The 120,863-nt window shown below is 40.7% G+C and overlaps 3 protein-coding genes across 8 annotated transcripts; 2 read left to right on the forward strand and 1 right to left on the reverse strand.

The window, feature by feature from the left end:
* The first annotated feature begins 54,231 nt into the window (after positions 1-54,231).
* On the forward strand, positions 54,232-88,316 carry GALNT15 (polypeptide N-acetylgalactosaminyltransferase 15). Of its 2 annotated transcripts, none has more exons than XM_054273623.1 (11): positions 54,232-54,402; positions 55,344-55,889; positions 61,401-61,567; positions 62,281-62,485; positions 70,674-70,841; positions 71,416-71,533; positions 72,295-72,489; positions 77,281-77,412; positions 78,446-78,547; positions 79,293-79,430; positions 80,377-88,316. In XM_054273623.1, the coding sequence occupies exons 1-11, from the start codon at positions 54,377-54,379 to the stop codon at positions 80,521-80,523; spliced, it is 1,944 nt and encodes a 647-aa protein (XP_054129598.1). In that variant the 5' UTR covers positions 54,232-54,376; the 3' UTR covers positions 80,524-88,316. The 2 variants fall into 2 exon arrangements, with proteins under 2 accessions (XP_054129598.1, XP_054129600.1); XM_054273625.1 differs by lacking the exon at positions 54,232-54,402 and adding an exon at positions 54,629-55,132.
* A 9,067-nt stretch (positions 88,317-97,383) lies between these two features.
* DPH3 (diphthamide biosynthesis 3) lies at positions 97,384-99,681 on the reverse strand. Its single transcript, XM_054273875.1, has 3 exons — positions 99,526-99,681; positions 99,352-99,426; positions 97,384-98,923 (listed from the first exon to the last, which is right to left on the reverse strand). The coding sequence occupies exons 1-3, from the start codon at positions 99,631-99,633 to the stop codon at positions 98,858-98,860; spliced, it is 249 nt and encodes an 82-aa protein (XP_054129850.1). The 5' UTR covers positions 99,634-99,681; the 3' UTR covers positions 97,384-98,857.
* OXNAD1 (oxidoreductase NAD binding domain containing 1) lies at positions 99,651-118,567 on the forward strand. Of its 5 annotated transcripts, none has more exons than XM_054273871.1 (10): positions 99,707-99,732; positions 102,582-102,674; positions 104,859-105,024; positions 105,286-105,349; positions 108,524-108,630; positions 112,078-112,219; positions 114,954-114,990; positions 115,096-115,196; positions 117,490-117,598; positions 118,219-118,567. In XM_054273871.1, the coding sequence occupies exons 2-10, from the start codon at positions 102,584-102,586 to the stop codon at positions 118,371-118,373; spliced, it is 972 nt and encodes a 323-aa protein (XP_054129846.1). In that variant the 5' UTR covers positions 99,707-99,732; positions 102,582-102,583; the 3' UTR covers positions 118,374-118,567. The 5 variants fall into 5 exon arrangements, with proteins under 5 accessions (XP_054129848.1, XP_054129846.1, XP_054129847.1 ...); XM_054273872.1 differs by having other exon boundaries at positions 115,099-115,196; XM_054273870.1 differs by having other exon boundaries at positions 114,954-115,196.
* Positions 118,568-120,863: the final 2,296 nt, after the last annotated feature.

Below are 120,863 nucleotides of genomic sequence, written 5' to 3' on the forward strand. Positions count from 1 at the left end.
TAGATCTTTGAAAGTCTTAGACACAGCTTTCAGTTACGTGCTTGAATCACTGAAGCATGTACAACAATAACATCATAAATGTGTATAAATATCCACTTAATGAACACACATGTTCACATGTACTTCATTTAACTGAATTTTATAGTAGCTTTTACACACTATCTGCTTTGTTTGTGTCTGGGACTGAGCTAAGACACTGATTTAGAATTTCATTTTCTTCACTTTTTTGTAACTTTCTTAGGATAAACTCTCTTTTTTGCTCACACCTCAAAACTGTACTCTTATTATATATATATTTATATATATATAAACCTGCTGTTTCAATTATTTTCTAATATAATCCAAGCACTTCTAAAAAAATACTCTGATAAAATAAAATAATATTCCAAAACAATTGTTTTCAAAACTAGGATACTTTTTATGAGGAAGAGATCTGCTGAGAAAAGTGTTCTGTTTGACACCCACATAAGAAGATCTGACTTATGAGCTGCACTTATTTCAAAGGATCTGTTTGGAGTGGCAGGCTTATACAGAAAGGCTGGAACATCCTGTCATATGTGATTTTCTTGCCTCCCAGCATTCACTACAGATGCACTTCTGTTGTTTATTCAACATTTGCACTATATTTTATTGAAAAACAACCCCAAATCAAACAGTAATTCATTATGCTACTTTTAAAGAGAATAGATTTTAAAGTTTTTGGAGCAAGCAGGCTTTCTGACTAGTACCAAAAGCACGACAATTTAGCTCAAAGACTTGGCCTTTATCTTGCAGCTATGCTACAAACAAGGAATAGAATAAATCAAGATACACTTGAGATGCAGGTATTTGAACAAAACAAAAAAAAGAGATTTTTCCAAGGAAGATTCAAATCATTACACATTTTAAGCCTCCACTTGAATCAATATTTAATAGGCCCCACCACTGACTTACACCCCAAATATTATACCTGCTTATGTATTAGACAATTATCATGCCAAGAGAATATTTTGCTTTTATTTTTACTCCTGGCTTTGTCCTTGTTTCTGCAGATTGCATTGATTCAAAAGCCAGTGACCTTGGCTAATTTGTGGAGGACAATTAAGACTCCAGCAAGAGTGTTTCAAAATCCAGCTACTGGTAATTTGCCAAAAGAAAGGACAAAGTCATAAAATGCACATTCCTATTGAAAAAAGAAAAGGAAAAAAAAAGAGAGAAAGAAAATGGAGCAGTGGAGGGCAAGAGCTGCCTTCAAACCCATGAAAGGAGAAAAGACCAAGATAAACTGAAGCAGGTATCAAATACGCTGAATGCCTAAGCAGTGAATTGGTTTTTTGAGTGCTTGACAAACTTGCATGGGAATCTGGGAACCAAAGAATACGACAAACATAAAAGTGCTCTATTTGTGGTCGCCAAAGAATAAAAAAGGCCATGTATGCAGCAGAAGTGACCTGGTAAAATATGAAAAATGCGTTACTATTTACCACTGTGATCAATGTATTCAAAGTATTGGTGGCATAAATATTTTCTCCCTGTTTAAGCTGGGGCAAAACACAAAAAAAAAAAAAAAAAGAGAACAAGAGATTCCCCAAATCCACCCCTATTTCTTCTAAGACTTTAATAAAAGGAAGGATTCTTCAACAGAACCATAGCCTAAGCCCACCCTCCCACCACTTTTGGAAACCTAGCTTTGAACTTTACTATCCTCATGTTTGCTAAAATTATTCTACACAATGGTTTTGCCTGAACTACTTTATTAGAAATTGCTAAAGAAATTGAACTGCTTTATGAAGTACTTAAACCACTTGCACATTCTCTCCTTTACATGGGTCTTACAGATCACCTCAGTGGTGAACAGGTCAAACTCAACTTTCAGCAGGGGATGGGCTAGAGAGGAAAGGGACAACAGAAATTCTTTACGGCAAAGGACCATAATTTCAATAATGACCTGGAAGATAATAATTTCACAAACAAATCACTCTGGATGACAAATCCTTCACTTAAGTACATTATAACTAGTCAAAAGCACACCCACTTTGAGAGTATAAAAATATTCTGAGACTGGTTAGGGCTACCCACATATTAACACCATATATTACAGTTGTTTCAAATGAAGGTTTTTCAAATTACACCAACAGGATCTTTTTTACTGGTAGTTATATTGTGCTGGAGATAGACCTTGGAGAGCAGACACTTCAGTGGAGAAGGCTGCTGTGAAGGGTGACCTCTCTCTACCTTTCTTTCTTCTTTTCTTTTTTTTCTTAGTCAGCAGAACTCTTTAAGCAACATTACACAATTACACAAGGCAAAGAAGAAAATCTTTTTTTTCCAGGATGCTCATACAGAAACTAAAGTCTGGGGTTTTCAATGCACCCCCAAATGAAAATTGAGCCCAGCAGTCCCACTTCATAAGCAATAAGAGGGCAGGGCAGAGAGCACAGTGACTTTCCCAAAACTGTGCAACGGTTTGTTGACAGATGGAAGCAGAATCCATGTCTCTTTGCAGTACTCTAATGCCTTTTACTTTGCCTGAACAAGTGGGCAAACTGAAATGCCATGGAGAGCAGCTTGCAGTGACCACTATCCCTCATTATCCTGTTCCCTCATAATCACCCATTCAATTTCGAACCCAGAAATGGCAGCAATGGGAAGGGTAAGAACTGCCCTGCAGTTTCTATCGGGTTGATAGAAAGTAAAACATATGTGAAGACTGATCTCAAGCCTCCTTGTGTTGAGTTGCAACATAATCTGGGACTTTGGCAAAAAAACCCAGTCTCCAATGAATTGTTGTGGACTGCAGCTTTATAACCCTGGAGAGAAAAGTCACCAAAAGCTTTTTGACAAACCCCAAAACCACTGTCTGACCATGACTTACATAACCCTGTTGAGAATCAAACCTGGCCTTCAGCAGTGTTTAAATTGCACAGGTCTGAACAGTAAGAATGGGGGAACAACAGAATGAAACACTTTTAGGAAAAAAAAAGTGAGAAAATATGAGAAAATCTACATATTTTCCTTCATTGCACACTTGCATCCTCACTTTGCCCTCTTTGGCAGTCCAGTTAAAAGGCTTGAGGTTGCTCTTTTGGCCCAATTGAACTGCTATTTCATTTTTTCACAGTAAGCCTGGCAATATCTGAATTTTACAAGAGAAAAATAAACCAACAAGCTGCAATTCTGTATAATCCCAGCATGGAAAAAATATTGAAAGCTTTCATATTTTTTTTCATTTAAACACCTGGGAAAAACAGTTCCAAATTTTTAATTCAGCCTTATAGTAACAATTGCAGAAAGAGTGGCTGAAATTGAAATTATTCTTATTCCGAATGCTTTCTTATTGTTCAAAACTAACTTTGTCTTACCAAGCAGATGTAAGAACATATATCTTTTATAAAACTAGACACAATGCAGTTGCCTTCACTTCCAGTGGGTTGGGATAGTCATTCATCAGTTTAATAACAAATATGAGCCTGAAGTTTATTTTGAAGCTTTAAGCTTTATCCATGGCTGTCTCTGAAAAAATTCTCCATTTCAGTCTCACATTTTTGGGTTCCAAAGAACTGAACAAGTTGCTTAAGTTTTTGCTCAAGCTAATAAACCAGTTGGCTGGCACAATTTTAGAACAAAGTCTTGCATTTCTATGCATCATCTTTAAAACTCCAACTTGCTCACAAGGACAAGAGCAGTCACGACGCAGTAACTTAGCCCAAAATAGGTATGCAAATGTTGGCTGCACTGGATCACTAAGCCACCTGCTAGAGGGTCATTTGCATCTACTTAAACAGAACAGGCTTTACTGGGATGCAGACTGATTTGTTAAATATCTATTAGGATCTAGGCAGGACAATTTTCATTTCTTGAAGAAAAAGGCCAAATTCCACAAACCACACACTAATGAGAATTTTGAAGAGCTAAGAACAGAGCAGCACTAAGAACACCTGTATTCACAGAATCAAATGAGTCTCCAGAATAACTGCCATGATCACTGTAAAGGCAGATGAGCTATCTAATGTGTTTGTACTTGGGAATGCAGCTCTCCCTGCACTGGCACGTTTAACACCTGAGCGTGCAGCAGCCAACACAGGTGAACAAGCTTTCTGCATAACTGGAATCAGAAAGCTTTATCAAAGCAAAGGTTTTTTCTTCCTGCAAAGACAACAGACACCACCCTGAAGTGCCAAGCACAGCAATTTCTGTAATGCAGTACATCTGCCTGCCTGTGATCACCACTCCAGGATCTGAACTGTTTGTGCTGCCAACAAACAGTCCCACCACAGAAAAAGTTTGATTGAAGCATTTTCACTATGCAGGGTTGTGTCTGGCCCTGAATCTTCTACAAGCTCTAGTTCATGCCAGTATTGCAATGAATCCATTAAAAATAGTGGAGTTGCAGCAACATAAGCCTATAGTCTCCCTCCCTTTGGTGGAGTCATCTGTTAAAGCAGAGGTCACCACCCTTTGCTGGTCACTACTGAGACCAGCAGAAATCCATATGTGCCACAGAAATGGCCACTGCCATTACTGCTGAATTTTCAATCAGAAAATTACAGGTATGGATAGGACAGCTACAGCAGAGACAGACCAGGCACCAACAGCCTTGTGCCCCTTTAATATAAAAGTTTTCCAGAGAACTATCTTTCTTAAATTTTTCTGTGGGTCTTGTGATGGTCATTCTGTGTAAATACTTCAGCAGGGCCTTTCTTTAGGTTGGTGAAGTCTGATGACGTGGAAGGGGGAGATCCTGGACACAACCAAAGCAATCTGAGACTTTGCTTTTCATTGATGATTGGGAGCTGACCATGAGAATACTGCTACAGGTTTTAGCATAAGTGTAGTAAAACTATAATTAAATAACCAAAGTGCAAAGGAAGTGTAAAGTAAATGCCAGTGTACATCAGTCTTAAAAAGAGACTCTTTAAAGAATTAGATAATTAAAGTATTGACATAGCCTTTTTACATATCAGTATGGTTTTGCTTCCCTAACAGTATTTTTTTGCAGCAAATATTTATCTGTATGAAATATATTCAGCATGCAAAACCTAAAGGTGGAACATATGTGTCTGATAAATAGCCTGTTACAAACTTAGTGTATTTCAGGATTGTTCCACTACAGTTTACAATTTGTTTTATGCTCTTTTGAAACTGTTTTGGTAAAACTGGGATTAATTTAATACACATTTTATTACAATTGTTTGCAGTAGGGTAAGACAAAATTATGAAGTACAGCAGACATCAAAGCACTGAGCTGCCTATAGTGTTTAGGACAACTAAAAACAAAGCATGTCAAACTGCAAATTCCACAAATTTCCTGATTTCCTGGCACCAGTCACTCTGTCTCAGATGCATGTTAGAGTGAAAGGTATTTTATACAATTCAGTCTTCTTTAAGATAATATGATAGGTATATCATTGAATTATTTCCATGCAGCCACTGTGTTCAAACAATAAAATTCTCAGTCCAACTCATTTTGTAAATATGCTGGAGCTGTTCAAGGGTTCTCTGAGCTCATGTGATGGCAGTGATAGCCCTCAATGGTCAAAAGAAAGGAAAATTCTCTGCTGGGATTTTTCCATCTGGTTTACATTGCAGTCCAAACTTTATGGATCAAAGAAAAAGCATTTTCTCTTTCACCATGTTATCTAACATGAGCCAAAGTATTTTTTGGGTCTGTTCAGTGGAAAAGAAAGAGAGCAGCACTTTATGGAAAGTATCCCTATTTTTATTAGTTTCAAGTCACTTTTTAAAGTCATAATGTGTATTAATAGACACGGGCATGAGCCATGTGAATGCTGGTACAGAGAGCTGAACAACGGAATCTTTGCTCCATTTTTATTTGGTTCTTAGAAAAGCTGTGACTGCCATTCCTAGAAAGATAATCACATGGCTGCAAGCTTAGAGCAAATTTCTGTCTTTTTTCATCCACAAATCAATAGCAGAGCTACCAAATTATTTTAGCTGTAACGCTATCTAGCCTTTAAGGCTTGGGCTGAAATACAGGAGTCTAGAAGGAGTTTAGTCATACAGAAATTTGACTTGGAGCCTTCAAAGCCAGACATACTCTTCTTTCTTTCCATTCCAGAAACTTTAGTCTGTTGATTCTAAGTTATATCAACAACCCCTCTAAGGCATAAGTTCTGGTGCTCACTTCTGGTTAGCTGGTACCCAACCTTGCTGCCAAGTTAGCAGAGTTGCGGTAGGGATAGAAAAAAGACTTCTAAAAGAGAGAGATAAAAAAAAAATCAAACAAAAAGATCCAGTATGCAAGAAACATGGACTACTCTGAACTCTCCAGGAATGTAATGAATGAAATTACAGAATCCTTTAGGTTGGAAAGACCAAGCAATACTACTAGAGGAAAGGGGAAGAGGCTAATGTACAGGAAGTTCCACCTGAATATCAGGAAGAACATCTGTACTGTGTGAGTGACCAGGCACTGCAACAGGTTGGCCAGAGAGGTTGTGGAGTCTCCCTCACTGAAGACATTCCAGAACCATCTGGATGTAATTCTGTGCCATGTGCTCTGGGATAACCCTGCTTGAGCAGAGAGGTTGGACCAGATGACCCGCTGTGGTCCCTTCCAACCTCACTCAGTGATTCTGTAATTTCCGTGATCACAAAATTCAACCATAAACCTAAAATTGCCAAGACTACAACTAAACCGTGTACTTAAATGCCAAACCTACAAGCCTTTTAAATGCCACCAGGGATGGTGACTCCACCCTTCCCTGGACAGCCTGTTCCAGCACTTAACAACTCTTCCAGTGAAGAAGTTTTTCCCAAGATTCAATCTAAACATTCCCTGGTACAACCTGAGGCTTATTTCTCTTGTCCTGTTGCTTGTTACCTGGGAGAAGAGACCAACCCCCATCTTGCTACGACCTCCTTCTAGATTGTTGTAGAGACTGGTAAAGTCTCCCCATTGCCTCCTTTTCTCCAGGCTGAATAATTCCAGCTCCTTCAGTCACTTCCCATAGGATTCTTCATCAACTTGCTTGTCCTTTTCAGAATGCACTCCAGCTCTTCCATGTAATGCTATATTACATGGCCCCATGTAATACTACGCCATATAGCATTGGCCCAAAAATATTACAGGGCCCCATGTAATATCACGCCATATCACATGGCCCCATATAATATTACATGGCCCCATGTAATATTATGCCATATCACATGGCCCCATGTAATATTACATGGCTCCATGCAATATTACGCCATATATCATGGCCCCATACAATATTAGGCCATATCGCATGTTATATTACATGCCCCATGTAATATTACACCATATCACATGGGACCATGTTATATTACAGAATGTGTAGTTAGTGGTTTTGTGACAATGTACAGTCCCAAAAAAACCTCCACTGCCAAACAAAACACCTCAAAACCACACAAACAAGCATAAAGCAGCCAAAGATTTTGTAGGTTTTTTTCTGTCTCTTAGGCATTAAAGAGACTTTTAGTAGCTATAACTTTTCAGCGAATCAAAGATGTCAGCTTGTTGCGGTGTGTTTGTTAAGTTCATTTTATTGTTCCCCTATTTGCTGTATTGTTCCCCCTATTTTTATGCAAATGGTTCTGCCCTCCCCAGTTTTCCCGCCATAGCCCTGCCACTCATTTTGTTACCATAGTTACTCCTGCCATTTGTTCTGTCATTCTCCTATGTTATCTAATTCCTCCTCCCCTTATTCCCATATATGTATCCTGGTTTCTCCTCCCTGGGCCCAGTCAACCACCCCCCCCCCACTCCTCCCAGTTTGCTAGAATCTTCTCCTCTGTGGGGGTTATGATTGGCTGTGGTCCCAGGGCCCCTCCCCTATTAAGTAACTATTGGTTTCTCCGTAATGTCCGTTAAGTTCAGTTCACTCCCTTGTCCTCCCTTATTGGTTCACTGTAAACCCCTCCCGGATACACCTCCTCCCTTTAAAACCTTGCTTCTCCCCCCTCTCTTGATCACTCCCTGGTTGGTCGCTCCCCAGTTGGCTTCTTGGGACCTCCAATAAACCCAGCTGGACCTCCAGAGAGTGTCCGACTCCTCTCTATTCATCCTAGCCGCAGCGAGACCTGTCCGCAGCCAGCACAGCCCAAGGCCAATAGACGCCGAGGGGTGCTGGCGGGATTGCAGCTGGGTGTCGGCCTTACCTCAGCTAGCTGGACACTGACCTCTAAGGCCAGATATGCCTCGCTGCATCAGCTGTGCAATCAAACACTTTCTTCTGGACTGCTTATTGTCTTTTAGTCACATCAATGTTTTAATGGGGATCAGAAACCCAAACTTTTAAAAACTTGCTGGATTTAAACTTGAAAGAATCAAAGATTAATTCGATATACAGATTGTACCTATCAGATCTTGGTGTGGAGACTCTCAGAACATGCAACTGAGTGTGTTCATTCTACAAAGTCTGAAGCAGCCCAACCTTGCCGGAGGTAAGGAGCACACATGGGAGCAATGCAGTGTCCAGCTGTTGGGAAAAACTTGTCTGTCTGCAGGAAAACCAGACATTTTCACACTAGACTGTGAAAAGGAAAAAAAACTATATCCTCGACTATTTCAAAGCATGAATATTCCAAATAAAGGAAAATTTAGCTAAGGAAAGGAAAAATATCAGAATTCAAGAGCTAGATACTTCCACTGATTGGGATATTATGTTGGATTTAGATGAGATGATTATTACAAACAGGACATGACTACATTGATTAATGTGACATCTGAATCTAAAATAAAGATTTTGCAGAGAAAGTTGACTCATGTGGAATACAGATGGGTGAAACTTCAGGCAGCCTCCCTATAAGAGGAAATAAAGTCTTGAGAAATAGAAAAGTTTGCAATTGCCTATGGAAATGGAATATTTCTTCTTGTGTTGAAAACATATCAAAGAGTATATTTCACTTAAAGACATTATAGTGCAGAGGATGAGAAAACCTCTTGAAAACGGGAACCATTTGTGTAGGAGGAAGAGAATAGAGCACAGCTGTGCATTATAGCTGATGTGCTGTAAAATTGGTCTGCCACCAAGAGGAGAGGGCCATCCTTCCCCATCTTCCTTTGGGGCTGCAGCATCTGCTGTCATCCCATGCATCAGTCCAGCTCCATCAGTTCAGCTTGCTCACCTCCAACAGAACTAGCTGCTGTTGTGGAGGATTAGTGTGGTGTTGAATTACTCCCTGAAGCACTCCTGCCTTGACCAGATATTTAGCAGCTGTTTACTGTAACCAGATTGTATGCACAACAGGGAATAGGAGGGAGAAGAACCACATCTTCTGGTGGTAGCTAACAGTTACACCAAGTTCTGGACAATGTAAAACTTGGTGTAGGCAAGAAGACCCTAAAGAAGAGAAATTGACAGCAAGTAAAGAAGTACCATAGATTACTGTCTGCTTTTAGTGCTAGAAAACGTCTTTTTAAAAACCCATTGTTGAAAACTTGGTTTAAAACAGAAGAGGCATAGCGAAAACAGTCTGAAATTACACATACTGGTATGTGCAAACAAATGTTAAATCCATGGTACAAACATGCCTTGGGACTTCTTGATGATGCTGACCCTGAGTAGTGGTTCTGCATTACTCTTGTAACTTTCCAGATCTCCTAACGAATATGTGATTCATAAATTCTATATATAATACCTATGACAAGCCAGCTGAGCATAATGTCACACATTGGACCACAATTTAATTGTTATGTCTTGTGACAGCTGTGATTTGAATTATATTACTTCATAAGCAGGGAATTATAATTAAGCTGTCTCAGGAAAAACAGTGTCAATATTGTTCAAATCACATTTTAAAAAAATGGTAAGCTAAGTTTGCATAGGTAGGGATTATTATCCTGCAGGACAACACACCTGGGAAATCACCTGTTGAAATCCTGTGTAATAAAAGTCTTCTAAGACTTTTAGGCCACTGTTGCTGAAAATAAGAGCAGTGTCAGTTCTTACAAATACAATGAGAAGAAGGGAGACAAAGGAAAGCAATACAGGCACAGGCCTATGCACATATATAGCATCAAAAACACAGCCCTCATCCTAGAGGCCTCTGTATCTTACAAAGCTGCTTCTATGCTCTGGTCCTGGATACAGCACAGGCCTCTGTATTTTACCTTCTGCATGGCACTGGGTTTTAGCTTCCAAAAGTAGTGTGGGAATTGGAACAGCTTTTCAGAGCAAATGAAACAATGACTTGAGACAGAAAGGTGTTACAGAAAAAAACCCCACACCTAAACCAGATGAGACCGAGGTGAAAGTCAATGTGGTATTAAAGGTTGCATAAGAGTTAAAAATATATAGCCAGCATTTAAATTCTGTGCACCTGTGACAGGAGCAGGTTAACATATCATGACAGGCTTCAGGTTTTTGTGAGTCCCCAGGCATGCACATATTATTACATGCTGAAAAAAAAATAGCAAACCATGAATCTAGAAAGAGGATTTCTCTGGCAATTGCAGCATGGGCTAATTTCTAAAGGAACTCTATAATCCTCAGTGGAGAGGCAGAGTGAGCCAAAGGAGGAGAAAAATTATATCTGAGAATGGCAGTAAATGTAGGTGGAACTAGGAAAATCTAGCACACTCTTTAAGTATTGCTTCCCAACAGAGCACAAACATGATCATCTAGGGGAATGATGTTTTGTTCAGGTCTTGAAAGAGCAAAATACAGGAAAAAAAGGAAAATGGAGATTTTCGCTAACCCCAGGATCAGAAGATTTAGAATAACTCATAGTGCATTGAATGTTAGCTCCTCTGCTGCTTATGGAACTGCAGAGGAGAGTTTAATGTATTCACTTGTTTAATGAAACTGCAGATTAAAGTTTAATATATTCTTCTGTCATGCATACAATTAAATCAAAAATTTGTAGCTGATTGTGAATTGTTTACTAATGAGACTAATAATTACCTGCCATATCCATTTGAGACAGGCCACAAGTACATAGTCTGTCTTCTGGCTAGATATGTGAGAATAATTTACAATCGGAAAGGATGTCTTAGGAAGCATGACTCTCTTGGAGAAAGTTGGCAGTGGAAAGAGAGGCAGAAGTTTAAAAAAGCATTAGATATTTCAGACATGTAAACTTTCCTTGTGAGGGAAGTTTACATTGCCTGATATGTCCTTTTGTAAAATATTAGCTTTATTGGCTAGGGGCCCAATTCTCTGGTCACATTCAGAGACAGCTCTCATGTGAGAACAGACTGAGACACAGAGGATGAGAATCAGTTCTTGATGTGTGTATCTTGGATGATACGAAGAGCAATAATAAAATCTAATCTCATTCTATGAAATAAATGTCACTGCCAGCTTATTGCAGATACTTGTGGACAAGATGTTCAGCAGATGTGCAAGTGTATAGTCTTACTGACTTCAGTAGCACAAACACAATTTACCCTGTGCAGAGCAAAGCCTTGAAACTTCACAGTTAGCAAGTTTAACTTCTGTGGAGGTTTGAATAAATAATGCTCACATTGCTGAGCCTTTTCCAGAGAACAAAACATGGGGCTAAACTAAATATCTTTAAATTAAATGAATGATTGCCCTCCAAAAATAGGTACTTTTCACAGAGTAGAAGTTTACCTCCTGTTTCAGCTAAAAGAAACCATCACAAGTCTAAAACTTCTCTCCAATAACCCTACATGAGGCTGACAAAGGACATATTCCTGTATATCTGGATATGTAGCTGGCCTGCTGTCATAACTTCTGTTTTCTGTTGCTGAGGAATTTTATTTGGCATGTGAAGTGGTTGCTAGCAACCACATGTGGCATCCCTGCCTCATAGAAAGGGCTTTGTGCAGAGCTGTGCTGCCCCATGCTCAGCTGGCCCTGAGCCTGCAGTGAGGTGGGCACACTGCCCTGGCAGTGCCTGCCACGTTTCCATGCAGGTGGGCTCTGGGCAGCCACGGGGACTTGCCACAGGTGAGCAAAGCAAGGAGCAGCTCAGCCTGTGAGACTGTCTAAGGGAACCCCAGGGAGTGCTGAGGGTCCCTCCCTCTACAGCCATTGCACCTGGCAGTGCAACCTGGCACCAGCTGCCAGGCAATTTATGGCTTGGAAGAGTTAAAGTGCACTGATGCAATTTCAACCATACAGGGCAAGACACAAAGCCATTTTTGTGAATTGTTAAAAGCCTCACAGGGGTTGAAGTCTGCAGTGTGTGATGGTACCTGGCTGCCCAGCACAGGGAGGTAACACAGCTCCTCACCAAGTCATGCATGATCCCACAAATGGTAGAGCAGTGCTGGCAGCAGAGCTGCTCCGTGTCTACCTTGGCAGGCCAGATGTTTGTGCTGTACAGCCTAAAACAGCAAAGACATGAGGCCAGCTGACTGCAGGCAGCAATGCCTCAGCATCCCAGACCAGATTTGGGTTTTGTCTTCAGCAGACATTCAAGATGCTTGTGGCAGTTCTCTGTTGACTCTTGAAGACAAAAGCTTTTCCCAAAGGACTGGTTGATCAAGCTGAATCACCTGCTTTGGGATTCACCCTTAAGATGGCCTTCATAGCTTGCTGAAGCAAAAGGGATATTTTTTCCTTTGGAAAATTTAAAATAGGCAGTTAACCTCAACCATTGTATCTACATTACAAATATATTTTTACTGCATTATTGAAGCCTGATGCATAAATTACACTTTGCAATCCTTTGCCAAAAGCTCAGGGGTAGACTAATTTTAACAAATCATCATCATCATCATCATCACCATCATCCCATCTCTTCCTTATGGGCTGCACACATTTTTAGGGGATAAATTCACCACAGCAGTCAGGGTTTCATTTTCTAGCTTAAAAAAAAAACCCAAACAAACAAACTAAGAAACAAACAAAAAATAAAAACAAACAAAAAACCCCAAACCAACAAAAAAACCCAAGCAAAACCAACACAGAATTATATAATTACATAATGCGGAAACACTTTTGACTCATTACTATACAGACAAAGCAAATACAAAGCTCAAGTTTAATGTGCTCAGAGTTCTTGCTTTGGAAAATTACTTAGTACAGAAAACAGCAATGCAAGAACAGCCCGTTTGGGCCTTAAGGCATGACTCAGAAGCCATGAGATATTGCTCCCTCTGCAAACTGACATGGGCTGCTCCTTCCCTTTATGGTGGTGCAGGTGAGACTGGCAGCAGGTTAAGGATCACTCCAGAGAACAGAGCTAACCATGGAAACTACAGCAAAGGAGGACTCCATCAACTCCTGGGGTTAATGAACCATGCAGCAGCACCTTGAGACTCTCATTTCATTCCAATGGATGCTTGTAACTGGGAATTAAAACCACCAGCAAAGCTAAAACCATGAAAGGAGGAAAAGATTTACACTCACCTGCATGGGGAGTTTTGAATCCCTCACTCCTTCAAGACAGACTCTTAACTCGCCCAGCAGGAACTGTGGTTTGCCAGGATGCTTTAGCCATACAGATTTTCCACATGAACGCCCACTGCACATAATTTGTACTCCATGAGCTGTATGTGTTACCACAGGTGGGATCTGCAGACAAAAAAAGCAAACATGAATGCATATTTAAGTAATTTTTATTCACTTCTGCTTTTAACATGACCTTGGAGAGTATACTTATTCTTTTTCCATACTCATGCATACCTACAGGTTGGAATTTGTTTTATTCTGAACTTTGTATTGTTAATTTTGTTATAAGGTGTATAAAAATATTTCAGGAAGCTGCTACTTTTGGAAGTTCTTCCTAAGATCAAAAAAAACCCTCCAGAGTCAGCTTCCTCTTTCTCTTCCACTTTTATCTTTGAGAAAATAAAAAAAAAATTCAACATGTAAGATAACTTAAAACACACATCTCTCTGAGTTTTTGAGTTAAACTGTTTGCTCTTTCTGGCTTTGGAGACTTGGGGAGCTGCAGTTTGAAGCACTATCTCCCATTTTATTCCAATGCATTTTATCACAAACTGTGGTCAGATCTAGGCTGCTTTTTGTGGGAATTCTGACTATAGGTTAGCACAAGAAATGCAGGTCATCTGGGGAGCAATGCTGTACAGAACCAAAGCATGAGACTGTCAAACTGTAAACATCATGAGGCTTTGCCAGAGGAGAGGGGACACAGGCTCATTCTGCCCTGAGCTAGAAGGAAGTATTCCTACTCTACAACAAACTATTCCAATTTTTTTTTATATTACCATAAAATAATATAAAAACCATAAAACCAATCTGATTAAATGCTTTTCTTCACTTGCCATTCAGTAGAATACACCTTTAGGCTTTTCACCCTAACTGGACATTTTGCTTTTGAAATAATCTGAGTTTTCCAACAGACAGTTCTTTTCTCCATGAGCTCTAAGAAGGCCAACTCATCTCTTTCACTTTGGCAGAGGTGGTAGGATGATGGACTCAGCATTCCAGCCAGGAAGCTGCTCTTCAGAGCAGCTAGAGACCCCAGTGCATGTAATTTGAAAAGGAAAATAACGAACTTTTCTTAATAAATGTCTTAGAGAAAAAACATTCCTTTAATCCTCATAGTCACATCACACTGTGAACACTACCAACATGTCATTTAAAAGCATATTTTAAAGGAACAGATGAAAAAAAAAGCATATCCAAGAGATACAGAAATCTGTAACTGTAAACCAGCTACATCAGTAAAAGGCTGAATTCCTACAAGCTGGAGAAGGGGAGCTTTCTACCAAGGCTAAAAACAAGTTCACAAGGTCCTTGTGGCAGCATCTGGGAAAAACAAGACACTGCAAGGAATCACGGTTCCCACATCCTCAACATGGCTGAGCAGCCACCCAAGAGATGGGGCACCACACCCCCATTCCATGAGGAAAATTCCACAGAGTAGAGGTGTACAGTAACCACTAAAGGGCAGGGTGGGCAAGAGCTCTCTTAATGCACTGGCAGGACAAAATTTGCAGTTGCGTCATCCCCAGTTATGTAGGCCTTCATGAACCAGGAGACCAAGTTTGACCTCAGATCTCCCATGGCAGCAGCCTAGGGACCAGAGCACTAGCAGGGCTGACCACCTTAATGTGACTGGCCTGCAGAAGGAATTTCCCTGTGTCAAGTTTCAAATCAGTGGAATGTCCAGAATTGTTCAGGTCAGGAAGATGTTTCTTCCCCTCTTTTACTTCAATTTCAATAAAAAGTAAGGGCAGAAGCTTCCAGCCTGGAGACATTTTGAGTGTACAACATGTAGAAGTCTGTCTGGGACAACAGAATAATTGAACAAAGGGAGAAGAAAACAGAGATGGGAAATCTGACCAACTACAAGATATCAGAAAGGGGAAAAGGGTTACCGACCTATTTTTAAATTGTGAGAGTGCGAGCAGGCACAACCAACAAAGATGTCTGGTCTGCTTTCTGAAGACATTAATAAAACTTCATGAACAAGTGTGATACAGCATTTCCTTATTTACTGAGAAATTGAGGCAGAGGTGGATATTCACATGACCTAATTGCTGATGCCTACAATAAGTCTTTCAGGTTCTCTGTAGGTAATAGAGTCAGATGCATCTCCTAAGGGCCAGCCAGTTTATCTAAATTACACTCCTGCTATAAATCCCTTTCTCAATAAAGGAAACATCTCTGTCTCCATTAATAATGCTTGACTTAGGAGTGTAATCAGTGCCAGAAGTTTGATGCTTTTAGTACTACCAGATTGTCTTTTCTCTTTGTAGTGTCAGAGCTTTAGAGCAGGCTGATCTTTCTCTGATCTTTTCTAATGGTTTCTGTCTACTTTCAAACAAAAGCACAGGTTGCATCTAGTTTGTGATTAGATATCAACACACTGGTACCAGATATGCAAACTGCAAACAGTAGTTTTACAAATAAAGACAAGCTAAATATTAATAAGCATGACAAAGTCTTCTTCATGGGAGCATACTCGCAGAAAGGGTGTGCAAGTACAGAGCATCAATGGTAGAAACCAGCAAGGCAGCAAGTAATTTTCCAGCCTAAAGTAAAGATAAAAGCCAAGTGGAAACATACCCCATAAAACTTCTCCTTTAAGCTGCCTTCCTCCTAAGGAAAAATGGAGGTATTATCCTAACAAATGTTATCGTGAAAAGTTCTGTAGTATTTTTATTCTTAAGGTTTCCTGTGTTACAAAAACAGTTAATTTTTTTCTCCTAGTTAAGTTTACCTAACACAAAAATATTTAAATATAAGAGAAGAAAAAGGGAAAAGAAATGAATAAGAAAGGACTTTAGGCTTTAGAAACATTTTTTTCTGCAGTGAACTCAGAGTGACCGAAGCGTAACATAAGTTGAGCATGCAATATTTTCCACTGCTTACAGTTCCCTTCTGAACTTCCATTTTGTGGGAATACGCTTGGATCATTGCTGACCTGTCTTTGGAAAAGGCTCACTGTGTATTTTGGCTTGGCTTCCTTCCATTTCTACTCCTCTAAGTCTGTTCCCCATTTCAACATGTCTTATTGCCACATTGCCAAACACATTACACAACACCAGAGAAGAAATTTATAGGAATATTAGTAATTCAGCTGTGACAAAACAAGCACTTTTCCCTTTTAACAGATCATTCTCTCCTGGGAATCATAGTTATGTAGCTGTTTGCTCCCTTGTTTACAGCACTGCACTGGATGTGGTATTTAAACAGGCAAACGACCCAAAGCAGCATAAACCTCTGAAAGCCAGTGCTCAGCAGCAGCTCTCAAAGCAAAACCTGGCTGGAAATATCCTGTGAAGACTTTTTCAACAGAGTCTGGAGGACTCTCATAGATGAGTGTGTGACCTTCCTATAGCACATCAAATCAAACTAAATGCATGTAAGAGAGGTCCTGATTCTTTGTCCATAGCCTGAGGCAGCACCATCCTGATGAGTCCCCTCAGCACTCTGGGAATGTCACCCATCACCAAGTACAGGGCACTCCTAAAATGCCAGCAGATAGAAGGGTATGAAGCTGCATAACTGAGCCCAGAACTGGATTTGCCCATAAATTGTAAAATGCTCTAAAAGCTTTGATAAAAGTACTGAAATTCACAAGTGTTGCCTGAACTTTTAAGCTCTGTTTACTAGAACATGGGCTCCCAGGAGATACTCCAACAGGCCATCAGCTTGCTAGGTCAAAGACCTTAGTTTTCACTATCTTATTGTAAAATTGCATCAAGTTAAATGTCAGCTTCTCTGGAAAAAGATAGCCCCCTTTATGTAAGCTTAAAACCTGAGCCACATCAAGACCTTTTCATCCATCTCTCTCACAAAACAAAAAGCTTCTGATTCGTAACATGAAGCATGTTTTGCTGACCCTCAGTTGTTCTTTTTACCCTATTTCAAATATTGCCACCCCTGCAGAAGAGTTTGTCAGATGGAGTATCTACCTGTCAGAGTTTACAGTCTGACACATTGACGTGAAACAAAATCACTGACTTTGAATTTATGCATTGTTTACAAGCTGCAGCTCATGGTCACATTTATTTTGCTTGACACTGACAAAGACCTCTGTAAAAAAATTGGTGGCATGAACTAAGGGCAATAATTGCTCAAGCCATCTCCATGAATTCAACCTTCAAGTCAACCCAGAGAAAGCCCTGTATCTACACTCTGCTCTACCGTGATCATATTCATCCTCCATCGTGCAGTTTATTTAACCTAACACCAAACTTCAGTGGACAACTGTGGTCAAGAGATACTCAAGCTCTCCCAGGAATGAGAAGGAAATCTAGCAAGGCCCTCTGAGCCAGGAAGCACAGCCAGGGGCAAAGCAGTGAGCTGCTGAGGCTGATGGCTGTCTGACACCTGGGCAAAGCAGGTCTACTAAAAGCAGCATGGCCACCCTCAGCTGTGACCACAGAAGGAGACGGTCTCACCGGCACAAAATGACATTTTTCTTTGTAAGGCTACCCAAGCAATTCAACACCATTTTCACTTGGTTCAGTATCAGATTTTATGTTTTCCTGAGCCAAATTGGTGAGCTCTACAATCTGCCAAGCATCGACACCACATGTCACCATAGAGAGAACTTCATCAGAAAGACTCACTCAGATGCAAGCAGAAATAAATCTCTCTGTCACTGGTGCCAAACAGTTACCAACAACATCCTCAGCCTGGGAACATGCATACAGAGTAACACCCACACACCTATGCCTGGAGTGACAGATAGCATTCTCACTATGTGTCTGTCATTTCCTTCTGAAATCTTTGAGATGCCACTGATGCCTTTTCTGGCTTCAACTAGAGCCTACATCTTTAGGAAGACATCACTGCATGGGCAGTGGGGCAGTTGGCTACTGGGTGGCAGGCAGTCAGCAGGCAGTGACTGTCCAGCCAGCTTAGCTGGACATTTCACCCATCACCTCCCCATCTGAGAGCATGTTGTCCCTGGTTATGTGCAGTTACTGCATACATTTTGATCAGGGATCAGCAGGAACGTGTGTGTAGGGACAGTGTTTGGCATGATGGGCCCTGAGTAGCTCGAGGGATCTAGTCCAGCCTGGAGCAGACAAAGCAGTTTGTTACTGCACCACTGGATCCTTGCACTGGGAGATACAAGCTTCTCTTTATTTGCCATCCCTTTCAGAAGGAAAGCATCTAAAAAATTATTTTGAACAATCTTATCAGTAAAACTGAGGAGAAATGATGAAGCACAGGGCAGGGATGGGAGTGAGGGGCAGAGGGAAGCAGGAATGTCATAAACTGCTTCCCACAAGGCAGCCAAATTGTGTAATACACCTCCAGCTTCTAAATGTCAGCAGTAATGAGTAGGTTTTCTCCTGCCTCTGAGTTTTCCATCCTTCCAGGGCAGAACTGAAGGCTATGTAGGCAGTAACAAGGGAACGAGTAGGCAAACCAAGTGACAGATATTTGTCAAAAAAAAAAAAAAAAAAAAACCCCCAAAAAAAACCCCCAAAAACAAAAAAAAAAAAAAAACATGGACAGAAAGTTCCCACATCCTCTTCAAGGATTTTAGTTGCTATAGAATCACAAAAATAGTAATAGGCTATAAAAGCACTGTAAATCACTAACATTCACTGTCCAACCTGGAGCAGGGTAAACAGGAGAAAAACACAAGACTAAGGCCAGATCCACAAGCTATTGGGACAGAATAAAATAGGTTTGAGTCCTCCTGTGTGAACTTTCTGGGAAATAATAAAGTTAATGAAAAACTGTCAAATCCAAACTCAATACTGAGATTTACGGATGGCTGTGCCAGCACAGTATGATCTGTCAATTTGTTGGCTACCCCCAGCAACAAATACTTGGACTTCCTCTAGCAAGGACATTTTAACCACATTCAGGATGAAATACACCCTAACATAACAGGAACTTATTAGATGTGTCATTGAGAAACAGGAACGATTTTTGGTTTCACCTTTGGCAAGGGGTGATGGTATAGCAAGGCTGCTTGCAGCATTTAGTTCTGCTCCAAGACACTTCCTGCATAATTAGTGCTCTTCAACTGTGAAACTATTCAATTTATACCTTCCCTAGTGAGCAGTGCCATGTAACCACAGCATTCAAATAGCAAATAATAGTTTGATTGTCCATACTTATATTTTCCATATTCAGCAGAGCAGATACTTTATTTCCATTAAATTTTCCAACCACTCTTAGTTCATCCATGACAGACATAAAAGAGGACAGTTAACTCATACATTTCCTGAGGCCACCTCATTGCAAGACTCATTATCTAGATTCTAAAGAAGCTTTCTCTGTTACTCTGAAAAGTAAGGGAGAAAAAGTGTCAAATGAAAAATTCTATTTATTGCACCATCAATGAATTTGTGGTAACAATAATGCAATTCTGTCCCCAAATCATCAGTTGTTCTTCCTGAGATGATTGACTTGAGAGCGAATACTCCTACTCAATGGTTTCTTTTCTTCCAAATAAATTCATAGCTTTTAGGAATGTTTGTCTTTCTCCAAGATCTCAATATCCTTAAGCAGTGACTAGACACAAGATTGCTGTTTTTCAAAGAAGCCAATCCAATGAGAGTTCACCTCTCTAATCCTTTAGGTACATTAATAGAAATAGAGGAAAGACAGAAGGTTCTCCCAAAATATATGGAGATATACAAACCCACAACAGCAGGTGTTGGCCCTCGTGGTCCCAGGGACTCAATGCAAATATTTACTTCTGCAGAGCTCTGATCTCAGCTAAGTGAGGATCACTGACCTCACTCTGCCATTAAATCTCTGCCCTACCATGTTTCCTCCAGCACTGTCCAACAAAAGTATTGAAGAATTGTGTTTAAAAAATAAGTATTTTAACTTGGTTTTGTACTTATTTGTGGCCTATTTGACAAATCTACTTTAACATGGATTTTAACTTCCTCTGAGAAAACATTTCTAACTCATTAAAATTACCCACACTCAAAAAACCCCAAAACAACCCAGACCCAAAAACTATCCAAAGATCCCAACCCCAAAACAGAAAAACAAACCAGGGAGGACAAGGTGGGCTTGCTGTCATTCATGCCTATAAATATTTGATGGACACAGGGCCACTTGCTAACTGATTGCTTTGCACATTATCTGCTTACAGCAGAGAAAGGGAATCAGAGAACACCAGAGAGCATTTGGTTAACAATTTTTCCCTGTAACTTCTGCTGGCTAGTCCAAGCAAAGCCTATGTGAAAAAACCCCACATGAGTTTCTTGATAACATGTTATTGACAACTTAGCAGTTTTATCTTCCTTTGGCATTTGGACTCTGATACATTTGCTGCTTGAAAGAAATTATGGTAATTATACAAACACATGCAAGATGGAATTTTAGTCGGAAGTGGATCAATAATTTTCATCTTTGTTTTGTAGCAAGTCAGAAATTGGAGAGTTTTGTGTCAACCCAAAAAGGCATCATAAACTGAAGAATTGGAGCATCAGGAATCAGAAATGGAGAAAAAAGAAAAATTTATTTCAAAACATTCTGTCTGAAGGTAAGGGCTGATAGCAAGATTAACAATGTGAGGATTATGAAGCTCACACTGCAGAACTGCAAAAAAAAAGAGGTGGTGTTTCTATCCACCCCCCACCCCCAACTTTTGTAAAATCTATATAATCAGGGAGTATTTATCTCAACTGGGTTAACAGAGCTCCAAATGAGATCTAAAATATATTCTTAAATTTCCTTCACTTCTGGATGAAGAGCTCATTTTCACACCAAAATAAAACACAAGTAGCTCAAGAGATCACTAGAGCACTGAAGCTTTTTAGAGAAATGCAGCATTCATAAAAGGTGAAAGGTATTAGTAGATAAGAAATAGCATTAATATCCTGTACTGCTGGTATTGCTTGCAGTCTCACAGGTTTACAGAATGGAAAACTGGGACACTGCTGATTGAAGCTTAACTCACTTCCAGATGTAAGTTATTGTTTTTATCACCGGTATCTCGGGGGAGCTGTTGAATCCAATAGACACTTCTCTCACAGGGAAAAAAGACACGCTAGAGAAGTAAGAACAGCTATGCTAGGCCAGACTACTGCATCCTCTAGCTCATTATCCTTTCTTGCCCAGAGACCAGTAAGAGATGCTGAAGTCAGACTATCAACACAGGCTAAGCACACCGCTGTGCTTTCCCAGAACACACTCCCACAATCAACAGCTTCAGGACTTCCCAAAGGAGAAGCATCTGCTCATGTGTCCTAAGTGCTAATGGACTCTGCTTCTATGAGTTCCTCTGATTGCTTTTGAAGCTGGGTCGAGTTTCGGTCCTCTCAATGCCCTGTGGCAAAGGCTGCCAGAGCTTAGCTAGGGATCATGGAAGAAAATTCCCCTGCCTATTCTGAACTTTTCAACCCGTTTCTTCACTTGGCAGCATGTAACAACAGTGGAGAAAAAGGTGAATTACTTTTTCCTACCTTCTCTGCTACTTTTTATTTGACAGCTCTGTGTCATATTCTTTCCTCCTGCTAATTTCTTTTTCATGATGAAGACCTGTAACCTGTTAAGTCATGTCTTGGAAAGAAGCCACTCTGTACCTCTGATCACTGTTGCCTTCCTTTTTTGTATCCTTTCTCTTTACTCATCCCTTTTAGCAATGGAGGATTCATGAAGTGGGCACACCATTGACTCCTACAGCAGCACCACTATTTCTCCTTTTTTTTTTTTTTTGCTCTATTTCACCCTTAGCACTATCTAATACACTTTTTTCCTCTTTGATCCTCAGTGAGCACTCAACACACATTTTGACAGAATTGTCCAAAATTACTCCAAGGTCTTTTGTGATTACCAATAGCTACTTCACAGCCTATCACTGTATCTGTGAAATTGGGGCTGCTCTCCAAAGTGCACTACATTGCTTTTATCAACAGTGAGTGTCAGACGGCACTTTATCACCTAGTTATCAAATGTGATCATTTTACACCATTTTGTGACAATCTCTGTTTATTCCCTGAAACTTCCTTTCATCATTGTCTATCCCCCTTTATCAGGTCACTCATGAACAACCCAGGCATCACTGGCTCTAACACTGATGCCCAGGAGGCTGCAGTGCTCTCCCTCCCTGCAAAAACCCATTGTCTGCACCTACAGCTCAAGTGAGATCCAGTGTACAAAGAAAAACATTGTATGTCATTTTGTGTATTGCATAGTTTGTACAGTGCCTACAAGCGCATTTCCCTTAAGTCCCAGGTCTTGTCTGAGAGCTTCATGCAGATGTCTTGGATATCATGGGACCTCCCAGGAGACACAAAGTGCTTCTTTTTAGGCCACAGCATCCAACTCTGTTTAATGAATTGCAGACTCATATAAGAACAATCACATTACTCAGTAGTTTTGCTCCTTTTCAAGTGTTTAGCAAAAGCTGTTTTGGACATTCAGACCTACTGTACCAGCTTTTCACACATGCAAGTAACTACCCTACAAAAGTCTCTAATAAATATCCACAGGATGAGATCCCTCTGAAAAAGCAATGATAATTCTGTATCATACCTTATTTGTGCATGTGCCTCCTTGTGTGTCTACTTTTAATCAAATTTCCTACAGTTTTCCTGATACAGATTTATTGGTTGCTAAGTCCCAAATTCTCCTGAAAATCTGCTATATATCAACTCAATATATTGAATTTCAATATCAATATGTCAATTCACATTGAATATATAATTTCAATATATTGAAGTCACACTTGCCCCTTTTTAATCATGTGGTACCAAGGCAGTTTTATGTGCTGTATATAAAATGAAGCAATTCTACTTCTCCACTAAATGTTGGTGCAACAATGCTGAACTAATCTACCTTAGCAAAAAGTAAATCATGAATTAATCTGTAACTCACCTACATGCCATGATCAGACCTGGACAAAAATGAGAGAAGACATGCTTCTAATTGTTGCTCTATGGCCCTTTTGAATTCAAAAGCCTCAGCTATACCAACTATTCCTCCTAAGGTAAGCACAATCAGGAGTTGGCCAAAAATAAAGTTCTTTTGCTCCCATGGTTTGTATCTAGTCCTTAAGCAGAACATCCTGTGGCAGCAAAGGGATTTTTTGGATGACCTTTGCACTGGGGCTATACTGCTATTGCCACAAAAGGAAAAGGCTCTCACTCCTCACTGACATTTCTATGACAGCAAAACTTCTATAGCAGCATAGGCTGGACCTATGTTTTAATACTTTGCCATGGCTGTCCCAGGGGCCACAGCAACAGCTCAGCTCTCTGCAGCTCTGTGGCCCTGCCTCTAGTTTCAGTCCTCCTCCTGAATCTTTCCCTTTACCTGGGCTTTCAAAGGAAACCAGCCCCAGCTGCTCAAATATCTGCCACTGTGCCCACACTGGATACATACCATCAGTAAACAGGGAAAGGCAGTGTGGCATGGACCATATACCTGGATTTTCACTGGTGAGACAACTCTCAGGGATGTTTAATTCATGAGTCATCACCATCATTAAGAATTCAAACCTTCCTGTAAATTCAAAATGTGAGTAACTGTTGGAATTAATTAAACAATGTCTCCTTTTGTGTAATGAGCAGTAAAAAAATCATATGCAAGAAATGAAATTTTACTATTGTGTAAGGCTGTTTTAGAGGAATCATTGCTTTTGTCCATGAGGGAATCTATCTCCAGATATAATTTACTCCTTTATAGAGATCTTATATCTCTTTAACATCAGAAGCAAAATCTCTTTCTTCTGTACTTCTGAAAAGATTTCTTCATGGCCATTCTGCTGGTAAAATACTTCAATCTTGTGGTAGTATTTAGACAAGGTCAGTTTCTGGCTAAACCTAATGTGTTGCTGTAGATTATTTCTGTTCTTAGCCAATATCATAATCATATAAATGTATTAGGACATTTTCCTGGACTACAACATCTTTATAAATACTGGAACAACTACAAAATAAACAAATAGAAAGGCATTGCCTGTGGCTGACCTGTGATTTGGAGCTCTCTCTCAATTCCTTGACCTTCATTTTCAGTGTATAAAAACAAACCCAAGCATCAAAACCATACGGCTGTCACTTCCTCTAACATTCTACCTCCAACTCTAACATAATAGGAATGGAACAGAGCATGTAATGTGCCTTCACAAGTGCCCCTGCATCAATGCATTCACAGCTGTATTTCATAGCTGTGTTGCACAGATCTCCATCAGGTCTAATGCTTTCTTCAGCTTCCAGCCTTTGTTCCTTGCCTTCTTCTTCACCTTCCCCAAGAGAAGGAAAATCTAAGATGAAAGTCAAGCCATGCTGATTGTTCAGTAGGTTTCTGTGGCTCACCTCTGCCTGGAAGATCCCTGTGCACAGGGATTGGTTTGGATCCTGCACAGCAGATAACAGCACTGTGAGAGAGAGTGGCACCAAAACACTCCATCATTTAATGCCATGACCTACTTTCCTCCTTCAGCATTTCTCACTGGGACTGGGGTTACTTCTGTGCTATGAGAACTGGCAAGCAGCAGGGAGGGTGGGAAGAGACCAGACTGAATTTTTTAAGACTACAACACACAAAAGACTTCAGAGTCAGATTGATGAAGATCTGCAAGTTTACCAGAGAGCATTTGTGTGTGTCTTCCTCTGCTCCTGCAGCACATTTTCAGGCACACATACAATCTTCCAAGGTGCACCCAGAGAGCAAGGCCAAGTTGAGTGCACAGCAGTTCCAGAGAGGGCTGCACAGCTGCTTCCCCAGTGTGAGATGTGCTTGGGGCTGCTGTGGTGAATCCAGGTGCCCAACAGCAAACCGGCCCACTTGACAAACACTGTAATCTGGACAGGAGCATTTGGTGCTTCAGGTGGTACAACTCCCATTTCCCCCTCAGGATTTCAAATGTCTACAAGATAATTTTCACCTTGAGAACACCATGGAAATATCGGGTTATAGTGGCTGAAATGAAGCATTAGTTCAAGAGCAAGAAATCAGAGATATTTTTGAAAGTGAATATGGCTGACAGTATGCTATGGGAGGTCAAAAACCCCAAACAGCCATGATATGTGAATATCTCTGTGGGAGGGGTTGAGGATGAGGTAGGAGATTCCAGATAGGTGGATGCCTAAGCCTAAACATTACGAGGAAACCTGCAGATGTTTCAAGGTCTATTTCAATATGCAGAGCTCAAGATATGAGTCTATATAACAGATGGCAGTTTCTGAGTCACTAAACATTATTATTTGGCAACAAAGTTATGCTGTCTCAACCATTTCTCATGGGATTCTTGCCACAAACTGCTGTGAAAGTGATGTGTGTTCTGTAACATTCAGTTGCAGAGTTTCTAAATCGTTGAGCAGAGTTCCATATAACTGCAGACACAGACACATACATAAATAAAAGATCTAAAGTAAACTTGGCATTTATCAGCCTGAGTCAGAGAAATCAACACTGGAGTCCAGAGGCCCACCATTTTCTGTGTATTTCTGAATTATTTATGCTTGCACTTCATTACCTCCTAACAGATTAAATAATTTTTTCTTTAAGGAAGGTTTTGCAGAGATATTTAGTAAATATGACAGAGAAATTATATCTTAACAACAAAGTCTGGCATTGAACGTAGCTTTCTCTTTAAGATATTTGCATAAATAGCAACCACACCCTATTCATAGATTGATTCCTCCAACAGTGCTACTATGAGCATTATATGTCCTACTCAAAAAGCAGATAAAAGATCAGAAGGCCAGATACACAAAAGTTTTTAGGTACCTAAATACTTCCTGATTTTATTTAGTGTGAGTTTGGTGGGATTGGTGGGATTTAGGTACAGGATCTGGCCCTTTGTGTCTTTGCAAGGCTGTTGGAGATATTACTCTCATGGTTACAGGACTAAGAAGCCCCAGCTGCAGTCTCATCCTCAGTTTATTAGGCTACAGCCTTTTCTCAATCACATCAAAAGAGTTAATAGAAATAGCACATGACCTTTCTGTGATAAGGCTTTTTATCACAGCAGCCTCCCAGAGAGTCAGTCTCTACTTTGCAGAGCTATTAATAGACAATATTCCTACAGGAACATAATTCCCAGAGCTGCATGCACAAGACATGCACCAAAACCTCATAAAGCAGCAAAAGGATTATGCTCTGAATCAAAAGAAATGAGCTGCACACACTGCATAGTGAAATGTTCAATACAAGCTCTTATTAAACAGCTACATACCTGAAACCCCAAAGGAGAGAGAAATGGTAGAGGGCAGGCAGTAGCCTAATGATTTGGTATCACATCTCGGGCAATGTGATTGTTATTTTCAACCCCTGGTAACTTCCTTCTGCCTGTTTCACATTTTATTTCTATCCTGTAAGGACTGCTGACTAGGAATTGAAGGAAAACTATGAACAATTAGAGCAGAGACTATTCAAAAGAGATCAGTGTTGTCTTCTTAAATCTGAGAAGAGGAAATACAGAAAAGAGGAAAGGATGGCTTCTCTTAAAGCAAAACAAGCCTTTAAAGTTAAAGCACCTCCCTTTCAGAAAGAACAACTCTTTCCTCCTTCTCCCATACAACACCATGCAGTTTATTGAGTTAAAAGTCTGCTGAATGAAATGCTTCTCAGCAATATGCCAGTGATATCTTGAGCTGCTCATAATAGAAAGCAAAGCCTGCCAATATTTTTTTGTAAACAAAGCCATTGCTAGTAGGCACTTATGAATCTAGAAAGTGATAAATCCTTTCAGTGCTGCCCTTTAAACTGTCATTTTTGGCAGAAACCTGCATCTTTGAAAAACAGAAGCAGGGCATAGAAAAAAGACATTATGGTCCAAGCTGGAAAAAACACTCTCCCTTTCCTCCAGGTTTTATCTATCAAAACAGGGCAACAGAGCTTTGCAACCTTGACATTGTACACTGAGGTAAAGGTGACTGCTATTATATCCTGTTCACTGTGCTAGGTATGGTAAGGGACCTGCTCCATCAGTACAGATAGTAGCAGTAGTGAAAGAAATGAAACAGTTAAAGAACACTTAGCTAAACTACAGCCATAAATAAAGAAATGACAATACTTGTGGACAATTAACATATAGAAAACATCTGGATTTTGTTTTTAAAGTTCATGGTTTTCTTCACTATTTGCTTTATGCGCACACCATTTTAAAATTAATCTGGTGATAATTCATAGACAAAAAAAAAGTTCTGGCTGATTCAAGGAATAAAAAAAAGCTATTATATGGACAGCATCACAGCTTAATCTCCATTGCAAAAGTATATGGAGTGAAATCCTATTCCTTCTGAAAGTCTATCATGGAGTTCAATAGAGACAGGGTTTCAGCCATCAGCTGAAAGTATTTCTAAACTCAAATAAGATGAGGCAGCCAGCACAAAATCTTATTAGCTAACATCAAACAGTGCTTAGACAAAAGAATTTTCATATTCATATAGGTTTGCTGTTGGAGGGGCTTGCAGTGAAGGCACATTAAATGCATTTCCAAAGTCAAGCTTTATGAGCTCTGCTTCTGTAACTGTGTAGATGTGCAGAATTAGATGCTATTAGAGCTGGACCTTTCTGATCTTTTCTTCTCCTGTAATGTTTAGAACATGTCCCTGATTTGCAAAGTGTCCAACAATCCTAGAGTTGTCAAACATTTTTCAATTTTGTAGAGAAGGAGACAGTAACAGACATGAGATGCTCCCTAAGGATTTTATCTGCCCAAGCTTTCTCCTCCTCCGTGTTTTGTGCTAAAGTAGTGGTGTCCATGCTTCTCTGCTGGTATCCCACCTTGCACCTGAGCTTTGACTAGAAGGAATATCAGCAATAGTTCTGCTTGTAGACGCCTCACTTCTTAGTTTGGTTTTTTTTTTAAACTGCATTTTTCCCAGCAATTATGAAGCAGGACAAAATATCAACGCACAGGCCTCAATAAATGCCTGAAGTCTAAAGAAATCACTGAAAGGGATGGGTGTTTTCCTCCCATAAGGAGGAAAATAATAATAATCTGGAGCATATTCTTTAGCCAAGTAATGTGCTCTGTATCTCTTTAAGAGAGAAGTAGTGCAAAACCACCTCACCTTGTTTTATCACTACATGTTTTTACAGTTGTTCCGTTGCTGCTTCAGATGTTGTAAAATGCACCAGTTCAGTCAAGTGCTGCTTCAGCCTGCATGAAAACAGGCACAGGAAATTCAATACCCTTCTAGGGTTTTTTTTCCTTCCAAGCTCCCATCAGCCATCATTCCATCTCCTCACAAACAGCATCCAGATGTTAGCAAACATACCAAACTTCCTGCTTTTCAGTGGCACAACCTTTTTCTATTTAGCTGTTTCTCTTTTTATCTGCAGCCTTTGGTGATTGTTCGTATTTCCAGCTTACCACAAAATATGTTGCATGAGCATCAACAAAAGAATTCTTTTAATATGAACCAAAACAATATTATTTGCTTCCAATCCAGGGAAATAGAACTTTCATTTAAATTTATGTTCATTGGAGCTTTCACTAAATTTTTTCTGCATGGGAAGCCAATGTGGAGCATCATTGAATGTTCCAGTTGGATTCCAATAGTGAACTTCTATTTTCGGAGTTCCAAACAACTCAGTTCCAAAGAGACTGAGGATCTTTTAAATATTTTTTGAAATGTGCTTCATTTGGTAGAAAATAAGCCCTCATGCCATGAACTATAGGTTTTAAGATCAATACAGGTCTGATAAGGTTGAGAAGTGACAGAAGTAGAATATACTCTGCTTTGCACAGGCTTTGCAGCATCACTGAACACATTAATGCTTCTACACTTTAAAAAACTTTCTGAGTTAAACTTATGGGCATGCTGATCTGAACAAGGTTATTTTGGGTCTTTTCAAATGACAGTGAGAAAATTTAAAGGAATGCAATTATTTAGATAATGAAAATTATCATTACAGTCAGGCTTTAGAGACACTTGTAAATTCTGAGATGTGTGGGCTAGATTTTGCATCAACACTGTCCGAGGGTCAAAGGAGCTCCATTCCAGGTAAATGAGAGAGAAAAGGAAGAACAAAAAACAGGACTAAGAAAGTTAGAGCAAAGCAGTGACAGTGCTGTCTCTGTACACTGCTCCAGAGCAACAAGCTAGAGGAAGAAAAAGTCACAGCAAATGTCTTGGTTACACTTCCCTGCTCATGCCATAGTTTCAGAGTTCCTACCTGTTTTCCTATGAGAGCATCTCACTTTCCCCAGAAAATAATTTTCCCCCCCTGCAATCTAGAAAAAAACTTGAAATGAAGACTGCAATTCAGATGCAATAGATGCTCCTTTATGACAGGCTAGATAGATAAAGTCAGTTGTGATACAAGTGTGATTATGGGAAAGGCCTCCATAATTTTGGCTTGTTTTTACACAACCAGTGCTCTGTGGCTGAAAACTTAGTTAAAGAAATAATGCATACAAAGTGATAGCTGACTGAATGCAGCAAAGGACCAGATGCTATTAGGTTACACTTCCCTGGACAGGCAACACTGAAAGTTTGAACAGTATTGCCTCAATAAAAATGCAAGAAGTTAAAAACAACTCCAGACTGTAACAGTGCAGTTGCTGCTTATTTTCCTACCCTCATTTATGTAACAGTGTTTACTACTTTGTCTCCCCAGGAGTAAGATTTCAAATAATTACCCTTTTAACTTGCAGTCTCAAAACTCCGTTCTTTTCTTTTATAGAAAGACTCTATAAAGTTTGATTCTGTTCACTTCCTTTCCAATTACAAGATCTTCTGCAAACTTGGCCATTTATACCCAAAAAACAGCTTCAAAGGAACCTCTATGAGAAAAAGTGTTTAGAGGTGATTAGCAAAGCCCATGAAGCTATTCAGGGGAAAGATTCAGGTTTAACTTTAGCTGCAAGGAAACATTGAGCTTTTGTTGTCAAATTAGAATCAGAAACACAGAGAACCCACAGAAACACAGAGAAAACCAGCAATGTTCACAAAATACTCTCTCTCTATCCCTAGAATCATGGCTATAAACAGGAAAATCTCAGGACTTCTCAGCAAGATCGGCAAATCAGATTTTCCCTCCTAGAATAAGAAATTTGAACTGGAAGTTCAACTGTTCCTACCACAGGAAGAAAAAGTGGACACAAGTGGGATGCAGAGCCAAAGAGCTGGGAACCTTTGAAATTGGCCAGTTGCTGTGCTAAGGAGAGAAGGGGAGAGTTGTTGGTCCATAACTGAGTCGTACCTCAGATGCCCTACTGCTCTTCCCTCAGTGCAAGCACCCTGGCCTTTGACAGCTCCCAAGAAAATGAACCAGGATTACAGCATTTTTGTTTCTTTACTTTGGTTTGAGCTCTCCTGAGCAACTCTGACATTCAAAGGGAAGGTTCTCGCTACCTATTGCATTGAGTTTGGTAGCAGGAGGGGCTACAGGGGTGGTTTCTGTGAGAAGTTGCCAGAAGTTTTCCCTATGTCTGATGGATTCCAGGGCAGCTGACTGCAAGGTGGACCCACCACTGGTCAAGGCCAAGCCCCTCAGCAATGGTGGTAGTGCCTATGGGATTACAGATTTAAGAAGGGGCAACGTCCCTTTAACTGCAGACAGAGAGAAGAGTGAGAACGTGGGAAAAAAAGCTCTTTAGAGGTGACACTTAAGGGAGCCCCTTTGACTTTTGGTGTTTGCTGAGCACTGGTTGAATCTTGTTTATGGTAGAAGTAGTAGTCTACCCCAGCACAGAAAGTCACTTTTCAATAAATCTATAGTTAGCCTGCTGTGTTCTGTACCTGAAATTGTTAAGCCAGTTCCTTCCCCATTCTGTGTTATCTATTTCATATAAATGATTCATGAGGGTTGATTTGTTGGTTTGCTTTTTTTAAGAGTATGCAGCTATTCTACAAAGGATTATATAAAATATTCATGAGGTTCAGATATAATACACCTGCAGCACGGTTGCATTACCTACCAAGTCTTACCTCAGTTAGACGGATTTATTTATTTTGGCTGTTTTCACGTTTCACTCTTTCAAGCCACATAACTTTTTAACCAAAGAAGTTAAGAAACTAAAGTCAATGAAGTCTGTTCAAAGCTTTTGCTTTTACTGATTTTACCCCTCCAGATATTCACAGATCACAAATCCTGATCTGATCAGAGCCAGATGGCATGAGTATGCCTAATTCATTATACTAAGGTTTTGGAGGGGATTGCTGAGACAGTAAAGAGCACACATCAAAGAAGGAAAGAAGACAAATTTTCTTCTTGTTTGCACTGAAAGAAACAAACCAGCACTTAAAATGCACACAAAATTAAATAATTTAATGTAACAAATGCTTCTCTTTGTAGGAATGCCAGTGTGTAATGAATAAACAAAGTAATGTATGTATAAGGAGACTGTGAGATGATGATACAAATGAATGAGTTTTGCCAGACCCAAGTTTCATCTCTGGCTATCACTGCTCCCAAAGGGAACCAATTGTGTAGCTTTCATTCCATTATGCTGATGTATTGCTTTTGCTCCTTCTAGAAAGGGGAAAAACTAGAAGCTGCACTGATTGAAAATAGTTTTGTTCTTAAAAAGTGATTGTTTGGTTTGTGTACTTCATATTAGAATGAAGAACGTCCACCAGCCAAGGGCCTAAGCAGTACTTTTTGATTAACTGAATTGCATAATGATGCTAAATAATACTAAATAAAGATTTCTAAAAATGGTTTTGAAATAAACCCTGAAAAGGTTGTTAGAGAGTGACCTGCAATTATGAAGAGCTGAGGGAGCAGACTCACAATAGTTCTTTGGCTTAGGAGGCAGAAAGATGAGGAAAGCAAAAGACAGCTTTGAACAATCAATTCATCACTACCAATGGCTGTACAGAACCACAAACACAGCAACTTCCCAGCAGTGGGAAGAAGATGGAAATGCTGCTGAGCACATTGTAGCCCACCAATGCCCAATCCTCCCCAGCCAGGCAGGATCTGTGGTTTATTCTGGTGCTAGGCAGAGCTGCATGGTGCAATCAGTCCTCAAATACCCTGCACAGCCATTAACCCCCCACATACCAGTGAATCCAATGCCATTGGAATGACAGAATGGCTTCATCCTGTTTACAGGCCAAAAATCTTCATGCACCATTCATAGACTGATTGGTCTTAGTGGCCATTCTTTTGATGGCCTATACATGAGTAGGATGAAAGAACAAAACCTTCTGGTCACTAGCGGCCTGCTCTTGAGTTATAAACTTATGAACAGACTTCAGCTTATAAACACTCTCTACATACTAATTCTGGGAAGGATTTTTGGAATACTGATTTGCAGTTGTGGTGGGAAAAGTCCAGCTTTTTATCAGTTACATAAACTTTTATTTCTAATAAACTGTTTTCTGAATATGCACTTCTCTTTTTTTCTTTTTCCTACTTGCTGATGTTGATTTGGCATTGTTTTTATCTACACCAGAATAACAGTGGTTCCTATTTTCATGGAAGTTTTGCTTTCACATTTTTGGTAATAACAACAACAAAAAACCCCATACTGCTTTCCTGGCACTAATCAGCCCAATTTATCATGACTCCAGAGCTGACAAGTTGTGGCTTTGTTATGGGTACAGTTAAGCACATGCTTTTCAGTTAAGCATAATATTCATCTGTCTCTCAGCTGGATTTCACTTTCAATATACACCACCTAAATCTAGAACAGCTTCTTGTAACCACAATCAGAATCCAGCCTAGCCAGTTAATTCAGGAAAGGAACACAAAAATATCACGATACTGTTCAATGTGACAGCATTGTTACAACACATTACATGCTAAAATGTTGTGGGAAAGAACCTGCAAGTAAGTTAAGACTTTCCATCTTGTGCTACTTTGGTGGGGCTTGACATATACAAGCAGAGAGATCTGTCACACCAAGTGGGTGGTTGGAAGGTCAGCTCCCACATGTGGCTGGGCACATTCAGTAAGACCAAATTCCCTCCTGGAATGTACTTGCAGGCACAGGGATTGGCACCACAGTTGTCCTAAAACCTCCTCCACAATTGCAGGCAGCAATTCTCACAGCAGCCCACACAGCCGAGGTGGGACAAAGGCCACAGCCTGACCTGTTCCAACCCTCCACTCACACTTCTCAAGTGCCAACACACAGACCAGGGTGATGTTCAGCCAACAAAAGCTTGAGGCTATTTCTTACACCTCTTTTACAAATCCTGCTACTCAAAATCCCGTGGGTAAGTGTGAAAAATGACAGCAATAAAGACAATGAAGAAAGGTGTCCTCGTGGTAAACAGCCCAGCCTATACCCACACTGTGATGGATCTGTCAGTTCCCATGGGGCAATGAGAACTACAGCCATTTCAACTGACTTTGCATCCTTGATGTTCCACATTACCCAAGAGCTCTGATCTACTTTCTTTACTGCAACTTAACTTTATGTGATGCACCAGCACTTGCATTTCCAGCTCAGGCACGAAGCACTTAAACCTGCAGGTATCATATCATCTGCTCCTTGCTCTGCATTGAAAACATGCTGCTGGTGTGCACATTGAGTGTAAGGCTACTTTTGAAATTCTTGTCCATATCTCAGCCAGAAGGCCAGCTCATCTCACATCTTGTATCAGAAACTGCCTGACACTCTAGAACTACTTCTATAATGTTCCAGTACTGAGCCCTTACAACTCCACTAAGCTGGAAATCACATGTGCTACTTATACTACTTTGTAGGTTTTCCAAAATAGCTGAAAATAAGAATTAAATGAATCCTAGATGCAAGATAGTAAGCTCAGACTCATGGACTGTAAGATTTGGTAACAATTCTAGAAGGAATCACCCCACTTTGAAGCACTGTCCTCTTCATGCTTCATCAGCTGGGGCCACTCTGATTACTGTTGGGAAACTAGTAGGGAAGGAAAACCAGAGACATCTCAGTATTATCAAAGGGCTGACCAGAAAGGGAACCAAATTCCTTTATTCCTCAACTTTAAGCAATTACAACCTATTCCCCCTTTTATTCTCTCTAACTGGTAATCAGCCATGTCTTGCCACCCAAGAATGAAACTGCCCTACAAACATGTTACACACTAATAAAGGAATTTATTTTTTTTTCCATCATCTCTAACCTCCTATTTTAGGAAGTTTGGATTGGCTTTATTCCCCTGCCCTCCTTGCCAGCAAAATTTGTTCTTTTGCCTGCCCAATCGATTCCTTGAGTACATTTTAATTTCTTGCCATGCTTCTCCCCCTTGCCTATTGCACACCTACCATTTTACACTTGTTCATCTAATTATGGTTTCTATACTTTTCCCTGAAACAGTAAGAGGCTGCAATGAACTAAGTAACAAACAGTATTGCCTTAAATGCAAAACCAGTGTTTAATGAAGTAAGTGAACAAGGAGACAAACTCCAAGGAGACAAAATTGCAGCTACACAGCCCACACTGAGGAATGTCTCTAAATAGTCATGAATAAACAAGATGTAAGGGAACTAAGGGCATTTAGTCAAGGAAGATGGATGAAGTAACAGTTTCTTCATCTCAACTGCTTGGCATTTAATATATCAGTGAGATGGCAGCAAGCCTTGGCTTCAGTACAGCTTGAGCCTGCAAGGATAACAGTTTGTACCTCAGCCTTTCAGGTGCCACAGTTACTCCTGCTCAGACAGTAGTGTGGGAATGTTTGCAGGGTTTTGCCTTCAGAATGAAGGAAACAAATTATGGCATGTAATTGTCAGACACATTCCAAGGTTACACAAGTAAAGCCACGTAATTATATTATTTGTTGTTCTTTTTTCTCTAAATGGACACCAAGTAGTCTTGCACTTTGCTGACCAAACCTTCATTTTCTGCTCTAAAGAGGATCTTTAAACCTTTTGTTCAATAATACAGCTCTTCAGCATATTGTAATGTGCCTCACATGAATCACAGCAGCTGAGTAAGAGGTAAGGACCCAACACTGCCACCTTATCTTCTCTTAGAGTTCGGCAGTTGTAAATATGGACAAAGCCAAAGTTACAAAATTAGGCAATGAACTTGTCACCCTGCCAGCATCCAACGGGAAGAAGCTTTCTTCTTGGAATACAATTTAAATAGATGTATGGATTCAATTAGCACCCACCCAGTATGAATGGTGCATAATTTACATTTACGTCAAGCTGCCCTATAAATCTGATAGCTTTACAGTCATCTGCCTGCGAGTACCTTACCCGCCATTCTGACTGACTGCCAACATGTTCTGGCTATTTATGCAGTGAGAAACAAAAGGAGCTCTTTTTTGGTTCCTATGTCCTTTAATTTTAGTTTTGGAAAGAAAGCTCATGAATTTTCCTATTTTCTTTCCCTGAAGTCTCTTTTAGAGGGAAGAAGAAGAAGGGGAGAAAGAATATGAGAAGAATAGCAGAAGGAGGAAAAAAATGTGAATGTCTCAAGCATGTCCTCATGTCTTTAAAATGCTAGGAAAGAAGGATCACTATTTCCATTTCACTCCCCTCCTCCAGTTTCAAGCATTCTATGGGAGAGGAGATGATGACATTAAGAAGTATATCAGGAACAGCTGAAGCAGGAATATTGACTGTCTGAAACATCAGATAGGTTTTTCTTTCTCAGTGAGTTAGGAGTTGTGAGGTAAAGCCCAACAATTTCCTTCTCCCACTTCACTGCTTACAGAGAGTGTTATTTATTCCTAATGCACTGTAGAACAAGCTTTGGGGGAAGTGTTTCTCTCTATTGATTCTCCAGACATGTCTACTTACAGCTATATTTAAGTACCACTCATGTAATTTATGCACCTGTAGCATTAGTTGCTTTCTTCTTTTGTTCCACAACTGATCCAAGGAAAGCAAATGAGATAAAGGCACATTGGAAACAACAGTTATTCACTGAGTGGCAAGAACTTTGGCAAACTCAAGCTGAACATAAGACTGGCAAGGCAAAATTTCGTATGAAGATTCACTGCTGGGTCAATCACAAGAAGACACGAAAATGGATTTCAAAACATCTAAAAGGTTTTACAGTAAGTAACCACCAAATAAACAACAACTGAGAACTGTTCCTATAAGTGAGTAATGCAGCAGAATAAATCCTCAAAGGAGCCAGGAAAAATATGCTCCATAGCATTCTTGGCATGGTAATGCCGGTAGTTGAAAAGGTAGTTGTAGGGAAGGGTGGGGGCTTTTATCCCCTTTTGTTCCATAGTCCTACAAAAAGAAAAAACCTTTTTTTTTTTTTTAGTTGCCTTCTATGGTTCATTTCAAAGTGGCTCATATATTCCAGGGAAAAAACCTTGGGTGGACAAGTCGCAGCTGTAAGTCAGTAAATCTTCTCATTACAAATCATCACTCCTGATATGAATTAGAGCTCAGATCTTGCAAAAAGTCTGTCCTGTGATGAGAAGAAGCCATGAGTCCTCCTGCTCCAGAAAAATACTTTGGGGTAAGGTTTTATTTCTGAGCAGCACTTTGTCCGGATATCCAGAGGACACAAGTGCCCCCAAAGCAAAGCCGCCCCCACACCAAGTAGGGTGCTGTGTTCTGTAACATACCTGGGACAGCAGCAGGATCTCCCAGGGTCACTGCTTGCACTGCTGTTCTCTTGCACAGACAGTTTGCCACTCTACCCACAGCATCTACTGGTTGCCCCTTGTCAGACCCCTTTCTCAACCCTGAACTCAGAAGACAGAGGCTGTCAGACAAAGCATAAATCACCCTCTCACCTGAAGCTGCGAGTCTCAACCCTTTCACAAGGCAAGCACCCGAGCAGTGCCTTCAGCTGAGAGGCCACTACAGCAGCAATCAAACAATGTCAGCTCATTCAGCCCAGAATTCAGCAAAATCACATCTCTTGTTCCTTGCATGCCACCGGGTATTTTCTGATGTTCAAGGCTGCTTGCAAGGAGGCTTGATTCCAGAGTCTGGCAAAGCTGGCTGTCAAAATGATTGTCTGGGCATTTAGCCTACATTTTCCATTTGTATTTTTCATGTTTATACTAATTTATGCATATAAATCAGCTATATGTATCCATTAGCTTTTCTACATTTTAACAGCCAAGTACTTCTGAGTGAATATTAAAGAGATGTTAATAACATGGCAAAGCTAATTAAACATTGAGCATGTTGCTCTGTAGCTAGCATTTTAAGAACTACAGCTGCTGTGATGGGATTTCATTTATGTGCAAGAAAACACCCTCTTAAAATAATCAGAAATACATTATTCAGAAAAATACAATATCAAACTCTTTCAGCTGTCATAATAACAAAAAATCTGATGGGAGAAAAATCAAGCCATTTAACAATTGTATAAGAAAGTTTCAATTTATACAAGGAGGTAAAGCTTTTCCCTCTTATGCCCTGGATGATTGTGGTTGCAATAATGCTATCTATTTATGATGGATCTGGATGAAGTAATCCAGTCTTAAACGGAACAAAAAGAGATAAACACATGTTAATAAAAGCACAGATAAAGTGCATCAGCAGATATGCCAAGGATCTCTCAGCTGTCGAATACAGAGACAGCAAGTATCTTTAGAGTGTACAGCTATTCTGAATGTTAACAGCAAGCACAGGCAGGCAATTTAAACAAAGACCAAAGCAGCAGGCAAGCCATACTGCACTGCCTCAGCTGCCTCTCCTGATAAGGATCCTGTAACATCATGTGAAAATCTTATTTTCCTATTCTTGCTTTATAGGGTAGATCAAATCCTGAAATATAATTTTCCATATGAAATGTGATTGCCAACTCTCCTTTAACTCTGTTAATGTAGCACTGCAAAGTTCTATTTCTTTTTGTCATATCCTTGTCAACCATTAACTCTAAGCCTCTCCTTTTTTAGATTATAATGTCTATAAACACTTTGAAATCTGAAAATAAACCTAATTTATGATAGCTTGTAGTTCTGCTCAAGTATCACAACAGTTATAGTGCAGCTGTACTGACCCTGGCATCTCATATTGTGCCTACCAATAGCTGTGCAAACTTCAGTGGGTTTACACAACTTTAACACCTGCAATTTATGCAGCTCAGTAGACAAGATCAATATACAGTTTGAATGCCTCCAAGCATCACTTAATCTAGGAAGAAATTATTAGTAAAAAAATTAAGTCTGAAAACCAGATATGGCTGTATCCACAGAGGAGTCAGATCTGAAAAATGGCATAGCGGCTACATTAAAATGGAGAAAAGTCATAATTAAAAGCCATACTGCCTTTGAAAAGAGAAAACAAAACTTGCCTCTGTTACAGCAAAGGCATATAGAAGGATAGAAATAGTTATTGAGATATTCTGAATTTTTGGATGATTAAAAGAAAAAAGGAATATATTCAATTAGGCTAACGCACAGCAGTCCCAACTTCTGCAAAACTGCCCTTGAAATAAGATGTTGGCACACTACATTTGAGCAAAAGCAGACTTTCAGAATGGGATAAAGCACTGTGCCATTTAGAACGGAAGCAACAAAGATTAGATGCAGCTAACTGTGATGTCTTGTATAAATAGAGTCAAGCAGGTTATATCCCAGCCTTTCAACAGCCTTCCCTCTTCCAGACAGTCTGTCACCCCTATGACATAATAGGGAAACCTCCAGATGGGAGAAACATTTTCCTATGATGATTTTTACTACAGTCTAAAGATCCATTGCAGGGTTATTTCCACCGATTGCCTCCCACAGGTCAAAACCATCCAGTTAAGATGTGCATCTAAAATAAGCATTGCTGTCATATTCCCCAAGGCAGCAAAACATAAGGAAGATTTTGCCAAGATTAAAAACACACAAAAAAACCCCGCCTAAGCCTAAATGTCAATATACAAAACCTGTTAAATGGTAGTCCTGCATAAAAAGACTGACATGAACCTCGCATCTCAAGATTTATGCTTCTAAATTTGGGTCTTTGATTCCTGAGTGAAAGATTTTCATAGTGGTAGAGATGATGGTTTGCTTAAGCACAGCACCTTTTGCTAGAGAAAGCCACCCTCTACAGCCTTATGAGAAGAGACTGCAGCTGCTGAGATGACACCTTGAGTGGATTGCAAGGATGGCATCTTCCACAGAAAAACAAAAGACAACAAAGGAGGTCCCCACGGTTGTGACCTGCAGCCTCGTGAGATGACAGATGATGGGTGCTCAAATGATACATTTGTACAGAGTATTTGTCTTGAACATACAGGGAACAGAACCTAAAGACTTTAACCTACAGTCATCTTTATAATCCTCCCTCACTACATACTTGGCAGTGGATCTTCAGGCCTTTAAAACTAAGCAAGAAAGCCCCCTGGCATGACATACAGGAGTGCAGAGGAGCCAGATTTGATTTTTATCAGCTCCCCTCCTGAAACAAGGCAAAGAAATCCATGTCCAAAGAGCAAATATATCTCTTAAATAAAGTTAGAAATGAGGCAGATTGCTTCATCTAAAAAGTAGAAATAGCACGGATGTCCCTAAGCTTAGGTGAGGCACTAGCAAAATAAGTGTAAAAAATGGTACTGTTAGAACCAGTTCATGTCCTGTACTCACTCTCTCATTACAGAGTTAGTCAGCCAGAGCCCCGACCATGAGAACAGACTAATTTTGGACTTAAAGAGACACAGAGGGAATCTAGCAAGACTTCTTCCAAAAACACAGAGAGCTGTTCAGTTGAGCAAGCTCATCTTTGATTCCAAGGCAACATGGGCAAAGATTGTTTTGTACTGGGAGAGAAAAAAAAATGTACTTGTCTTGTGCTTTTGTGCAAAACATTAATAAAATGACCACACTGTAGCAGTGAGCCTAAATATAATTTTCATTGGAAATGTCACAACTATGTCTAACAGCAGGCTACAGCTTAGCAAGTGTGGGTCTAAACCATTTGCAATAAATGTAGATATGTAACAAGCAATTCCCATTAGCCTCAATTAAGGACTTGGAGAAAAGTAGTGTTAAAATAAAACACCTACTGTGAAAGCTATAGAATGAGACTGATCCATATTTAACAGTTCTAAATTAAAAGACACCAGAGGAGAATGGATGGATGCAACTGTTTGCTAGAAGGCTGAAAGCAAGAGTATCCGCACTGTTACAAATTTATGTTTGAGCTGGTGAGGATTTAGAGAGCTGTAAACAGGCAAGATGAAACCCTGCATCTGACTAGGAACCCCAAGAGCTCTCAGTGTCCTGGGAATGATTTTGTGCATATGACTCACAAGAGTCAAATATCTGGTTTTCCACAAGAGATAGATAGCATTAAAATCCCACTGCAACTGAACTTGATGCATGGAAAAAATTCTTGTTTCAGAAAAAGTGTGAGATAATCAGGTACAAGGCCATTCATTCTACAAGATGGGCAATAAGGCACCAGGCCATGTGAGCTATCCACTCTGGCATGGCAGGGCACAAATGGACTTGATCCAGCAGCAAGATGGTAAATGTTTCTTGGAAGACCAGAAGGCCATACAACAAATAGCAGAGCATACCCCAGAGGCTGAGTGTAACAGGCCCTTAGGTTGTTCTTACATGTCTGGAATTCAGCACCACATCACTGTGGATATTACATTACTATCATTTACATTTTTGTTTCAAGGAGCACCATGTAAGTACATTTTCAGTCTTAAGAAGACCTGGTGGGAACTGATCTCCTGTTGGGCAGCATTTATTATCTGGGACTGTGATGTAGAGTGAGAGGAAATTTTCAAGCTGTACAAGAGCCCTTGCTCTGCCTCAAGGGAGAGTCCCACTGAGCAGTAAGTGATGGGAGACAGTGATCCCTGTCCATTCCCACATGGCAAAGCACACAGGGACATTCTGCAGTATTAATTTCTGACAAACTCTGTACAACAGCAAATAGAGCAGAATATAAGAAATCATTTGCTTTGTTGTTAGGATAAATGCATTCACAGAGCAGTCAAAAAGCAACTTGGAGATGTGTCAGTGGTCTCCTGCCTTAGGGAAAGCATTGGGGCAATGGAGATTTATATTTCAGAAAAAACAAACAATCATAAAACCAAACAAAAACCCAGCAAAACAAAAAGAAACTGAATAGCCAAAACAAAAAAAAAAAAAACAAAACAAAAAAAAGCCCCAGTGTAACACCGAGATTAACACTGAGATGAGCTTGGCAGAAGAAATGAAGGTGTATTTTGCCTGACATAAGAACAGACCAGTCCAGGATGATGTACAGAACATCATTTGGCTGAAACTTGGAGTTTCCAGTTGGAAACTCAATTTCACATCCACTGAAAACAATGGAAAGACTTCCAGACACAAAGCTAGGTGAGATGCATACCGAATCCTTAACCAACACAGATGGGGAACAAGTTGGTAGATAGTATTTGTTTGCAGAAGGATTTCCAGGAAAAGTTCCCTAAAAGAAGGAATTCCTGTTGCAGGAAAATATTTTTCTTCACCATTTATAATTTTATTTTGACTTAATTTTTCATTAGATTAACTTTAAAAGCACTACATCTCTGTGCAAACAGAATGCATACCATGCAACATACATTCCTGTAGCTAGTTGCTCATTTCTAGATGAAAGCTTCAGAACTGTTTTCCTCACCACCCTTTTCTCTTTTTAGAATTAGTGACTTGACACAGTTGCACTGCTTGTAGTAAGCATCATTTCACAGAGTATTTGCCTGAATAAATCTGAACTTCTCATGAGTTTTGTAGATTGGGTACAGTTTAGTTGTGTTTTTCTGAGTCTTTGGTGTTTTCTCCAGAGAAATAGCAAACCCAGGAGCTGCCACTTTGACAAGTCTTTGCCAAACAGGAAAACTTCAGAACACATTTGACTAAACTGACCACATGAAATAATACATTAACAACTTGGAAGAGAATAACTTTTGCTCATACGCAATTTGATATTATTGCAACATTACCTGTTTGGGCAGAAATATATGAAAGGTTGTTAAACCTACATTGAAAGAAGCTCTTGGCCTGGGACTCTCCATCAGCACTACTGTACTAAACACCTGTGGACATGTGGACACACACCAAGTGCCCAAAATGTGTGCACTATACCCACAGCAGAAACCCTTTGGCAACAGAAGGGAAGCACCCTCCAAATTGCCATCTCACCACCTCTGACCTGCACATTAGCATTCATCCTCATCTGACAGTAACACAGCTCCATCCAGGTTTCAGAGAAGCCACCCTTTGCAAGCAACCCTCCCTCCACACTGCTACAAGCACTCATGCTTTGAGCACAACAACCCTGGCGACTGCTGGGTGAGATGAAAAAAATACCAAACCAAACACTTTTTGCTGCCTAGCACACCAAGCCACACCTTCAACAGCACTAGGAGAGGCCATCCCAGCAGTTCCAACACCCCTTTTCCATATTTAGCAAACCAGGAAGAAGAGGGAAAACTGGCTCTGCGCAAGACTGGGGAGGTTCAGCTGTGCAGGCAGCACTTGACTCTTTAGCTTTCAAGATTTCAACTACAGCCAGCCACGGCCCATCATGGGACAGACAGAATCATCTCTTCAGCTGTCTAACTGAAGAGCCAGCACCACTGGCAAACACATGCTGATGTTTCACACCAGCTGCTGCCTAGGTTGCCACACTGCTACCCAGCACCTGCATGGATAGAGCAGTTATGAACAGTAAGAATAATGTGTGATTGAGCATTGGGAGCGACAGTCCTCAATAGGATTCAACCTGTTTGCCCCTCACTTTACATATTGCCCAATTCCAAACATAATCACAAATCTCCCTCTGTGAGCCTAAAGGGTTGTAACCACAAAAACAAACACTATTTTCTGTTTACCACAGCTGTAGGCCTCAGACACGTGGCCTGGCACCCTGTCACTAAACACACCCCTCACATCAACTGAGGCAACAGGTCCAAATAAGTTTACTGCTGCTTTTTCCTTTGTTTATAACTCATTCTTCAGCCTCACTCCTTCCTTGGCATGAAGCAGAGATTGAGCAATAGCAAATGCATCTCATATTTCCACTGCCACAGGTTCAACAAAGAGCACAAATCATGGAGACGGATGTATCATGGGTGCAAACCTCTGCCAGCCTGGGCTGCAATTCCTCAGTCTATGAATAGTTGCCTCTCTGACTTACAGACAGCCCTTGCATTGAGAAATACAAAGTATCCAGCATTATTTATTAACACTCATCGATGCCCTTCTGGTTTGAGGTCTGCCCTCGTAGCCATGACCGACGTTTTTTCCACAAAAAACATTGAGTACTGGGAGGCAATGGCAAGATCCTCACATACCACAGGTTACTCACCACTCTACACCATGCCACAGGAGTGGAGCAGCTGAGGTAGCCTGGGAATCTGTGGATTTGCTTTAAGCTCAGTGGAAACAGAAAACAGCATGGGACAGTCCATTTTAGCACACTTTTATATAAATATGTCAGGAAATAGAGGAGATGACAGTCTCATGGTAGTGATTACCATCTGCATAGAAGAGGAACAAACTGCACAGTCCTCTGATCATTTGCAGGAATTATGCTTGTAATATTATAGACCTAGGATTTTTTATTAACATCTCTGTATAAATTATGTGATTTCACCATATATTATCTAGTACTTTACTGCTAGAAGGAAACATTAAAGCAACTGTATAGACTGTACTGTTTTAGGAGGCGAACAAGTTTATCAGCAAGTTTGAAGGATTTAAACTCCTTGTGAACATCACTTTTACGCATGTAAAAGCTTAAATTTACAGTGAACAGCAAGGAAATGATTACATATTGCAGGAGAACAAGTAATAGTTTATATTTTGTAGATGTTAACAGCCACACTGAGCTGTAACAGCATTTCACAGCTCATTCTGCAGCACTTGGAAAGTCCTGCTGAGTGATGCCACATTTGGAAGAACCAATGGAGGATAGTAAACAAACCCCTACCATGTTGAGACATCCTAGCCATTTTGAGCTTCTTTGTAGAAAACATCTCTGCAAACCCATTCAATGAGTAAATTTTCCTTCTGGGAAAGGAAATTCCCAGCTAAAGGAAGTTCTATATCTACATCTAGTTCCATCTACATCTGGCTGTTGGGTCACTTCCTTGTACAGTTTTGCAAAAGAGCCTCATTCTGACTGTTACTATGTCTGATGCTACACAACTCTAACTGGGGACTCAAGGTATGATATCCTGATGCAAGCTGGAAGCAGCTACCCCAGAATGTGTCTCCTCAATTTGCTGTCCACAGTAACTCCAGCCCTTGCACAACTACTGTTAAGGTAAGATTGGCATTGCAGGGTTGCTGTGTGAACATTTGACATAACATAGGTCCTGTCTGGAGAAGGCAGAAATCTAAACAGACAGAAATGTAGGAAATGCACAAGTAAGGGATCCATCAGCAAAGGCTAAATGGGAGGAGTAGGGAAGAGTCCATATCTCCTCATATCCCAGTTTTGTGCAGTTTCCTGGGTACTGGCACCATTCACTAGATCTTTCTGAAGCAACTTTCAAGGAGCTTGCTAATTCTCTCTACCTTCCTAATTCTCTCTACCTTCCTCCATGTATAGAGCACAGCACAAGGCATATGCTCTAGCCCTGTTTACAGAGTAACAAGTAACAGAGCAGTCTGTGCAACTTCCAAAGGAATTCCTGTCAATTACTCTGCAGTTACCATTAATACCAATATGTGTTTCCTGGTTACCACTCCTTGCAGTGTTTATACACCAAGAACAGACAATCATTTCACAGAAACCAAAGAGCCTAAATGAGTGCAGAGACAAAAGGCCACACAACAAAAAACCTGGTATGTTACATTACCAGAAGAGAACAAAGCATCTTAATTATTTAAGAAATATACAGAAGGTGTTACTTATATGAAGGTATATAATTTTTTTCATGTTAGACAATGCCCACCCATTCATTTTTAAAATCAAGCTCTAGGAAGGTAATCTGAAAGAGAAGTCTGGAATCTGCCCTTCCTGCATGATAGTATAATTAAGATTAAACTTTGTGAAGTATTTGCAAGAAGTCTCACAGTAACCTGCTACTTTTACACCAAGAATTCATGCAAGTCAAATTAAATGAGACCTGGCTTAAAGAATCCCATCCACAATCTATTAAAATACTGGTAGCAGTGAGACAGTTTCATACCCACCTAGTTAGGTTTGGGGGTTGTGTACTGTAAGCCACCACCTACTGTAAAGTTTATTCTTTCCTTTGCCAGTATTTCTGAGGGTTTTTTCCCCCCTTTCTCCCTTAAGAAAACATCAGAGGTGAAACATAGATCAGTCATATCTGAGACATTCCAGCATCTTAGTTTGCCAGCCATTAGTAATCTGAATTCTGTGTAAAGTTCCCACTATAAAAGCAAAATGCAGGCAGATTTTGCCAAAATTTGCTCAGATAAAGAGGGGATCCTTGAACTTCTTTGCAGGAGCCAAACACAATGCATTAGCTTGCACTCTCAGTATGTAGAGCCAAGGGGAAAACAGAGACCTGGCCTCATATATTGGCCTTGTGCCTTTTCCACACCATAAAATGACTAAGGCAACATGGAAGAAATGTTCTCTATGCCCTGCTGAAATGTCATATTGTTTGTATTCTCATTTCCAAAGGTCTTTGCTTTACTAACAGGCATAAGTGCATTGCTTCATTTTGGATTCCTGTATTATGTCCAGTGTTTCACTTCCTTAATTTGAACTTTGACAGCTCCCACACTGTCAAGGAATGCACTGAAAATGATGCTGTTCAAGAGGGTGAGGAAGAGAAGGAGGTGCAGTTTTACGTGTAATATGATCTACAGAATTTCATACTGCATGAAGCAGGAATAAAAGTAGTCATTAGTGAGATGAGGTATAAATTTTACACTCTTGTAGTCAGTTACTCAGCTGATCTTTCCAGAATCTTGGAAAAGTGTTCTGCAGCTATGCATATATATTATACTTAATGATGGCCATTAAGTCTGCAGTCACAAGATTCAGCCTGCCTTTTGCAGCTGAATTCATACTGCAGCCTCCCAGATTTTGTAATAGTTACTGACATGGAACAAAATAATATTCCTGTGGAATCATGACCCTGATTAGTAAAGGGGTAACTGCACTCCCTTCTTCATCTTCATTGGTCCCCATGGGTTTATACTAACAATAAATTTGTTTCATTCTTTGAAGATGAAAGGTGCTATAAAGTGCACTTTATTAAAACCACTATAAAGACTTGTTATTTTTGCTTATATACCTGCTGAGTGATGGTTTCCAGAACAGCACCCCCTGAACACATACACTCACTTTACCTTCTGGTTTGGAGAATTCCTCTTAAAATGTAAGCCCCTTTTCCAGCTTTTGGTGTACAGCTTCTTCTTTGCTTCAGGACTACAGATCAGCCTTTCTATAACCCAGAAAGCAGGGTGGGGATACAGGTTTCCTGTAAGGTAGAAGTGATAGAAAGTCTTATTATATCCAAGTGATCCAGCAGACCAGGTTCATAGCCAGCTGCTGGTCTTGACTCTTGTCTAGGCCAGGAACTGGCGGGTTTGGGTTCAGATATGGCAGTGCCAAATTCTCACCATCTTCAACCCCAATTAAATGTCCCATGATGATTTTAGTGATGATTCCTTGCCCTGCATGTTGCCTTTCCTTACAGAGGAAAAGTCCTGAGAAACCTGCAGGATCATTTTTTAACATCTACTGAAAAATTTCTTCCCTCTCTTTTCCCTTTGGTGCAGAATGTCTGAATCACTGTTTCCCAAAACAGTGTCGCAAAACTCACATGGGCTTATTCTTTTGAGATTGATGACAAAAATGCTGATGCTAGCAAAAGAACAGTCCAGCTTCCTATTTCACCTACCATAGCATAAATCTACAGTCACAAGGGTTTTCAGAAAAGGATGCTATCCCCAGGTATACCTTTAAAAGTAGGACTCTTCCTACCAAAATTGTCTGCTTTACGTTTTCAGTCTCTCACTGTATAGATGGCAGGAGTGTGACTTCTCAGAAGCACTCAATACCCTTAGATAAAGACTTTGTTCAAATTACTAATTGTAAGCCTACCTAATTTTCTCCTCATTTAACAGCTCTATTATTTGTTTCAATTTCTGTGAGCCTTAACCTCCCAGATGGCTTCTCAGACTGCATTTGCTAACCACCTTCACAAACCAAGGATTCCAGCTATGCCTAGAGAGCCTTTTCCCTCAACAGAAAAAGAAACAAACAGTAATAATAATAATTTTTTAAAAAGCCAAAACAAAATGAAACTACAGATCAAGACTCAACATGAAGAAGAAAGGATTCAGGGAAAAATCACAGTTATCTAGTACCGTATGCAGTAATTAAGTAAGAGAATAAAAGCAAACTTTTACTTCAGCCACAAACATATAAAAAATAAATTGGAATAATCAGTTACATATCTCAGTTTGTGTTCTTGTGCAGTGCAAAGCATGCCCAGAACCTGGTGAATGACAGCACCTGATAGTCATAAATTCCTGCCTCAGTTACCTTTGCAACCTGGTTGATATTTTTGCAGATATATCTTTCAAAACATTAACTGATAACTATTAACAACCTGACTGCTTGTGGTCAGAGTAATAAAACTGTTTATGACTCCTCCTATTGCCTCTTATTTGGCAGTCAGAAGTGACCACAGCCTCTATCTTTCATAACCCCTGCCCCTTTTCTAGGCTGCTAAGAAGTAGAAATTTTAGAGATTAAACCTGTTGCTATGACAATCCTAATTCCTATAACTTGGCTTCCAAAATCCCTGTTCTTGCCTAAGTTTCTGTCAAGAAGAAAGCTCAGAAAATCACACAGAAAACTCTTACAAACTAAAGGCAGGCGGAGACTTTTCTTGTAGTGAGTGTCTCTTGTAGCTCTGTGCCTCACCTCCTGCCAAGGCTATGTTTGGAAAGGACACTCCTTTCCTTTCCTTTCCACCAGAGCAGTTCCTTTGGAAACACAGACTTGAACAGGGAATGCAGTAAATTACCAGATATCTCAGCTGTCTTGCCTCTTCCTTCCACCCTCTTATTCTCTTTAATGGCTTGCCAATGTGAAGATATTTTCATGAGGCAGTAAACAAAGGGGTCTCATGTCCCCTAGCAGATTTCCTTTATTGAGGTCGTTGGGTATCCCATTTTAAGGCCAAGAAAATAGCTGATCTGAAACAAACCCAGACCCACAGGGATGGTCACAAAATGGAAACAAGGTTCTCTAAGTTCCAGGCATTACTGAGCACTTCCCAGAGCGTTGCTGTTAACCAGAAACATATATAGGTGGCAAGTTTTAAAAGTATATTAACATATTAGAGTCATATACTTCATTCAGCTGTACAGAATTCAGTTCTGTACTGCTAAAGGAATGAGAATAGGAGGTTTTATCTATTGCAGAAAAAGAAAAAAAAGATAAGAAAATAAGCATCTTCAACAGTTAGTTTATTCCTATCTTTAGTAACCCTGCCACAAACCAATCAGAGTACATAGGACAGGACTGTAGGATAAAACACATGGAAATGTATGAGAATAGATGAGGTTGATTTTACTTTATATATTTATATTATTATATGTACACACACACCCATAGTACATATGCAGACTGAAGTTCTATACACATACACACACAGGTATTTCCTTTCCATCTTTTGCCCTAAATTCAATCCTGCTTTTAAATGCATAGCCCACACACAGCTCCCACAGACACCAGTGACAGTGCTCATCTCTGAGCTAAAACTAGATTATTTAGAACATCTTAGGCATGAAGCCCAGCTTCATTTTTGATACTACTTTAAATTTAATGTTTACTGTATGTGAATATTGATGATCTTAAACAAACTTAAAGAAAAGCACAGGGTTTGTTTTGGATTCCTGAACAAACATTTTTCAAGATGTACATCAGTATATATGGTTCCATATTTTACAGAACATCCATCCCACCATGAGCTGCACTTCAACAGGGCAGAGAGGGAGGGTAGAAGGAGTCTAGGCCTTTCTTCTTGAAAGTTAAACTTTTACATACACAAAGTTGAACTGCATCATAACTTCTGTGTTAAATCTTGTAATGTGTTTTTAAAATTGGTACTTGAGAAACAAAAAGAACTTATAAAAGAAACAGGCTTGCAAAAATGAGTATTTTCCACTTTCCTCTCCCAAACTGTTACAGAATGTAAATCTTGTTTGGGAAATATAGAGAGAAATCGTAAGTCCCACTCACACCTGTAATATTAACATAGCTTACTTTCATTTGCTCTGTGTTTTCCTCATATTAAAAATGAAAGCACAAAAAATAATACCCACTGTAGCCTTACCTCACACATCCATCCACTTACTTCAGCTCCTCCATGGTAATAACACTCCCAAACGTGCCCTCTGTGCTCTCAGTTCACGCACACTTGCTACTCAATTGCAGGTCATTAAGCTGCACAGCTGCAGTGACTTAACTCGTGCATTACTCAGCTCTGAACCAGCCCCCCAGCAGGAGTGACATCATTCACTCCTCACACTCTCATTAAATGTCGTCTTCTTCCCACAATACTCTGTGCCAGCTTCCCTGATGAATCCAACCTGCAATGCTCAGCAGCTAACTGAAGAACAACTATTTATTGTACCAGCTACACATAAATATGTAACTATTTAGGAGGAATAAAAAAAGGTAATTTCCAGCTTAGGTGATGTGGCTGAGCATTGCCTTGAATCAGGAGCAATCTGTAGGCAACCACATGTCACTAAGCACTTAAATGTGTGAAGAAATGCCAGAACCATTTAAAGCTTTTTCTCCTCACTAAACACCATTTTAACTAAAAATACTTACTATGGGGACAGGATTTCCATATGAATATTGTGACTTTTAAATGCTGTCTGTATTTAGAGTCTCTGAGAGACACATGCAGTTTATGTACCACCTGTATGTGCAGAAAGAAATGGAGTAAAAACTTCATTTAACATGAAGTTAAAGCTGCCCACCAGCTAAAGAGCCCTTGGTGCAGAAAAAAGGTTTTGCTGTGTATACCTTTAGCATCACTCGGGTTTTTTGAGATTTCTGTTTGCAAATGGTTTCATGGCCTGTTCCATGAAAGTAAATTCCAGCCATAAATGAAACTGCAGGCAGAGATCCTCCCCTCTCATGGAGGATTCCTTCTTATGACCTTCCATCCATAGGGCTGAATTTATCTGTGATGTAACACCACTGGTGTTAATACTACGTGAAGGATCAATTTCCCTTACATAATTTGTTTCATTTTTTAAAGACAAGGAGGCCAGGTCAGCCACTCTGAAAGAGTAAACCACCTTATTTCCATTTCTACCTGCAATTTAGAGCCAACTACTTAGTCCCAATATCCCTAATGGTGGGTTAGATGCTGTTAGATGCATTTTATGGTCAATGCAGGATGATATTCTAGTGAAGGATGTTGGCACTAAAATAGTCACAACCAGTTCAGAACTGGATTCAGATTCCCTTAGGGTGGAGTACTGGGGATTAAAGGTATCCAGAACCCTCTCCAGCCTGAGGATATTGATAGTGGTTGATTAAGAGGCAGGAGGTGGTGGTGGCCTGTGTATTGCCCACAGCACTTCAGATGTAACTTTTCTAGGGGCTTAATGATGATCAACAGTTCTCATCCTCACAGATAGCTGGTAGCTGTGCAGGGCTGTGTTAGAGGCTAGGTTTTAGGCATGGTACACAATACTGCCCTTAATGTCCTGAGAGCTACCATTTCTGAGTTAGCCAGAGGCTGGGGTGCAGTAAACCCAGAAGCTGTCCCTCCTGTGATATGTATTTCCTTTACTTTCCATCCTGTGTGCCTGACCTTCATCCCCACAGAACTGCTTTTGAAAAGCAGTGCAAGGGTCCATGGCTTCCATGCTCCATTTTACATGGGACATGATTTATGAGCAGCAATCTTTTAAAATGAAATTTCAGGTGCATTTCCTTCACTGACAGATTGGCAAACATCTTATAAATCACAATTCAAGTGCCAAATTCCCTGCCAGTGATCAACAGATTTTATCAAGCTTTTATAGCCTTCAAAAGCAAATTCCACAGAACTTGTTCCAACTTATTATTAACTTGCTATTAGAAAATATCATTGAATGAGCAATATTTGCTACAATGCCATGCACACAAACCATCTACAATACCTGCAAATGAATGATGTCTTCTTCTGATCTAAAAACATATATTCCTTATTATATTCTTAGAAAAATGGGGAAAATTACTTAGTTACAAAAACACCACAAATCCTGTGCACCGTGTAAACAGTCTCATTTTATGCACTGACTTTCTTCACATCTGTGCAAATAAAGCCATTGTTACAAGCACAAAGAGCTGTGGCATACAATACATGCAGCTATGAAACCATGAGTGCTGCTATGTGTTGAGTCTTTAAATGGAAGTGGCACATCTGCTTTTGGCATAGGAGTGTAAATCAATCCAAGATGTTTGTTAAAGAGTCAGTAACAACCTGTCCACATGCTCTTTCTTCCATCCAGCCTTGGGTTTGTCCTTGCTTTGTTATTTTCCTGGCAGTTAAACATGGGCTCTGTACACTGAAAGTATGTGGTGTTTCTTCACGTACGGATAACATAACAAGTCACGTAATATTGAACAAGTATGTGATGCAGAATGGTTTGGACAAAAATGCGAGCCAAAATGAGGTGGGGAGGAAAGGGTAAGTACAAACAGCTACAGAACAGTGACTGAAAGGTTTGTTGCTCTGCAGTAAGGCAACTGTGTTTCCTAATGCCTTTTGAATTAATGAGACCTAGATTTGATTTCATGTTCCAGCTCTGGGCAATTAATGAGCAATATTTGCAATAGTGAAGGATGGTGAATGTTTTCTTAGGGAAGTCAATAACTGACTTTGCATTTGCTGAAGGTATTTATACCACTGGGATTTCTACCACTAGGTCCACCTGAGCAAGACCTGGTAGGATTACAAGCCTTTCAGCTCTTGCACAGGTTGACCAGCAGGAAAGTCAACATAATACTGGCACTGGCCAATACTGACACTGCAAACTGGCTCTTTTTGTGAGCAATTGCTGGTGTATTTGGCACAAACTGTAACATGTTCCTTTCCCAGGGACTGAGGAGCTCTAGGATTTGCTGTAGAACAGCAGTCCAAGGACAGCAGTATCTTTTGTGGGCAGCCTGCTTGTGGGCTATCTGTACATAGCAGCACCTAAAAGATTGGAACTCAGGATGAAGGCAATGGCTCTGGGTGTGACAGTAGAACCTGAGCCATGCAGTGCTCCTTCCCCTTCCATCAAAGGATGGAAGGAGAGCACCCTAGGAAAGGGAATCATCAACAACTAGGCAGGAGGAGCAACCCATTCTGTGTCCCAGTGAAGGGCCTACTTTGTAGCATGTCTGAGTAACCAGAAGTATGAAGAAAAATACGATGGATGTTGCATTCTTGACTTCCATGTGGGGAGATCATAACAGCGATGCTGTTCTTCAAATGCATTGAAGGAAACAAGATGTCCTGTCAGATACTAAAGGGAGGCTCATCCATTGGAAAGAAAATATCTCTTTCATATGATGGCAGTGGAAAACCACTGTTTTAAGAGATAAGATTGAAAAACAGACTGTTTGATGGGAAATGGTTCAGGAAGGCTTGTTGTGCAGAAGAGGGAATAGAGGCTGCTGGAAGTGTGCCACCCAGTGTTTTACACTTGCACATTTAATTGACTAGACTGAACAAACATCTTCTGCAATTGTTCATTTCTTCTTTGTTAAAATGGTCAGGATGTGTTAAAAGGCTGGATTCCACAGGCATGTTTCAGTGATAATGTTACCTACCAGCTCTGTCCCAAAAGTGTCTAAGATTGCTGTAAATTTGTTAATTGGGTGTCTTTTCATCTGTAGCTGAAATTCAGATGAGGTGGATTTGCTCAGCAATACAAAACATACCGGGACAGAATTTATACAGCGATTTCTACTGCAGGCTGGAATTATCTTGATAAGACTTGTTACAGCATCTTGTTAAAATATTTTAGCCAGGGAAAAAATATTAATTAAATTGAATCAAAATACTGAGCTAGCCCAGAAAAGTTAAAAAAAGAGAAAGTAATGCTTTCTCCCATTTATTCCACCCACTCTTAAGTTTCTCCTTTTAATTTAATTTAATTTTATTCCATATGCCTGATAATGGGACTTTGTGGAACTGAACCTTTTGACGTCACTGGGCCAGCTTTTTGGAGAACATCTCGGACAGGTCTCTTCATTTCCATTTCATTTTGTCTTTCTATGGCTGAAACATTGTTATTTAAATGAGTGCTTTCTAGCTCTGATTTTTTAATGCAAATGTGTGCTGCTTCCCTATTGAATTGAAACCATCAATACTTCTTTTTCCCTATGAAAAGCAGGATAAAAAGTAATGTTCTCAGGGCTGAAGGTGAGTTGGGATGTAACTTTTGTGTGAATTTAAGCCAAAAAAGGAAGATACATACAATGGTGAAGTATCAAAATACTGGCTCAATCTTCCTTCTTTCCAAGATATGATTAAAGCAGTTCTGTATATTTTAAAGAACAGCTGATGCAGGGAAGGTGCCAAGACACAGCAGACCAGTCACACTCCCTCAAGGCATTCTGTATAAGCTGCTTAGAGAAGTGCACACAGAAGTGAGACACTATGTGCCTCCAGCAATCTTATGGTGCTCTACACCATCCTTGCGTTTGAAAGTTGTGATGCATTTTAATTAGAAAGTAGGTGTCCTCCCATGTTTAATTTTTTGGAAACTGTATGCCAGGAACCATAGTTTGAACTTACAGGACATCTTAGAGGGAATAGCAAAGAAGGTAAAAATAATATATCCTTGGCTTTCTTTAGAGTATACTGCATGCCTGTCTTCAGGCTATTCTTTTAGCTATAATGTCTAGAAATGTAGGGCTTTTTTAAAATCTGTGAATGGGGAAGTAATCACATGCCTCCTGGAGCAGCTTTCTGCTCATCAAATATTGCACGGTATGAAAAATACCACATCCCATGCCCCCAGCATCAAAAGGGGTGGCAACACCTGAGTTGCATCCATCCCTGGTCTCTGCCTGCCAGACCAAGAGGCATGTGATGCTGAAGCGCGTGGATTGTCTCACCCCTGCTCCCATTGGACAAGCACTCATCTTGCAGCAAAAAATGCCACTGTCCATGCCCAGTAGCACCCATGCCAGCAGTATGAGCAAACAGACCTCAGAGACTGAGCTCTCCTTTTAATCACAGAAGTTGTTGTTTTCTCTCAGTGTCAGTGGTTGTTGTTCCAGCCAAGGCTTTTATATATGTTATTCCTGGACTAACGAAAACTTGAAGTGCTGCTTGCCCTGCAATACCAAATTTATGGATGAGGAGACAACTTCAGCTTGCCAGGTGATAATTTGGCACCCTTATGTCAATGTTAAAATCCCTAGAGCTGTAAATATTTATTTGATATGAAATATAGTCCAGCTAACACATTATCATATGAATAAATCTAACCTTAAATAAAACATGTGCTCTCCATCTTTCATTCACTTTATAAAACTCTTGATTCTTGCTCTGTGCATTCTCAGCTTATTACAGCTATTCCAACATATAGCAGTCTGTGGTGTGCCTTGATTTCTTTTCTAATACAACATTCTGCTTCTTGTATGTCACCTCTTACAGCTTTTGCAAAGTTTTGATTTGATAGGACAAGCACAGTGAGGGCATTAGGACCGAGAGAAAGACGCACACATTGCTCTGTATTATGTCTGGCAAAGTGCTTCCTGACTGAGTGCCGTAGTTATGTGTGAAACAAAGTCAGGGACCGACTACTTCTCATCTGTTGATCACAGTTAACTTGAAGCCTCTGAACGGGGGAGAGCTGTCAGATCTGCTTTCTGAGATACAGTGCTTCAATCCAGGCAGCAATTGGAAACTTTGAAGAAGCAGAATCTACCCTTGAAAGAAACTATGAGAAATGGGATTTCTTTCAACTTAGAATTTTAAAAGGGAAAAAAAAATCAAAGCTTTAGCTACTCTTTCAATCAGCAAAGCATGCACTTTCCTAACTAAGCTGGGACTCCGCATAATAAAGGATCTACTTTATCTCGCTGGATCCATGCTACATCTTACTACAGTAAGTACAATATTAATAGGAATGTTATAATTTTTTTTTTCTGTAAATAGAGAGGAGAGAATGAAATGGCTTCAGTGAAATGTGAAGGGAGCAAAAAAATCCTCTTGGCAGATAGTGAAAACCAGGGCTTTTGTGCAACCCGAGGACTGAAATCTGAGGAAGATTCAAGTGATATTTAACATGACCATCTGTATAATTTTGTCACCAACAGTATGTTCTTGAGGAAGAAGTGCAGATATGGATCACGTAAGCTGCAGTTTCTCTTGTTGTTTCTGATCCTGGGGTTTTTACTACTGATGGTTACAACGCTGAATCCACCACCCAGCAACCAGAGCAAGGAAGGGACTTTCCAGCCTGTGGAGTTCAACCCCCGGGAAGGGTATCAGCTGGACTTTGTGGAGACCCAAGAGATGCTGGAAACCCAGGAGGAGAGCCAGCAGTATTACCCTCTGGATGGTCTATCGCCTTTCATCTCCCTGCGGGAGGATGAGTTGATCATGGCCGTCGTGTCGCCCACCGGCAAAAGGAACCACAGCCGGGCCAGGAAGGGCTATCGCGTGGTGAAGCAGCAAGGCAGGCGGCCGGAGGGGAAGGCAGAGGGGGGCCCCGAGTCCCAGCCGCTGTCCGTGCCCCTGCAGGACGGGCAAGGGGCTGCGGCGGGGGAGCGGCCGCTCGGCCTGGAAACGCACGGCTTTAACGAGGCGCTCAGCGAGCGGATCGCGCTGCGCCGGGACCTGCCTGAGGTACGACACCCGTTGTAAGTAAAACACCCTATTTCACTTCTGGGGGAAAACCTGCCTCCTTCCCCGCCGCCGCGTCCCCCCGCACCTCCACGACTGCTAACCCCGCACCTCTCCTCCTCTAGAGCTCGCGTCTTTCCTATCGAACTCCCGCTCCGGGTCGGGCGCTCCGCTCCTCAGACCAGGAACGCTCCCAGCCTCCTTCGGGAGGTGGTTCAAGCCCTCAGAGCCGGCGGGCGGCAAAGGTGGAGGGGGGCACGGTGCGGGAGGGGCAGCTGGGGCTCGCTGGGTGAGCGGAGCAGAGGCGCGGAGCGAAGAGCCTGTGGGGGCGGTGTGAGCGCTGCCGCGGCGGCCCCGCACTCCCGGCTCGGCCCGGCCCGGCTCCGCTCCGGCCCCGCCGCGCCCTGAGGCCGCGCGGGCGGCAGCGCCCCCTACCGGCGCCGCGTCACGGCAGGTGCCGGGGGCGGCAGGGCAGGGAGCGCCCCGGGCCCCGCCCTTCTCCGTCCGTCAGTCTGTCCGTCCGTCTGTCTGTCCGTCCGTCTGTCTGTCTGTCCGTCTGTCTGTCCGGCTGCTGGGCTGCAGAGGGGGAGGGAAGCCGCGCCGGATTGGCGAGCAGGAGAGGCGGCTTTCCTCCTCGGCCAGGCACCGTCTCAGCCCACCTGCCGGAGCTATGGGGTCACTGGGCTTACAAAGTGATGAATGGGTGAAGAGTTGGGGCTTTCGGCTCTTCCAGAACAAAAGTGACCCGATGGTCACTCATAAAAGTGGAGCCGACTCTGCACTGGTGTGGCCTCACTTTAAACAAATATCGTGTGCAGTTTTGAGCACCACAATATAAGAAAGATATGAAGCTGTCGAGGAGGATAGCAAAGGTGGCAGTGGGTCTGGAGGAGAAGTCGTGTGAAGAGCGACTGAGGTCTCTTGGTTTGCTCAGCCTGGAGAAGAGGAGACTGAGGGGAGACCTCATTGCTGCCTACAGGTTCCTCACAAGGGCAGGAGGAGGGGCAGGCACTGATCTCTTCTCTGTGGTGACCAGTGCCAGGACCCGAGGGAATGGCCTGAAGTTGTGTCAGGGGAGGTTTAGGCTGAATATTAGGAAAAGATTCTTCACCCAGATGATGGTTGGGCATTGGAACAGCTGCCCAGGGAAGTGGTCGTGGCACTAAGCCTGACAGTTCAAGGAGAATTTGGACAATGCTCTCAGGCAAATGGTGTGACCCTTAGGGTGTCCTGGGCAGGGCCAGGAGTTGGACTCAATGATCTTTGTGGGTCCTTCCAACTCAGAATATCCTGTGATTCTGTGGCAAGTATTGAAAGGAAACTGCTGGGAGGAAGGAAAGTGGAGACTGGTGTGTCAGACAAGCTCTGCCGACACCACAGCCGCCAGGCTGTAAGGCCACCGCGAAAAAATGTTGCATTTGAAACCCCAGGTGTTACATTTGAAGTCTGGAGACTCCAGAGCCAGTTGTCCCAGCAGCCCAGCTCATCACGCTTCTTAAAAAGGATTTGAGGTGTATCTACTATCAAGCTGCCCCAGGGAAAGTTCAGGTTGGACATTAGGGGGAATTTCTTCAAAGGGCAATTAAACATTGGAATTAAATGTCCAGGGAAGTGTGGAGTCACTGAAGCTGGAACTGTTTAAGGAAAGACTGGACATGGCACATAGTGCTGTGGCCTCTTTGAGAAGGTGATGATCAGTCAAAGACTGGACTTGATGATCTCAGAGGTCTTTCCCAACCTAATTGATTCTGTGATATGCTTCCCTTCCCAGAGGGAGCACAAGGAATGTGAGTGGTGTCTTGTCTCCTGTAACAAAAGCAATTGTAGTTTTCTCCCAGGACATAGTGGAAAGACATACTGGAAAACATTTTATATCAGACCCAGAATACATTTTTTTCTAGTGCTCATTTTCACATGTTTAAAGACAGCTGGCAGCTCTAATTTAAGGGTACAATCTCAAAGAAAGAGAAATGAAAGAGTGTTTTCTGTACTTACTGACTAGATTCAGTGTTAATTTGGTTAACTCCATTAAATAATGACATGCTGATATTATTTCAGTTATTTTTTGGCATGCTTCACTGCTAACTCTTCAATCTATGTAATGTTCAAAGGAGGAATGACTACCCTGGTTTACTGTCTTTGGTGGAAAGCCAAAAAACAATTTTACATTGGCAGCTGAAGGGCCATCCAACAAGATACAGCTTTAGTTAATTCTGATCTTGGTAACACTTAAGCCATGGTCTCAGAGCTCCTGGATGGATTTTGCTGTCTCACAAAACACTAGTTACAGCCTAAAGAGTTCTCAACACCACAGCTCACAGAGTCCAGAAACCCCCGATGTCAGCATCTGAGGCTGATTTAAATCCAGATCATAAACCTGGAGCAGAATATGTCTAAGCCAGACCTGCCCTTTATGGCACAACACATAAACCACAATGATGATTTTTAGGTGTAGTTTACTCTGGGGGCCTGGCTCACAACTGTGTCAGTCCAGTTTTACAGCAGTATAAAAAGAGAGCAAACCAGAATCAGATTGTCTGTGTTTCTATTCGGTTTGCATCATGTTGTTCACCACAATGCCTATTATTGTTTAATTAGAGAGAAGCCAACCGGTTAGAGATGTTTCAGTGAGTTACCTCCATGGACCCAGTCTCCCTCAGGTCACTTGGAATGGGATGGCAAATACTTCACATAAAAAGCAGCCCATGCTCTGAGGTACCTTCATCCCTCAAAGTGCTTTCTGCTGCTATCAGTTGCTCCAGCTGGGACTTACACTCTCCTGGACACCTGAATCAAGCCTGCCATTGTGACTTTTATCAAGGGGGTTCTGCCCAAAAGAAAGGTCTGTTTTCCTCTCTTGGGTTTGAGTGCCAAATGGCAAAAGAAACTCACAAGTTATCTACAAAAGTTTTAAGTTTCATTACCAAAGTATAGCTTCCTCTGGAGTGCTGTTTGGAGCTGAATCTCAATTAAATATTTTCCTGAAGGTGAGTGGGAGTCCCTGTCAGCTCTGCCTTTGCCTTGTCAGAATTGCTCTCTGTTCCTTGCTGCATGTGACAATTCCTTGTTTTTCACAAATTAGATTAAATCACTATGTCTCATATCAGTCACAGCCCTGACTTTTCGAAATGCCAATTTATGATAGGCAGGCTATGAAACTGCTCCAAATTACAGGGAAGGTATTTTTGTGTACCAGTACCCTTGTGCATTTTTGTGAAGATTAGATATCTATATTGCAAGTCTTTGCCAATCTCCATGGCAACTAAGCACTCGCCACCAAGGTTATGTGTTCAAGTACTGTTATTTTCAATTCTTTTCCAATTAAGATTCACAACAGCTTTATTTTCTTGCTATAACCACAGAACTAGCAACTAGCTGCTAATAGCTATAGAATGTTTCTGGTTAGAAGCTGCCTGGTACCAAAAGGACTGCATTAGATCTTCACTTTTCTTAATTATTTCTCTATTCTATTGCTTGAAAATACTCACTCCCAAGTCATGAGAATATTCTTTCCTTGATCCTGCTGAAAATGGAAACAATCACCTTATATGAAATTAGGAGGTAACAGTATTGTTGATTACACAAAATTAGTAAACCAAGGACAATATAGATTAATTAGTGTAAGAATAACCAAGAAAATTTTCCTTTCTATGCAAAAAAGGTGAACTATTGAAAAATACAATAAATTATTAAGATTGTCCTCATTTCAAATATGTATTCTATAGAATACATATTATTCTACAATATACATATTATTCTATAATATACTATAAAAGTGCATCTATAGCAATCATTTATGTGTATTAAATCATTCAGACCATGCAATCTCTTAAGTGATTAGCAGCTTTGTGTCTGGACAGTGTCTAGCAGCATAGAACCTCAGTCCATGAACGGAAGCACTAAGTAAAACACTAATAAACAGAAACACTAAAATTATATCCCTTACATGAATTTCTGCTGAGTAGCCAATTGTTTAACAACCACTGTAAAATCTGTATAATTATTTGCTTGGCAATACAAAAATGCTGAAATAACAATTGGCTACATTCAGCCAATTGTGTAATTCCTTGAAGAAATTCTTGCTGCCGGAGATTAAATGAGTTAGGACACTGAACGACTGTTATTTGGAAAATAAAAAGATTTTTTAAATGTGCTTTCTAATGTCAGCAAACGATAGACATAATCTTTGCATATCTACAATGGGCATTTGAAGGCATTTTCTGGAAAATGTGCACCCTCACACCGGAATAGATGGTTTCCATATACAGTTTCTGTGAGGATGAATGGGAAGTGTTTATCATCTTTAAATGTTTGAGTTATTGTGGTGGTTTAACACCAGCTGGGAATTAAACTTCCCCTGTTCCCCTCTGGTGAGGGAGGGACAAAGGATTAACTGTGGGTTGAGATAACAATTTACTGAAAGCCAACAGCAATGGAGTAAAGAAACACACAGTGACAGCAGCAATCTAATAACAAAAAGATACAAAAAGAGAAGGTGCTTTACCCACAGAAGGCATTCACCGCCTTGACTTAGCTCTGCCTGGCCACTGAGACAAAGATGAGTGGGATGTTCCTGTGTCTTGGCAATGACAGTGGTTATTCCAGAGACAAAGACAGATGGCAGGGGGATGTTCCTGTGGCTTGGCAGCGTACTGCAGTTATTCCTGAGACCAAGACAAGATGGTGGGCCCTCTCCTTACCCAGTGCCACATGGCCTCCTGAGACAAAGACAAGATGGCAGACTCCCTGCAGGCAGTGTTCCCCAAGCCCAAGACAATGAAAAACAATGAGGGAACAAACCCCCGAAACTGTCTGTCCACTTTGCACCATGCCACCTGCTTCCAGACTGCTCTGCTGGTTTGATTGCACACTGACTCCCAGCTGGGAGTCTCATTCAGCAGTGATTCATTTTCATTGGAAAAGCAACCTGTACAAACCTTATAATGAAAATACATTTTCTTTCTTAAATGTATCTATATTTGTAATCATGGCCTATGTAAGGATCCATGTCATTGCCATAAAGGACTGAGATGTTGGCTTCATTCTCTAGGATCTTGTACAGGTAATCCACAGGTATACTGATCTATTGTGCAGATGAGTTATTTCATTTGTTAGTCTTAATGGTACTGCAGTTGCTTGCTCTTTTCTTTCTTACTTGGGAAGATGTGGAGATTAGTGGAAGCTGGCCTGCTTTATCCCTCACTCTGCTCTAATTATCTTCACTTTTTCTTTACATTCTGGACTGTTTCTGTGTGAGCTCTGGTTTTTGAGGCAGACAGCAGGAAAAAAAAATCTATCCCAGAACACAGGAACACTTTCCTCTTTTTGTATTATAATTTGATACTGCTATTCCCATATTTTCCCTTCATATTCCAGTTTTGGATATACCTTAGTACTTTTTTTTTTTTTAGAAGTGAGTTGAGATCTCCACCCCGAAGGTTTAGGTGCTGCTTGCAACTTTGCTCTGAGAAAAAAACTTAGCCATTTGTTCCAGTGGTTCCAGTGTCTTCCTCATTTCACTCATGCAGGTGCCTACAGCAAAAATATGACTCCAGTCTGCCTACTGCTAGTGTCATCATCTGTTTCCATGATGAAGCCTGGTCTACTCTGCTGAGAACTGTGCACAGCATTATGGATACAGCCCCAAAGGCCTTCCTCAAGGATATCATCCTAGTTGACGATCTCAGCCAGCAAGGTAGCTCCCATTTCTCTCTATGTGAGTTCTTTTTTCCAAAACTTCAGGGAAGAAACTGTCCTCCTCCAAGAAATGCGTGAGGAGAGGAGAAGGCAAAGATGACTCCTAGGAAGCTAGCTAAGCACAGCCCAGAGCTGGCTACCAGATTTCACTATCCATCCCTAGAATTCAGCATAGCCTTTCAACTTTTAGATATGTTTCTGTTGTTCCCCCACATCCTTTACAACCACTCTGAACTTTCTTACTTTAAAATAAGATCACAGTTTGTAAATCTTAGGATTCCCACTGGACCAGGTCTGCTGTCATAATTTCCAGACTTGGATTTTGGCTGAAGCATAGAGTGGAAAAGTCCACATTGCTAAAGTAATCCAAAGTGCTTGGGAAAGCCAAACACCTGTAGTATCTCACTCTCATCTGTGTATTTTATGAGATGATGAGAGCATCCACCTTTTGCTGAAAACAGGAAAGGAGGCTATTAAGATTCCCACAGGAATAGCCTCATAACTTGTGAATCTCAGTTTCCATTAGTCTCTACTTCCCTTTGACATTATGCTGCCGCAGAAATATTTGAAATGTGGCCTACTTGGCCATTTAAAACAAACGCCCCTGAAACATTTTCCCAGCAAGAAGTAGCATCTCCTACTACCTGTTTCTTTTCTCTAACAGCTTGAATCAAAGCTAAAACATTTCAGCGACTGTTGTGTTTCTGCCAGGGCCCCTGAAGGCAGCTCTGAGTGAACACATCTCTAAGCTGGACGGTGTGAAGCTCATCCGGAGCAACAAGAGGCTTGGAGTCATCCGCGGTCGGATGCTGGGAGCCGCGCGCGCCGCCGGGGACGTGCTCATCTTCATGGATTCCCACTGCGAGTGCCAGAAGGGCTGGCTGGAGCCCCTGCTGGCCAGGCTCTCCAGCAGCCGGTAAATATCCCTGCGTGTGCTGATTTCTGCTGAAAGGGACCTGCTTGGAAAGTGTTGGGTAGTTTTTGTAATCCTCCCTTGGTTACATTCTTGCTTTTGGTCACATCCCTTTTATTTTCTACCTTATCAGCATATGCATCACTCTGATATGTGGGAAGCAGGTAGGTCTCATGGCTGATTATCCTCACTTCTACACCCTGTGTAAATTTTGGAATTTGTATCCTGTTAGAGCTTAGAAGCTTTAGAAGGCTTCCTGTTGGTCTGAATTAAAATGTTTCAGTCTCAACCTGTTTGTAAATCAGCAGACATCCACCAGAGAAAATTACTGCAAGACTCCATTGTTTTTACTTTTTAGCTGTCTCAGTAATGGAGGCAAGAATAAAATGCTTTGTCCTCCTGAGCCAGTTTGGCTGTGTACCATGTCACCTTTTGGCTGCCATTTCTCTTCCACAGAAAAAGCCCAGACTTGCAGGGCAATCTAGGCAGGTTTAGCTAATCACAGGTACTTTCACTGACCCCAAAGTAACAGAGTAAGGTAGAGATTAATATTTCTGAGTATTTGATGTTTAGGGTGGTTCTTGGGCCTGCTTTCTAATGTACAGCTAATCTCATCTATGCAGTCCTTTGAAGACATTAAAACCACTGCAAATGTTTCTAGGCTTACATGTCAGTAAATCTTTTATTAAAGGGACTTTTTGAAAGAAAAAATTGTACATTAACTTGTCACTTGGGAAAAAAATAATTGCTAGAGAGGGTAAAAAAAAAAGATTTTTAAACTCTTACTAGACTGTTAAATAGTCATGCTAAACACCTTCAAAGGCTGTTCCCAGGCACTGGAAGAAGGTGCTTTTATGGCTTATTATGTTTGCTTACAAGAGAATTAATGTGAGCTTCTAGAAATTATTACATCATTTGAATGAAAACATTACGAATACTGAAAGCAAGAGTAATGCTGCCTTAGAATGTTAGGAATATTCTTTTCAAAAAGGTCCTCCTTGGAAAAGCAGATTATTTTTTGTTTGTTGACAAATTAGATGGTTTACTATGAATATACTTCGTGATTCTTCTGCCTTGAAGTATAGTCTATTTTTGATGTTCAAGCAAAACTACTGTGTGTATCAATTGGCCAGTCCTTATTCAAGGGTGTTGAAATTGCTGAATTTAAAAGAGTTATACAAAGTCTCAGAGGAGAGCTATAGTGAAGGGAGAATTACAACAGCAAGAGAGAGAAGTTAGGACCCTACACCCCGACAATGTCAAAAATTCACTGTCAAAAATTATCCTTCCTGAGGGAATGCAAAGCCTCCAAGTCGGCTATTGTTCAGAGATTCTGTAGCACTGTCACCAGGGGGTGAGAAGGGAATTCTCTTCATTATAGAGCCCATATGCTCATTCATTACCCCAGGGAGAGCAGAATTTAACAGTGAATTAACTAAGATCTAATTGGATTAATGAAGCAAAGATGGAAAACGGATTGGATAGTCGTATGGGTTAAGCCATCCCTTTTTGTGTGCTGTATCAGTCACTGTGTCTGACCCTGGAGGCTTTGTCACTGCTAGTGAGGAGAGCCTGTGACATCCTCCAATGAGGAGGGAGGATAAGGTCTAAGGCACCTGGCAGTCACCTTCCCTTACTGTCCCTCTTTCTCCAGCTGAAGAATGGTGACAATTACACTGACCTGATCAGGAAGTTAATTCATGACTTTTCATAAATTGCTTGTAATGCTTGCATGGAGATCACCATGGAAATGTAAGGCACTGTCATAGTCAGCTTGGCTTCATTTAGCACTTGAGGAGCTGTTAAATTGAATCATGTGCACTGCCTGAGACTGCCCAAGTGAGGAAAGCACAGGAAGCTGAGACTGACTGGTGAAATATTCATCTTTCCTCTTCCTAATGTACCGATCAAACTGTAACTCATGCACTTTTGCTGGAAGGACAGGATGGGGAAACAATCACCTGGAGTGAGTGAGTTGTTTGCTGGCAAGGACCAATGCAGCCTTTCAAAGCTCAAACCTTTGCAGGAGCTTAAGTGAGCTATAGAGTGGTTTTAACTTTAAAAATAGTGATTAAGCCTAATTTTTTAAACTCCTGATCCAAGTATGTCAATATTATTGTGATCTGCCTTAGAGTGACGCTGAGAGATCCTTGCCCAGACTGAGATGTCACTGTGAGTTGAACACACTCACAACAAGAGAGATACTCAGTTTTAGTAGACTGTAGGATAAATATAAAAAAAAATTATCCCAGTTTTACAGGTATAGAAATATTTATACAGAAATACTTGGCAGATGTTTGAATTGTTCTAGGTAATGACATTTCATTTCCCTGCCTGATGGCTTTATTCACTAACCCAATCTAATTTATTTTTCTGAAAAAAAAATTAAGTAATTCCAAAGTCTTTGAATATAAACTTTTGAGCACCTTGACTGGGACTAGTTCTGTGAACCATGGCTAATAAATTGACTGAGAAGCTGTGCATCAGCTTAGTATATTGCCTAGAGAATGGTTCAGTGGTTTCTAAAGCATTCCTTGACATTTTGATTATTCAAGGATGAATACTGTAGGTACCTGGACAATATTAGAGAACCACATGGGATGCCCCACAGATCATTTCCTTTGACAACTGTTTGTGTTGTAGGCTAATTCCAGGTGAGTAGCATGGTGCATAACAATGCAGCTGTGCCATTATTACAGTCATCTTCGGATGGGTTTGCCTTCTCCAGGAGACTGCAGAGCTGCTATTTTGTATTCTGTCCAAAGGCAGGAAAGGCAGAGGGGCATATAATGAGCTGTGCCATGAAGCCTTAAAAATGTTGTTCCTTTGATCTAAAACCAGTGCTCACTGTGCTGAAACAGGATGATAAAAAAATATCCAAAACATATTTCCTTAAAATGCTTCATGAAAGCAAAATGAACCTTGATGATATCCTTGACAAGGAACTCCACCTGTAAAAGAGGCCTGGGCACCATAGCTATGGACAGAAGGGTGGTTTGCAAAGGGGTAGCTGGGCCTTGGGACCTCCCCTTGCTCCTTATTGCAAGGGCTGTTTCTCTCTGTGCTGCCTATGCCACAGCTCAAATATTAGATTAGGAAACAGAAATCTGTTACATTATTTAAAAGAGCTTATTTGGTTTCTAAAATTCAAAGTGCCTCTACTTAGCGCTGTGATTGTAGGTCACTTATCTTTAATGAAAATGCTGATAAACAGAATAAGAAATTAGCATAGCAGTGGAAAGGTGTTTCATCATCTGTGTGTTCCCATCAGGAGCAAATGGAAGCCTCTGCTTGTAGATACAGGAATAGAAAGAGTTCTGCTGTCCAGAAATTTTCAGTGTGGTTCTGATTTTATGGTAATACACAAGAGAGAAGGGAAATATTTTGCACTGAAGCTGAACAGCTTCTTCATCTCTTTTAGTCTGATTCCCCACTTTTCAGTGGCCCATATCCCAGCTTTTTGAGCTACCAAATACATGAGCCATCTGTTTTCTAACTTCTCACAGGCTTGGAGAAGCAGGATGTTATCCATTCAAAGCCCACACAACCCCAGCATCTGAGCATGCAATTCCATGCTGCTTTCCCAGTTTTGAAAGCCTTCCATACACTTCACATGTAACAGCCTTCTTCCTGGGATTTCTGTATTTGCCTGATTCTTTTACATCCCCCATTTGTCAATAACACTCATTTCAAATTCAGTAAATGTTCTGCATTTACATGGTAGGTTATGGAAAGGTAAGCTATCTCTTTACAGTCTTTCACAGTTGATCAGGATCAGAAGGTGACCTATTTTAAAGAAGTTGAGGTAAAGAAAATAAAGGCATGAGTCTACAAAGGCGAATATTACTGCTAAACACAGGAGCAATAAAGATTTAGGCAAAATTCATGGCTCAGTGCCCTGACTGTCCAGTGTTAAAAGGTGTTAGTTACCTCTACAGATTTTGTTACTCTACATACAAGTTTTAATATTTTAGCAAAAAAAAGCAGGTTCAAAAATTATTTTTAATGAAACATTCCCCTAGCACTCTGCTTTGCAGAGATTTGCTCAGTGCTTAGCATATGAATACTCCGGCTATTCGAGTAGACTCCTATGCCCTAAGTTAGTCTGGAGTTGGTCTGGAAGGCAGTATTTAAGTAATCCTTTATAACATTCCTTATCACTGCATTTTATCTTCTTATTAACCCTATCTAATTTCAAGTGCTCTGTATTTCCAAGACTTCAGTTAGCCAGCAAGGTGCTCTCAGTGGAAATGCAGCATTTTGTGGAACCAGCTTGGGTCCTCAGTTACTCACTGTAGTTTTGACTGGGCACAGAAACAGAGAACTGGGACTGCCTGGATTTCTTAGCTATCTAATTTTTGCAAGCTGTGATACACCCTGAAATAGTTTGAGAATTACACATCATTTTTATGTTTAGTTTTTAGGGATTTCTCTTTCTCCTTATATAAAGGAGGATTTAAACAGATTAAAATCTATTCCCTTCCCAGCAAAACAAAGTATAAATCAGTACCAAAGCACTTTCAAAAAAAGTGTATCCAATACTTCAAAACTGATACATTAATTAAATCTTCCTCTCCCCATGTTACTTAGTTTAAAATTAGAAAAGAACATAATGTCCATGATGACTGTAAAGGGTCATGGGAAGACATTTCATTTGCAATTGTATTTGGTAAAGAAATCCCAAACCAGGAAATTGTTCTTGTTTGGGTTGCTCTTTTTCATGGAATTGTGACCTTTTGTAATTTGTGTGAGTTCCAAGCATTTGAAATATTCACAGATTAGTCAAACAGTTCAAAGCCTTGCTGCTAGTTGTATTTGAATTTCCTGTTTTTCCCTTCCCTCAGATTCCACAGAGTAAAATTAGTGATAGTTTGTGTTTCATTTCAAAGTGCTGAGAAGCTGCTGTCTGCCAGTTACCCAGTTAAAAAAAAGAATAGCTAAGAACATCTTCCAATTACCATCGACTGCAAATTTGCCTTTAGAACTACACAAATGTGAAACCATCTTTGAATATGCAGAAAACAGCTATTTTTTTCAAAATCATACCAACAAAAAATGGGTAAAGCGCTGCTTCATTAGGATTAAAATTGAATATTGATCAATTTTCACACAAGATAAAGTTATTACATTCTTCTATTTCAAATCAGAAAGACTCCCAATATTTAGTTTTAAGAAGGTGTGTTTCTGTTGGTTTCAGCAAAGCTACATCATGACTATATTACACTTACACCAGTTGAAGCTCTAGCATTACTCTTACAAACATACTCTTGAAAATTGTTAATCTTGGCATTCTGAAAAAGCTACATAAGTAGTAGCTCTAAAACACAGTTATCAGTTTTTACTGTATCATTTTGTGGGAAAGGAGATCAGATTTTATTTTTTTCTGTCTATGGTTGAATTTAGCCAGGATAGAACATGGCCTATTCCTGTGAGTTATTTCCAATTTAAACACTGTAATTTTCCATGTCATAATTTGCAGATAGTTTGGATAATTGCTTGGTCTCCAAACTATCAGAATCCATTATGACCTTACTGGTATATTTCTTGAATTGAAATCTTGAAGAATCAATGCCCAATAACTAGAATTACTACTGTGGTGCCTGCTCTTGTCAGCAATTGCACTCATGGTAGAAGTACCACTGGAGTTTGGAGCTTTATAGTGGCAACACATTTAAGGTGGATTAAAAAAAAAAGACAGGTTTTAAACAGTTACAATGATATGAAAATGTAGAATAGTCTGAATTGTTTGGATCATCTGATCCAGACTATATCTGTGTGTGTCTGTCTCTATCTGAACTACCCAGGATCAGTTCATGTGGTCTAGTCTGCATGGCCAAGGTCTTCTGAGTAGTTTAGTCTACATTGCCTCTGACTTCTACTGATACACCCTCCTGATATTTCCCTCTTGAATCTGAAATCATAAAATAAACTACTCTGGGCTCATTCATTCCTCAGTCCTGTCTGAATGAGAATGGATAAACCAGTAGCAATAGATGTGTGGGTTTCAGCAAGCAGCAGCAAACTGAGGTGGGAACTGTGCAGCTGCATCGACACTCCCACCAGGCAGTTGTCAGAGATTCTCCTACACCGGAGAATGCAGCAGGCTGTAGAAATTACTGTTACAGTGACTTTTCATTTTTGACATTTAGTAATTTAAAATCCATTTAACTTGTCAGATGGATTTCCCCCAGCATATCAAAGAAAAGAAATGCCTGTTTGTGTGAGTCCAGTGGGACACCACCTTTAGAAGCAGGCAGTTTGCTTTGCATGCTGTTAGTGGGTAAAGCTTCCAGTAGAAAGGGCCCTGCTGGCTTGAGTCCTGGTGGTTTCTCCTGTCATGGATACAAAACTGTATCACAAGGACATCATTAGGAAAATCAGGGAAGGATGTCAGCTTTATTATTTTTATTTTTACTATCACTTCTTTCCATTTCTTCTTGAGCCCTGGGGAAGGATGACAGGAACTCACTGCCTTGATGTAAATGCCTGCAAATGCTGCATGTGACCATAAAATTTTCTCACCTATTTGTAAACCAGATGCTTGTTTCTAAGAGTGCTTATTATTGCATGTTATAAAGGATGATTTTATACCTGAGCAGAGAAATAAAATCACTTTTTTATTTTAAATCTTCCTGGCTTAAGCTCATTATGGGACAGTCTGCTCTTACTAGGAAAAAAACCCAGGTCATATTAAAGCAATCCTCTGCATGGTTCATCTTTGTAGTCTCAACTAGAAAGCAGTAGTCTTACTCTGTGGGCTTCTACAAAAGCCTCTACAGGAAATGTCAACTGTAAAGAAATAAAGTTGGGCATTTCCCCCTACTCTGATACTGAAAAAACATTATTCTGGTGATTGTAGAGGCATAGAAGATATTTCAAGATTACATTATCATAACCCAGAGCTACCATCTTCCTTAGCTGGTTCTGGCCTCTGCCATGGAAAAATACAAATCTCTCACTGCACAGGAGACTTCTGAGATGTCCTTTCTTCCCTGACAGTCTTATGTTTCAATCAAATTTCTCTCCTTGTGATTTCTGACCAACATATACATCTTAAAAGAGGAGATAAAAACATCTACATTTTGCCCCCAAACTGACCATTTCATGTTTTTCTCTCTGTTTTATCAGGAATTTTTTTCCTAGGGAATAATTTCCTACATAGATATTCCTAGTCTAATAATAATTTTTTCCAGTGTACCTTAATCCCTCTTAAATATTACTGATTTTTCTCCAGAAGAACTTCTGTCATAGACCAGCCTTTCACTGATACCAGAGACCATCCTTTTAGCATAACAGAGAAGAAATGGATAATGTTATTCTTCAATACTTTTTCCCTGCAGTCCCTAACACCATTTCATTCATACTCTGAAAATTTCCAAATGTCATTGACTTGAAAACAAGGAACACTGAAGGCTGTTCTGAACTACCAGTTCATTCCAAGAGGATGTGCAAGTACGCTGTGAAATACTGTGATTTCTTTGCCATAGGGAAATGTCTAGTACCTCTTCTCAGACTAATCCAAATTTAACTGAAGTTAGAAATAAATCAAGGATTGTCACTTAGAGTGTAATGGTTCTGTTCTTGCTCTTAAAAGTAGGTTCCACCCTGGGACAGTGCCTTTGCAAGAGCATTCTAAGATTGTGATAAAATACAAACAGGCACTGGCTTATGAACTCAGTAATAAATATTTTTTCAAAACAACCATCAGAACAAACTAAGGATAAGTGCACCCTTTATTGGCCTGATGTGACAAACTCATGAAGTGTGTGCAACATTTACAGGAAAATCAGAGGATGGTAAAGGGTGAGAGGCCAAAACCATCTTCTTCTATGAACTTTGCATCCATGCAGAGCCTGTAGCATCAGAGGCTGGGGCCTCTGTGTGAAATAGCTTTATAAGAATTCTGATGGCTAACTCCTAACAAAATCCTAGATAGTGTTAAATGACAATGCAAGGTACAGGGTATCAGTAAATTATTGATCTTTAGATTCCTCACTTCAAGCTCAGTATTCCCATGCAACGAGCATGAGAATCCCAGCATGAGCTTCTGTCAGCAGGGAAACTAAGGACACTCAGCATTTAGAGGAGTGCTTGTGCTTGGCACTGTCAAAGAGGAGAACTAATGTTTACTGAGAGGAATGGACTTCATTTATGCTTTGGTTTGGGAAATAAGTGGTATTGTTTTTTTCAGAAACAGTGTCATCTCCCCTGTCATAGATGTCATAGACTGGAAGACCTTTCAGTACTATCACTCTGTGGGCTTGCATCGAGGTGTTTTTGATTGGAAATTAGATTTTCATTGGGAACCAGTGCCAGAGCATGAAGAGAAGGTACGACAGTCTCCCATCAGCCCTATCAGGTAACAGTCCATCAGACAATGTGCCTTGCTCAGCTCAGCAGCAAAACTGCACAGTTTGGGTCATCTTGGGTCATCTTCCAGCTAACAAGAGAAAGGTCTTGTTACTTGCACTTGCTCAATTAATAACTCTTAAGGGATAGGTTTTTTGTTGGTGCTGGTTTTTTGGCCTTTTGTAAGCATTCTAACTAGACTGCAGTCACACTTTCAATGTGACAAATATTTTCCACACATCGACACAACTAGAGAACAGCCTGACTAGACAAGGTGTGGAGATTTGTAGGGAAAGCAGAAGACATGTCATACAGAGTTAAAAAAGATGTCTTACTCATGATCTGTTTATCCCTTGTTTTGAATGTACATGTGTGCAATGTTCCCCACTGTTCTGAGTCTTATTTGATAATTCAGCTCTTATCTCCCTTCTCCAAGTTTTGGTTAGATAATCAGTTCATTCAAGCTTATATGGAACAGTAGTGAATCATTTTGTAATACTCTATGGAAATGGTGGAATTTTCACCTTCTGTGTAATTCCTTATCCATAAACAAGGTGTTCACTTCCAAACTGTTTTCTACACAGGAGTCCTGCAGTAGCTGGTGCAGTGGTGGCCATGGATCGACATTACTTCCAAAATACTGGAGCTTATGATTCTGACATGACCATGTGGGGAGCAGAAAACCTGGAACTATCCATTAGGGTAAGGACCTTAATTAAAACATCAAGATGTGGTAACTATTGCAATTTTAAGGAACCTGAGTGAAAAAGGAAGAAGATATTTGCAAAAACAGTGCAGAACATGTTGGGTAATGGAGACTACAACCTTCCCTGCAGAAATCAATCCCCATGCTCCACAGCCTGTCAGGACTATACAAGAACATGCAGCTGCTGTGAGTTAGGAGCATTATGTCAGAAGAAGGAAGGTTTGCTGGCTATCACTATCTGCCTGAGGCCTGAGTCACTGCTTTTGGCACCCTCTGAAAGCTGTCTCTTCTATTCTGGCATGTTAGCATGCACCAAAGGGAGAGTAACTTTATTTCTTTGGCAGCCTGTAATTTTAATAGCAAATTGCTTATATTAAATCCTTTGCATTGACTTTTGCTGAATACGAAGAGTAGCTGATATTGAAAACCAATGAAAATTGCAGGCACAAAGGGGTATAGTGTTTTTATTGTCCCAGACAAGGGAAGCTGTGCACCCAGATCTCTCCACTACTCTGCACTGTTTGTGCACAGAAAAACATAAAAGCATATTAATAGCCATACTGGGTCAAATCAGAGGTCTCAATGCCCAGAATCTTCTCGGTGTCTGTGGGGAGCAATGTATGAAGAAGCATATAATAATGCTCCCGCTGTCTCCAGCATTTCCTGAAGCAGAGCCTGGAGTAAAGGAGCTTCTCCCTTTCAGATAGAAGTAATCTAAATAAGGTAATCTCTATTTGTGCTTTCACCTGTGTTTCAGACCTGGCTCTGTGGTGGCTCTGTAGAAATTATCCCATGCTCCCGAGTTGGGCACGTCTATCGAAATCACTTCCCCCGCGCTTTCTCCTATGAAGAGGCCATTGTGAGGAACAAAATCCGGATAGCAGAGACCTGGCTGGGTTCCTTTAAAGAGAACTTCTACAAGCATGACACAGTGGCTTTCTTAATCAGCAAGGTAAAAACATCTCTAGTGGTTTGTTTTGGAGGTTTGTGTAGAGATAGGTGAAGGGAGAGGAATAGGAGTGGTGGTGTCTGTATGCAGTCAGATGCAGGGGATAATCTTATTATTAAACCTTCCAGTGAAAGAGCTGTCAGATCAAGAAGGAAAGAGAGAAACTTGTACCTAAGCTCAGCTTTGTGCTGAAGTTATCCAATCTTATGGAGTATAATCTCTTCTCCAAATGACTCCCCAACAAGCTGTGATTTGTTTTGTCACTGATGGAGGGTTGTGATGCATCTGAAGTGGAAACCTGCAGCATTGTGTGCTCAAAGGACTGTCCTAGAGGGTTCATTCTCAGTTTCTGGTTTTCCTCATAGGGTTCATGAGGATATTCAGTGTTAGTCACAGGCAAGTGGCAAATTATAGTCTCTCCTGGAAGGGAAAATATCTGAGTGGTCTAGTGACAGAAAAGGTATGTTTTTTTCCCTGAACTGACATATCCAGAAGCAACTGAACCGAGAAAGCCAGATCTCAACATGCCACTATTTATAAGTTACCTTTTCATTAGAAGCATGGTGTGGACATCTGACTAGACATTCCTCCAGGAATTTGGATTCCCAGCAGCCTGTAAGCTAGGACAGGCTTGCAGGCAGATGTGTGGTGTAGCCCTGGCAGGCGCCTACAGTTGAACCATCTGCAGGTTACACACCATCCAATAACTACAGAATGGCCACACCTGTACAGTCTCCATGGCAGATCAGGGGTGGTCAAGGAACTGTATATCCCTTGTATCACAAACAAGTGGATGTTTGCTTACTTTGGTTTTTGCTTACTTTTGCTTACTTTTTGTTTGGGAGTCTTGCAGCTGTGGGGAATGTTGTTGATGGAGTTAATGTTGTTAATAATGTTAATGTTGCTGCAGTTCTCAGGAATTCTCTGGCTTTGGTACCTTTTCTTGTAATCATATTCTTTCTACAAGGTAGTGGACAAACTTGTAAGCAGTTTTGAATGAAAGTATCATTTATCTTCCTGTTCATTTCACAATGACAGGCTTTTAAGGAGAAAAAAAATCACTGAAAGCATTTAGGCAGAGCACAGGTAGGTGCTGTGCAGTTTCCCATTCATATTTGCTCCGGTGTTTCATAGAATCAGAGAATGGTTTGAGTTGGAAAGGACCTTAAAGATCCTCTCATTCCAACTCTCCTGCAGTGTGCAAGGATTGCCATTCACTAGATCAGGCTGCTCAGGGCCCCATCCAGCATGGCCTTGAGCAGGGATGAGGCCTCAGGGATGATGCCTCATCCCCTTGAGCAGGGATGGGGCATCTACAGCTTCTCTGGGAAACCTGTGCCAATGCCTCACTACCCTCCAAGTAAAGGATTTCTTCCCAATAACTAATCTAGACCTGCTCTCTTTGAGTTTAAAACTACTGCTTCTTTTTTAAGTCACCTTTAGGTGCTGGGAGGCTGCTCTAAATTCTTCCTGAAGCCCTCACTTCTATTCAGTTCCATCAAGTGATCCCCCACTTGCTCTTCCCTTATAGGGCAAGGGACTTCCTTCCTCTTCCCCACTCACTCAGAGGATCAGGGTCTTGAGAGAATAGAGATCCTGACTGCCAGCAAAGGCTGAGGAATACAACTCAGCCTTCTCCATATCAGTCACCACCAGTTCACTTTTCTTGGTTATCAGTGCAGAGGGGGGGCATCTTTTCTGACCTATGTATCTATAGAATCCCTTCTTGTGATTCTTTGTGTCCCTTGCCAAGTCCTGTTCCAGCTTTGCCTTGGCTTTCCTGAAAACCTGGAACTATCCATTAGGGTAAGGGCCCTAACACATTCAAACCATATCCCTGTACCTTCCTCAGGTCACCTGTCCCCACTTTCACTGTCTGTGCATTTCTTTCTTACTCCTCTGTTTGAGGAGCAGATCCTTGCTCAGCCATGTTAGTTTATAGCCTGCCTTGCTCAATTTCCTACACACTAGAATAGAGAGCTCTTGCACTGTAGGAAAAGTGGCTTTAAGGAGCTGCCAGCTCTGGTCAGCACCTCTGTCCTTAAGGACTGTTTCCTAGGGGATCTCTTTCACCAGCTCCTTAAACAGCTGGAATTTTGCTCTTGCAAAGTTCAGGGTCTTGACTCTGCTCCTCACCAGGCTCACACTCCTTGAGATCACAGACTCAAGGGCTTGGTTGCTGCAGCCCAGGCTGCCACCAATCCTGAAGGCTTTAATGAGCTCACCTGCATTGGTGAGCACCAATAATACCTGCCCTGCATGCCTCATTCATTCAGGGCTGGCCATCACCCAAGAAAGCCAGATCCAGCAGGAGCTGCATTATAGTGGGGAGAGAACAGGACTGTACATCAGTGTGACTTCTCTCTTGCTGCCTAACCTGACCTCCTTATGCTCCACCAGTGGATCTGCCTCTCCAGTTAGCCTACTAATTGTAGAGTCTGGAATTATTGTGTTTCCTTTTTTAGTATTATTTTCACATTTTTAAAAGATCCTCCCTCACTGCCTGTGTTGCAGGTTTGAACTTCACTGGCCAGGAGCTTGTCAATTGATTCACAAATGTTTATAGCCACTAGACCAAGCCTTTTAAAATGGGCAGTGAGGTTTTTAAATCATTTAATAATTCCCTGAAGGCTTTTCTTGTCAGCTCAGAAGCAATTTTCTCTACTAAAAACTAGTCACCAATGATACAGCTTGCTAGCTGTAAGCAGCATGACCTTTTGCCTGAGTTTATTCTAGCCAGAAGACTTTTACTACTTCTGAGTATGATGCTCCCTCAAATGATCAATTTTATGATCTCTGGGTGCAGCATACCGTAACATAAATGGCCCTTTTTGTGTGTTCCTTTCTTTCACAGCCGATGTTTTCAGGCTGTCAGTGCAGCGGGATGTTATTCAAAAGGCTCAGGCAAGCGAGGACATTATTGCCGCTCAGCGGCAAAGGGCCCTGAGGGGATTTATTGCGCTGAGAGGGTGAGCAGAGCCACCTATGGGCCACTATAGAATTCTCCGTGAGTCTTCACCGCCACCATTGCTCACTGCAGAAAACAACCAGTGACCTCCATTTAGCTGGCTTTATAACTCTTCTTGGTTTATGGTCTGAATCACATCTTGCACAGAATGCCTGTGGTGTGAGCATTAAACAGATGAATTAAGCTCTTCCCAGCTCTGTACTAGTTCAGCCATCAGCTTTTTGGCTCCTTTTCTTGTGTGGTTTGCATATTGAATCTACAAGCACAGTTTCCTTTCAGATTGGTTTACAGGGACAATGACTTTCTTTACATTATTTACCCCATTTATTCAGCATCAAATGCAGACTGTAACTAGTATGATAAAATGAGATTTACTGTCACTGCCTTCCTCAGCCAGGGCAAGGTCTCACGAGAAACCTCTCTTTTTAGGGGAAGCATTTTACTTCTCTCTCTCCCTTTTCCAAGAAAACCTCTGGGGGACAGGTTTGTGTGGTGCAGAATTGCTAAGCTTTGTTGTTATGCTTATTGAATCTAAGACTGACACTGAAGTATGAGGTTCTCTTTAAGGTACTGCAACTGTTGAGCTTTGCCTGTGGAGTTCACAAAGGCTGGCAAACAGTGCCATACGGAATGATTGATCCTTGCCTTAAGAGACTGACACCTCACCTTGGATCACCAAGGCCCTTCATTTGTCAGTGTTTTCCATTATGCAAAGTCCTTTTCTTTCTTATGGATACAGAGAAATAGCTGGTCTGGGAAAAAGTTATTTACGGGCAATTCTCTGCTTACATTGCCAATTTGAATTTTTGATGAAGAAATCCAGACCAGTTTCCTGGAATCCCATCCCAAACTGCATTTTTTAAAAAATAGAAACATGAAGAGGGGAGATCTACTTCTGCTGGTAAGAAAGAGGAGAGAAACTTTTAAGGGTTGTTAGATGTTTTTAATATTTGGGCACTGAGAGATTTAGAAAAGCGTTTTGTGTGGTTTTGAAACTGCAGAATTAGACACATAAGTGCTTAGAGGTTTTGAGAATCCCTTTAGTCATCTTTAGTGCTAAATACCCTCAAATATTCAGCCTGTCAGCCTTTGCAGTACAGATGCCTGTAGCTGCACCAAGGGTTGAAGGCATTTGTCTTTTTTTCATAACAGAGTTGCTACCAGGAAAGTTGAGAGCTGATATTGTGTCTTTATAATTCAAGAAAATGGAGAAATCATAGGAAAGGTTTAATGTATTATAGCTGCAGAGCACCTTTGTTCATTAGATTTAGTAACTGTCAGATAATAGACAGATAATAGGTGATAGACTATATTTTGGGTTAAATTCTGTCATCGCTTATTCCCTCTGATCATAGAGGACTGACAGTAACTGGGTAATTTGGGCTGTTAAAGGCCAGGAAATTGAGTTTTTATCAGTGAGAAAAATTCTGTATTAAATGGCAATCTAATACAATCCCACTGAATTTCAGTGCAACAACTATCAAACTTGATCCTGACTTTTTTAAAATAAAAATATGACAAAGACTGCCTTATCTTGCAGTATAATAATAATAATTTTTAGAGCACATACTTATTTTCACAATGTGTGCCACTTCCGAAACACTTCTGTCTCGACGCCAGACTGTGGCTGTTTTAGCACCAAGTTTGAGGAAGGCTATAGCTGGATCTCCCCCTTTGCATATGTCATAAGAGATAGATTTAAATATCTATAACATTCAGGATAGAAAAGGCGGTAGACAAAATTCCTGTGTAGTCATTTCAACTCCTAGCATCTCTAACACAAATACACCAATATCCTTGCTGCCCTTCTCCCTTTCTCCATAAAGGCAGAGAAGCCAGACTGCAGCGAGCGCCTTCAGCTACAGAAGAGACTGGGCTGTAGAAATTTCCAGTGGTTTCTATCAAATGTGTACCCTGAACTCTCCCAATCTGGAGACACACCAAGATTCTCTGGCAAGGTAAGAGAAAACACACTATTAAGAATGATCTTTTTTTGCATTGTTCAAAGACTCCAGTGTCCCTTCCATGTCCTGAGTACTTGGTCCAAACAGGCAATGCAACCAGGGTGGGAGGAGAAAGAAAAAGACAAAGAGCTGTTCCAAATTCTCACAGAAATGCAGAAAACCAGCCAGGAACTGAACCCAGAGTGTCTGACTCGTTCAGTGTCACAGCTCAGAGGATCCTAACCTGAGGTTCTTCAGGTGCCATTAGTAAGGGAAAAGAACTGTGTTGCCTCGTGCAGATGGCAGAAGTGACAGCAGCCAGATATCTCTGTGCTGACCCATGTGCACAAAGAGAAAAAAAGGATTTCTTCAGTCCTGCACTTCCTGAAGGAGAGAAGTGATAGCAATAGCAGTTCCCTGGCTGACTGTGTACAGGACATGGAATGCCTGGGGTTTTTTTTAAACACAGAGTTGATAATTATAATTCATTGAATATTAATTTATTCCCAGCAGCCTTACTGGAAGGGAGTTTCCCCCAGCAAGGCAACAAGGTCTACTAATTAATTCACACTCAGCTATCTTTAGCCAGATTTTACTGTGTCCTTTTACTATTTTATGTGCTCTTTATTTTCAGAAAATAAAGCTTGAGAAAAGTTTAAGAACTGAGTTTGGATCACAGGAATTGTGACGTTTCTTCTGGAATATCTTGTGTTTTTTCTGACTACAGTGTCCTGTTGAAGTGCAATTTTTCACTAGCATAAACATTTAGATACCTTTCTTTTAATTATCATAATAGTTAAATCCAGAAGTGGATCTCTCTAATTTAAACAAAACTCACTGGATAACTGAGCCTGGGTGAAACACTGCCTCTTATATCACATTAGTTTGCAAGATCAATATGCAAGACCAAGTCTGAAAGAAAAGAAATAGTACCTGATTTATGAACAAAATCATATATCATAAAGGGAAACAATCACAAAATGTTAGGTGAAGGATATTTTGTTTGTATCCAATTGTGACTTATTTCAGTATAAACGTTTTCTTACAGCTTTACAATACTGGTGTTGGCTTCTGTGCAGATTACAGGCCTGGAAGAGCTACTGCAGAAGGGTCTATTGAGCTCTCCCCTTGCAGTGACAGTCCCACCCAGGTATACTTTGAGTGTTTAGGCACTGTGTGAGACCTAGGGAGCCATGCTGAAAACAGGCACCCCAACATGTAAGGGGCTGGCATGTTCAAAATTAGCATGTGCTAAAGCAACAATGCCCACTCTTCCACAGCTAAGTGCCACTCAAAAAATGCCAATGTCTCCATGTGTCACTGGGGCAGATACCCGCACTTTGCTCCAGAAGACAAAATTAAGCACTTATTTGTTTAGTATATTTGGTAGTGTCTGGGGAAGAGAAAGCTTGTGAGTAAAAAATACTTAACTGTTCCAAAATATAGAGGGGGAGGAGGGGATTCTCCCTTAGTGACTTAATCTGAAGATTAATGCCTAAACTGCAGTCTATGGCAAGAGAATATTAATTTACACTCCCTAGCTGGCATCGGTCTAGCTCGGGTTGAGATGCAAGCACATTTCAAACTGCAGCATGTGAAGACACTGTCAGAAACACCCTTCTATTCAAATATTTATGAAACTGGAAAATTTTATGACAGGGTGGGTTTATGTCACACATAATCATAGTTCACAAAGCCTTTCCTTGGGTAAATAGTTATGCCAGAATTAGCTAGCAGGGGGAACTGCTTGAAGGGTCAAGGCTGTTGGCTCTCTGTAACTCATGTTTGGATTGCATCTTAACAAACACGTACAGGAAATTGTCTTTAGGATTAGCCTTTAAAAATGAACTGGGATGTCCATCTATCATTGTTCAAACAAACCCTTCCTTTCCCAGCACTTTGAATATAACATGAAGGAAATCTTGCTTGGTTCTGCTCCACGGCTTTGCTTTGATGTCAGACACGGGAAGGTTATCCCTCAAAACTGTACAAAGGAGACAGACAACAGCAACCAGCACTGGGATGTCCAGGAGGTCAGTGGTGGCTCTGCCATGGGGGAAAGGCAGCTGATGGTGACTGTGGGATCACTGGGTGATTTCCAGATTTGTGTGTAAGGAAGAGATGAGGTACTTGAAGGGCAAATTTCACTTCTGTACCTTTTTAACCCAGAAAAAATAGCATGTCTCAAGCCCACTAACACTGTCTATGTAAAAAGCATTTGGTTTAGAAATACAATGACAGAAATCCTACCTAAAATCCTGTGTCTTTGTTTTACCTGTTCGCCTTACTGGCCTTATTGGAATAGAATCAGAATCAGTGGTTGTGAAAATAAGAGCAGGGCAAATCCTTTCCCATTTCCTTCAGATTGAGGGAAGGTTTGGAAATCCTGACCGCTCCTAAATGAGAGCCCTTTGTGGAGCTTACAATGGGAAACATTAAATTTTCTCCTGCATTGTAAGAGAAGAACAAACTTCCTATTAGAGAAATTCACTGTTTTTCAGTGAACTTTACTCAGCAGAGCAGGAACTCCTCAACAAGACTGAAAAATGTCATGCTCTGGTACAGCCTGGGAAAATGCAGTTACTGTAGTTGTAGGGATCCAGCAATCCTCTGGAACAGCCCTACTGTAATTTGGTTTGATTCCTTAGGCAAGCACTGGTCCTTATGAAATGTTTTGGCCTGTGGTACTGAGGTGGTGCTGATGACAACCTGTAGCCATAGGAAAGAAACAGTGGTGGAAGAGAACTCAGCACCTACCACTCATGTTAGCTTCAAAAGGAACTATGAATATTCACCATGCTCTGGGCACACAGCTAAATCCAGTCATTGTGTTTGGAGCATTGCTTAAAAAAAAACCTGAACAACCAGTTATTACTGGTGATATATTGTATATAAATTTTCTGAAACATGGCCTAGCTTTTACTGGAAATCCCTTACTTTTAATTTGTTCTTTCTTTCCCTTCTTCTCTCATCTTGTAGAATGGAATGATTGTCCATATCCTTTCTGGCAAATGCATAGAGGCAGCAAAGAGTGAAGATGAGAAGGACTTGTTTCTGTCTGCATGTAACAAGAACACAAATCAGGTGTGGCAATTTGAGCGTTCCCATGGGCTGCGTCAGAGGTGACTGGCAGGTCTCTGCAGAGGTCAAGTCTCCAAAGTTTAACATTACTTCTGCTTGGGATTTAAGATGCATTTCCTGCAAGGACAAGAAAGCTGTTTGTGTTTGCTGTAGCATGCAGGGAAGTCAGGAATTTCTCTTGTTTAAAAGCCTGGCTCCTGGTTAACCCAGCTCTAGCTAAAACCTCTATTTATTCTGTGAAGCAGGGAACAGAGAGATTGTGAGAATCAATAAATTCTCAACTCTGCTATTTCAGAAGACACTTAAGTTTGCCCTTTGATGGAAACATGGAAAATTGGCTGCCAGACAGCTTGTCTTCAGTATATGCTGTGACTTCTCAGGGTACAGGAAAAAAAGTGAGATTTTTGAAACTGTAAGAGGAAGCCAGCTAAACCAGGACAGGAGTTTAGCCTTGTTTTACAGTGCCCTCGACTCATATAAAACAAAATAGGTTTTGTATGTATGAAATTAATAGATGTTTCCACATGTAATGGCAAAAATTTTGTTTTCCAATTAACCTGAGCCAAATTTCTACTCTCTGTGAGATTACACAGAGCATAAATTAACACTTAATTAGGCACTAATTGCTCTAATTGACTTGGACTACTAACAGTCCTCAGTGTTTGGCACACCCTTCCTTAAATCCTTATCCACAGTCTAATTTGGATGGCAGAATGAGACTGAAATATTAACAATTTTTTTTGTTGTTGTTTTAATTATATTTAAGGACAACTCCTCAGGAAACTTTTGTGCTACTAAGGAGGGTAACAACTTCTCTGCTTATTTGGGAATAGAAAGAATCGGTGGCATCCATTTGCTCTTGTAAAGCCATGGCATGAGCTTACTATTATTATTATTATTATTACTATTATTATTATTACTATTATTATTGCAGTAACAGAAGTGCTGGCTGAAAACAGCAAGTGAAGGGAAACAGCCAGTTTCAACAGTGGCTACCTAGGAAGAAAATACTGGTTTGCTTCCATTTGCTTGCAGCCTGAGTTAAGTCTTTCAAGCTGTCAGTTTTAGCCAAGAAGATTGTATATATTCTTGCTGTCGAGGGTCTTCAAGATGTTCCTGAAAAGAACAAATTTTCTAAAGAAGCTTCTTCTGTAGAGCCTGCATTGCTGCTGACCTGCTGTCATTCAAAGGAGTGAATGAGAGATGAGGTTAAATAACAAGAATGGTCCCAAGCAAACTTAGCCAAGCAAACTTCCACTGCAGTATCTCATTAGGGTACTTTCCTTTTTGAAGGTAAAGTCAATGATGACACTTCCCAAGAGCCTGCTAAGAAAGAAGAACAAAGATTTGGGAGTCTTCCCACATCAACACCACATCTGATTTGTAGTATAGATCAATGATAATCCTATGTACATATTAAAGGGGAAGGACATCTTTAATGAAAATCACTTAGGTTTTGCATTATTTTCAAGAGACAGAAAATTGTGGGGTTTTTTTAAATGCACAGCACATTGTTTAAACTTCAGAGAAAGGAAGGAGTAACAGATTATTCTGCTTGGAGCCTTCCAGTTACCTGCTCTCAGTAAATCATAATAAATTGGTATCAAGCATATAAAATTGGTTACAACAGAGGACATGAAGAGTATTCTCTGTTGTGTTGTCCAAAACATCTCCCAGTGTCTAATTCTCTGTCTACTTTGAGTGCTAAAGATTTCACACTGTGTTCAGGCATCACTCCAATCATCTTGATTACCACTTATGCTTTCTTTGATAGCATCAGAATCTATTACTATTTCTGCTGTGTCATTTAAAATTTCCTGTGACATTCTGGAAAATGCTTTAATTTTCAGCTAAGATGATGATAGCAACCTCTTCCAGAACACAAGTGATACCTGACCATTGCCCAAATCTAGGGTGAGAAAAGAGAATTTTTTAAATTGCATAAATGCTGTTTTAATGACATGTGATGCCTTTATTTTAAATTATGACTATGCCAGGTTTTTAAATTATGTATTATTTATTATATTTTGGACACTAAACTGGGAATATAATTCCTTCAGAATTTAGGTAAATGTTAAAAAATGTGTATACAAATATGGTAATTGACCACAAGTGATATTTATCTCAAAGAAGAATGAAAATATATTGGTTTAGAGAGGAAATGTTTGGAATTTCAGAGACATGGACATCTTCATTTATACTACTTTTTAACATAGTGTTAAAAACCTAGAAAAGAAGGTTTGCTGTAGATATATGTACCATATAAAAATATGTTACCTAATACCTCTTCAAAAGATAAAATTAAAACCTATGGTGCAGTACCATTTAGGAAATAATTGTCAATGCACTTGTTTCACTTAGTAACAGAGTAAATGTGTGTTTGGTTTCCAAGGGAACTGAATTCCAGAGCATGAGCCAGAAGGGGATGTGGATTGTGGAGCACACTTCCCTCTAATATCAACATAACTTAGTACACACAAATTAAAAAAAAACCAAAGGGAAAGCATCTATCCCTGTTGTTCCTACTTTCCTTCCTATATGGCTTTTAACTGGATTGGTTGGTTTTACCAATATTGTTTCCTCATGGTGGCCATTCAGACTTTGCCCCTGTGGTTACATCCAGCAGATAAACTCTTCTCCTCATGGAATTGGGCTCAACAAAGAGTGGTGGCTAAGCATGCTGGTATGTTTTCCTCATGTTTACCCATCTTTCATGCAAAACTAGCACACAATGATGCTTTGAGCACCACAAAACATAGAATTACTTTCAGTTGTCTATTTAGACATGGTCAACATTTCAGGTTCCACTAACTCCTGTGACAGGAGAAAAATGTAAGGACAAAATGTTTCATGCAAGAATGAAGCAGTTTAAACTTTGAAAGCTTCCAAAGCCTCAGGCAAGAGCAAAGGAATTCCAGCATAACACAAATAAATACCTTATAATGTAACTCCACCTGTTTCTTTGAATTTCACAATCCAGGCACAGTGCTTTGAGCCAAACCCACCCATGAAGCTGAGTTAAAAGGTCAGATTCAGAACAGGTCACCTTTTGGTTGATAGCACTTACTAAACAACCTAGTTTATTCCTCTCCCAGCTCATGGAAAATGGAAGAAAATAAAGCCTTGAAATGCTATTCAGAGTACTTTTAAAGCAAGTCTCAGTTGATGCAGTTGGTGTTGGCTGCAGGCTGGGCTTTGTCCTGTTAGTGAGGTGCCATCAGTGGCACAGAGAAACAATGGCAGCATTCCTCTCCATGTGTTAACCTGAAGCCTAAACGGGGACAGAAGGTTTATCAACCTTCATGCTAAATCCTGTAGCACAGAAATGTTGAGGGTATCTCTCAGTCCACGTGTAAGTGCTTCCAGGTGCTGCCTGGAAGATGTTCATTGAGCTGTAATACTGCTGATTGAAATGCAAAAGCTTCCATTTCTGATATCCCCAGAAAAGAATGGAGCTATGTTCAGGCATCCTAGACAAGAACAGTAACAGTCTAGGTTTCCATAACAGCTGGAAGGTGACATGTGAGTGAGAGCTTTCAGACTCTGACTTTCTATCTCATTTTATCTCAAGCAGTTTGAGTCAAACTGCAAACATATTGGAAGAGAGTACAAAAGGAGTGTTTTGCAAATAGGTAACATGTTTTTAAGCTCATGTTTTTAAGCTATGCAAACTGCACGTGTCTGCCCTGAATAAAGTGTATCAATGCACAAAGAAACATATTTTTATTTCCTTCATTGTGTTATGATTTGTTAATGCCTTCTTTTCCTCATGCTGCAGCACAGCTGGTCTGCAAAAAACCCAGTCAGAAAGCGCCCAGCAGCAATACCCTCATTAAGCCATCACCTGACAGTCTTACAGAAATGTACAGGAGGACTTGCCCCTGTCAGCATCTTAGAGGGGGGTTTGAATTTGCAGATCTTTGCCATAATTTCCATTGATTTGATTGGAAAGGTCTGAATAAGAACTCCAAACACAGTCCCTGGAAAGTGTGAACTCCAGCACACCCTTCAGGCAGCTCACAGCTGCTTATTCACCAGGTGCTTTGGAAGGATGTTTTGGAAAAACAATCTGGCTGCATTACTTGAGATAGAAGCCATAGTGGGTTTGCTATCTTTACAGCTGCTAATTTTTAACTTATTTTTTTTAATTAGCTATCACTCTTGGAGATGATTATGCTTTAGACACATGGAAGAGGATCCACCTCTGTTAACTGTGGCCACCTGAACAGCAGTCACAACTAAGGCAGTTGTCTAAGTTTCTTCTGCTGGTGAGCAGAGTACATTTCCAGAGGTAATCAATGGCAAGTATTAAACCAATATGGGTAAATCACTATCTAGAAATGCTTGCTTTCTCTACTGATTAAAGAGGGTTTCTTGATAATTAATTTAGATGTCATGTATCAATTTTAAACTGGAGTTAAGTGGAAGGAAAATAATCCCAAAGGGTAGCCAGGCTAAAATCCCTTCCAGGAGCCCAACCCCAGTGCCCAGCTCTTCCAAGATTCCCCCAAGATCTGGCTTTAGGCACAGAGATGACAGCCAAGAACAAACTTGCTACCATCTGCAGTTTCCTCAAATGAGTTAAATCCAACAGCACACTTTTCCAAGACAGCTTCTTTGTTCACAGACTGAGAGACCCCATTGTGTAGGATGCTGTGTTAAAAGATGATCTAGTCCCGAAGGAATAAGAATTTAAATTTTCAGAAGTCTCTCTATAATATTTTGAAGATGTTAACTCTAATATTAATAATAAATCTTCTATATCTTTCTGCTGAGTAGGCTGGAAGGCTGCAGCAGAATTTTCACTACACAGAACAGACACAGGTGCCAGGATTGTTTGCAAGGTTCTTCTTAGCTTGAACCTAAGTTACAGACAGACCAGCCTGAGGACTGAATGCATTACTCAGTTTCTAAGTAGCTGCACAATGACCTTTCTTAGAGTCCATCACCTTTGGTAATACTATTGTGATATTTATTTACACCAATGGTAATTTTGTGTTACAAACTGAGAAAAAGGTGAAAGTAATTGACTTTTTGAAAATTTGCATATTATAAAAATACTAAATATATTTTAAAATATCTAATCTATTTTGTGCAATTACTCAAAAGATTGCTCTGCATTTATTAGTCCCTCAGTCTTACAGACTGATAACAAATAATTTAATAATGTTGCTTACATTTTTATAGGGATAAATGAGCCATAAAGGATTACATCCCTCAGTATTATATTTTCATGGTATTTTTTATTCACCTGTTATTATGCTATTAGGTGAAAACTGAGGTTTTTTACAGTCTCTTTTTTATCACTTACTGTAATAATAATTACACAAAAAATTTAAGTGCAGCTCCAAAAGAAAATCAACTGGTGCTTTGATGTATCAGGAGTTCAAGATGGACAACATCAGACATTTATACCTGAGTACAAGCCCTAGGGAGGCTGCTTGGGAGATGGATCACCCTTTATACATCTAGTTTGGGATTACTGAACAAACCAAAAGTGGTCAAAAGCTATAGCCAAATCAAAATGTTGGATGCAAACATGTCCTGTAGAGACAACAGGTAATTGCATTAGAGTCATCTTCTTTTGCTTTTCCTCTTATTGGCACACACTTTGCCTGCTTAGAAATCAAGAGCCAAGCAGTAAACAGAGTTTAATAATCAAAATACTTCAAGTGGGCAGACTCATAGAATTCATTATGTCAATTAAAAAGTAAGCCTTGCAGTAAATTTCACATTGGACAGGTTGCCTTGTAAACCCTTGTCTTACCTAGTTTGTGTATGTGTCATACTTAACAAAAACTGATCATCTGTGGTGCCAAGAGCTGCCTTCACTTACAATCAGTCAACAGACCACAGAGCCTGGAAGATCACTTGGTCTGATGCTCCCTGAGCCCATGCAGTCCAGCTGATGGATCCTTGGCTGCCACAGCAAGCTCCTGGACAGTGGCAAGAGGCACTTCTTCAGGGCAGTTTGCTGCTGATTCCTTGGCTTGCAGAAGCAAAGGAAACATGAATTTCCTGGTGCAGCAACCCGCGGTCAGTCTGTGGTGTCTGCACACATTCGCCCACGCACCAGCCCAGGAGCAGAGCCCGGTGCTGACGCTAAGGAAATAACTTTGAGTTGTGTGGTTTGGGCCAGCTCCTGCTGCTGGAACAACCTTCTGTGTGCAGCCCGTGACAAAACTCTTAAGATTCTCTAGTGCCAAGAACAACTCTTAAATCAGCAACGAGAGGAAAGGGTGAAACAAAATAGGTCTTGCCGCTGGAAAAGAACTTGATAAGCAAAATAAGAACAATGAGACCATAATTTGCTAATTGCAAGGAGATGTCCGTCTTTTCTATAAAATATACAATTTTGGCAGTTTCTTTCAAGATTAGATGTAACATGATGCTCAGACTTGGCAGACAGTGGTGATTTCATTTTGAGGACTTTCCAAGGTTTCTGAATTTGCTTTCAGTCAGACCCACCATTTCCTGTGCTCTCTGGAACAGAGCTGGGATGCTCACACAGGCAGTGATGAGGGAGGTCCCCAGGCCAAGCTGCCCATGGCAAGGTGCTGGGCTCTGCTTCCTTGTCACCCATCATAAGAAACAGCCTTTTCCTCTGGGCTATCTTACTTTCAATATGTGGGCAAATTTTGATGAAAAATTGTTTTCCTGGATTTTTACTGCTAGATCTTGTGAACACGTCTACAACAATTACATGCCAGCAAAAACTGTAGACTCAGCAAAATGAGGAAAATCAATATTTGATTTTTAACAGGGAGAAAGAATATAGAGGCAAATGGGAAGAGGAGAATTTAATTTCAGTTCCCAAGTACCTCCATCCATTTCTTTCTATGGCACTGGAGGACTGCAGAACAACCCAGCTGGGCTACTACAATAACAGAAGCCTCAGGTTTATTTTGCAAGTACTGGTTCCTGATGACATGCCTGACAGGGAAAGGCTTTTTTACATTTTCATATTTGCTTCCTAAAGTGGTAGCAGTGAAAATGAGAATGAGGATGTGTCATTAAATAAATGACTGTCTACCTCAGCAGCAAAATTGAACTAGGTACATAAAACAAACAATTGACAATCTCTGATTGGAGTTCAAAATTAGGCCACTTCATTTATCAGCAAATGTTGCTGTGTTTAGTAGCAATTAATTACAGAAAGGGTTTTGAAGTTTGTGATGTAATTTTTTAAAAAACCTAAGCCTTTATTCTCAGACCTAGGCCTCTGTAACAGTGTCAGATTTCATGTGGTTCATGTTGATGTTGTGTTGATTTAAGTAAAGTTACAGCTATTGGCAGAAACAGCTTACATAAGAATGTCCATTTTCAAACACCCCTCATTTTTACTTTGAATTAGAAACTGTTAAAGTGAAAAGCATGAAAACATGAATCAAATGGCAAGAAGTCTAAAAAAAAGGAGATGCAGAAGTACATAAACATGATGTACTATCTGAAAGACTACAGATCATAAAGTGACCTCATGACTTTGAGAAACTTGGTGATTTTTGAGTACACTGGATTTAAAGACAACATGCCAAGGTAGAGAAATGTCTGCCTAACATTAACAGTAAAACATGCTATCCCCCACACTGGGTTTCAGGGACCAGACACTGAGGTCCAGCTTGTGAAAATGTTCTAGTCCCAAATTAATAGGTATGTTTTGTCTCCATTCTTTATTGGTTTTAGGACCTCTAATGGCAGAAAAAAAGGCATTTGTAGAGAAGGTCATCTGGAAAGCTCTTAACATGAAAGCAAGTATGGCCAGTATGGCCATGAACTCCAGCCAGTAAGAAATAAATGTGAAAATGCCATTTAATTAAAATTCTGGATTTTCTCCAGGAAGAATTATCTCATCTTCTTTCTTTTTATATACTGCATACTGCAAAAAGAATAAACTGAAGCAGACCTCTCCACTTGTAAAGAGAATTATGCTTTTGTGCTAACCAAGGAACATAATGGTACACTCATTACAAAAAAAAATAAGTTCCACTTTCTCCCCTCCAGCACCCCAAAAAAATCCTACTATTCTTCTGTGCATAAGTGTCCAAATCCAGTGCTCCTATTGCCTAACTCAATGAAAGACTGAAGTCTGCTAGCAAAATGTCCAAGACATAAAATACATTCAAAGCTACTGGTAACTTAGTTCATGCCTGTCACTAATCTTTTTAGCAAACAGCTACTCTCAATTATTGATATTTCATTATGGGGTTTCAAGGTGACTCTTGATGACAGGTAAAACCACAAATTTTCTGCTTCTCAGTAGGCAGGCTGATAAACACTGGAAATGTACAGCACACTATGAAAATCTGCCCCTCCAGGTAACTCGCATTTTGACTCTTGACAACAAAAAAATGTTGGGTTTTGTCTGCATCCCTTTGCCTGATCATTGCAGCTGTGCCAGTTCTATTAAAACCCCTCACCTTTGTGGATCTAGGATTTGTCACTCTAAACAGAAAAGAATATTAAGCTGCAAAAAGGGCAAGAACAATTTATACCTGCTCATATACTAGGTCTCATCAGTGCAACTCTATTATTAAAAATGTTTTAAAACAAACCTGCGAAATAGATAGTAAAATTAGTAAACCCCCTACATGTGGAAAAAGTCTACAGCTATCAAGAACATAGGAGGGCCATATTCTTTTTTTTCTTGGTTCTGGCAATAAAAAGACAGTCCTAATGGAGAACACAGGAGAGCAAGTACCAGCAGAACTGACAAGATGGAGGAGGTATTTCTCAGACAGTGAGAATGTGCAGGTGGCCATTTGTTCTACCGAGACCAAGATCTCTCTTTTTCTGGCTGGACATGTCAGAGAGATGCACAAATCTGTGACTGAGGTTTTGTCCCTGCCCTATTTAAGAGGCTCATCTCATTTACTATGGAGAGTCTTGGAAATGTCATTTCTTGGCAGTCACGAGCAATGAATTACAATATGCTACATCTGGAGGAAAATGGGGGAAAGAATCTGCATGGTACAGACTTGGAAAGTGCAAGACTGAGCAAAACTAAACAGTATTTCATATTGATAAAAAACATTTAAAATAAGACAGTCACCTCAGTAAGAAAGCAGACTAATAAAACTGAGCAGTTTGAGATTTTCTCTAAAGGATATTTCAGGTAGCTGAAAGGATATTTCAGGTATGGATGTAGCTCCAGGTGTGGATATAGCTCCTCAAATCTCACCAAGGTGTTTTGCTCCCAAGTTAGTGTTGGGCAACTGCTCAGGAGCATCAAGAACATGTGTAATAAAGCTGGGGAGTGTTCAGGGGCATCCAGTTGTGGGGATCACAGCCTGACCTTATGGAGCAAGGTCACCTTATGGTGACAGAGGCTAATTCTATTCAGGTATCTCACGTCTGAAGGGTATTGTAATAGAGATTGTAAAGCTACTGAAATAAAATTAGTAGAAAGAATTAAACTGTAATGTAAAAAATAAAAGACAGAATAAGATTCATTATGCACTGGATAACATCCCCTGAAAAATTTGGAGGAACCAAAACTACTGAAGGTTGGTGTCAAGTGCCACCCCAGGTGGCAGGATAGTGTAGGATGAGAAATACTGTGAGACTTCATACTGACTTCTTCAGAATAAAATTAATATTTTCATAAATGCTGAAATGCTTCAATTGACACTCTGGGACCAAACTGATTTTTATTAATAAAAAATTGCTTCCCCTCTCTCCTACCTATTTTTCAGTGCTACAAGAGTTAAAAAAATAAACAAAAAGGGAACTGTATCTGACCAAGAGCTGTCACAGAATGTGTCTTGAGGCATTATGGCTCTGGTGAGGACAATGTCATGCTCCTAGAAATCATGGTTTTGTCTGTGCTTCTGCCTCTCCCTGAGCCATTAACAGCCTCAGATGTGGATGACACTGAAATGCACTTGCTCAGTCTGGTTTTTTTGGCTGACACAGCGAAGCAGCATTCAAAGTGAGGCTGAAACATTTATGAGAGAGAGTCATGGAAGGGCAGAAAATCCAGAAATGTATTATTTACTGCACATGTTCTTTAGTCTCTCTTCATGGGTAATTCATTTGAATTCTGCTCTTCTGTAGGGTGAAGTGGATCTGAAGTAACATCCCTGAAGCAGCCTGTGTTACTCCAGATTTACAGAGCTGTGCTGGATGGCAGGATCTGCCTCGGAGCCTTTTATATTAGCTGGGTCTCAGAGGGTGCTCTATGCCTAGGGCTCAGGATATTCCCAGCCAGCTTAATTTTCACAAGCTGCCCTTGCAAGGCAAGCTGCAAATGTATTTACAGATCTAGCACAATAATTTCTTACTCCTCAAGTTGGTTAACCTGTCAGAAATAGATCTCTCTCTTTCTTCAGACTTCTATTTTTGCAGGTGCCTCTGCTATAAAGGCCTCAGGCGTACAAAAATGAACTAGACAAAATGTGCAGACGCTTTATTTGGCATGGAAAGAACCCAAGGACACAGCCCTGCTACGGCTGCAAAAATTAAAAAGAATATGGGGAACTTGGCCTTCCTCAGTGGAAACTTGACATTTGGGTGGCCCTGCTGCAGCCTGTGTGGGGCTGGCAGTTGCTGTCTCTGAATGGAGGCTGACTTAACCTGGATCTCTATCAAATCCTCCCTCTGCGAGACCGTGCATTTGGCAGAGGTACTGACAGAAATCCTCTGTCTGAGAAAGCACAATCAAATCCTGTTAGGCACAATATCTTGAAAAGTGGGTCCATTAGTTTAAAACACTGAGAAAGTTTAACTGTGGCTGTTTGGCATTTACTCTGGTTGCTGATTTATTTGAATTCTCCTTCAGTTACAAAAATCCTAAACTTGAAAAAAATACCAAGGGGAAAAAAAAAGATCTAAGGATCTGCAAGAATGAGTGTTTTTTAGGGGGCAGATTACATTCTTCCAGTATGCATCTTTTATACATCATCCCCCTCCTGTGTATGCACAGGAGATAACCAAGCAGTCCTAACTACTGGGATACTTGTAAGAAACAAATTCTGAGCTTGGTGCCTGAACAAACAGCTGGGGTGGGAAGAAAATCCTTCCTCTTATAAGTAGAAGGAAGTGGATCCTGAAGCACTGCATCCCCCTCGGGCTGCCCCACTACTCTCAGTTCAGTGTGCACAGAGGAAACACACTGAGGAAAAGCTTAGTTATCAGCTCTCTCTGCTGCTCTCCCTTGCTCCCACAGCAAAATCCTACCTCTAGGTTGCTAAGCAGTTTGTGGTGAAGATGTAGGGGCCACAAAAGCATATTTTGATGCCCAAGGCATGGTGCCAGTTTGGTGTGCCATCACCTGCTCTCTTCTGGGCCTTGTGTCAAGGGATATTAAAAAGACGACCCTCATTCCAGTTCAAAGCAGAGCTTGAACTTTATGAACCATCCCTGGCAAGGACTGTGTTTCTCTGCTTGCCATGTCCTTTCCACAGTGCTGTCTGCATTTGCCTGGCACTGTCCCACGGTGCACCATCCCCGGCTTTGGGAATTTTGATGTTTGTCTCAAGAAATGTATTAAGTTCCCAACTCCACAGCTTTTACTTGCCCAAGGAAAGCTCACAGGCTCTGACCTCAGGCTGTTTGCAAAGCCTGTCAAAACCCATTTGTCTAGGAGACTGCAGCAGCAAATATCACAGTTAAGGCTAAAAGGCAATTCTATGCCAAGCTCATTCTAGGTCACTAACTTCCTAAGGGTATTCTTCCAAGAAATAGCTTCATCTTGAGTAGTTCTGCAAGAGGAGAGAGACTGTGAGTTATAGTTAACTCCTTCATCACAAGGAAAAGCACGAATCCTTCAGTCTATCACATTTAGCATTCAACATTTATTCAGGCTAAGACTTCCCCCCTTAGGGCCAATACTAGGAAATAAAGTTACAAGGAAACAGTACATTTGAATGAAAGAAAATATTCTTTGCCCTTTCAAAAAGCACACTATTTTATATGTGCATCTTGGGCAGTATCCCCACTTCTTTTAGGAAAGTAAATAGTGTATTCAAAACAAAAAGAAATCTCACATTGAAAAACTGCATTAACTCAAATAAAAGGCTTCACTGCCCAGAAAACTCAGATATCCCTCAGAAAAGCCACTGTAGCAAAGACAAGGAAATACGAGAGGCACACAGATGCAGCTTTGAAGGAAGAGATGAAGTCATGTAAGAAGTGCAATAGGGCTAAATAAAATGAACATGCAAGGGAAGTAACACCTTACAAAATTAAACAAATGAAGCCAGCTAAATGATGGGAGGAGTGGACATAAACCAGTCTTGGACAGTCCTACCAAAGTGCATAGAGCTTGCACACCTTCATCAGCTGCTGATAGGAGGTTGTGGGAGGGAGTAGCAGGAAACTGCCTGAATCCACAGTCCCTTAGATCACCTCATCTTCTAAAAACCACCCAGGCCACGAGGAAGAGACAGGAGGATAAAGACAAGGTTATTCTAAGGCTTACACTCTAAAAACTTATTTCCTTAACTAAATGTAAGTTCTAAGATAATGTCAGCCCAGTGCTCACCAAATGTCAAACAACAACATCACGTTAGGAATTTTTGGAGAATAGAGAGCAGAATAGAGAACAAATATTACTATGCAAATGTATGCATAATGCATCCATGTCTAGAACTGTGCACAGTTCCTATTTCCCTTTCAAAAATGGTGCAGAAAAAGAAGAAAAAAAAATCTTAACAGTCCTCAGCAGGCTAGAGAGCTGAAAGCAGAAAACTGTCTCCTCCTATCCAAAAGATGTCTTTAAATGAACCCCAATGCAATGGGTTCAATAGAAACAGAGTGACATGTCTCTTCATAAGGCACACTTCACTTGGGCAATTCCTTTCCAGGGGATGCAGTGGACTTTGTGATGTGGATTCAAAAAGTGATTAGACAAATTCATGGGAAAATATATATTGTTCATGGTATTTAACAACAATGCATCAGTCTCAAGAAGTCTGTGACTTTCAGGTTGTGTGGGAGGGTTGTAGGGAAGTATCCCCAAAGGCTTGCCCTGGCCATGGACTCTTCAGCAGCTGCTGGGCAGTGCTGGGGATGGGATGAAGCCCCTTGGTCTGCCCTGGGACAGTCAGTCCTGCTCTGATGCACTGGCATATTTTGCTGCCACAGCTCAGCTCAGCCTCCAGGACAGGAGCTTTCCTTACTGGCCCTGAAATGACCCTCTTGCAAGTTCTGCAAGAAAGGGACTGTGAGACTGACAGGTGTTTTGCCTGGATTTCTGCCTCTGGACTGTTGACATATCTAAATTCAAAATCTGGTTCTAGCTAAGGGATGTATGCCAGAATCCATCAATGTGGGAACACCTGTGCAGTGCACTGGGGCCACAGAAGATGCTACATAATATAAAAGTCAAATGTGTTCTACCCTAATAAGTGAAAAAGTAGGATAAGTAGGGGCTCATATTTTATCCACTATTTTTTTTGTAATTAAATTAACAATAACCTTAAAACACATTACAGGCTACAAAATCAGTTCTAATCCATTATAGTGATAAAAATGATTAATTTATGCTGCAGTCTTGCTATTGTCTAAAACCAAATACCTTAAGATGGTATTGCATTGCATAGGTACACAATTTTCATGAAAAGGATCAACAGACCTACTAAAAGACATGCAGAAATAAAAACTGTTAATATCTTTTTCAAAATATTTGGAAAAGAAAAAAAACCCTCCCTTGAAAACAGTAACTTTTTCTAGGCAGTGTGAAATAGTAATTGTTACTAAAAGTATACCAGAAATTTGTATTTTGTGTAAACACCACAGGACTACATATATAAAGAACATGCTAAGAAGTGGTGCAGCTATTTAGTGCTCCCGTGGATGGAAATCTTTTACTTGAAGTACTGAATGTAACAAAAAGTTGTCCTCTGACTTCTCCAGAAGGACAACTGAGACCAAAATAAAACCATTTGCTATGGAGCAGGAAAGGGCCTGAATAAGTCACAGAAGTGACTTACTGCCAGCTCCTGTTGATTTTACCCTTAGTCTTCATAGCTGGATCTTTCCCTAAAGCAACAGCTTCAGCATTCAAACAACAAGATAAAGATCTCTGTTTTGACATAGAAATAAAAAATGACCCCTCCTGGATGGGGCAGCTCTGCTCTGACCTTTGCACACCACTGTGCCTTCGGAGCGAGCTTCTCTTGGCTGGCTGCACTCACTCACAGGGTCAATGGCACAGCAGTGACTTTCCACATGACAGGAAACCTGTGCTGGACTGGTGAGCTGCCAAGAATTTGAGAGGTGACCTGGTGTGCAAACAGCTCAAAATGGTGACAGCAAGGGGAGGGAAGGAGTGATGATGGGTCACTTAAGGTGGGAAGGTTGCTCCACCCTTTTGGTTGGTCCCTTTTGACCCACTTCCTCCCTGAGCACAGGTGACACTGTGACAGCTGCTCTCCCTCTTGGCACAGCTTCTGTCAGTTGCTGCTTCTGTCACTCAACAGGTCTGACCAGTTTCAGGGCTGATGAGCCCAGCATCTCCACAGGATGCTGTCTGTCTCCTCCATGCCATGGAGAGACATTAAGAAATTAGCATTTTAAGTTACCATGAAGTAGAATCAAAGCAATCCACATGGAACTGCTAGGAGAAAATTCATGGCAAGCTTTAACTACTGCACCAAATACCTTGATAAACCCTATTTCAAAAACATTTCAAGTTTTCAGTGTAACAAATACCTATCCCTACAGTTAGCATGATCTGAGTGTTAAATTGGAATAGAAGAGATGGAGATGGAACATGCAGAAACTGCTTGTCTTTGTGACAATACATAGTTGTCAGTTCACTAACTTACATGAAATTTGTGCCAGTTTATTTGAAATTAATCAGTATCTGCTTCTTGGTGGTAATCTATGTAATGATCTTTAATTCTGTCCCTCTGCAAGGAACACCTGGGGGTTTTTTTTGGCAGGTGCTGAGAATCATAATTAAAAACTGTGATGGAGAGAAGGTATGTCAAGGTGCTTAGAAAGGGTCCTCTGGGACACCAGGACTTCCCTGATATATGGACAATGAAACAAGTGCAACAGCAAAATTACTGGCCTAATGACCTCAGCTCTTGGAGGGTCTGTGTCACAGACTTCTGAAGCAACTATTCAAAACTAATCATGTACACCACTGATATACAAGCACAATGAGCCAAAAGTACATGACCTTCTCAGAGAGTTTCTTTGAAATGCAAACAAGAATCTGACAGATCAGGGAGGCTAAGCCTCTTTAGTTTAATGAAGAGCAAATTATCTACCATTTCTTCCCATAAAATTGTGGCAACAGTGTATTGCTCGTTCTCACTGTTACACAGGAGTTCAGAGGTGTTCAACAGTATGAGAAATTTCACAGCTTGAGTATCTGGAATTGCCCATAAATTGTTCCACCCTCTCTAGCCTCTACCAAGTATGAATTATTCCATTAACATTCACGTGATGCTGTTTGCACCACACTGGCCTCCTCAGTGCAGACCCACGGACCTAATCAAACACATAATCAATCAATCTGTCTGTCAGATACAAGCAGCAAACAAGACTTCTTTGTGTCCTACACAATTGCCTCTTGAGAAAAAAAAGTGAGCTACTGGTTTGTAAGAGCATGTAATACACAAGTAATGCGTGAGGGGCCAGAGCCTGCTGCGCTGTGAGGAAACTTGTGACTGAATTCCTGACAAGGGACATTTCTGATGGCTTACTCACACTGCCCTGACTGCTGTTCTGGAATGACACACTATCAAAGAATATTTTAAAAAGATGACTGCAATCACTGGAATCAAAAGCTTCTTACAAGTTAACAAAAGACAAAAGTGGGCAATCATTTGGCTTTAGCAATGCTGAACTTTCATGAAGGATGAATTCTTGCTGCAGAACTCTCTGCAGAGCAGAAGGGAAAACAACAGAATAGCTCAACAGTTTTTAAGTGTCTCTCTCAGATTCTCAAGGGGCAACAAAAAGAGAGAAACATGACACCCATCCTTGTCTTGCCTCCTTTTTGGGGAGGGGATGTCAACTACTGTCTTGAGATCGTGCAAGGAGACAAGAGTTGGAAGTAATTTAAGTGGGCAAATGTGGCACATCCTTCTAACAGTCTGGCCACAACATCTTTCTGTTTTTATGCTGCAAAGAACTCTCCAGAAGAGCAAACCTCATTTGGATACATACACAGTAAAAACCACATAGGTATGCAAACACACTTTGTTAAAGCTTTGACACATACACTGTGTGATCAAGTAATTTTAATGTGCATGTAAATTGCATTCCACAACTTGGACCCTACTCAGAGCAGGCAAGAAACTTCAAGCCCTGACAGTCCCCACTGATGTAATGAACAAATTAATTCTGCTAAAATTACTTTTAAAAAGCCATTACCTGTATTTCAGATGAGTGGAAAACACTAGTAAGAATCAATTAAAAACTTGTTACACGCCATGTTTACTTGGCACCTGCCAAGTAAAATTCAATTGATAAACTCTTTTTACAACCATGCTGGAATGTAACCATATAGAGTACAAATAATCCTTTACACACGTTTCCCAAGTCAGAAAGGGCCTGACCTTCATTATATAACAAAATCTGGTCAATGATTTCTTAAAAATCTATGTACTTTTAGAGATGATATACTTAAGATAAGAAGGCAACTTACTTTGATGCCTTAGATCAGAGCATACGTTCCCTGGTGTGGCATTTGAAAATTGCTACAATCCCTTTTATGTAGAATATTTGTGGAAAAATCATGAAGGTATTTATGCAGTAGAAATCTGAACAGGGGCTTAGGTAGGGCTCCTGTCAGTTTGCTTTACAGCATCTACTGATAGATTGAAATGATTTTTATTAACCAATGTGAAAAACCTCCACTACCATCACCCCAGCAGCAGCAACTCAAGACCTCTGGAAATCATTATGGCTGGTGCAGAAACAGAATAAGTAATGGCCCATTATAACCACTTATGGAATCTTAAACATCTTTATTTAAATAGTCAAAATAAATATTTGATGAGGCATAGCTAACCAAAGTACCACAACATTTATTTTTTTTAAGCACGAATGTCAAAGGAACACGAGTGCCACCTCCTGGTTTAGGCATGGAAACACTCTGGGTTGTGCTTACTGCATTCAAAACTTCCAACGAGATGTAGGGGTTTTTTCCTCTCCTTTTCTTAAAGTAACTTCATCTTCAACATTCACAGAATGCAGTAACAACAAAAATAATTAAATGCAAGAATCCAATAAAATTTGCTTATCTTTAGTGCCTGGAGCAAAACAGCCACATACACTCTTTACAGGTACTTTCCCCCAAATTTAACTTCACTGATGTCAAATCCTATTAAAACAGAGGAATGAAGACAATTTTAGGTAAATATTCAAGTGCAGTGGCTTGTAATTCAAGAGGCAGTCTTGGAATCAATGTGGACTATGTTTTCATGACTCTTTTCTACCCTGAAAAATGCCTTTTTTAATTAAGTGAAATGTATCCATCTCCTATCCAGGATGTGACAGAACCTAATAAAGAAGGGCTGAGAAATTTACTACAAATGGCACAAAGAACTGCAGCTCATTTTATACTTCTGCAACAGTCAAATCACAAAGTTGTTGAGAATATAGGGGTAAAATACAAACCAAGTTCAAGTTCCAGCCCTGCACATCAGCAGCTGTGCAGGGGTACAAATAAGGTTGACTCCATTACACACAACCCTCTCAAAAGTGTATCACTGTTATGTCAGACCCATTTGGTAACAACTACCAACAATGTTCTTTCAAAGCAACTTTAGAAGCAATTTAAGAAACAAATCTGCCCCAATTCAAGTGTTGCCCCCACTGCAGATAGACAACTGCACCTTCCCTGCATTTACAGGAGTAAAGACAATTTGCCAACACTGGGTAAGTGTTGGCTCTGGGTCTCTTGTTTCCTGCCCATAATCAGTATGGGCTAGAGGTACTCGAACCCACATGCTGGGAGAAACTGCACTGTGTTAACTCTGAGTGGCATTGTGTCCTATGGACTCCTAAACCTGGCCACCCAGCATTTCAGCTCTCTGTGCCATTTCACACTTGCACATACCCACATAAAGCCTGCTTTTCTCCATAGGCTAAGAAGCCATTGCTAGACTAAGTGTTTTAATTTCCCGACTCCACACTCTTCTTCTGTATACTGACTTGCTGTAAATCAGGATCATAATCCTCAAGTCTTCTGGAATACATAAAGCAACTTATATATTTTTTTAAAGTATAACCCTTTGGAACAAAATGCATTCATGTGTTTAATGTCCCAGCAAACTCTCACTTTTGTTAAGAAGACAGACAATTATTGCACTTGTATCCCACAGCAACACACACTTCCAGAAGGAGAACCACAAGTCTTTCTGCAGCCACCATGCCCATACTTTCTCATCCCAAAGCAGCACAGTCCACGATGCATTCATCAGCACTTGACCAATTCCTTGTTTGGCAAAGGTTCTGCCACGACTTCATCCCGCATGAACTGCTCCTAAAGACAGCAAGCAGGGATTTAGGCGATTTACATTGGTTTTGGATCCTACCTCACAAACACCACGACATACACCCAGGCTGGAAAACAGAGTGATTATAGCATGAATTTGTCTCCCAAAACATAAAAGCCGCAACGTGGTCACGAGGTGAGAAAAGCTGCCAGGGCTGCTGGAGTCAGCCACAGGAGATCTTCACATCAGTGATTTCATCCCCTCTGTATCCTACCCCAAGCCCACCCAGGTAGACGCGTCTTTATAAGCCCAAACACGGCAGCAGGAGATCAGAAAATCGAGAGACCAGGCAGCAGATGTAGCTCCAAACCAGGCATTTCTAAACGCTGCCCGGCGCTTCCCGCGCGGGGCGGCGAACCGGGCCTCGGAGGGACCCGGCTGGAACCGCGTCCGACCGCCCTCCCTCCGCACCCACCTGGTCGTAAATGACGCGCAGGATCAGGGAGCAGCTGGGGCAGGTGGCCACGTCCTCCCCGTTCTCCAGGTCCTCCTGCAAAAGCGCCGGGAGAGCGGTCAGGCCCCGCCGCCTGCCCGGCCCCGGGCCGCACCACCCCGTTCTGCCCCCCAGCCCCGCCCGGCCGCCCCTCACCCGCGTGATGAGGAATCGGTCCCCGCAGGGGCACGGGTAGCTGTAGGTCCCGGTCTCCTCGTCGTACTCGAAGTCCTCGATCTCCACCTCGTCGTGAAACACGGCCATGCCGCCGGGGAGCGGCGGAGCCGGGCCGGGGCGGACGGGAAGAGGCGGCGCCTGACGGGGCACGAGGGCGGCGCTGCCCGTGACGGGATGCGGCGGCGGGTAGGGGTGGTGGGGAGCGGGCCGGGGATCCCGGATCCCGGGGAGGGCCGGCTGGGGAGGAGGAGGGAGTGGGGGGACGGGAGGGTGAGGGGCGGCGGGCTGAGGGGCAGCGCGTTCGCGTCCTCCCGGCTCGCCCTTCCCTCACGGCGGGAGCCCCGCACGCCGCTCGGAAGCGGTGGCCGGGCCGCCCTCTGCGGCCGATGGCGCTGCCGCTTCCAGCCCTGGCGTCTTGCCCGGCGATCCCAGGGGCTGTGGGGGAACGGCCGGGCACTGCTGCGACCTTGTCCTTGTCCCTGCCCTGCCCCTTAGCCGTGTGCTTCCCGTGCCCCTTGGCCGCCTCAAGTGCCGCCCCGCCCCAGCTGGGCACAGGCTGCCGCCGCCTCTTCCCCACCTCACCCGCCTCCTCCCGGCGCTCACCGTGTTCCCCTCAGTCCCGGGAAAAGGGGGAAAACCTTGGTTTCTTTCATTGCTTTTGCAGGAAGGTCTGTTTGTCTAAAGGAGTGTTTTACTGAGAGATAGCTTTTGCAAAAAGGCTTCCTGTGCTGCTTGCTTCAGTACCCTTGCTGCCCGCCTCTGCACTCTCTTGCATTAACCTACCTCGTAATTTGCATTTAAGTGTGATGTGGGTGAACTAGAAGTAGTTCTCCCTTCAGATAGTGACGTGGGATTGTGGGACAGAAGAGAAGCAGAGATATATCTCAACAGATAGTAACCCAGGGCCAGTGGATCAGAGGGGAATGGAGAATGAATGGCTCTTTGGTTTTAAGTGAGGAGGAAGAAGTCATGAAAAGTAGTGCTGGTTTCATTCCGTGGAGCAAAAGAGGTTTATAAAAATATGTAAAGGGTGGGTGCCAAGAGGATGGAGTCAGGCTCTTCTTGGGGGTGCCAACCACTAGGACAAGAGGCAGTGGACAGAAACTGAAGCTCCACCTGAATGTAAAGAAGAACTTATTTACTGTGTGAGTGACCAGGCACTGGAACAGATTGCCCAGAAGTACTGGAGGCTCTCTCACTGGAGGTATTCCAGAACCACCTGGATGCAGCCTTGTGCCCTGTGCTCTCAATTGGCTCTGCTAGCAGGGAGGTTGGACTATATGACCCACTGTGGTCCCTTCCAACCATTGTGAAAAAAGAGGGTGTTTGGAGTGGCTGTTCCTGTACTGGCTTGGGTAAGGTGACAATAAAGGGAGGACATCCCACCTGACAGGAGCCTGGGAAGCTGAAGCACAGTGCTTTCATGGAGGGCAGGGAATTGCCAAAGAGCTGGATGAGTGAAAAATCACAGAGGTGACAGATGGGGGAAAAGCTGTTCACAATTTGTAATGGCATGAGTCACGCTTGTATGTGGTAGGGGAGAACCAGGACTCATTAAAAGACAATTAGGAATTTATTGGTTGCAGAGTAAAAATTGCAAATTATTTTTATTGTGTTTTTCATTATTGGAAAGTGATGATAGTAAAAATGGAGCAAGTTTCTTGAACTATGGTTCAAGAGTTATTTCTAATTTAGGATAGAGACTCAGCCTTCAAGCAGTTGTATCAATAGGGTCTTTCAGCTGTGACTATAAAATTAGGCTGACATTTCTTTTGTTTCCAATATTATGTATTGATATTGAACTATAGATTGGTTGGAGATGTAGGTGTCTATACCCATGATGTGCTATGTGAAAGATTCCAGATCATAAAGTGATCTCATGAATTTGAGAAACTGATTTTTGAGCACTCTGGGTTAACAGATAATATGCCAAGGTAGAGGAATGGGACTTCATTAGATGTGTATTTTGTTCTCCTAAAATATTTGAGATTGTTAACAATTTTGTTATCAATAGTGTCTACACATTTGATGTAGAAAGTGTTTTTGTTTTAACAAAGTATGTTGATGTTTTGCTTAAACACTTAAGTACACTTTAAGTCTGTGATGTTGTGGAAAAAAATGTTAAAGTAATTTTGCTCCCTGGGGGTAGAAGACTTTTCAGTAATTTCATTTTTAAAAGTTGCAAGATGCTGTGGAATTAAATGCTGTAAAACTATTAAAAATTATGGACAGTTAAAAGCTGCAGGAAGTATTTCTTATGCTTGAAAATGGGCATTTTGAGTAGTGACTGTAGATGTATTCCATTTCTGAGCAGCCTAATTTGTGGAAATTCTGCCTTCATTCATACAAAACTACAAACAGGACAGATTACTAAGTGACCAGCCAGTGCAGCTGTTAGTGAAATCCTAGAGAGTATTGGCCTGATTAGTTATCAACAAGCTGGATCAGTGCCATTTCAAGGGATTAGAAATGAAAAACAATTTGAAAATAAATTACATGCCTTAAAAGAATGCACAGAACAATATTTAAATGAAAGTAAAATACTAATGATTTAAAGAAGCAGTGGACTGCATCATGAGAATAAATATAATTTTATAGGTGATTGATTTATAATAGAGAGTTATGCTAATCCATTTTAGGATAAATAAAGGCAGATTTACAAGGAATGAGAAATATCTCTTGGCTCTCTATGAACCTGTTCCTACACTTGAAGGGTAGTTCTGACTAACCTTGAATGTTGTGCATATCAGTTCAGCTTTCTCTGTCATAGCTGTTTGAATGTGTGGTTTTGAAGCTTCACACTGTGTTTCTACTGCATGCATGTGAGTGTCCTCCACTTTCTTCACTCTTTAGAGATGTATTATGTGGGGTACATGGAAGTGTGCGGGATTAATGTCATTTTAAAGAAGCCTGTGAACAAACAGGTTTAAAGTTTATAAAATTCTCCACCCAGAACCTTTTCTTTACCACTAGAAAGGGAAAGTCAGTGTTTGATCTTTCCTACACGAATATTGTTTGAACATTTAAAATCACAGATATGCTGGCTGGAAGGCACCTCTCAGCATCCTCCAGTCAGAATTCGTGCTTGGAGCAGGACACTTGTTCACACTGGAGTAAGCCAGTCCCAGGTATTGACCTCTGTCATGACATTTCTGCTTTCCAGCCCTGCAGTTTCTCAGTTCCCCTTTGAAGGGGAGCTCTGCTGTTCTAATCTAGTATCATCCACAAGTTTGCTGATCATAGAATGGCCCAGAGAGAACCTCAAATATCATCCAGTTCCAGTGGCCATGCCATGAACAGGACACCTTCTGTCTCATCATCCAAGTTAGTGACAAATGTATTGACCTCTGTCAGCCCCAGGGTACTCTTACTGTTCTAGCCAACAGGTGAGGCAAACTTGAAGCCATCAAGTCTTCACTTCTGTCTGCCAGACAAGTTTTCAGCTCCTCCAACCACCCATCTGGTCTTGGCTTACTGATGTGTGTGTGCTGCAGGGGCTGGTGCCAGGAGCCACAGGACACTCAAGGTGTGCTGCATCCTGTCCCCTTAGCTGTGTGACCAGACCTTTCATCACCATAGCTCTTCAGGTTTATTAAACATAACCTGGCCCTGGTAAATCTGAGTCACATCTTACTGATTGCTTTCTTAGCTTTCACCCAGCTTAGGGGACAAGCTCTGAGCATTTTTCCAGGTACTGGGATGGTGCTGACTGGATGTAAGCATTGCTTTTGCCTCTCTTAAAAAATGAGCAGGTGTAAGTCTTTTCCCTGTCAGTTGGAGACTGTGTGATAAGTGTTTTTCAGGGGTAATAGACACTTGCCTGACAAGCATGTCAGCTGTGTCTCTTAGCAACCTTGAGTGTAACCCATCTGGCTCTGTGCATCCGAGTGCATCCAGCATCTCTCAGCAGGTGCTGGCCCTGCTCCTGGTTATCCCTCTGCTTCCCAACCACCACTGCTACAAACAGGGGTCTGGGTGCAGGCTTTGTCTGTAAAGACTGAGGCAAAGGGAATGTTGAGTACTTCAGCCTTTTCCATGTCATCTCTGACAAGGTCCTCCCCTTGTGAGATACTGAGACATTGATGGTTAATGGCTCAAGCAATTGCCCATTTGGAAAAGCTACAGGGCTGTGCTGAGGCCAGGTTTGTACCCTGGACTGAAGGAGGAGAGGTTTGGGTGTGTGCTGGGAATGCTCTGATCTGCATAAGAGCAGCCCAGGTGCAGGGAGGGTGAGCACCACCACCAGAGGATGACCACAACAAACTGACCTTGGTTTAGCAACCAGCTGGGTTTGAGCCAGATGAGGGAAAAGGCCAGTGGGAAGCAGGTGCTGCCGAGGTGGGATAGTGCTGATTGTCCTGCCAGAGTCCCCCCCTCACACAGCTGGGCCAGCTGTAACTCTCCCCTCCCAGGGAAGGGATCAGGCCACTTGTGTTCCCAGCTGGGCCTGAGGGTGTTCATCCCTTCCTGGGGGCAGACCTGGCTCAGGTTTACTGCCATGAGAGGCAGCTGGCATGGCTTAGAGGGTGACATGACCCATCAAAGACCCCAAAGTGCCCCCAGACCCATTTCTGGGGCCTTCCCCAGACCACTGCACATGATCCCCAGTGTTGGAACAGACAGGGTAAAACTCACCCAGGGAGGTGCCTGGGTGTTCCCACCTGAACCTGAACAGACTGAACCCATTGAAATCTATGTTTTGTGGTCATCCCTCACCCTTATGGATCAAATGTCCAGTCATCACTTTGGCTAAGTGAAATTGCAACAGTCAGTTCTTGTCACTGGATCCATGGTTGGTGATATCTTTCCACCATGGTTGGTGATGTCTTTTCTTATCCTTTCTTTTTCTTCCTTTCTTTTCCTTATATATTTTCTTAAGTGGTTCTTTTATACTTTTATATTGTTTCATTTCTATAGATAATAATTAAAAGGGCTCTGTACCTCATTTTCACTACAACCAAATTGTTCTAAAACAAACTTGCATTATACATATATGTGTGTGTATATATATATATATATATAAACACCAGTCATTCAGTGTCATTTCACTGTCCTCTGCCCCAAGGAATCCATTAACCAGAACCTCACTTTACTCTCTGGGAGTGGGCATAACATCCCTTCATCCGATGGCTGCACATTTTCACTTGTTTATGAACTTTCATACTTTTAAAATTCCCTCTCATTATACTTGGTTGCTAGTTTTAGCTCCAGCTGGGCTTTGGCTTTTCTGATTTAAGGGACATAAAAGCTGGAAATAAGCCATTTCAAACACTGAATGCTTCATTTAACAAATATTTACGATTTTTTTTCAGGAACCAGTGATTCTGAAGACTGCCTGATCATCATGGCTCATGCTACTATTTATGTGGGTTGCACTGTTCCTCAATTACTGAGAGGTGCTCAGAGCAGGATTTTTCCCTCTCATTCTCCATTGGGGGTGTTGAGACACTCTGCTGTTTGTTACTGCACGGGCAACGGGTAGGTTATCCACTTCCTTGGGGTTTTTTAAAGAGAATGCCATGGTAACACTCTCAAAATCAAACTGACAAATTACTACAGGCCTATAAATGCTTAATCTAACTCCCAATTATATATTTGTATTTAATTCTTATTTAGATTTGTGTCATCTGTAGTCTGGATTACACTGGTAAATTATTATGTTAATAGAAATTCATATCAGTAAGGGACAGTAGCACAGCTGTCAAAATGACAATTATCTTTGTTTGCTTTTTCTTGCAGCACAATCAAATCAAAAAGGAAAATGGATCATCTAGAGAGGACAGCAAATAATTTTCGACAGGAGGTTAGTGTTCTGTTCTTTAGGATGCAAGTAATTTTAATTTTTATGCTGCAAGGATAATTATATTGGAAAATAGTATTCAATTTTTAGGCTCCATTTTGCCTTCTGCTGGAGTCTGGTTTTCTTCTTTTTCTCCTCATTTTTTTATATTTGTTACTGCTATAAAATTAGCATATTTAGTGCTCAGTGGGTGAAATGTAATGAGTTTTTAAGTTTTTCAGTGATATGATGCTGTTTACTTTATGTTGGATAAGAAACTTAATAGATTTCTGGCCAACTATGGATTATAATAAGTAATGAAAGCACGTGGTTATCCCTCATTTCTAAAATGACTTCTCAGATTTTTATGGATTTATACACTTGTGGTTCAGGCTTGAGATTTTAAAATGTGGAAAATGTCCTTTATAACATAGGAGTAAAGGCAAAAAGTGTAGACATTTTGAAGGGAGAGATGATAAAAGATCTTCAGTTTTATCTAGTTTAATTCATAAATACAAGGAAGATAAAGCATTGTTCTCCATCAAATCCAGAAGGGCTTATTCTGGATCTCAGTTTTGAGCAGCAAGTATTCTTTTTCATAATGTTCAGGGGGGAACATGCTCTTGTATTTCACACAGATATTTCCTTTCTGTAATAAGCTGAAGTGGATGCACACAGATGGAAACTCACCACACATCTGTCAGTGTGTGTACATGAAATCCTTCTCTGCTGTTTTTCCCTAACTGTAGTGGAGAATTAATCACATTTTTCCCAAGAGGAAGCTGAGTGCAGGGGATATGTAGGTAACTCCTGAGAGAGAAGATTCAGCCCTGTCTGACCTGGGCTGTGGATGGATGAGACAAGTGCAGCCTGGTTCTGCCTGTCACCAGAGCTGTCACCAGCTTTGGGAGGCACAGAGCTGTGCCTCAGCTATTCCCACTAATGCCAGCTCTTCCCTGAGTACAGATCAGTGCTGCTTGTGGACATCAGCTGCTCTGGTGGATCCTGTTTACCTCAAAAAAAATGGATGTAGAGACAAGCACAGACCAATGCATTTTCTCTTTTGCTTCTGATATGAAAAAAATGATGGCATTTCTGAGTGGTGCAGCCATGGGGATTCTTTATATTTATTGTTTGGCTTGCTTCCTTTCTCTGCTCAATGTCAGTACTTGAAAAATACATGGAAAATGGATCCTTGTGAGGTGTTGGAAGCTCAGGGTTGGTGCAGGGAACTGTAAGGCACAAGAAAGAGAAGGAAGCTGTATGAGATAGGTGAAAGAGCAAGGCTCAGTTCCTGCTACTGCACATTCTCTGCATATCAGAGGATTATGCTGTTTCTTTTCTTAATGCTTGATTTATTCTTTGTTGCTTTGTTTCTGACCACTTTAAAATACTCTGCTTGGTTTTAAATTCCATATAATCAGCAGTTGGCTTCCCTCAGCCAATATTGCCTTATTTGGCCATTTCAGTCCTGTAAAAGATGAAAGAATCATAAATCTGTGTTGCATTACTGTGAATGCTACAGAACATTGCCTGTTGAAGAGTGATAATGTGAAGGACCAGGGCAAGGAAAAGTGACTAATGCTTTCTTGAAATACAGCTGCAAAATCCAGAGTCCTGTGCCCTCCTCTCACTGCAGCCTTGCTGTGACCAGTTGGACACCCTTGTGATGGTCCAAAATACTGGCTGAATGTCTTTGATCACCCTGACTCCAATTTAATTTTTGAAATAACTTTATACCAATTAAGAATTAAATTTCAAGTACTCTTGCAGCTCTTAGCCAAATAATGAATTAAGGAGGGCACTGAAGAGTAAAGAAGGGAATGAAGAAGTCCAAATTTAATGTCCTTTTCTTGCACTTCTGCATCAGAACAACCACTGAAGTCATGTATCTGACATCTCTCTTGTTAACTTTGACTGCATTCCTCATTTAATACTGTCTGCTAAAGTGGAACAGGAATCCATTTTACTTCATTTTAAATTAGCAAATGTCCTGCTGTTTAATGGGACAGGGAACATGTTCAGATGTTGCTTTAAGAATAAATTAATTTCCTGGCATATGTTTTAAATTACAGCAGTTGCTTAAAGCGAAAATTTTTTTGATCTGTTTGATCTTAGACAAATGATAAATGGTAGAGTTGTGGTGGTATTTTGAGTATTTCCTTGTGTGGTAAGTGACATCAGCATTTTTAACAGTAAAATCTGTGTATTGCTCTGTGAAGGAAATACTGAGGGCATTGCTTTCTTTGTAGAGGAAAAAAGGTTAATATTCATAGTCCAAAACACCTGAAAAGGAAGGGTAGGGAGGGGATGAAAATCCATGTTGCACAAATGGGCATCAAAGAATTTAAGTAGGGTACTCATCCCCAATGGTTCTTTTTGCAAACTTGGCTTTTCATTTTTCATCTTTTTTAAAACTCCCTAAAAGTAATATTAACTATGGCTCTGACATCCCCTCCCATGTGGCTGCCAAACAAAATCTGCTCTGGTAACCAGCCATGAGACCTTGTGTCTTGGCATTCCTGTGGTGAGATGGGGGTGTAGGGGATAAATGCAGTGACACAAGGCTTGTTGGTTTTCTTTCATTGATGCATTAACATTAATGCATAATCTTTCAGTAATGCACTTAATTACTTAAATTAATCTAGATCCAGAAGTGTCCCTGGGACTTCATCTGCAACTGATTTTTTACAAGTCTTTTTTCTTTATATCAGAGATCTTTTTACTTTGTTGCTGGAGGATGCAGGAGTGTGTGTCTTGTGTAGATGTCTGAAGAATCTGCTCAGTGATAACTAGCAATCCCCTCTCCTTAGAGCTATGTTCTCTTCAGCTGAGCTAAAGTAAGTTTGTTTAGAGTCTTAGAAAAAGTCTGCTCTCCATTCAATGACTATTTAAGTGAATCATAGAATGGTTTGGGCTTGAAGGGACCTTAAAGATCATGCAGTTCCAAACTCCTGCCATGGGCAGGGACACCTTTCCCTGAACCAGGTGGCTCAGGGCCGCATCCAGCCTAGCCTTGAACACTTCCAGGGATAGATCTATTTTTGTTTCATCACCTCAGTGAAAGATATTGGTGCTGTAGGTAATGAAATGCCATGGGTTACATGGGAAGTGATGGATGTCTCCCACATGGCTTCTTGAGTGCTTTTGCTGCAAATTATATCTACATATCGCAATGGCTTCTTTTCCTTCTGCTAGGTAATTACACAAGCAAAAGTGTGTGGCATCACCAATGAATCAGAGACGGTCAAAAGGCTTCGTTTGGCAATTGCAAATAAGGATTTCACTTTCAAAGCAGGACAATGGTAAGATCTTCTGGTGTATTTGAGGGGGAAATTACTAGGAAAAGTCCAGTATAATAAAGTGGTGAAAGGTTTCTAATCCTTGGGCCTTGGAAAAAGTTGTTAGTTTATATAATACTATGTTTTCTTATTGGATGCTCTGTCAAAGAGCTGATATTTGGCATAATTTTTAAACGGTTGTTATAAAAAATGCTAATATTACTATTAAAAGGGCAGAAGTGGATATTCTTTAAATGTTGTTATAGTGTTTTGGTGCTTTCCTGTGGTTTATTATATTACATTGTTTCTTCAGGAGTACTTTGAAGTTCACTGCACTTTATTCTGTAGGCTGTCTTTATGTACAAGTTATTTTTACAGTGGAGCTGAGACTGCGGATTTGTAAATTACTTAATTTTGGTTTATTTCTTCCCCTTGAAGTTTCCACTCTGAAAATTAAGCCTGTTAAGTCAGATTAATATATTAATATAAATAGACAAATTTGAAAATAAAAATCTTGAATGATCAAGCCTTTGAAACAATTAGCTGTTTGTTTAAACAATTTTACAGTTGTTTTTTTTCCCAGGGAAGTAGTGGATTTTCATGTTTGTCTTCCTTCCTTGTTAAAAATACTCTCACTCAGTAACTTTTTTTTTTCCCCTTAGAAATTAATTTAAAACTAGGAGTAGTTGCTTTTGGCAATGGACATTTAAATGTTCTTAAACTTTTTATTGGCTTTGGCCATCTGAAAGTGGTTTTGCTGAAATCAAAGTATAGCTGCTGGGGTACTAGCAGCATATGTTACTCATGGAGTGTTAATATGCTGGCTTTTAAATTTAGAACCAGAACACAAGATGCTGATTAGCAATAATTTGTTTGTGAAGTAATTTGCTACAGTTTTTGCACATGTGCAGTGACTCATATTAAATTCTTTCTTGCCAGTACTTGCAACATACATTTACCCTCCAAAAATGTTTTTGAAATTATCATGCTGGAAACTGAGAGCTTTAATTATAATTACTCTTCTTCATTTTCTTTTTCCTTGAAAGTGTTCTAGTGCTATTGTAAGGTACACCCCAACTTCTCTGTACTTGTATCTATAAACTGAAGTTGCATTTTTTTGATGAGCAACACATTTTCCTGAGCAGAAAAGGCTAAGTTGGTAGAATTTGCTATAGTAAGATGTTACAGTCAAAGATTGTCACTAAAATGTTTACATTTTCTGAAAATGTTCTAATTATTGAGTTTTTCAGAAGCAGAAGTGAATTTGTTTTGCAAGCACTTTGGCAGATACTGGTCTTTATCAGACTTCAAATAATAATGAAGAGACTTGTTGCTGTTACACCTTTTGATTTACTAAAACGTGCATTGAGGTATACGCATGTTGCAAATACTTTGAAGAAGTAGCTTTGTGATTTTAGTGTTTCTGATCTCTCACTCCAGCAGTGGGTAATTATAACTCATTTCTTAAAGATATGGTTTAGGTGGGTTTTAAAAGAAAGGAAGTAAAAAAGCACCCTGAGATCTCTAGTTTACATCTATTTGTGCCTCTCCTGGTGGTGGGTTTTCTTCACTTTTTTCCCTTTTGCTGCTCTTTTCTCTTAGGCTGTCACATTTCTTCAGGAGCCCTCTCACCCTCCCTAACATGGCTGAGACAAGCCATCAAAGCTAGTCCACTATAAGACAGTAAACTGTGCTTTGAAATCTCTCATAGTTACGTACTTGGGGAAAAAACACATCTGCATTAGTATTTGGGAAAGGTAAAAACCATGTTTGATGGTAAAAAAGGTAAAAAACATGTTTTGCAATAATGTTTGTGTGTGTTTCCCCACCAGGCATGGATAAGGTTTCCCTTACATGCCAAGGAGAACATTTGACTTGAATATAAATTATTACTTTACAGCATAAATTCTCATATTTTTCGTTAATTTAAGTAAGTTGATCTTAGTAGGAAGATGATTTTCCACCAGAGGGAGGTAAAGAGCTTCAGCAGCACCGTGAGATGTTCTTTGGCAGGATAAAGGCTGCAATTCAAGAGTCAACCTTTCTCAGCTGCCAGGGCCTGACTGTCAATAAAGCTGGGCCCCACAGGTAGTGGGGCTGCGCAAACTGAGGACACTGAAATAAGCTTGTCATTTTTTTTGGTTGTAGACCATTCTTTTGCAGTCAGGTATCTTTATGCACCATCAAGATATTGTAAGCATCAAGTTAAAAATTATATCACACTCTATGCATTCTTTGAGAGAAAGAGATTTTTTTCTTCAAAGGGTGAATTTTTCGTGGAGTATGCAGATAAGATTTTTTTTTTTCCTTCAAAAAGTGGTGAACTACTCAAAGTGCTTCTCTCTTTCCTCAAGCATTTGTGGTGTCTGTGAAGAATACAGCCTTGCTGTTTAAAGAAAATACCTGTGCAGCAGCAGTCAGTCTGTATTTCTTGTTGCATCCCCACTTACCTAATACTGAGCCAGCCTAACCCAGGCTAGAATTGAATACGGGTTCTCTGGTACCCGGCATTGTTTATCAGTGTGGCTGTTTCCTAAGGGGACCAGCACAACTGCTTATAGGCATTTGGTTTATTGTGAAATGCAGTGCTTTTGTTATGTGCTGTAGAAAGCAGAAGCTTTTAAAGACTTATGGAACACAGAGGAGTGCAGATGATAGATCATAAACCAACTTGTAATTTTTTTCTGAATTCTTTGGAAGCCTCATCAAGGCTTATCAAAGCCCTACTTCTATGGGACTGAATTCTAGTTTGTATACAGCAATGGCTTGCCTTCCATACTCTCTAATGGCTGGTATTGCAGAAGCTTAGCCACATGTTACCTTCTTATCTGTACAAACTCATGCATGGTTTGCCTCTAAGCTGAAAGAAAAAAACTGGGAATTTATTGCAGTTCCATTTCCTATAACCTAAGAAAGCGATATCTGCCACCAGAGGGAGCTGCAGTTCTGCTGCCAGCTGTGGACTTCTTATATGGGAAATTTTTTACATACTGTCGGTTTTGTTTCAGGTATTTCATCTGCTCAGGAAAAGAAAGTGTTTAATATAAAGTAATTTCCATGAAATTAGAATGCCAGTCTTATGTTTGAAAATTGAAGAGCCCATCAAAGGGATCAAAAAGAGTGGGAATTAAACCATCAGACCATAATTATGTTTTTGTTCTAATATGCAAATAATTGATTTTAAACACTTAGAATTCTAGTCTGTTGTGAAATGTGGCATCAATGCTGAAAGCAGAATGGTTTGAAAACCTAGGTTAGCAAACATGATGACAAGGTTCTAGAAGGAAATAATTCTAAGGAAATGGTATTGTTTAAGGTGAACTCCATTTTTTGAAAAGTTACTTTACAGAAATGAAGATCTTGTAAAGGAAAGATAATTGAAACAAAGGCAGCCACATTATTTTGGCTATTGTTGTCCATGTTTGGGGTTGTGGCTTCTTTTTTAAAGTTTCATGTCTGATCTATTTTTAGGGTTGATTTCTTTATTCCTGGAGTATCTGTAGTTGGGGGATTCTCAATATGTTCAAGCCCTGGCCTGTTAGAACGAGAAGGAATACTGGAGCTGGCAGTCAAGCACACTGCTCATCCTCCTGCTCACTGGATTCACACTGAGGTAAATGAAATTCACTGGGAGATTGGGCTTGCTCTCTTTTTTTGAGGTAAAGGGGGTGGTGTGTGTTTTTAGACCACTTTGTGCTATTAACTGCAGAATTCACATTGACTTCTTTAAGCATTTTTGATACAACATAAATCTTAAAACCTTTTGTTCAATAAGGGACTGAAATTGGATGTTTATATGGAAATATGGTTATTGTGATCTTTTGTCACCACTTGTGCTTACAGAGAACTTAAAAGTGATATTGTAGTTAGTGTATATAAGGGTTCTCACTCCTTTGGAATTAATGAATTTTTGAAAAACCTCTGCTCTAACTTACATCCCTGAGAACAGGCAGTGTTACACATTACAAAGTTACCTCTGATAACCTTCCATAATCCATGATTGTTTCTGTAAAGATAAACTGGGGATCATTGACAAATCACAGAGAGATAGAGATTATTAAAGGGGAGCCAAGGAAGATACTTAGATCAGTTCTTCTGAAATGATAAAACATTTCAGAATATCCATAGTATTCTTTTAAATGCACAATATTTTTGTAATAAATACATAACACAGGGCTTGGGGTTTTTGCTGTATGAAAAGTAAAGTCTGAGACTTGGCCTCGTGGTGTTTTGTTTATCATTTACCACATTTAGTTTGTCAGATGAGTCACATGTTTCATCAGTAATCTGTCCTATCAACTTTTTTCTTTTCAGTCTCTGGAAACTATTTAAGAATTTTTGATGTTGTAAATCAGTTTTTATTGTTGAGTTTTCTGGCGGGATTTATAGGATAAATCTTTAGTTAAGGGGTAACCTACATCAAACCTGATGCCATGGAGAAACCTCCAGGGTATACATGGACTCTTCTAGCTGAACAAAAGTGCATGCTTTTCTTTAGGAAACAAGCAGAAAAAAATAACAACCTAGAATTCAGAAATGTTGTATATATGGTGACAAAACTGATGCTTAATTGTTTAAAAGTTGTTCTAAAGGAAGTTGGTATCTCAGGTTAAAAATGTTATGGGAATAGTTAGCACTGATTTACTCACTGTATTTGTGTTTTTAGAGGTATTTATTTCTTAATTACTGTATATAAAATAGTAAATTTTAGCACCATGTATTTTATATAACTTGAGGAAGATGTAGCCTTTTCTTTAAAAAGTATCCATGTGATGTATTGATTGCTTCACTTTTCTGCCTGAGCTGTGTCTATAAACTTGGCTAAAGGACAACACTTTCTCGTGGTATTACTCCAGAATTTTACTATTTTTTCTTGTATACTGACTTGCTGTTATCATTGTCATGGCCAAAGCACGGAAGTATCTGGCAGACTGCTTATTAAGAGAGATTCTCCCCAAATCCCATGTCCAGTCTTGAGGAACTATGGCTGGTTAAGGGGGCAGATGTGAGATTATTTCTCCCTAAAATTGCTTATTTCCTCAAAGGGTACCATATTCTGGGTCCTCCTTTGCCCACATGGATCTGGAACACACATGGATTTGTGCTTCTCTAGACCAGAGTAAAACATGGTGGGAAAGGCTGGCAGTGTCCATCACAAGGGAGAGAGAAATCAGTTTCAGCTAATGAATGCTGGAGAGACAATAATTCTGCAATAATTAGGAGAAGCAAGAAAGTTGTTGGGTGTTTTTAATGATCATGCTTACTCTCTTAGGAACCCCTGTGTTCTCTGCAGAACCTGCATCCAAGGGCCTCCTCCTTGCTCCTGGTGGAATTGTTACACATTGCACCTTAGCTGTCTGTGCAGCCTTGGTTAATGGAGCTCCCTTTGTTTCAGTTTACTGTTTCCTGCTGGGAAAAGAATTCTTTGGAGGAAGTGTTTTCATTCTCTAAGCTAATTTTTCAGCAGTTCCTATAGCTTCCTTTTCTCTCTTCCATTCCCACCTTCCTTGGTCTCCCTATCTTCTTCATTTGATCTTCTAAAACCTGTACATGGCCCAAGTGCTCTTATTTGTTCTGTCAGCATGCAGTGATGTGGAAGAACTCACCTGACCTCTCTGTACTGCAGCTTCACCCTTCAGACAGGATGCACTGCTGCTTTACCAAGGAGATACTGACCCAAGTGGATTTTTTTGTTGTTGCAGCTTTTGTTTTCCATGTATCAAAAAAACATGCTTGGACACATTTCTTTAGAAAATAATTTCTCACATACAAGTGAAGAGTAAGAGAGATTTTCTCCTGATTTTTCTTCTTCTAAGTCTCTGAAGTTGCAACTGCAGAAGTGATTCTGCAAAAAGTATTCTTGTGGATACTTGCTTTACTTCTGAATGGTTTTTAATTTTAAGGAGTGGGGATGGAAAAACTTTCTGTATATGCAACTTATTCTGACCTTCAGTGACCTCACAGGAAGGCCTTTTTTAGCATGAAGCTGCTTTTGGGTAGAAATGTGATTTCACATGTTGAGCTTGGGTTTTCACAACCACACATTGTTGTTGGAAAACTGTGAATTGTTCCTCTTTCACCTCTTATGGGGATAGGAAGGGGGAGTCACCATCCTGCCTTACCATAAGACTGAAACTTTTGAAAGTAGAACTAGATCCCTAGAGACACTGGATTACTTCAGATAGTTGGAAAATGTGTGTATATTTTACAGTCCTTCTGTTTTTTCTTCACTGGTCAATTAAAATAAAAATCACAGCCCAGCAAACCATGTGACTGGGATGCAAAAAGAGTAAGATTTCAACTTCTGCATTTAGTTCTGAAATTAAATATCTTCTTTTCCATCCTAGTGTACTCTTGACTCAGAAGTGGCTCTGCGAGTGGGAGGTGATTTCTTCTTTGATCCTCAGCCTGGTGACTCCCCAGTAAACCTAGTGCTGATAGCAGGGGGTGTTGGAATTAACCCATTGTTTTCTATACTGCTGCATATAGCAGATCTTCATGGATACCAAGAGGGTAAAGGAAATAGACACAAATTGGGAACAGCGAAGCTGTACTACAGTGCAAAAAACACCAGCCAACTCTTGTTTAAGGTAAATCAAAAGTTCTTTTTTAAAAAAAAACAGGTCTCAGCTATTCAGCTGCTAGTGTGTACATCAATGTTACCACATTCTAGAGTCCTTCTGTGTAAGACACTGTAGAAACAGAGACAAAAGTCACTTTCTGCCTCAAATCCTTTGTGTGTTTTGTTAACTACTTATGCCAGTGTACAAAGTAAGGCTGTTACTGGACACATCTGCTCCCACTGATTTTGGTAAGTCAATTACCCCTGAATTTTACTGTATCTCTGAAATTTACTGTGATCTTGTAAGAGCATCATAGTATACTAAAGATTACATATATATGTATATACACACTAATAGTCTGCATAGTGCTGTAATTCTGTAACCACATAGTCTAAGTAGAGATTGTATTGAATGTAAAGACTAGAAAAGAATAATTCTATCCAAAGGAATACTCTCTAAAATTACGGCAGATTTTTATTGATAATATATTACTTACTAATAAGTACTAGTGTATGAATGAAGGATTTATAGCTGCTTTTAAAACTGCTTGTTTTACTGCAGTACTTCATCAACATTTACTCAGCAATTAACAATCAGATGTCACATTCAGCCATTAAGGTTTATTGACAATATCTTAGGGTCAAATTAGCACAGCTTCTGTAAAGAAGCATCCAAAATAATTTATGGGTTTTTTAAGTATTGAAAGCTTTGACTGTAAGATGAAGAGCTGTCATGATTCCAGAAACTGTGTATAGGATCCATCACTAGTTTTATTTCTGTACTTCTATCATGTTTCTAGATATGGATATACTTTCTTTCTTTGAAAAGTCATTTGTTTGTTGCTATAAGCAGAATAATCTGCTCTTCCTTTTGCCACCTACTGATCTTCCAGTCTGTTCTAAGCATGCACAGGTTTTTCCAGTGCCAGTGCTGACATTCCTGGCATTCACTTAAGCAGTTTTTTGACACCAGAACTTTTGCACTAAAGCTTCTGGGACAAAAGAGAAAACGGTGTCACGCACAGTGCTTAAAATATATCCCTCCTTCATTCTTCACATGTCCCTCAGATCCAGAATGTGGCTGTCAAAATTCTTCACTTTTGTGCAGAGGACTGAGGAAACAGAATCCCTAGCAGCCTTTATGCTGTTGTGACAAACATCAGCACAGGATGTGTACAATCTCCAGGAGGAGCTGCTGGGTTATCACTGATGGTTTGGAGGATGTGGTCCCTGAAGGAGCAGCTGTGTATGGGCTGACAAGGGCACAGGGAGATGCCATGGTGGGGTCTGATCCTCACTGTGCTCTCATGTCACAGGCTGAGGCACTGGCAATATCCTGAGTGCAAATGATGGAAGCAACAGTATTGGGGTACAAAGACAGCGAGTCAGTAGTGGAGGTGCTGGTGGAACACTGTACAGCAGTGGCAATATGTGCTGCTCTTCATCCCATGTCTTTTTAGGGATTCAGGAACAGATTTTTTACAAAGCAAACACCCAGAATCTTTCTGGGTTTTTTTGTTAAGCAACCCAGGGCAGACTCAGTGTAGTAACTACTTAACAAGCAAACACTTAATAAAATGAGCAAATCTACCTAGAAATTATTTTTACTTCAGAATATTTTAAAGAATTTCCAGTGTCTATTCTAGCAGTGAAAATCCTGTGTAATGCAGAATCTAGACAGTAGCTAAATCTTAATTTCAGAACTAACTACAGCATCTGACTAACATATTCTTTTTTTGCTGATTTGAACTGAAGCCACTAGGGGTTTGGTGGTAACTTACCACAGCTGTGACTTAAGGAACTGAAAATGAGTTTATACTTTCTACTCTGGTAAAAATAACATTAGCATTACGTGGTAGTTGGTTTTACTTGGGAACATAAGACACTAAAGGGTCTAGTGACCTTATCACATAAACCAGACAAGATTCAAAAAGTTCTTAACTAATGGTAAAGACATACTGAAGGGTTTTTTTTTAAATGGAAAACCCCTGTGGAAGTAGAAGGAGGAAATACTGAGAATTCATAAAGGGAAGAAATTGGGAAATGACCTAAGTGGATCTTGAGTCCAAATCTTACAGATTGTAATCTATGTCAGAAAAGGAGAGAAGCACTAACATAGCTGGCAGGGTATTTGCATTCCAAGTGTGGGAATTCTGTGTATGTGTGCAGGTCAGGCCTGTGGAATCACACCCATCAGGTTCTCACTGCTGAAATGCAAAGTCTTGGTTCTCAGTAATAATCACTGGCATTCTGGGACTGTGTGCATACATCTGCTTTGATTTAATGGCCTGTGGTGTAAGCAAGTGTGTTTAACATTACAGAAAAATATTCTTGGCTTGATGAAGGCGTTTCCTGGAAAGATCTCATGTTGTTTCCACGTCACCCAGCAGCGCTCACAGATCTGTAAAGAACTGCAGCCACACATTGCAGGTAAATGGCACTGTACAGAGATCCTGTCTGAAGCCCCAGTTTGATTACATCCTACAGGATGAAGCTGTGCATAATAACTCAGCATTTTTACATTTAAAGCTTCAAAATGAGATGTGAGTTAAACAGTTTCTCTGTACTTATTCCACTTCGCAGAAAACTCTTTGCAGTTTTTTTTCCTCTGTTAATCCTAAACTTTACATAGGTATTTCCCACTGCAGACTTTATTCCAGAAACTATTAAGCAAATGCTGTTTACTTTCCTTAAGGTGGGATTGATGAAGCATGAGCTGACTGCTTATGAGATACTTCAGCATGTTTCCATGTCTGCTGTATTTGTGTCAGAGATACCTATTTTTTATGTGAATTTGGTATTTTACTTGTCTGTAAGCCATGTTTCTCTTCAGTGACTAATACCCTCTGCATTCCAAGTACAAGCACTGATCTAAATCTCCAGAAAAAAAATGGTTTTGGAAGCCTTAAATCTCAATACCTATTATCCTGGAACAGGCCAGGCATTTTTAAGAACTGAGTGCTTGAAATACTTCTAACCTTCAGACACTGTTTTTGAAGTGACTTCAGAATTAATATTTCTGTTCATTTCCTACTTTTTTTCTTTGTCAGAGGGAAGAATATCTGAAAAGGATCTAGAGAAACACGTATCTAATGATACTTCATGGTACATCTGTGGTCCCCCTCCAATGATAGAATCTATATCCAAGCTACTCACTAACATTGGTGTTCCTAGAAACCATGTTTTCTTTGAGAAATGGTGGTAGTGACACCTGCTGAAGAGAAAATTACAGTATTTTTTCCAGTGCATTTTGATAAAATGTACAGAGATGGACTACGAATTATTTTGAAGATTTTAATGAAGATGTCCTCAATGATTATCTGTAATACACCTGTAATACAGTGCTGCTGCTTTGCGGAAAGAAAAGTGATTTTATATTAAAGACATTAACTATTCTGGTTTTTTGATGGTTTGCCTTTTCTTATGGGTAGCAGCATGTTTTCACTTTATATACTTGCCCTGTTAGTCAGCTTTTAAAAGACTTTTTCAGTGCCTGATTCAGCACTTGTGAGAATTAGTTGTGCAGCAATGCCAGATGTGTTTGTAAGGATAATTCAGGCCACAGCCTCTGAATCTGAGTCAACACACTTCCCCCCCAGTTCTGTATAATGTATTTACTATTTTTATAGAAGTGCTGCTGTGTTGTGACTTCCTTCTCTCGCCACTTCTTCTCAAAAGAAAAAAAACCCACCTTTTATGTGGTTTATGTAAACAAGTTAGTTGTGTTGAGAAAGATAGTTTCTCATAATCCTGTTTAGCCCTGAGATGAAAGTGTTGAGTGCAGCATTCAGAGGAATTCCTCCCCTGAACCTGTATCCTGTGCTGAGGTTGTTCAGCCAAGATTGTGCTTGCGTGGGCTGTGTCCTCATAAGCAGCACTGGCCAGCAAGAGCTGAGCTGGGAAATCTCCACAGTCCTGCTGCATGAAGTACAGAGCTTGAGGGGATTCCAGCACATACTGCCTGGAGAAAGGTCCTTGGAAAGGTTGGTCATGCAAGGCATGAGTGTACCTCTAGGTGCAATGGCCAACACCTGAGCCCTTCCTGAATGAACCTTCTTTGTCCAACTTTTAGAAAACTCATCATAGAAATTAGGAGACCAACAAAGTCTATAATGAGTTTTTAAATTATCTGCATAGACAGTTCAAGTCCTTAAGTAGCAGAGATTTCTCCTGTACACTTGAAGACCTCAATCAGGATCAATATCAAAAATACTAAATTCATATTGACTTAGTAAAAATGTTAAATGGATAAGGCCTTCCCTTTGTTAGTGGCTCCTTTCCTCAGTTATGTTTCAGACAGCAAACTAGGTAATGCAGCATGTTCTTTGCCATCAGTGTCTCCCAGCTCTGCCTTAATAGGGGCTGCAGAGACACTGAACCACCAGCCAGTCCCCAGCCTGCTGCACTTGCCTTGGTGGGAAGCACTTTGTTTTTCAAGTGTAATGTCCCTGTGGCTGGCTAAGGCCTCAAGCCCAGCTGTAGCTCTCTCCCAAGAAGTCACTTCCACTGCAGCATACTCCAGATCCACCCTCTTTTTATCAGTCTGGTACATTGTACGGCCTGGGGGCTGCTGACTGCCACAAGTAATGATGTGCACCTCATCCTCAGAGTGCAGAGGCAGCTCTGCTGGGAAAGGCCAGGCCTTGCTTTGAGTGCAGCACAAAGCTGCTCCTATGGCAGGAGCTGATAAACAAATGAAATAATGCCAGTGCCTCCTGGGTATTGAAGGGAACAGGCCATACCTTCTGCCACTCAGCACACACAGAACTTAAAGACAGGCTCAATTTTCCATCAGGAGGGGTGGATCTGATTGATGGACCTTTAAACGTTGCCTTTTGGGGACAGTACTGTGCTGAGGCTTTGCCCCCAAGTTTGTGCCTTCTGCTGCCTACACTTAGGCCTCTGCCTCTGTTCCGTGCAGTGCCACTGCCAGCTGCCATTGCTGGCCCCCTGTGCAGCCACTGCAGGCCCAGAGGGGATGTCTCATCCAATCCCTCCTCCTCAAATGAGAGGAAGATTCCTTCTGAGTACCCCTATTTCAATGAATGCTTCCTTGTTTGTTCACTCTAGAATGTAAATAGGACAGCGTGCTTGCCACAAAAAGTAACACCCAGGGGGTTTTGTGTTCACAGAGATCACAGCTGACATGTCAGAGCTTGATGCTTGAAAGAAGCAGGGCTTTCCTAGGAACGTGCAATCCATTGCTATCAGGAAGTACTGGTGCCCTAAAATAGTCACACACTAGGCTCTTCTGTGTTTTAACAGTGTCATGATAAAAAGATCCTGAGAAGCCTTTAAATGTTGTTTTTCTTACAACTTCTAAATAATTTCATGAATTATAAACTGGTATACCCTTTTCTTCCCTTAATGCAGAGGCTTTCTGCAGCCCAAATTACATCTCTTTCACAAACCTTCCTCAGACCTGCACCAAAATATCCATTTAACAAAAGGCATTTTGAAACCCTTTGCTTCTGTCATCATCTTCCTTTCCCTCTAACCTCCTTCTGTCATCCCCTGTTACACTCAGCCTGAGTGCTGTGGGGCAAGGACACATCTCTAATTGTGTGGGCTCACCCACTTGGAGAGCAGGATGAAACACACACAAACACTGCCCCCAAACATGGACAAGAACAATTATTTCATACCCCCTGCCCCCCCAAACAGTGGTAGCCTCTGGTACTGTGAGCAAGAAGTC

This window comes from Melozone crissalis, unplaced genomic scaffold (genome assembly GCF_028551555.1).
Source record: "Melozone crissalis strain CALT ecotype California unplaced genomic scaffold, PUWL_Pcris_2 ptg000016l_1, whole genome shotgun sequence".
Lineage (NCBI taxonomy): Eukaryota > Metazoa > Chordata > Aves > Passeriformes > Passerellidae > Melozone > Melozone crissalis.

Excerpts from the sequence above, each read along its gene's own strand:
- OXNAD1 (XM_054273870.1), top strand. The coding sequence starts at position 102,584 with ATGCTGGCTGGAAGGCACCTCTCAGCATCCTCCAGTCAGAATTCGTGC. Across the intron at positions 102,675-104,858 it reads CTGGAGTAAGCCAGTCCCAG|GAACCAGTGATTCTGAAGAC; the intron begins GTATTGACCTCT and ends ATTTTTTTTCAG. Across the intron at positions 112,220-114,953 it reads CTCACTGGATTCACACTGAG|TGTACTCTTGACTCAGAAGT; the intron begins GTAAATGAAATT and ends TTTCCATCCTAG.
- DPH3 (XM_054273875.1), bottom strand. The coding sequence starts at position 99,633 with ATGGCCGTGTTTCACGACGAGGTGGAGATCGAGGACTTCGAGTACGAC. Across the intron at positions 99,427-99,525 it reads ACCGATTCCTCATCACGCGG|GAGGACCTGGAGAACGGGGA; the intron begins GTGAGGGGCGGC and ends GCGCTTTTGCAG. Across the intron at positions 98,924-99,351 it reads TGCGCGTCATTTACGACCAG|GAGCAGTTCATGCGGGATGA; the intron begins GTGGGTGCGGAG and ends TGCTGTCTTTAG.
- GALNT15 (XM_054273623.1), top strand. The coding sequence starts at position 54,377 with ATGAGGAGACAACTTCAGCTTGCCAG. Across the intron at positions 71,534-72,294 it reads ACCTGGAACTATCCATTAGG|ACCTGGCTCTGTGGTGGCTC; the intron begins GTAAGGACCTTA and ends CCTGTGTTTCAG. Across the intron at positions 79,431-80,376 it reads AGCACTGGGATGTCCAGGAG|AATGGAATGATTGTCCATAT; the intron begins GTCAGTGGTGGC and ends CTCATCTTGTAG.